The 101,525-nt window shown below is 42.0% G+C and overlaps 1 protein-coding gene across 4 annotated transcripts; it reads right to left on the bottom strand.

Annotated features, from left to right (window-relative positions):
• Positions 1-27,295: 27,295 nt before the first annotated feature.
• Positions 27,296-92,511, bottom strand: RGL1 (ral guanine nucleotide dissociation stimulator like 1). Of its 4 annotated transcripts, XM_057426965.1 has the most exons (18): positions 92,424-92,511; positions 91,306-91,416; positions 71,585-71,793; positions 60,347-60,424; positions 51,041-51,225; positions 47,754-47,878; positions 46,826-47,041; positions 43,070-43,173; positions 41,847-41,931; positions 39,435-39,524; positions 37,837-37,923; positions 37,066-37,098; positions 35,660-35,781; positions 34,754-34,843; positions 32,459-32,663; positions 30,204-30,440; positions 28,809-28,923; positions 27,296-28,147 (listed from the first exon to the last, which is right to left on the bottom strand). In XM_057426965.1, the coding sequence occupies exons 1-18, from the start codon at positions 92,448-92,450 to the stop codon at positions 27,960-27,962; spliced, it is 2,307 nt and encodes a 768-aa protein (XP_057282948.1). In that variant the 5' UTR covers positions 92,451-92,511; the 3' UTR covers positions 27,296-27,959. The 4 variants fall into 4 exon arrangements, with proteins under 4 accessions (XP_057282948.1, XP_057282949.1, XP_057282950.1 ...); XM_057426966.1 differs by lacking the exon at positions 60,347-60,424; XM_057426967.1 differs by lacking the exon at positions 91,306-91,416 and having other exon boundaries at positions 92,424-92,501.
• Positions 92,512-101,525: the final 9,014 nt, after the last annotated feature.

The raw sequence follows: 101,525 nt of genomic DNA, 5'->3' as shown, positions 1-101,525 counted from the left end.
TTGCTTTTTCTTTCTAGTCTAAATGACCCACGTTAAACTTGCAAACTATGTCCCCGTCTATTGTGGGACGTACTTCAAAAGACTCAGAAATTCCTAGACCTCATGTCAAGCAGCCGGGTGAATGCCAGTCATATAGGACATGTCTTCCGGATGCTGGAGACGAACACCATGGACAGATTTCTCAGCCACATCTAAACCAAATTCTTGCACACTGGGATGGGCAGATGGGCACTCTGTGAGATTCTCTGCTCCCAGATCACAATGCTGTTAAGCCAAGCCAGCAAAGGCTTCCCACTAGCGTAACACAACAACATTTTCAGTTCAGCTCAGAGCAAAGACATGAAAAACAATCTCGTTTTCCCGTTGCCTTGGGCTACTACTGGCTTTGGTTTCAGCACTGCTGCATTGCTCCCTGTCATGGAACTTCACAAGAAACACAGATGAGAAGAATCTCAGGGCACTTAAAAAATAGTTTAAAATACCAACCTGGATACTACACCAAAACAAGTTCTTGCCTTTGATCCCAAAGAAATTAGGGAAACCTAACCAAATGCTAATGAAAGCTATAGCCACTTCCTGAAGATCTGGCTCAAACTGCCACAGCGGCACCGATTCCAAAGAAGTGAGGACATTTTATATCAGCTGCGGACTTGGCCTGACAAAGGCGAAGGCAATCCTTTTTACGCATCAAGAAAAGAGGAGGAGTCAACAGAAGGAGAGAGGTCTCTCAGATGATCCAGGCAGACAACTTCCGTTGTCCGCAGTCCATGAGCAGCCTTCCAAAATGCCACTGGGCCGGCTTTACTTACCCCAAGTGATGCTGTTTCTGTGCTAGGAGCCTCCTCTTCATCCTCATCCACAATTACGCACTGCAGGCAAAGGGGAAAGAAAGAAATCAAGGGCCCTGCCACGGATGGATCATTTACCGCTTCTTTGGGCAACTTCTCCCTGTGTCTCACCACCCTCACATTAAAGAACTTCTTACTTGTATCTAACCTGAACTTCCACTGCTCAAGTTTAAACCCATTGCCCCATTCCCTATCCCAAGAAAAGAAAAGAAAAGAAAAGAAAAGAAAAGAAAAGAAAAGAAAAGAAAAGAAAAAGAAAGAACTAAAGAAAGAACAAAAAAAAAGAAAGAAAGAAAAAGAGAAAGAAGGAAAAAGAACGAAAGAAACAAAGAAAGAAAGAAAGAAGGAAAGAAAGTAAAAAAGAAAGAAAGAAAGAAAAAGAGAAAGAAAAAGGAAGGAAGGAAGAAAGAAAGAGAGAGTGACAGGAAGGGAGGGAGGAAGGAAGGAAGGAGGACTTTCTTTCTCATACAGGTATTTAATATTCACTTTGAAGATCCCTCAGAACTTGCTCTCCCACCACTTGTTTCCTTTATAACATCGCTTACATTTAAACCATGAGGAAAATCTGCGTAAAGCAACCTTCTGAAGTGAGAATCCCAAAACAAAGTCTGCCATTCCTGAACATTGTGCATAAACACAACACTCTCAACCTCCAAAAGGTCATTAAAGTAACAGGGATAAATCGATTATAAATCCTTGTATTACTATCATAGTTGATCTTATTTGTCCCTTGGCGTTTGGGGTTTTGCTTTTTCTTTCTAGTCTAAATGACCCACGTTAAACTTGCAAACTATGTCCCCGTCTATTGTGGGACGTACTTCAAAAGACTCAGAAATTCCTAGACCTCATGTCAAGCAGCCGGGTGAATGCCAGTCATATAGGACAAGTCTTCCGAATGCTGGAGACGAACACCATGGACAGATTTCTCAGCCACATCTAAACCAAATTCTTGCACACTGGGATGGGCAGATGGGCACTCTGTGAGATTCTCTGCTCCCAGATCACAATGCTGTTAAGCCAAGCCAGCAAAGGCTTCCCACTAGCGTAACACAGCAACATTTTCAGCTCAGCTCAGAGCAAAGACATGAAAAACAATCTCGTTTTCCCGTTGCCTTGGGCTACTACTGGCTTTGGTTTCAGCACTGCTGCACTGCTCCCTGTCATGGAACTTCACAAGAAACACAGATGAGAAGAATCTCAGGGCACTTAAAGAATAGTTTAAAATACCAACCTGGATGCTACACCAAAACAAGTTCTTGCCTTTGATCCCAAAGAAATTAGGGAAACCTAACCAAATGCTAATGAAAGCTATAGCCACTTCCTGAAGATCCGGCTCAAACTGCCACAGCGGCACCGATTCCAAAGAAGTGAGGACATTTTATATCAGCTGTGGACTTGGCCTGACAAAGGCGAAGGCGATCCTTTTTACGCATCAAGAAAAGAGGAGGAGTCAACAGAAGGAGAGAGGTCTCTCAGATGATCCAGGCAGACAACTTCCGTTGTCCGCAGTCCATGAGCAGCCTTCCAAAATGCCACTGGGCCGGCTTTACTTACCCCAAGTGATGCTGTTTCTGTGCTAGGAGCCTCCTCTTCATCCTCATCCACAATTACGCACTGCAGGCAAAGGGGAAAGAAAGAAATCAAGGGCACTGCCACGGATGGATCATTTACCGCTTCTATGGGCAACTTCTTCCAGTGTCTCACCACCCTCACATTAAAGAACTTCTTACTTGTATCTAACCTGAACTTCCACTGCTCAAGTTTAAACCCATTGCCCCATGCCCTATCCCTAAAGTCCCTGCTGAAACGAGTGTGTTCGTATGCAACAAGATTTACCTTAGAATGTTTTTCAGATTTATTCTGCAGTTGATATTTTTCTCTAGGTTGAAATTTAAAAAGAAAATGTTTGCAAGGATTTGCATTGACTTGCAAGGGATGAAAGTATAAAATTCAACTGCCCAAACCCTCCTAATCTCCATACACACGTGTCTATGTTGATTTAACTACCTACACCGTCAAAAACTTCATACCCTCACTTGAACTGAAGATTATTACAGAGTCAGGCTATGAATCAGCATACCGGGACATGTAACATTGGTTGGGACAACCAAAAACCACTCTCTGCCTCTGACATTAGCTGCCCTTGCACTTTTTCATGACTTGCATCAATGATACAATGCAGCGCTTCCCTCCCTCCCTGACCCAAAATGTAGAAAAGATACAACAACTCAGTTGAATTACCAAATACAAAAATTAGTCAGCTTTTATAAAGCAGTATCATTACAGTACTAGGGAAAGTCTTTTTCTGTTCAGTGGTTGTAATTTTATGTAACGTTAAAATTCTTATGATGAAAAAAAAGAAACAATTAAGGGGGGGGGAAGCGTTGGAATGATGTCTTGTTGCTGTTTATTCCTGGAGCAGGCTCTGAAGTCCATAAGCAGCTCTCCAAAATGCCACTCTGCCAGCTTTACTTACCCCTGGCAATGGTGCTTGTTCCTCAGGATTGAAAGGAATCTGCCGTTTCGCAAAGAGGACGTCGGGAACAGGTCTGTCTCCCTCCTCACTGGTGCTCTGCCAGGAAAAGGGGAAAGAAAGAAAAGTAAGAGAAAGGAACGTTTTCCCTCCTCTGCTAACCACAATCTATACCAGGGGCTCTACTGCTTGGTGCAGAGCTGAGGGCAGAAAATGGTCTGCACAAAGTAAATAGAACGATTGAAGCAATACAGGATACTTTTAGATTGAGGGAACACTGAAGGTACTCTTGGCAAGCTGTGCTTTCCATACCAAAACCATCAAACATCAAACACAACACTCTCAACCTCCAAAAGGTCATTGAAGTAACAGGGATAAACCGATTATAAATCCTTGTATTACTATCATAGTTGATCTTATTTGTCCCTTGGCGTTCTTTTGATCTCCTCCCCATCCCTCCAGGAGTGGGGGGGGGGGGAGGAAAGAAAGAGGGAGGAAAGGGGGGGAGTGAGTGAACCCCCTGGCTGGTTGGATTTAAACCACGACAGTTGCATGCACCCAAGCTCTCTTCCTAGCGCCCTTAAATTTCTGCTTTCCCTGACGTTAGAGGAAGTATTGCTATTGCAGTGGCGTAAACCACTAAGCTAGAAAGCATTTTGCTAGGGGAGCCACAATTGCTTTTACCAGCCTAAATCATCTCCAATCTTTTCCCCTTTATGGTTTTAGAACGCTTGTCTTTCACCTATTGCAAAATCTGAGCTTTCCAAAGCCCAATATTCCTATCCTCCAGACCAGTCAAAGTGCCACATTTTCACAGAAAGAAAAGAAAGAAAGAAAGAAAGGGGAAGGAGGAAGGAAAGGAAGGAAAGGAAGGAAAGGAAGGAAGGAAGGGGGACAGGAAGGGAGGGACGAAGGAAGGAAGGAAGGAAGGAAAAGAAAAAAAGGAAGGAAGAAAGAAAGAAAGAAAGAAAGAAAGGAAGGAAGGAAGGAAAGGAAAGAAAGAAAGAGAGAGGGACAGGAAGGGAGGGACAGAGGGAGGGAGGAAGGAAGGAGGACTTTCTTTCTCATTCAGGTATTTAATATTCACTTTGAAGATCCCTCAGAACTTGCTCTCCCACCACTTGTTTCCTTTATAACAGGGGGAATTACGGACACAACGATATGCGTGAGTTTGTGTGTGTACTTTGTCCCTAGGGCTGCTGCCCTAGAGCAACCTCACAAAGCTGTGTAACTTTCTAATAGTAAGAAATATCTAAGAGGATAATGTAGATAGCACAGGTCTACACACACACACACACACAGCAGCAAAAAACCTTCCTATCGTTTTGAGCACTGTTTTCACTTTGTGATTCAATACATTCGTTATTATACCACAGGTCGTGAAGAATGGGGAACTAAAGTCAAGAACATGTCACTCCCCATGGGAAACAGGTGGTCCTTCCCAGGTAACATCAATCAGGAATAAGCACAATGGTTAATCTGGCAGAGGCCAGTGTTCCTGTTACTTTTTTACTCTTCCTGTGGTCACAACTATTATGTATCCGAGTAAAAAACACAGGGGCTGCTTCCCAGTGTGACATCACACACCCTTCACTTCAGATCCCACCTGGAAACTCAAACATTCTTCTGAGAATCTCACAATGTAAGAGAGGTAGAACTGCTCTAGAATCCACTGCTGACAACCTAGAATCCACCTAGGTCAACAACACAGACGGTGCCCTTTTAGAAAATCTTCCTTAAATGAGGAACTTACTCATTCTTACTTCCTTCCTTCTTGCTTCTTCATTCCTTCCTTACTCATTCTGCCCTTTCTGACAAACCATAGAATCCTAGAACGGTTTGGGTTGGAAGGTAACTTAAATCTTACCCCGTTCCAGGCCCCTGCCACGGGCAGAGACACCTTCCACTAGACCTGACTGCTCCAAGCCCCACCAAACCTGGCCTCAAACACTGCCAGGGATGGGGTATCCACAGCTTCTCTGGGCAGCTGTGACAGTCCCTCACCACCCTCACAGTGAAGAATTTCTTTGTAATATTTCATCTAACTCTGCCGTCTTGCAGTTTGAAACCACTCCCCCTAGTCCTATCAGTACATGCCCTTGTCAAAAGCCCCTCTCCAGATTTCTTGCTGGTCTCCTTAGGCACGGGAAGCTGCCAAAAGGTCTCCCCGGAGCCTTCCCTTCTCCAGGCTGAACAACCTGAACGCTCTCAGCCTGTTTCCTTCCAAGAGTTGCTCCAGCATAATCTTTGTGGCCTCCTCTGGACTTGCTCGAGCAGGTCTATGTCCCTTTCGTGCTGGGGGCCCCAGAGCCGAACGCAGTCCTGCAGGTGGGGTATCAGGAGAGCAGAGCAGAGGGGGAGAATCCCCTCCCTCGACCCCCCCTCTGGTGCAGCCCAGCACACGGCTGCCTTGCTGGCTGCAGCCTGCAAGCACACACCGCCGGCTCATGTGGAGCATCTCGGCAACCAACCCCCCCAAGTCCTGCTCCTCAGAGCTGCTCTCAATCCAGCCTCTGCCCAGTCTGTAGTTGTGCTTGGGAGCCTGTATCTGTTCTTGGGATGGATGTTAAATGTCAACTAACACTATCGCAAGAAGCCACCTGTGCTGTAATAGCGGGGTGATTACTGTCGTCTGGCCAGAAACATCAAGCCAACGTTATTTGGTTTTTACACCTCATAGCAACCCATCAGCCATGTTGGCCCTACGTTGTGCGACCCCCGCTTCGTGCCTCCCCACCGGGACTATGCGAGGCTCTCGGGGTCCTCTTTGGCTCGTACCTGCCCAAAAGCACGACTGCAGTTAGGGAACCACCTCCTTCGCCGCGGGCCCTGTGTTAGAAAAAGAGTGAAATTTCACATTAAAATGATTATATAGAGCAAGAGAAATGACTATAGCCACAATCGCTTTTACCAGCCTAAATCATCTCCATTCTTTTCCCCTTTATGGTTTTAGAACTCTTGTCTTTCACCTACTGCAAAATCTGAGTTTTCCAAAGCCAATATTCCTATCCTCCAGGCCAGTCAAAGTGCCACATTTTGAGAGAAAAAAGAAAAGAAAGAAAAAAAAAAAAAGAAAAGAAAAGAAAAGAAAAGAAACTCCCAAAAGAAAAGAAAAGAAATAAAGAAAAAGAAAAAAAAGAAAAAAGAACGAACGAAAAAACAAAGAAAGAAAGAAAGAAAAAAGAAACAGAGAGAAAGAGGAAAACTTCCAGTTGAAAAGAAAGAAAAGGAAAGAAAAAGAAAGAAGGAAAGAAAAAGAAAGAAAAAGGAAGGAAGGAAGGAAGAAAGAAAGAGAGAGTGACAGGAAGGGAGGAAGGAAGGAAGGAAGGAGGACTTTCTTTCTCATACAGGTATTTAATATTCACTTTGAAGATCCCTCAGAACTTGCTCTCCCACCACTTGTTTCCTTTATAACATCGCTTTCATTTAAACCATGAGGAAAATCTGCGTAAAGCAACCTTCTGAAGTGAGAATCCCAAAACAAAGTCTGCCATTTCTGAACATTGTGCATAAACACAACACTCTCAACCTCCAAAAGGTCATTAAAGTAACAGGGATAAATCGATTATAAATCCTTGTATTACTATCATAGTTGATCTTATTTGTCCCTTGGCGTTTGGGGTTTTGCTTTTTCTTTCTAGTCTAAATGACCCACGTTAAACTTGCAAACTATGTCCCCGTCTATTGTGGGACGTACTTCAAAAGACTCAGAAATTCCTAGACCTCATGTCAAGCAGCCTGGTGAATGCCAGTCATATAGGACACGTCTTCCGGATGCTGGAGACGAACACCATGGACAGATTTCTCAGCCACATCTAAACCAAATTCTTGCACACTGGGATGGGCAGATGGGCACTCTGTGAGATTCTCTGCTCCCAGATCACAATGCTGTTAAGCCAAGCCAGCAAAGGCTTCCCACCAGCGTAACACAACAACATTTTCAGTTCAGCTCAGAGCAAAGACATGAAAAACAATCTCGTTTTCCCGTTGCCTTGGGCTACTACTGGCTTTGGTTTCAGCACTGCTGCATTGCTCCCTGGCATGGAACTTCACAAGAAACACAGATGAGAAGAATCTCAGGGCACTTAAAGAATAGTTTAAAATACCAACCTGGATGCTACACCAAAACAAGTTCTTGCCTTTGATCCCAAAGAAATTAGGGAAACCTAACCAAATGCTAATGAAAGTTATAGCCACTTCCTGAAGATCTGGCTCAAACTGCCACAGCGGCACCGATTCCAAAGAAGTGAGGACATTTTATATCAGCTGTGGACTTGGCCTGACAAAGGCGAAGGCGATCCTTTTTACGCATCAAGAAAAGAGGAGGAGTCAACAGAAGGAGAGAGGTCTCTCAGATGATCCAGGCAGACAACTTCCGTTGTCCGCAGTCCATGAGCAGCCTTCCAAAATGCCACTGGGCCGGCTTTACTTACCCCTGGTGGTGTTGTTTCTTTGCTAGGAGCCTCCTCTTCATCGTTCTTCTCAACTGAGCTCTGCAGGCAAAGGGGAAAGAAAGAAATCAAGGGCACTGCCACGGATGGATCATTTACCGCTTCTATGGGCAACTTCTTCCAGTGTCTCACCACCCTCACATTAAAGAACTTCTTACTTGTATCTAACCTGAACTTCCACTGCTCAAGTTTAAACCCATTGCCCCATGCCCTATCCCTAAAGTCCCTGCTGAAACGAGTGTGTTCGTATGCAACAAGATTTACCTTAGAATGTTTTTCAGATTTATTCTGCAGTTGATATTTTTCTCTAGGTTGAAATTTAAAAAGAAAATGTTTGCAAGGATTTGCATTGACTTGCAAGGGATGAAAGTATAAAATTCAACTGCCCAAATCCTCCTAATCTCCATACACACACGTCTATGTTGATTTAACTACCTACACTGTCAAAAACTTCATACCCTCACTTGAACTGAAGATTATTACACAGCCAGTCTACGAATCAGCAGACCGGGACATGTAACATTGGTTGGGACAACCAAAAACCACTCTCTGCCTCTGACATTAGCTGCCCTTGCACTTTTTCATGACTTGCATCAATGATACAATGCAGCGCTTCCCTCCCTCCCTGTCCCAAAATGTAGAAAAGATACAACAACTCAGTTGAATTACCAAATACAAAAATTAGTCAGCTTTTATAAAGCAGTATCATTACAGTACTAGGGAAAGTCTTTTTCTGTTCAGTGGTTGTAATTTTATGTAACGTTAAAATTCTTATGATGAAAAAAAAGAAACAATTAAGGGGGGGTTGGGAGGGAAGCGTTGGAATGATGTCTTGTTGCTGTTTATTCCTGGAGCAGGCTCTGAAGTCCATAAGCAGCTCTCCAAAATGCCACTCTGCCAGCTTTACTTACCCCTGGCAATGGTGCTTGTTCCTCAGGATCGATAGGAATCTGCCGTTTCACAAAGAGGTGGTAGGGAACAGGTCTGTTTCCCTCCTCACCGGTGCTCTGCCAAAAAAAGGGGAAAGAAAGAAAAGTAAGAGAAAGGAACGTTTTCCCTCCTCTGCTAACCACAATCTATACCAGGTGCTCTACTGCTTGGTGCAGAGCTGAGGGCAGAAAATGGTCTGCACAAAGTAAATAGAACGATTGAAGCAATACAGGATACTTTTAGATTGAGGGAACACTGAAGGTACTCTTGGCAAGCTGTGCTTTCCATACCAAAATCATCATGTCACAAACTCAATGAAAAACGGTGGGAAGGGAGATCTCCAGAAGCTTCCGAGGTTGAAGGCACAACGACTCCCCATCAGTTCTCCCGGGACACGGTCAAATGGAGCTGGCCTTGGCATACAGCAAGGCTCCAGGACAAGCTGGTGACTTCAGCCATATGGAGGCTTGGTTCCTGCGGCAGACCCTGCACCAGCACAGCCCACATCTTGCTCAGCTGGAAGTTTAGCATGCAGTTAGAGCGGAACTGCCGACAAGCTGCATGAGGTTACTAGTCTTTCATGATAATTCAAGCACAACTCCAAGAAAGAAAGGAAAAAAGAAAGAAGAAGAATAGGTATCTACAATCTCACAAGGTAATGTTTTTCAGTAATTTGTTTGTTTAAAGATGATACAAAACAGCTAGAACAGGTCAAGAAGAGGCAGTGCCCAAAGCACTCAGGGACTGCACAGTGCTTCAAACAAGACTGTGTTGGGGGATAGCGGGGTATTAATGAAGTGGAAGTTGCTTCTCCTGTTGACTTTGCTCTGTTTGTAAACAATGGGACTCTGTTCCTTTATCTTATGACTTCTTCCAAGAGGAATAGGCAAACATGCACAGAAAGGAGAAGACAGAGAGATGGAGCTTACCGATTTTCTCAATGAAAGGACTGATTTTCCCACCTTTTACACACACACACACACACACACATTTCCATTTAGTATTATCACTATTGTAACCACTGAGTTTTCTGCCACAGCTTCTAGACTGCATCAGAAATTAGGTCCAACAGACAGGAGCAAAAATAACACCTTATGGACATTGTGCTCTAAATGGGTCATTTGGTTTGCATCAGCTGAATTAAGGACAAGAAAGCCCTCTTCCTGACTTGTGACTCAAGGGGCTGTCACATGCAAGTGTCACTCAAAAGATTGCCCTCTCTGAATTGCAGACCTTTTTGTTCTTTTATTTTTGCACCTGTGGAAGGTGTAATCATTGGATTGGTCGTGCACAAACACACATTGGGTTGATTTAGCAAAAGTCTTGTTTTCCCCGATTGTTCTCTCGTCCCCATTAACAGGCTGATTCTCCATAAGAAGCGTTTTACTTTCCGTACATTTACAAGTTCGTTAGTTTTCTTTTGGCTAGTAGCTACTCGATCCTTCTCCTCATTCCCAAATTCCTTGCCATAGTTCACGTTCTTCCCTAGCAAGCTTCAGTTTCCATAACAAGACAATTAACTATTTGATTAAATAGCTCTCCAAACTTCCCATTTACAATCATAACTTTCTTTGTCCTTTCTGCTCTGTTTCGTTTTGCTTTCGTTACAGATATATTGCACGCATGCCTTTTCTGGCCCTGCTACAGTATGCTGACACAGGAGACATCTCTGTTGACTAGGAGGATTTTATTCTCCTTAGTTTTGCTTCTAGGCTCTTTTTCAATAGTCCTTTGAAAAAGAAATTTTTCCCCCTCCCCTAGAAGTCTGTAACACTCTGGGGTCCTTTAAGCCAGGCACTCCCCAGAAGACTCTGGCCTTAGACTAAATGAACAACTCCAGGAAATGCTGAGAACCAATCCTAGGAATCACATTTTCAGTAGCATTATCTATGTTGGAGGTCACAATTAAAATGTCCAAAAGAAGCTTACATTTAAACCAAGGAAAATCTGCCAGTAAAGCAACCTTACCAAAGTCTGCAATTTCTGAACATTGTGCATAAACACAACACTCTCAACCTCCAAAAGGTCATTAAAGTAACAGGGATAAATCGATTATAAATCCTTGTATTACTATCATAGTTGATCTTATTTGTCCCTTGGCGTTTGGGTTTTTTTTTTCCTAGACCTTCAGTTGTCCACAGTCCATGAGCAGCCTTCCAAAATGCCACTGGGTGGGCTTTACTTACCCCTAGTGGTGAAAAGAAAAGAAAAAGAAAAGAGAAAAAAGAAAAGAAAAGAGAAGAGAAGAGAAGAGAAGAGAAGAGAAGAGAAGAGAAGAGAAGAGAAAGAAGAGAAAGAAGAGAAAGAAGAGAAATAAATAAGAGAAAAGAAAAAAGTAAAGGAAAGGAAAGAAGGAAAGGAAAAGGAAAGGAAAAAAGAAAAAGGGAGGGAGGGAGGAACAGACTGATGGACGGAGTGAAGCAGGGAGGCAGGAAGGAGGGCAGGATGAAAGGCAGGAAGGAGGGCAGGATGGAAGGCAGAAAGGCAGGTAGGAAGGAAGGCAGGAAGGGAGGGACGGAGGGAGGCAGGAAAAGAGGCGGGCAGGGAGGGAGGGGAGGGAGGGGAGGGAGGGAGAGGAGGGAGGGGAATGAATATTTTCCCTCTTCTGCTAACCATCATCTGTTCCAGAATCTCATTTGCCAGTTGCCTTGGGCTACTGCCTTTACCTTTTTCCTAGTGCTCAAGTAATTGTAAGGCAGATTTGTCTTTTTTTTTTTTCTCCTTAGATGTAAAGGGAAATAATTGAAGTGAAGCAGGAATTCAGCTTATCTATGCACCTCTCCTTTTCTTTAATGCTACATTCATTCTATCTGATTTCACACAATCCAACAAAGATTTTATTACCCTCTTCTAGCTCTGCTACTGTGGTAGGTATCATTAAATGAGACTCCTACTTCACAGCTTGCTTTTAAGCACACTTTAGATTAACAAGAATTGTAAAGAAATATCCCACCGCAACCCGTATGTATGATGGGTTTTTATCATACATACCACTCAAACAATAAAATTTGGGGGTTTTATTAGTACCACAGCCTTCAACACAGACATCCCTAATTTAGAAAGGGCATTTTTCAAGTGCAGTGCCATAAAATCCAGGCGTGGGGAGGGTGGGGCTTGGTTTTTTGCATTGCTTTTCTGTTTGTTTTTATCTCCTCCGCCTCTAAAATATCCCTCAGTCAAGTACAACAGTCTGTACACCAGTGACTTACCTCCTGATGGCATGTCTCTGGTGAGACTCTCCTTCTTCTTCTCAAACTTCCTGGTAGACATATGGATTCCAAGGTGAAATCCAGGAACTGTTTGAAGAAAGCAGAAAGGTAGTTTTGAAATATGGATAGCAATACATTTGTTTTCAGTGTCCATTATATTTCTCTCCCTTTTGCGAAACATAACAATCAGATATGATCATTACACAGATAAGGAAGCTGCTCAGTGATGTTCGATGGATGCAGTGCCAGCCACTCACAACCAGTGGCATGGTTACTGTCCTGGGTTTAGCAGTAGCAGTCAATTTTTTTCCTTCCTTCTTACGTCTTCATTCCCTCCTTATTCATTCTGCCCTTTCTGACAAACCATAGAATCCTAGAACGGTTTGGGTTGGAAGGTAACTTAAATCTTACCCCGTTCCAGCCCCCTGCCACGGGCAGAGACACCTTCCACTAGACCAGATTGCTCCAAGCCCCATAAAACCTGGCCTCGAACACTGCCAGGGATGGGGCATCCACAGCTTCTCTGGGCAGCTGTGACAGTCCCTCACCACCCTCACAGTGAAGAATTTCTTTGTAATATTTCATCTAACTCTGCCGTCTTGCAGTTTGAAACCACTCCCCCTAGTCCTATCAGTACATGCCCTTGTCAAAAGCCCCTCTCCAGATTTCTTGCCGGTCTCCTTAGGCACGGGAAGCTGCCATAAGGTCTCCCCTGAGCCTTCCCTTCTCCAGGCTGAACAACCTGAACGCTCTCAGCCTGTTTCCTTCCAAGAGTTGCTCCAGCATAATCTTTGTGGCCTCCTCTGGACTTGCTCGAGCAGGTCCATGTCCCTTTTGTGCTGGGGGCCCCAGAGGCGAACGCAGTCCTGCAGGTGGGGTATCAGGAGAGCAGAGCAGAGGGGGAGAATCCCCTCCCTCGACCCCCCCTCTGGTGCAGCCCATCACACGGCTGCCTTGCTGGCTGCAGCCTGCAAGCACACACCGCCGGCTCATGTGGAGCTTCTCGGCAACCAACCCCCCCAAGTCCTGCTCCTCAGAGCTGCTCTCAATCCAGCCTCTGCCCAGTCTGTAGTTGTGCTTGGGAGCCTGTATCTGTTCTTGGGATGGATTTTAAATGTCAACTAACACTATCGCAAGAAGCCACCTGTGCTGTAATAGCGGGGTGATTACTGTCTTCTGGCCAGAAACATCAAGCCAACGTTATTTGGTTTTTACACCTCATAGCAACCCATCAGCCATGCTGGCCCTATGTCGTGCGACCCCCGCTTCGTGCCTCCCCACCGGGACTATGCAAGGGTTTCGGGGTCCTGTTTGGCTCGTACCCGCCTGAAAGCACGACGGCAGTTAGGGAACCACCTCCTTCGCCGCGGGCCTGCAGGGACCAGAGCCACCTGTGTTAGAAAAAGAGTGAAATTTCACGTTAAAATGATTATATAGAGCAAGAGAAATGACTATAGCCACAATTGCTTTTACCAGCCTAAATCATCTCCATTCTTTTCCCCTTTATGGTTTTAGAACTCTTGTCTTTCACCTACTGCAAAATCTGAGCTTTCCAAAGCCCATATTCCTATCCTCCAGGGCAGTCAAAGTGCCACATTTTGAGAGAAAAGAGAAGGGAGGGGAGGGGAGGGGAAGGGAAGGGAAGGGAAGGGAAAAAAGAGAAGGGAAGGGAAGGGGGAAGGGAAGGGAAGGAAAAGAGAAGGGAAGGGAAGGGGAAGGAAGGAAGGGAAGGAGAAGGAAGGGAAGGGAAGGGAACAGGAGACAAGGTTGGGAAGAAGGAGGAAATTCTCCTTAGGGAAGGGAAAAGAGAAGGAAGGGAAGGGAAGGGAAGGGAAGGGAAGGGAAGGAAGGGAAGGAAGGAGGCTCTTTTTCAAAAGTCCTTTGAAAAAAGGGAAAAGAATTTTTGTCCCCTAGAAGTCTGGAACACTCTGCAAGGCAAAGAAGGAGAAGAGAGAAAGAGGAGGGAGAGGAGAGAAAGAGAGGAGAGGAGAGGAGAGGAGAGGAGAGGAGAGGAGAGGAGAGGAGAGGAGAGGAGAGGAGACTCTCCAGAGGAGAGAAAAAGAGGAGAGAAAAAAGAAGAAAGAAAGAAAAGAAGAGAAGAGAAGAGAAGAGAAGAGAAGAGAAGAGAAGAGAAGAGAAGAGAAGAGAAGAGAAGAGAAGAGAAGAGAAGAGAAAAGAAAGGAAAAGAAAAGAAAACAGAAAAGGAAAAGAAAAAAGGGAAGGGAAGGGAAGGGAAGGGAAGGGGAAAAGGAAAGGAAAGGAAAGAAAAGAAAAGAAGAAAAGAAAAGAAAAGAAAAGAAAAGAAAAGAAAAGAAAAGAAAAGAAAAGAAAAGAAAAGAAAAGAAAAAAGAAGAAAAGAAAAAGATAAGAAAGAATTAAAGAAAGAACGAAAGAAACAAAGAAAGAAAAAAAGAAAGAAAAAGGAAAGAAAGAAAAAGAAAGAAAGAAGGAAAGAAAAAGGAAGGAAGGAAGAAAGAGAGAGTGACAGGAAGGGAGGGAGGGAGGAAGGAAGGAAGGAGGACTTTCTTTCTCATACAGGTATTTAAAATTCACTTTGAAGATCCCTCAGAACTTGCTCTCCCACCACTTTTTTCCTTTATAACATTACTTTCATTTAAACCATGAGGAAAATTTGTGTAAAGCAACCTTCTGAAGTGAGAATCCCAAAACAAAGTCTGCCATTTCTGAACATTGTGCATAAACACAACACTCTCAACCTCCAAAAGGTCATTAAAGTAACAGGGATAAATCGATTATAAATCCTTGTATTACTATCATAGTTGATCTTATTTGTCCCTTGGCGTTTGGGGTTTTGCTTTTTCTTTCTAGTCTAAATGACCCACGTTAAACTTGCAAACTATGTCCCCGTCTATTGTGGGACGTACTTCAAAAGACTCAGAAATTCCTAGACCTCATGTCAAGCAGCCTGGTGAATGCCAGTCATATAGGACACGTCTTCTGGATGCTGGAGACGAACACCATGGACAGATTTCTCAGCCACATCTAAACCAAATTCTTGCACACTGGGATGGGCAGATGGGCACTCTGTGAGATTCTCTGTTCCCAGATCACAATGCTGTTAAGCCAAGCCAGCAAAGGCTTCCCACTAGCGTAACACAACAACATTTTCAGTTCAGCTCAGAGCAAAGACATGAAAAACAATCTCGTTTTCCCGTTGCCTTGGGCTACTACTGTCTTTGGTTTCAGCACTGCTGCATTGCTCCCTGTCATGGAACTTCACAAGAAACACAGATGAGAAGAATCTCAGGGCACTTAAAGAATAGTTTAAAATACCAACCTGGATACTACACCAAAACAAGTTCTTGCCTTTGATCCCAAAGAAATAAGGGAAACCTAACCAAATGCTAATGAAAGTTATAGCCACTTCCTGAAGATCTGGCTCAAACTGCCACAGCGGCACCAATTCCAAAGAAGTGAGGACGTTTTATATCAGCTGTGGACTTGGCCTGACAAAGGCGAAGGCGATCCTTTTTACGCATCAAGAAAAGAGGAGGAGTCAACAGAAGGAGAGAGGTCTCTCAGATGATCCAGGCAGACAACTTCCGTTGTCCGCAGTCCATGAGCAGCCTTCCAAAATGCCACTGGGCCGGCTTTACTTACCCCAAGTGATGCTGTTTCTGTGCTAGGAGCCTCCTCTTCATCCTCATCCACAATTACGCACTGCAGGCAAAGGGGAAAGAAAGAAATCAAGGGCACTGCCACGGATGGATCATTTACCGCTTCTATGGGCAACTTCTTCCAGTGTCTCACCACCCTCACATTAAAGAACTTCTTACTTGTATCTAACCTGAACTTCCACTGCTCAAGTTTAAACCCATTGCCCCATGCCCTATCCCTAAAGTCCCTGCTGAAACGAGTGTGTTTGTATGCAACAAGATTTACCTTAGAATGTTTTTAAGATTTATTCTGCAGTTGATATTTTTCTCTAGGTTGAAATCTAAAAAGAAAATGTTTGCAAGGATTTGCATTGACTTGCAAGGGATGAAAGTATAAGATTCAACTGCCCAAATCCTCCTAATCTCCATACACACACGTCTATGTTGATTTAACTACCTACACCGTCAAAAACTTCATACCCTCACTTGAACTGAAGATTATTACACAGTCAGGCTATGAATCAGCATACCGGGACATTAGTTGGGACAACCAAAAACCACTCTCTGCCTCTGACATTAGCTGCCCTTGCACTTTTTCATGACTTGCATCAATGATACAATGCAGTGCTTCCCTCCCTCCCTGTCCTAAAATGTAGAAAAGATACAACTCAGTTGAATTACTGTGCTGGGGGCCCCAGAGCCGAACGCAGTCCTGCAGGTGGGGTATCAGGAGAGCAGAGCAGAGGGGGAGAATCCCCTCCCTCGACCCCCCCTCTGGTGCAGCCCAGCACACGGCTGCCTTGCTGGCTGCAGCCTGCAAGCACACACCGCCGGCTCATGTGGAGCATCTCGGCAACCAACCCCCCCAAGTCCTGCTCCTCAGAGCTGCTCTCAATCCAGCCTCTGCCCAGTCTGTAGTTGTGCTTGGGAGCCTGTATCTGTTCTTGGGATGGATGTTAAATGTCAACTAACACTATCGCAAGAAGCCACCTGTGCTGTAATAGCGGGGTGATTACTGTCTTCTGGCCAGAAACATCAAGCCAACGTTATTTGGTTTTTACACCTCATAGCAACCCATCAGCCATGTTGGCCCTACGTTGTGCGACCCCCGCTTCGTGCCTTCCCACCGGGACTATGCGAGGGTCTCGGGGTCCTCTTTGGCTCGTACCCGCCTGAAAGCACGACGGCAGTTAGGGAACCACCTCCTCCTCCACGACATGTTCCGCCGCAGGCCCGCATCGAGGGCGGACCGAGTCTGTCGACAGCCGCGGCGGTGAGGCCGGCAACCGCCACAACGGCAGCAGAACGCACCCTCAGAGAACTCGCGGCGGGCAGCCGACCAATGGCAGATCGCCTCACACGCAGCCGCGCCCACCGCCTCGCGCATGCCCTCGCACTGCGGCCGGGAAGCCCCTGCCTCTGCGCGACTGTGGCAGGCGCGGGTCCGGGGCCCGCGCGTTGGGCGTGGCGTAGCGCACGGTGTCGTCGGCGCGGTTCCCCCGGGTGGATGTGGACGAGTACGACGAGAAGAAAGGACCTTAAGATCACGTGGTTCCAACCCCCCTGCCATGGGCAGGGACACCTCACACTAAACCATCTCACCCAAGGCTCTGTCCAGCCTGGTCTTGAGCACTGCCAGGGATGGAGCATTCACAACTTCCCTGGGCAACCCATTCCAGTGCCTCACCACCATCACAGCAAAGAACTTCTTCCTTATATCCAACCTGAACTTCCCCTGTTTAAACCCATTACCTCTTGTCCTATCACTGCGGTCCCTAATGAAGAGTCCCTCCCCAGCATCCCTATAGGCCCCCTTCAGATACTGGAAGGCTGCTATGAGGTCTCCACACAGCCTTCTCTTCTCCAGTCTGAACAGCCCCACTTTCTCAGCCTGTCTTCATACAGGAGATGCTCCAGTCCCCTGATCATCCTCATGGCCCTCCTCTGGACTTGTTCCAACAGTTCCATGTCCTTTTCATGTTGAGGACACCAGAACTGCACACAATACTCCAGGTGAGGTCTCAGAAGAGCAGAGAGACAGTATCACCTCCTTCGACCTGCTGGTCACACTCCTTTTGATACAACCCAGGATACAGTTGGCTTTCTGGGCTGCGAGCGCACACTGCAGCCAGCTCATGTTCATTTTCTCATCAACCAACATCCCCAAATCCTTCTCTGCAGGGCTGCTCTGAATCTCTTCTCTGCCCACTCTGTAAGTGTCCTGGGATTGCTCCGAACCAGGTGCAGGACCTTGCCCTTGGCTTGGTTGAACTTCATAAGGTTGGCATCAGCCCACCTCACAAGCATGTCAAGGTGCCTCTGGATGGCATTCCTTCCCTTAAGTGTATCAACTGAACCACACAGCTTGGTGTCATGGGCAAACTTGCGATTGAGTTCATCAGGTCCCATGCACTCGTTCATGTTCAGGTTCTTAACATGGTTTCAAACCTGCTTCTCTCCTACTGTGGGCCTAAGGTCTTCATTCTCACAGTCCCTGCATCAGCCTTGCAAGACTTGGGTAGTGTGGCCAGAGCATCTGCAAGTGAAGACTGAGGGAAAGAAGTCATTAAGAACCTCAGACTTCCCAAATCCAGGGTAGCCAGTTCTCCCAATAGCTTCCGGAGAGGGCCCACATTGTCCCTAGTTTTGTTCACAATGTACCTATAGGATCTCTTCCGGTTATCTTTCACATCCCTAGCCAAGTTTAATTCCAACTGGGCCTTAGCTTTCTTCACCTGGTCCCTAGCTTTCCAGACAACATCTCTGTATACTTCCCAGGCTGCCTGTCCTTGCTTCCACCATTCATAAGCCTCGGTTTTTCCCTCTTTCCTCAGCAGCTCCTTATCCATCCAAGGAGGTCTCCTGTCCCTCCTGCTGCACTTCCTTCTAGTTGGGATGCAACACTCCTGAGCTTGTAGCAGGTGATCCGTGAATATCAATCAAGAGTCTTGGGCCCCCCTGCCCTCTAGGAACGTTACTAAGCAGGATCCTGAAGAGGCCAAAGTCTGCTCTCTTGAAATACAGGGCAGTGAGCACACTGCGTGCCCTTTCTCACTGTCCTGATGATCTCAAATTTGACCACTTCATGATCACTACAGCCAAGGCAGCCCTGGCGCATCACATTCCCAATCAGACCCTCCCTGTTGGTGAGCACGAGGTCAAGCATGGCACCTCTCCGTGTCGGCTCCTCTATTACTTGCAGGAGGAAGTTGCCTTCCACACAATCAAGGAACCTCCTGGATTGCTTGCGCTGGGCCTTACTGTCCCTCCAACAGGTATCAGCATGGTTGAAATCCCCCATGAGGACAAGGGCCTGCAAGCGTGAGGTTGTTCCTATCTGTCTATAGAGCGCTTCATTCACAGAGTCCTCCTGATCAGGCAGTCTGTAACAGATCCCCACAGTGATGCCCCCCATTGCTGTTCTCCCTTTGACCCTGACCCACAAACTCTGTTGACTGATCACCTGTCCCCAGACAGAGTTCCACACTCTCCAGCCTATCACAGACATAAATAGCAACTGACCCAAAGAGCAACTCCTCTGCCCCGCCTGCCAGGCCTGTCTTTTTTAAAGAGCCTTTAACCTTCCATTCCAACACTACAGCCATAGGAGCCATCCCACCATGTTTCTGTCATACCAATTATAACATATCCCCGTCGAAGTCATCTAAGAAGTCCATGGATGACGAGGAGGGAGGCGACAGGCAAGTGGGGCACGATGAGAGTGAGGGGACTTGTTCCTCAAACTCTTCTTTTTGAAAATCAAAAGAAGTCTAAGCTAAGAAAACACGTAGTAAACACAGAGAACTCCGAAGGCAATGATGACCTAAGACAAAGAGGCAACTCCGTCACACCTCGACAAAAAAAAATGCAGAACTGAGAAACAGCACCAGGCAATCTTGTTTATATAATGCAAGGAAGAGCAAAAAGAAGTGCTTACAGGAGGAGAGAGAGGGTCAGGTTACTCACTCCTTACTACTCTTTGTCAGACAACTAAGAGAGGCAAGGCATCACATTTCTGGAAACACAGACATCTGACTGGAATTCCACCTTTTCTGGGTTTTATTCTTCTCTTACTTACAACCACAAACTTTCTGACTGACTGAAAGCAGTAAGAACTGTGGAAAGCAAGCTACTGAACATGGGAAGCTAAGCTGGGTCCTGATAACTGAGGAAAAAAAAAAGAAGAAAAGCAAAGCCATGCATGGCAGGGAGATTTTTAAGCTCACAGATCTTTTGGGGGTGTTCTGAGCCTACTCATAACTCTAAGGTCCAAACTGTGTGTATTTGTAAAATTACAAAATTACAGTTCCTTTCTTTAAGCTGTGTATTACTGAATGCAGTTTTAAAGAAAAGGACAATAACAATAAAAATCCCAAAAGACATTTTAGATTATAGTTAATTAAACCTGATCCCTGACAAAAAATACCTTTCTTTTTTTGGCCACCCCAGAGGCCCAAAACTGACAGGAATGACGTATAAGTAAACAGAAGAAAATCCCCTTGGCAGAACGGATCCTTAGAAGGCACAATTTCAAACACAGCTGAAATGATGTTGGGTCAGTAACAACTATATGTCACTGCAACAAGTGGGAGAAGTAACTGCTGGCTTGGACCCCGAATTCGGAAACATCAGGGTAGGTTGATAGCTCCCACAAGTCTCTCAAATGAGGCTGTGCCATAAGTGTCCTCAAGCCCTACTATAGGACTTCCTATATGGGCACAAGGTGGAACACTAATTAATGAAGAAAGGGAAAAAAAAACAAACCAAAACCTTACACCAGGCATTTTCCTTTTCAAAATAATAACAATCTTAGAAAAATGATCAGCTGTGCTGCATCGGATAAACTCATCAGACGTTGTGCTACCTCAGGAATAAGACCACATCCTCCTTGAATACTGAATCCTGAATACAGCTTACAGGGCAAAACTACACTTACGTATAGAGGACTGCTTCCCTTTCATAGGAACTCCCATTGTCAAGTTGTTCAAGGGTTTGAATATCCAGGCATCCATATCTGAAAAAACAGACAGCAGAGTGTCTTCATGGTGGGGTCTGTTGCAAAAAGTTCTAGCCATGTTTGGACAGTGAGTTTTAAAATGAAGCCGCAGTCTCAGGTGGGACGTTTGTTTGCATTCCTGAGGTACCTCAATAAGAGGGAAGTAAGAATGGAACTGCTAAAAATTAAAACTACGTTGGCCATGTCGAGGAATGCACATAAATATGCTTCCTGGCAATCTAAAGGGGATATATGAATGCACTTCAAGACAGAATTAGTTGTCTTAAGACTACTTAAGTGCCTTTAATTGAAAAGCTTCCTGTGTACAATCCTGTTCAGAGCCACCTTTGACTGACTGATTCACATTATTTAAGCTCTCTGCAAGGTGTCACAGAAAAGAAAATTTACAGAAAGAAAATTTCCCCAGATACACATCAATTAACACAGAAGAACCACAAATGAGCAGTCTGGCAAGCCACCAATACAGAGCAAGAAAAACTGCACTATTAGGGGAACAATACTGAAAATAGCCGCTTGGGGCAAAGCATCCTTGCAAAACTTACAGCTTTTCCAGACGGGGAGTTTTCCACTCTAGCTATTTTTATTAACTTCAGGGACAGACACCCTGTGCTGGAATAAAACTGCCTGAAGTGCAGTAACTGATAAATTAACTAAAACCAAGGTACTCTAATAAAGAGTAACTGCTTCATTTCACTCTTTGCCTAACTGTGAAAATGCAAATAACCTTAAACCTTCTGAAAACAGGAATGAGATTTTTCCGTCATTTTATCCTTATTATCTGGATATTGCTTCCTTACACACACAGGCTCTCTAGCATAGGCCTTCACATTTCCTGTTTTTGGATGCTGCTGAAAAATCAGAATTCTGCCTGTTGACTGCACCGATCTCAGAAGCCAGAACAGCTTTATGACTTTTCCTATGGTCGGACAGCTAGGGATATTCCTGGATTTCCAAACCTCCACCCTTTTCCTTTCCCTTCTTACGAAATAAATAACCTCTCTTGGCAGCAACCCAGAGCTTCCACGACCAGTGGTGCCCCCCACAGAAAACAGATTTCAGTTCTACTCTGACCTGATTAAAACTCTGTGTACTTCTGAAAACATGGGAAGCAGAGGTCCTAAGCACTATCTGTATGCAGGACAGAAAATGCGTGTATTTCTTGACTTTGGTTTCAGCACAGTATTGTTCCATGTCATGGAACTCTGCAAGAAATTGATACGATAAAAATCTCAGGGCAGATATATAATAGTTTAAAATACCAACCTGGATACTACATCAAACCAAGTTCTTAGATTCTTGTCTTTGATCCCAAAGAAAATATACAAACATAACTAAATAATAATGAAAGTTACAGCCACTTCCTGAAGATCTGGCTTATACTGCCACAGTGCCACTGATTCCAGGGAAGCGAGAACATTTTACATCAGCTGGGGACTTGGCCTGACACAGGTGAAGGTGCTCAGCAGCATGCCGCATTCAGCACATATGCTTTTAAGCTTATTTTACTCTCCGCTGAAGCAGTCTGAGTGTGCTTTAAAATACACCTTTGAAAAGCAGTATGGAGCTGTAACTCCTGCAGAAATGCAGACCCTTAATTTCTCATCCGCCTGAGAAAGCAATACAAAACTAAAATACCCAAACCTGTATTCGTTCAAGCTTTGAGGAACTTTCTCCTAACTTTTGAGATCCCTTCATTAGTCAAAATACCATGACTGTTTGTTTGGGAGACCTGAGAACTGTTCCCAACAGGAGAAAATAACCCATGGCACAGCCTGAAATAACTGTTAGATGTTCAGCTTCTCAGGCCATAACCTAAGATCCTTATTTCTGCACTAAGAATCATCTGATCCATGGCCACAACTGGTTAAATCTTTTTTACGCCTCAAGACAAGAGGAGGAGTCAAGACAAGGAGATGTTCCGGGTGATCCAGGCAGACAACTTCAGTGTTTTGGTGGTTTTTAAATAGCGAGAGCAGCCAGTGCTGAAAGTTAACATCCAAACAAAGTACGTAGAATTCTGCTCGTTGGAGCAGGCTCCGCAGTCAGTCCAGGAGCAGCCTTCCCAAATGTCACTGTGCTGGCTTTACTTACCCCTGGCTGTGGGAGCTTCATGAGTGGTTTTCTGACTTACTGAAGTGAAGTAGTGGAGAAAAATGGCTTGTGGGTCCTCCGAGTGATGCGCATTCGGTGTTACCTGTGCTGTTCGTAAAGGAGGCAAAGTTAAGGTGAGCAAGAAGGGCTGTCCCTCAGGCAAGCAGAGAGAAGGTGCAGCAGTGTAGCTGGTTGGATTTGGCAGTTGCTTCTGCAGAAGAGACGGGCTGAGAAAACTGCCTTTCCCACCATTTCCAGACCAGCACAGCAGACACCAGATGTCTGTAGCTTTCCTTTAGGTATGTTTCTGGTGTGAAGTTCTTGACAGTACTGAAAAAGATGGCATTGTCTTGGCTGACTAAGCAAGGCATTTTAAAACTCAGCTATGAGAGCATGAGGGGCATCAAATCAGAGAGACAAATGGCAGAGGCAGCAAGAGCTGAAACTGGAGCCTTGGGAGGCAGAGGTGAGGTGGGGTCCTGACTTTCATGGTCAGGACACGGAAATATTGGCTCCAGAGGAGAACTGAAGTTCAAGCCTGGCTAGCAAAGCAGGCTCCCTCCAATCTACTTGCCCCACTTGTTCCCTCTGACAGCTCTCCCAGAAACACAGCATCCAGTGAGTGTGGTAACTGCACTGCGTTAGCCCCATCTGTGTAAGAAATACGTTAGGGATTGAAATCCATCATTTTCCCCTTCCATCCTGGAGCACTTTAGCTTTTCCCAGGATTGACCCATGACATCAAAGGCTTTGCTTCAACACCCTGGCCCACTGATCTGCTCAGATTGTTGTCCTGGGCTGAGTTTTGTCACCCAGGGTAAAAGGATGACATCCAAGTTCAGAGATGGGAAAACGCCTCGGGTCAAACCATGGATTTTCCACAGTGGATCTACTGCTCAAAGCAACTGTTTTGTGATGCTCCGAAGAGACCATCCCACCTCTGCTGGGAGGATGTGGCCTGTGGTGGGAGTACTGACTCAGACCAAAATCTCAGTGTGGCTGGGCTCTGTAGGGCCCCTTGCACTCTATGCAAGATAGCATTTAGCCAGCCAGATGTCCTGAGCTTCCTTTCAGCCTGAGGCTCTGAAGAACTGGAGCCAGCCAGCAGGAAGGTCTGCTCACAGGGCCCTGGGGGAAATAGAAGTTGCCTAAATGTGGCTGTGGGTTTAGGGCATAGCTGTGAATGCTCATCACTGCCTGACAAAGGCTGATCATTACACAACTGGCTATACCTTTTCTGTCCCTGGTAGCAATGCTTTACTTGATTACAGAGCCCAAGAACAAGTCCACCTCCCCATTTTAAGGTAGCTTTACCATTCTAAAACAGCTTTTATCCCAGAAGGAAAAGAAATAGTGGTGCGAATCTGTACAGATCAATTGTGTTTTAAGCCAGCAGAAGATAAGAACAGAGCTCAGTGAGCCAGGTAAGGTTAGTTGATGAGGTCAGTGCCAAATCCATGAATGTCAGCAGGTAGTATTTTTTATTATGCCATCTACCTAAATTGCAGCTGAATGTGTCTTGGCAAGTATTGTAGCCTGCTATTTACTGCAGAACTTCAAGTGGTAGAAACACTGGGGGCATTAATGCAGACAATTCTGCTCTGCTAAAAATACCAAGGATTAGGGGGACTAATACCTGCTTTGTTGACTCATTCATGTGGTGTCTGCTTTTCATTAATTTCCTAGTGGGATGGGGGTGGTTGTGCTTATTTCATTAAAACTAAAATTAAAAAAAAAGAAAAGAAAATGAAAGGCTTTGAAAAAAAAGTGGCTTTCAGATTGTGGTTAAATAATAAAAGATGTTACCAGAGCTCAATGAAAAACAACAAAATACTTTCCCTTGGCTTCTCTGGATGTAGTTTTTGAGTGTGCTGCCTGATGTGACATCAGGCCCAGTGCTGCTGCAGTTATAGCTGATCGTGAGCAAACCCTCTGTCAGTGCAGAAGGGAACAGCATTCTGCTGATCACAGGTTGCTGGGACACTGCCAGTGAACAAGCTAAGCAGTGGGTGGGTCTCTCTCTTGCAAAGGCATCTGCTCTAAGGAGAGACTTTGCATGTTCTCTGTTTTCTCACCTTCAGATTCAGCTCCTTGAACAAGCAGCTGCAAAAGCTTTTGAGTGGAAGGATGTCATATTATGACCTCTTTTTGAAAGTATCTTTTCTCCTTTCTGGTGTCTCTCTCTGGGATTTTCCTGTAATGTTCAGTGCACAGTACAAACTAGCCCTGCTAGTCTCCTCTCTTTCAGTCGATCGTCCTCCCATTGAACTCTCTCAGTATGTCTCTGTTCCTCCCAAAGCAGCCCGACAAGATGGGATTTGATGAAGTAAGGAATTTATTGTTACTGTCTTCCCACTCCTTGAGGTCCTAGAGGACCTGGGTTCTCTCTGCTGCTGAGCTTCTAGCCATTTCCCACAGAGTACCCTGACACTTACCTTTAGCTCTCAAGCTCATTGCCGTCTTGCAGCATGCACCTGGCTTACATAGAGCTCATGATAAACTGCTGCAACTCGATGGGTAGTGGAGGTGAGACTGATTGTCCTGGGTTCAGCAGTAGCAGACATTTTTCTCCTCAGTAGCTGGTGCAGTGCTGTGGTTTTGACTGGGAACAGGGTTGATAACACCAATGTTTTCAGTTGTTGCTCAGTAATGTTTACTCCGATCAAGGACTTTCTCAGTCTCATGCTCTGCCAGAGAGGAAAGGAAGCTGGGAGGAAGCAGAGACAGGACACCTGACCCAGACAGGACACCTGACCCAAACTAGCCAAAGGGGCATTCCATACCACAGCACATCATGCCCAGTATATAAACTGGGGGGAGTTAACTGGAAGGCCCAGATGGCTGCTCGAGTCGGGCTGGGTATCAGTCAACAGGAGGTGAGCAATTGTATTCTCTCCCGTTGTTCTTTCCCTTATCATTATTATTATTGGTGGTAGCAGTAGTAACTTAGTTACTGGACTGTTCTTATCTCAACCCATGGGATTTCCATTCTTCCGATTCTCTTCCGCATCCTTCTGGGAGCTGGGGGAGGAAGTAGGAGGGAAATGAGCGAGCAGCTGTGTGGTTCTGAGTTACTGGCTGGGCTTAAATCACAACACTGGTTTACTTGGACAACCGTTTCTAGCCCCACTGTTGTTGAAACACAGAAGCCACCCTCATAAAAAACTGCAGGAATTTAAAGAAGATGCATGCCAGTAATGCTGGCGATGTTACAACCAGTCCATACCTTGTTACTGGGTGTGATGTTGAAAATGAAAGAAATGCTGAAGGAGGGTCATAGCTGAAGGGTTACACCTACAGGGCATGCAGGAAATGTGGAGTTTCAAGTCCTCAAGGGAGCAGGGAAGATGAGCTGTGGTAGCTGGAAGAAGTTCCAACAGAGTGACAGAGGTGGTGTGAGGCGTTAAACAAAGCCCCAAACAACACCAAAAAAACAAAGCCCCCCCAACCTGACATGCAGTAAGAAAATCTAAGGTAAGAACATAGACTAACTCAAGGCAAATACTAGTGGAAAAAGGTTTAATACTTATGTATAAAGATTGCAGGAAAGCAATTAAAAAACATTTTTCATATATAACCTTATGGAAAGTGTAATTTTAAAATCAAGGACGTTCATCTTTCACCTTAACACAGACATACACCTTTGAGTGAGCAATACTTTACTTTAGAAATGATACTGTACAGACATCAATGATGCTTACACTGAAATGCAAAGAAAACTGAACTGTTGTAATTTTGCCCTAACTCTGGGCAGAGGTTAAGGCTCAGTTACAAACTCACTACCTTCACTGTCTCAATAAAACCTAAATTGGAATTCTTAAACTATTCAGACCAGGACCTACATGGTGTGACTTGTAAACAGAAGTGACAAACCTTATAGTTGTGTAAAACATTTAACGATCATGTGTGATCATGATGTTTGCATCATTGACCCTGATGCAAAGAATGTAACCTGAGCCCAGTTTTGAAAACTGATGCTACGCAACTGGAAGGAAACAAAGCCCAGGCATGGATAAAATGCAGTATTTGAATCTGTTTTAACTAATACTAATGTATCTCAAAGATAGCCTTTTCCATCAGGGCTGCTTACAATCCGATGTCTTATTTACGGTTTTTAAAAACAAAATCTCTATGACTTCAAGGAAGCCAGTGTTCTGGGGAAAGATTCAGAAATTGTTACTTAAAGTTTCACAGAGAACAGATGATTAAATTCTCTATTCCAGCTGGAATTTTCCAGTGGAAATTCATTTAATAGATGCATATAAAGAGCAAGGGAGGTGCCTGTAGATTATGCATAATAATGCTGCAAGTATATAAAAATCACTGGTTGGGGTAATGCTTAAAACCTGGCTATCTCAATACTCACTTTTAAAATAAAAGGTCATGTAGTGTCCCCTCATGAATGAAAATGTGAGTTAAAAGTTTTGCTCTTGAAGAGTGATTGCACATTAAAAAAGAGATACATCAGTCATTTAAGGGTACATACAAAAGGCATTGATTTCTGTTCAGTGGGTTAGCAAAGTAAAAGGGGAACCACCCTGCAGTGGCATTAAGACAAGACCTAAATCCCAACAAGTAGCATTTGTTTTTGCCTTGTTCATGAACAAACAATGACATTCATCCAAAAGCAAGTGCAGCCTGTTTTATTAAAATTCTCTGGGGAAAAAAAATCCAAAATAGGCAATTTTCTGGTGCAGAACAAGTGCAAAAAGAAAAGTGCCAGCTGCATGAGAGAGTCATACACATGCTTGCAGTTTCTGCTGTCCCCAGTGATGAGTACCCATCCTGATTTTTGGTAAATTCAAATGCTTCCTGGAGGCAGCAACTGCCACTGGCACTCAGCTCACCCACACCTTCTGCAAATTAGTGCTGCCATCAGTCAGCTGGAAGCTGGCTGGGACCTCCTCCTTAGTTCCAGCACAACTGTACTGAGAGTTTTCTTCTCCAATTTTATAAAAATAAGTTTAGACTTTCTTCTGTGTAATACTGGCACAAAGTAAAATGCTTTCTCACAAAAACAGTTGGCTTGTGTCATGTTCCTTAGACCAATGTTGCAGTCCTGTTTTCCCCTTTAACTGGGGCTCTCACCTTCCCAGGCTAATGTGCAAAACAAAACAACAACAAAAAATTCCAGTCCCTACTGTCCTGTAAATCCACATCTGTCTGTCCATATAAGGCTGCAAGGGAGAAAAGACACCTCGCTGGCTGTAGGTCTTCTGTTTTCAAAGTTGAATACTGACAAATCCATCTGCTGTTTTTCTGTAATACTGGATGGTAGCAAAGGGAAAAGCCTCAGCCAGTTCTCCATGTGGCCTTGCCTTCCTCACAGTGTAATTTTGCTGAGCCTATTGCTCCAACACCCCTGTTTGGCAGTTCTCGGGAGTGTTAGATTGCAGTGGCTCCTCATTTTCAAATCCATGTTGACAGAAGGTTTTTTCCGCAGGACAAAATCAAAGTTCACGTGGCTGTTCATAGCATAAAACACATTGGCATTGTCTGGGATCACCAGCTCTGCAAAAGAGGAACCAGAGCAAGTGTTGATTTGTAGTACTGCACATAAAAGGAAAGCTGCAAGAGAACAGGGACCGGGTGAAAAGATTGAGTGTACACAGCCAGGTAGTACTGGGCCCCTTTTCTTGTTCTGCTGTGCCTCTTCAGCCAAAGCTGCATCAGATGGCACCCACAGCAGCTGCCCCACAAAGAAGGGGAGCAGGGTTGCAGAGGACAGGAGATAGAGGACAAATCCAGGCCATGGCCAGCCTGGCAGAGGACCTGGCAGCCACTCCAAGAGGACACTGTGCTCAGAGCTCTGTTTGCATGTCCTGATAACATCCGTAGGATCTGGGCCTGCCCTGATCCCTGGGGAGTTTGCACCCTGCCACCTGACCCTGGTGGCTGGCTGTGCTCAGGGACAGAAAGCAGCTGCCATTCAGTCAAGAGCTCTGCAGTCACAGTGCACATACAAATGTTTATCTGGCAACCCACAAGTGTGCTCTGCCTGTATGAAGCAATGTGCTGGCTGTCATAATAAATCATCCCTGTGTATCCCTGGCAATTAGTCTCACTGCCAGCTGTGACATTCCATGGCATTTCTAACATTGCTTCACATTTTACACTTTCCTTCAAAATCCAGCAGAACCTTTTGAGCAGTAGCAGAGCTCTGATTCCCCACCTTTATCCTCAGAGATGACCTGTACAAGCTCATAGTCCTCAGCTGCATCAGATTCCAGGTTATGCTTTAACAGAGCTCTCTGGAGAACAGCAGGAGTTTTGTCTTGGTTAGTTATCTGAAAAGACAGAGTTGCAATGAGAACTTCTGCTTGTTTGTGCTACATAACAATTTGGCAATTAGCAAAGGCCTGCCTTTCTGCAAACTTCTTGGTCTTAGGAAACACTCAGAGAACTGAAAAAATGATAGGTCAGTAACAAAGTACTAGGTACTGACATTTGGTGGTAGTGGTGGGTTTTTTGTTTAAGGTGACAGATACTCTATTAGAAGAAGCAGTAGTCAATCACAGAGCAAACACTTTGAGAGATGAGATGCTGCTCTCTCCTAGCCATAAAAAGTCCACTTAAATAGCTGTGCCATCTGTGGTTTGCAGACATCAATTAATCTGCAGTCTCCTGTCCGAAATACTTTGACATCCTGCAAAGATTTTTGGCCTGTTAATTGGGTTTATTGTCTGCTGTGGAAGCACTGTGCATCCTGATCAGACACTGGGCTCCCTTCAGAGGCTTATGCAGTCAGAAGGAAGATTGGTCTTGCCAGTAACCATATTTGTCAGGCTTGCGGGGACCATCTCTGCAATTTGGAGACATCAGACCACTAAATTTGTAAGGTAGCTAAAAAGTGCTAAGAACGATCCCTCTGTGTTTGTTACATCTCTCCCACAGGCCCCAAGTGACCAAAAGCATTTGTTCAGCAGCTGAGTCTCCATCAGGATTAACTTCAGAGATCGTGTACAGTACAGGTGAGTCACGTTGCCCATGGTCCCACACAGACCTGCATGCAACTGGCCCACCACTGCTAGAACCCTTCTGTGGAAGCAGCATCAAGGGAAGCACCTTTCCAAAATGGAAACTGGTTGCTGCTGATCTGGCAACCTTTGCCACAGAGAGAAGATGAGTAATTAAAGGGCTTGTCAGATTCCCCGTGTACAGCTCCCTATTTCCAGAAACCATCTCCTAGGGAAAGCTGTGGAGCAGCTTGGCACGTGGTGTCTTGTGTCAAAACTCGCACACAAATTCAGAGCTAAAGCATCTAGCACTTGCAGAAAGACAGGAGCTTCAAATACTGTCCTTGATCAGAATGCTTCGGTTTGAACTTGTTGATAAAGCACAAGCTTTAATTTCAAGACCGTAACTTCCACAAAGATGCTATTTCCAAACCTCTCATACTCTGCTCCACATATTTTGAATTGTAATGTTTGTAATTTTCCCTTGCAAGGCAGGTTTGATTAGTCAGCTCAGTGAACAGGTGCTTTAAAAACTAAAAGCACCATTTGTTTAAGCCCTGGATGAGGACATCATCTACACTAACAGCATTTTGCTGTTCCACACCACTCACCAGGATACTCTTGTACATATTGCCATTGCTGTCTTCTGTGCTGATTCGGATGACGCACATATCTTTATTCTGCTGGTTGTAAACAGGAGACAGTTCTTTTGAGGTAACAGGTGTCACAGAGTTAGAGCACTTGTCACTGGAGAACAGCACGGCAGGAGCTGAGATTACAGATGCCACCCCCAAGGGAGATGCATGCATAGAATAGCTGATGGAACTGGAGGTGGAGGATTTAGAGAGCTACACAAAGAAAGAAAAACACTGTCACAAGCCAGACATCTTTTCTGTCTGCATGAGTAATTCTGGAGGAAGAACTTGAGAAAGCAGAAGGTATATAGAAAACCTCAGTCATCTGCATTCTGCCCAGCAGACTGGCAGTGGCATTCCTTGCCTCAGAAAAAGTGAACTTCATTTGATTCTTTTCACCATTTTAATGAACACTGATTTCCAATTCGGTGCGCTGGACACTGTGCACTGCTTGCTCTTGCTTCAGAAGTGCCAGGAGGTGGCAGCAGATAAACAGAATCAGGTTGTAGGCAACCCCGGCTGGGAAAGAACAGAGGGAGTCATGGGCATCACTGCTCCTGCGCCAGGCTGTAGCCTTTACAGGAGAGCAGATGCACGCACACCTCCCTGTCTGCCTCTGCCATTTCTCCTTGAATAGTCTCTCCTTAATTTGCCCCTTCCTTTCTTCATTCCTTCCTTCCTCCTTCCCCCCCCCCCCCCCCCCCCCCCCCCCCCCCCCCCCCCCCCCCGGCTCAGGGCTTGGCCATTCTCTTCCTTGGCCTTATTCAAGAACTGCTGAGAGGATCTTCCATTTCCCAACTTGCTTATCAAAACCAACATTAACAACTGTTCCAGCTAAACAGTTTAAAAAGATTATGGATGCCAGTGCCTTGGATTTTTGCTTAATTTGATTTAAGAACGTTTAGTACAATGTAATTTAAAATATCCATCAGCTAAACCCAAAATAACTCTCCTCAAAAAAAACATCCGTGAAAAGGGATTCAACAATACACTTAACAGAGTTTAGTTCAAAAGGGCAGTGTGTGTAGGAAAGATGTCTCTGTGGCTCCCCTTATCAGATCCCTTCTGCCATTTTCCTGCCTGTATAGTTTCTCTCTGGATGGTCACAGCGCACACCCGACCTACCTGCTCTCAGCACAAACACAGCTTCAGCCTTACACTCACTTTGCCATTGCATGTCCCAGCTGCCAGGGTGCAGGGCTTTGCCTTCTCTGCAAAATGGGATGGATTCCAGGCGCCCTGGTTCAGTGACTTTGTGTAAGACATTGGCTGCATGTGCTAAGAGTGAGCTGGTGTGCAGGAGGAGGTGCAGCAGCTCCATACTGCGTACTGACTTTCCAAGTGAAATTAACCTGAGTCAAGGCAAGGTGTTCATCTTGGCAGGGGCAGCTCACAGGAGGTCAAACCCACAAGGTTAGTCAACCCTGACCTGTCACTTGGGCAACTGCAGCTGCTCTGTCTTCGCCAGGATTAGGCAGTTACCAATGCACACATGCTTCCACACCTAGAAGACACCTTTCCCAGAGTGGAGACACAGCCTTACTGCAGCTGAGCTTTGTGAGCACACAGCTGCTGCCAAAGCTGAACTTCCTTTTCCAGCTACAGCTGGTTGAGGATGGACACAAAAGCAGGCTGCTGACAGCAGAATAAGTCATCAAGCCTGAGATATTCAAGGAGACAGTGACTGGCTGGTGATCTTACTACTTCAGCTGATCCCATCTCCTGTTTCATTTGGTTTTGTTTGTGGGGACTTGTCCATTTCACTGCTAATGTGCCATAAGCGAGTGCGATGCTCAGGCTCCTCACTCCAGGCTCGAAGGCAGAACTGTCACTAACCTGCCCCATCCCTCTCAAAATGGAGAGTTAGAGACTGAAAGAAAAATTCATTTTGTGCTTCTCTACGGTCTCACCTAAGCAAAGAACACTGCCAAGCACAAGAACATGTGGTTTCAGGGAAGGAGAACTTCAGTCTGCCTCATATCTCAGCAACATAGAAAGGATTGTGCAAAAATCCTGACTGCATTGCTTCCATTTTTACACATCTATTTCTAGAGTCTCTCCATTCCACTAAAAGCAATGCTCTAGCCAAGACCAACAGGCTTGGGAAAACGTCTAGGGCCTGCCTGTGTGTCAACAGTCTCTTACATGCTATTTATATATGTTTATATATATTGATATATTTATAATTTTTTTTATATTTATATGTTGCTGGCAACAGGCCCAGACTGTACCTTTTTCTGAGTCTTATGAGGAGTGTCAAGAGTGTCAGGAGTGTCTACGGGACCGATGCAGACGTCTTCAGCTTCAGAGTGGTTAAACTCACATGATGAAACACTGGCCGAGTCTGTGCTTTCACCAGAGCTCCCACCTGGGGTAGATTTGGGCTGCTCTTTGATGGGTGTGCTATGGGCAATCATCTCAGAGCCTAGAAACAGTCTAGTATAGAAAACAAAGCGTAAAAGCCAGTAAGCGAAAGCATGACAGAGCTGGGCTAAGCAAAGCTGTCACTTGGTTCATGTATTGTTTTGTCTTCCTATCTCGACTGTCCTGTTGTTTTCATTTCCTCTATGTTGTTTAGACAGTTTGTCAAGAGAGCTTGTTATACACTAACACAATACCTTCTTGACCTAGCACACCTACCAGCTGCAAGGCCAAAATCATAGCTAATGTCCCGCTGTCACAAACAAGGCTCCTCTTTGGACTGTTAGATTTTCAGACTCATTTGCTAGGAAATGATTGATGGTAAATCTGATGTGTTCACAAAACACGGGATGAGGGGCAAGTTTGAGGCATGGCAGCTGGCTCCACCTTATGCAGTCCTGCACTGCTGTCACACCCTGACAGCAGGCCAGGACTGCGTACACAAGGAAGCAGTACAGGACTGTGTACACAAGGCAGCTCAAGACCTACTCAGTCACCATGAGTGACTGAAACAGTGCATGAAAGGTAATGCCTGGCTATACACCAGGCAAAGGTTTCAAAAGGCAAATTCATCCCTGCTGCAAATTTTTCACTCAATAAAAGAGCCACAGTTACCAGTTTCTCTAAGAGTCTGAATGGAGATGTAGACAAGGAGATCACAAGAAAGAGTAAATTACAGGCTTGCTCACTCTCTCTGAGACTCACTTCTAAATGCAGCTCAAATAAATTTAAAGGAGTGTCGAAGGAAACAAACTTGTATAATATGTTAAGTAGAGAAGCAAGGTAAATTAGTTGTTAGTCAGCACGCAGTTAATGGTTTAAGACAATTTAGACAGGTGTCACTCTCTGTTCCTGGGATGAATTATGCCAGCCTTTTCTACAGTATTGATTTGCATAAAAACACATTCAGAGTGCAGATGAAACAACTCTTTAGACAAATACTGCACAGTGCAAACAAACTCAGTATGGTAAATGACAACAAAGCACTGAAACACAATCAGAAACGAAAGAATAAAGCCTATGGTCTCCAGCAACACCTCCTGCGCACAGTTTAGGCACAGGCCAAGGGAGACACAAATGACAGGTCACCAAGAGTTCAGGCACTGTCATCTTCAAAGGTCATGTTGTCCTATCACCAACTCAGACTGACTCATTGAAACACTTTCTGAACAGCTTTCTGGAATTTTTTTTGTGTGTGCATCAGAACTCAAGACAACTCTAGATTGAAAACATCTATTCCTCTTTCAGACCCTAACTGCAGTAGCGCTGATATGAAGTGAACAGCAACTGACTGTTCTGAGGAAACTACATACAAGAGCCAAGCAGGAAAGGCCAGTTAAGAGATGGTAGTGCAGTCAACTTCATCGTTTTTCCCCTCATCTTGATTATGCTGCTGATACATGGGAGTCCCTTCATATGTCCTCTCACATCAGGTTCAAATTTCTCACCTTGAAGATATTTTTACATCAGTCCTTGATCTCTGCTTTCATTCCCTGCACCTTTCCCTGAATTCTTGCTCGTCTATTGTTTCCCATGTCTGTTTAGCTGTATGCCCCTGTTCTCCAGCCATCTTCTGTTTGAATCTCTGTAGTATAAGACAAAATTGGACCACATCCCCATGATTCTTTTTTCCTTCTTTAATTTAAAGGTAGTTAGGCAGATTGTTTCCCTTATCAAATGCCTTTTTGTTAACCTCAGTTTTCATATTAAAACCCTGCAAGGAATTTTTTGCATGTGTATAGCAAACTAGACTAATAATAGGCCAGACGTCATTCTCCTTTACTTTGTTTTGCTACTGTGTTCAGGGAAGTTATTACACAATAGATACTGAATTTATAAACTAGCACTAAAATTGTTCCTTTTTCTGACAGCTTAGAAAGGCTTGCTTGTTTCTAATCTCTTTTATCATTAATAATCCTCATGATTACTTATAACAGACAGGGAGAGCTTCAGAAGTTTGCATTTCTAGCTGATGGTGTCTTCTTGAAGCAATTCAGTGCTCTGGATCCCCAGACAGGTTTTTCAGCTGGTGAAATGAGTACTACTTGTGTTAATATAAGCTGAATAGATAAAACACCAAATGCCCTTTCCTCCATTATACTCACAGACTGAACCTCTTCACCATGCTTTTTCGAGATTTTGGTGATGTGGTGCTGGTGTCAGCAGCTGCTTCAACCTCACGTGAAAGGTCGTAACTGCAGAACAGAAGCCACTGGGTTAATTTTTAAAGGCAAGACTATTAGTTAGAGTTCTCAAAGTAGCAACATTCAAGAAATTCGAGAAACCTTCAGGTATTCCTACTTCATGGGCTGCAATTCCACGGAGAGGAACATAGCTGTGTGTACATTTTACCACAGTGAAGGGGATCTTTCACTTCTTTAGAATAGTTTTAACAACTAGTGCATTTTTTGGATTATGTTCATCATGGATAAGCTGACATAGTTTTTTAGCATGACTCAGTACAATGCAGTATGTATCTATGCTTACACTCTTAGTGCAGCAGAGGGGCATTCATCTACATAGTGGAGATATTAAAATGCGTAAGTAAATTGTCTCAGATTGGCCTAGCAGCACGTGCAGGAGCACAGAACTCAGCAGGGCTGCAAAACCCACCCCAAATGCCTGGGGAGACATTTATCTGGCAAGCATTCAGTGAGCTCTGTGTGGCCGTGGCTACCTGCTGCCTGCATCCACCAGCTGGAGGCTCAGTGACTGCATCTTGACATCCCTCAGGATCAATGTCTGAGCATGTGTCTGGGCATACAGGCAGCCTAGACCCAACAGATTATCATACTTTAAAGTCAGGTCTGATATCCAATTTCAAAACTAAACCCTGCTAAGTGTTCAACAGGTTTTCTACAGCTGCTTAGCAGAAGGCAGATACATTTTCACTCTCCCAGAGCAGCAGTATATACAAGTTCCTTTAGGAGGATAACTAAAGGCTGACATAACCTATTTGCAGGTGGGTGTGGAGTAAGAAAAGCCTGCTTCACCAGTAGGACTTAACCTACCTCTCCTTGTCAGTTAAATGCTGCTGCCTTCTGAACCACCGGATGAATTTTTGGTCTGGTGCCATGCAATAGCTGTTACATGCAGATTGCAGGAGCTTTATTTGGGCAATTACTTCAAATTCCTACGAAAATACATAATCAAAAATAAATTCTAAGTAGAAAACAAGATAAAGCAAAATTCATTCATATAATAAACACAGAGACCAAAAGCACCAGGACAAATTTAGTTTGACCTGAAGTTCAGTTTTAGCTGAGTGATAATTTCAAGAATGGGTTTTTCAAACAGTGAAGTCCTTTCCCAAGTACCAACTGAAGTGTAATGCTGGTGCAAACCCTCCAAACAGCAGCACTGCTGGTGGTTCCTCTAGGAACAAGAGTAGCGAAGGTCATAAATTCTTCAGACTAACCTGCCCTCTCACCCCCGTGCTGGCCAGACCAGCTCTGAGAGAAGAATCATATTCTGAACTTCAGTGGTTCTCAGGCACCAAGCAAGGATAATAATTAGAGGTGCCTGGGATGAAAGCAGAATCTGATCCTCCTCAACTTTGCACGTTGTGCGCTCAAACTTGCACCAGACGAATGTAAAATGCTACCCTTAATACGGGTGACTAGAATGCGCATGCACACTTTGCCAAAATAACCCTTAAAACTCCCTTGTGTTAGAGGAGGTTATAGAATCAGGATGTAGGTATGGAGCTGAGCTTTGCCACTGGTTTGTATGAAGCTGGACTGATGGCCGTGGAGAAGCACCTGTATTGCATTATTAGCATCCTGAGCTATTTAGCTGTACATACAAGGCAAGTCCAAGAAGTGGCCTGTAGAACTGGAAGCAGTTAAGGGAAGGAAATGGCTCCATCACTGCCAAATCCAAGTCTCCTTTCAGACCCCAGAAGGAAGATTTGGCAGGACTTAGTTTAGACAAATGCAACCTTAGTACCTTTACTCCTACATAGCATTATCTATCTGACCAACAAGGATGAGGCTGAAAGGAAAGACAGTGTTTATTTCTCAGTCCTGTGTACCTAGTTCATTCTCTGCAGACTTTTACCTACAAATAGTTAACTGCAGCAGAAGGAAGATATTTACAAACTTCTGGAATGCAAAGTTCTCATGCCACCAGGTCTTACTCAACACATAGTCTTATGTCACAGATGTAAATCCCATGGAAGTAAGTGGCCTGAGCCCCTCTTCCCCTGTTGCTCACATCTAAAAAGTAGGCTCTCTTCCTGCACCACCCCCTGCCACACACACAGTCTGGCAGAGGCTCACAGCATTTCTGGGATCTATTCTTTCCTCATGAACTTGAATTAAAATTAACAGCTGTTGTATATGCCTGAGCAAAGACAAATGGCCTCACCCTAGAAGAGGGCATCACTAAACTAAAAATCACAGAATGCTCAGCTTACCCTTCGTCTCTTCTCAAAATTTATCAGGCCACCCTGTTAGAAGGAAAGAGAAGGAATCAGAAAAGAAGAGCACATGCTCAGTTGAATTTCATCACAAACAGGAAGAAGTAGCAAAGCTAATGTAAAGCACATGTAAAGCACAAAAGACCTGCCCTGAGTAAGCACCTTCTAAAAATAGCTGTTTTCATACCTGGTATAAACCACAGCACTCATCTGAGTCTCCAAAGGATATCTGTCCTCATGGCCTAAATGGCAGTCTGCCCAAAAGGAAAAGCACAAGAGTGCTCCTAAAAGCTGTGTTGAGATCAGGTCTGAAGAACACTAGCAGTATTTTGAATGCAAGAAACAAATTTGGCTTTTGGCTGGGCTTTGAGTTTAGCAGTGTTCCTCAGTGAGTTCACCAACTGAACACAAAGCATGGACAGAAGGGAACTGCCAAGAGTGACAAGTCTGAGTCAATACTGAAGCACTTCACTGATCGGTCTGAAGAGCTGAATTTGTCATTCTGTGTATTTTACCAGTTATTCACAGAAATCATTATACCTAAAATGTTTTCAGAAAATAAAACAGAATAATGGAAAACCTACTGTCTTCACGTTTTCTAACAGGGAAACAAGACAAAATACAATGCTAAGCTTTTCCCTTGAGATATCTGCACTCAAGATTCTTGTTGCTAATAAAACTGCATACTCCTTCCCAGTAGAAGATAGGGGAACAGACACACACAGTGGTGGGAAGGCAGGGAGGATTCAAAAAATCATGCCAAATTACCTCAACATAGTCCGGAAGGGCTGTGTCAAGCATGATGAGATCAGTGAGGAAGGTCCCAAGGTAAGGAACTGTGCCTTGCATTACTCCCTGCAAATGATCAGAGCAATGTTGGATTGACTGACAAGTGGTAATAATTAAAATGCTAGAATTCTCCTGTATAAAAAAATGAAGTACAAGTACTCTGCTTAAACAGTGGTCTTACAAATTATATTTTAGAATCATAGAATAGTTAGGGTTGGAAAGGACCTTAAGATCATCTAGTTCCAACCTCCCTGCATTTTAATTACTTAAATTTTAAACTTTCTGGGCTGCTGGCAATTGTGCAGTTCAGGCTGTTTCTTAACTTGTGAACAAAATGCTTGTTTGTACCATCCAACACGATCCATTTTTTTTTCCAAACAAATAGAATATCATATTCAGTACTTTTGCCTCCAGAAGCATTCCAGATTTCTCTCCCCCTGTTATTTTAAATCTTTGCCAACTTCAAGACGAAAGCCATTTTCACCAACAGACTGGAAACCAGATGTGTTTTACACAGCAATCTCTGTAAAACTCTGTGCAATTTTCAAGCTAGTATGGCAGAAGATTCATGAGCTTGTTTAAAAGTAAAAAGCTTTCTGTTCTGGCCACAGCTGATTTTCTTTATCACAAGAATTTTAGTATTTACATTATGTATTTTACTGCATGGCTTTCATTGTGTTTCTCTCTAAGGGTTAACAAGAATAGTTAATGGAATTCTTTCTTGTAGGATAGAAACAAGAGATTTGGAACTTAGGAACTCATGTTTATATTCATCAATCATTTATTACTTTTTTTTATATGACAGGCTTAGTAAATCTGAAAACTTGAAACTAAGGCCAAACTCCTGGCTCAGTGTCCATCTCAAAGAACAGGCTGGGATGTTAAGCATTTTCAAGTGTGAACGGGAAAATCAAGTCCATATACCCACTTAACTCTTGCAGGGGAAGACTGGCAACAGGAAACATAAAGTGGCCCCTGCATACCTCCACCAAATCCTGCAATCTTTTAGCATTTGCAGCATCAGGTCACTGAATGCATTGCCAATGATGATGCTTTGTATATCCATTTCCTCCAGCATTTCAGTACACAGGCTGGTGATGCTGAAGTAAAAGGACAGCTGGGTTGCGCTAAAAGCCATTCCTGTCACAAGTCAGCTTAGACCACAACAGTTTGAGCTGGGTGCAGCATGAATCCCACTTTGTAATTGTTTGTATACCCAGAAAAATGGATGCATGTGTGGGATCACCTCTCTCTCTCTCTCTCTGCATGTTATATGTACACACACATGGTATTACTTGCTTAATATGATCCACAGCATGAGGGCAGTACAGCTTCTGGCATATATCTACAGGGACAAACAATTTGACTACATACTCAGTCTAAACCTTTTGGTTCACTTGCTTTGTATCAGCTAATCAGTAGCATTGATATGATTGTTTTTCTTGACAGAAGGCATATTCACGAGTATTAAGTAGAGATCATTCACTTTGTTAAATACTTTTCTAGATTTTGCTGCTTCTATAATTCACCAGTTAGGGTTAATCATGTTACCAGGTCAAAAAGGACTCCAAACACACCATATCTTTTTGAAGTTGCAGTCGCCTCTGTGTCCTTTTCTGATTTTCTTTCACACTGCTGTCCAGATTCGCAAATTTGGATGTTCCTTCCTGTGAGTTAAAAGGGAATTAAAGGCAATTAATGGAGGAGCTAAGTGGTAAGCTGGCAACTACATTTGTGTAAAACAATTGCAAATACATTTAACAAGGCAAGCCAGGCCAGCAAAAACATTTTCTGTGCAGCTTCATGTGTGTATACGTGTGCTAATTTTCTGGGGCTCATACACTGATTGGGTATTTTCAACAAAATCCCACAGGATGACTATAAGGGATTTTTTTTTGCAAAATGGCTCTACTCAGACCAAAGCTAAGTGCTGTTGAAAATCTCCCAAGAGTTCAAATCAGAGCAGCTTACATATACTTCAGGTGTCTAGATGCTTCTCTGAACTCTATCCTGAAACTCCTGACCCCAGGACTTTGGTTAAATTTCCTAATCAGGAGTACTACAAGTAAACATCTCTATCTTATGTAAGGCTTTGTTGTTTTTCTTATGCCGCGACATAGAGATCCAGCAACTACCCCCTGTAGCTTATTTACTAATCCAGAAACACACAGGAAACTAAAGTAATAGGTTTTTATCTCCGCAATATAAGCTTTCTTATGAATGGATGAGGTATTTCACAATATACCTGTAGCCTTTATTTCCTTGGATCCATAAGGGATGCTGGGAGTTACTGTTATTTTTTTCCAGTGGTAAGGTAGATAGGGCATGAATCATTATCAGTGTCTTTTTAAGAGGCATAAAACAACAGTCTGCACTTGTAAAGAGCTTCTCATTACAATGCTTAGTTCTCTCAGTCACAGTTACTGAACAGATCACTCAAACTGTATTTCCTTCCTTGGCTAAAACACAGGAGCAAGTGAACAAGAAGTGTTGTTTCAATATCTTCAGGATACTTGAAAGGTAAACTCGAGATTCTCTAGCAGAAGCCAGCAGGCAGGCACAGAAGCTAAAACTGCAGCCAGCAGCAGAGCTGTTGTTTGGGGAGAAGACAGTGCTCCCTCTCCGTGCCAGCTGACCTGTCTCATATGGCATTTTATCTGCTCTGCATTTAGATTTGGAGGATGGATAGGCAAGGTCAAACACAGCTTCCCTAGAGAGATTATTTATAGTGAAATGAAACAAAGGCTTTAAGGATTCAGTGGACATGAACCCTCCAATCGTTACAAAGCGGTCCAAGGCAAGAAGTAGGAGAGAGGTTGTAGCTATTCTGTGGAATTTTTCCCCTCTCACTATTTTCAAAATATCTTACCTGCTTTAAAATTTAGTGACAGAGGTGGATAATTCATGGTAAACAAAACAGATTGACAGGTTTGAATGTGTTCACCCATCCTTCCTGAGCAAAACACAGTGTTTCAGATACTGAGGCAAGGGGGTAAGGTACAAATGCCAGAATGACTGGATACAACTGCCAAAAAGTAAACTGATTAGCCAGGTTCTGGAAACTTTTTTATGCAAACAGAAAATACCGCTGCAAGAATTCCTCAGTTTTCTACAGAATATAACCTTTCCCTGCTGTTCTTCCTCACTCCTTTCAAGCTCCTGAACTTGGGGTTCACCCAGGAGAGCATACAAGTCAAACTTTCAGAGAGAGCCTGCTTTGCTGCCCATCTGGCCACACACAACAGCAGGAAGCTTGTTCCTTCAAAATTCCTTGTGCCGTTTTCTAGGCCCGAGAAAGCTACAGAATAGATGGATAAACATCTTGCTTTCATTCCTTTAGCTGAAGTTCAGTGGCAGTGCTCCAGTGAAGTCAAAAGCAGCACAGTGGTGCAGCCCAGTTGAGGATCTCATCTGGAGCCGCTCTGCACTCACCAAGGCAAACCTGAGCCTTTCCAGGTCTACTAAGAGGTACACAGAGAGAGGCTTATCTCTCTAGACAGAGCAGCATAAACCCAAAGCGCTAACCTGTAACCCTCTTCAGCAAAACTACATCACGCAGCACCTCTTCACTCTGTCTGTGGCTCCAGCGCTGTTGCAGGTGCAATACAGCACATAGAGCTATTCTGGAGCTAGACCTCACCACACCCAAAGGAGCCTTACCAAACTACAGCAGTGTGACATTCAACTTGAAGGGCTCCAAGTGATCCTGACCTGCTGTCTTGTGAACAAGTCCCCACTGAATCTGTGCTGCTGCAGCCTGCTGCTTGTGGGTATTCAAGCTCAACAGGGTAATGCTAGTGTAGTTTTTTTTCAGGAACAATGAAATCACCTCTGAGCCCAACAGAAAAGCACAGGTCTCATGGACCTGTCTCCCCTGAAGCACCACATACAGTAGTTCAGGAGGAGACGAGCCTTGGCAGCTGGTTAGAAAAAACATTAACCTCAGCTTTAACTGAGATCATAAGCCTTGCAACTTGGCTAATTCTCACCTTCATCAGTAGTTCCCTGGTTGTCAGATAATTGTCATGGTCTGAGAAGATACCACCCAGCTCTTCAAACATCAGCATTATGTCCCTGTACAGGAAAAAAGTAAATAATTTGAGTCATTAGTAAGCACTCTAAATAGATCAGATCACTGTTTTTTTCTCACTAACCATTTACAGTTGGGCATATAGAAAGATAACACAACCAAACAGCATCCAGTGAGATGCTGCACGTCTACTAGGATCCTTCCTGGTGCTCCCAGTAAAGTTGGGTCTTATTTGACAGCATCACTTAGAAATACCATAAGTACGCAGATCCTGAGCAGGGTTTTCAATTACACTGCAGGCTATGAGGCTGCTGTAAGAAAGGATGTCAATGGATACAAGGGACAGAAAGCTGTCTGAGGTATCCTACATACTTCGGTTTTGCCCTATTCCATGCACTCTATAAAGCTAGAAGAATTTAAGTGAACAAGTCCCTTTCTATTGTCCAACAGTATGTTTACAAGATGGCAATTTTTTGACCAGGAACAGCAACACAGGGCAATGGAAAAAAAGATCCACCTCTCTAGGAGAACTGCAGAACTCTACTGCCTGGCAGTGACATCTTCCTTTGTTTATCAAAGGCAAAGAAAAGAAATCTATTCCTCTCAAACTGAATGAGCAGAACACCATCTTTCCTACAAGGAGATTTCTGGTGTCTGTCTGGCATGCAGTAAATATGCCAGGTACTCCCAGGTACAAAGTATTGTCTTTAATACATGTTTGGATTTTGTTGTTTGGCGATATATTTAAGGACAGGTCTGGACCAGGAGAGGATTAGTGAGGGCTGTAGCAACCTGGACCTCCTCCAGCTTCATGGGAAAGAAGACAATAGAAAAGTATCATGGGGCTCTTTTGCCGACCATCTGAGAGCAGTGTGCAGGATCTGGTCAAGTAGCTGGTACCACAGTTTTTTGGAAGAGGTTTTGGAAGATCCAATAAGCCATAAAGGACAGAACAGACCCATTATCCCCAAGAGCAAGTTGTCCTCTCGATATGTAAGAGAGCTCACAGCAGTCAGACCCAAGAAACGGGGTCTGAGCCCCACAGGAGTGAAAAGTTCTAACAGAACAGATGTCCATAAAGGAGCAGAATAGGAAGGCTAAGAAGAACAAGATGAAAAGAAAGAACAATGAGCTTTTTGCCTTTGTTTGGGACTGGCCATAGGAGCAGAGCGAGAGGCTTACTTTGGAATGCATACCCAGGTCTTCTTCAGCCGATAGATGGAGTTGGACTGCAAAGCTGAAATGATGGCCCTTAAGGAGGAAAAATTCTTCAGGATCCTACATTCCTGTGAAAGAAGCCATTAGAAACATGGGAGCATTAAATGTCAGCATTACAAATACATTTATGCTCTTCTGTTTGACTGGTGTCATGCTTGCTACACATTCTCACATCTAAGCAGGCAGCAGTGCAAATATTGAGCATCAAAAATATCACTCCCTCCTCCAGCCACAAAATACTTTCAGTCTTTGGCACTTTTATCGTGTTTTCCTCACTTGCATGTACTTGTGGTGACATCTTAGTGGTACAGCTTTCAGTTCTCCTAGTAACAATAAAAGGGGAACCCAGTCCATGAAGCAGAGCTAAAAAGCACAAATGTTACACCTCTTAGAAAGCTCTTTAGAGTTACCAATCCCTTTTACCCTTTAGGGGAAGAAGCAGGCTTTGCCTCTTCATATGTGGTATTTAGAATGTTACCCTCAATCATCCACCTGTCAATTATAAATAAAGACCTGCACAGGAATAGCCTGTTATTCAAGTACATACACAGCTAAAGAGAAAAACCTTTCCAGCCTCTCCAGAGTTGCGATCAAATGTCAGCCGAGAGGCTGGCTCATTGACAACTCTTATGCAGCTTCTCTGTGGCAAAAGCTTTGATGGAAAAGGATACTGAAAAGCTTAACTCTCAAAACCCCAGCAGATTCCTGGTAAAGCAGATCGAAGCAAGGAGAAGGGAGAAAGTCTGGCCTTGGACTTTTCAAGGCAATCTATTGGTGCCTTCCTGGCAATCTGCTGGTGACCCATGAACTAGAGCATGGGCACCAATGACTTAAGGAACTCTTGCAAATACAAGCTCTCACAAACACTGTGCATGCACATTAAGCAGACAAAACACCTGCCAATTTGACTGCTGCATGTAGATGAGAATGTACTCAAACTACAATTCTTGCTTCTGCAAATTTTCATGGGGCTGATTATAACACAGATAATGCTGATTATGTAAAGGATCCTTATAGTGAAAATTGACATGATTTGTTTCCTTCATTGGACTGAACAAATGTAAAGCAACCTTAGCATAAACAAAAGTCAGACCTTACTGTATCAGCAACTCTGTTCATGAGTTGCATTTAGACTGACTGAACAATTAAGACACGTACATTTACTCTCATTTATTTACCTAAGGGAAAGAAAATAAAAAAGTATTTCTGCAACTTAGAAGGCCACATTTATAGTGTGGCTTAAGAAGACTGACTGGGCAGACAGCACTTGAGGTAGATATGCAGTTTGGCTAGATAAAGGCCAAGTTCAAGATCATGCGGTAGGACGCACAAGATCTGAAAGCTATTCTTGCATGGACTGGTGACAAAGAAGCCACATAACAGCTCTTCCTCAGAGACTGACACATTTAAGAATGAGATCCTTTTTTTATGTTCAACTTGAAATTCAGGCTGGAAAGAACATGAACAGGCACAAATTTTCAGCATTTCTTTTATTCCAAATACAACAGGAGTATGGACTGGAAGATTCAATTTGGAATCATCTTGACTTAACTGCCTGTTGCATAATTTAAAACACATTAAGAATTCAGTATTGGATTTTGTGTTCTCAGTAATTTAACTGATTGCAGACTAAACTTCGGCAAGTTTTCATATGTATAGAAGAAGTATTTTTAAGACTGGTTTGAATAACTGTTTCATGCTGTGTCCTTCACAAGAGCAATACCAGAAAGAATCCTGTGCAGAAGCAACTTTGATTTTAAAAAATGAAGCATAACAAGATCCTAATTATTTCAGTTATTTTTAAAGAAAATGTTGTGTGAGTGAGATTGGCTGCTTCTGCTCAGGAACCTTAGATCTGGCTAGACTGGAGAGGTCTGGAGGGCTGGCAGTTAGAGAAATTACTCAGTTTATCTTTAAACCAAGAAACTGGATCCAAAAGTCACTAACAGTAACAAATGTGGAACTCCATGCTGCTAAGTTACAGTTAGTTGTCAGCGTGTAACTGCACACTAATGAGTGGCTTATTTTCTAATTCAGGCTCCTAACTATTCAAAACACTCATTTGCATGCAAAAAGCAAGCAAGTTGCTTCAGAAGTGGACAGCTAAGTATAGATGTTATATATAACCAGCTATTCTACATATGCAGTTATTTTGTAGAGCATGCACATGCATTTTCATGTGCTTAGCTAAGACTGGCGTATTTCACTATGTGCATGAATTAAGTAAAGGGAGAAGTACTGAATCAGTAGAGGTGGAGAACGAAGTTCACCATCCACAGAACACATATGATGAGAGTGATGCCTCTCCTGGCTTCCCCAGGCCTCCCTGCTGCCCCATGATGAGCAGAAGGCTGCTTCGTACTCATCTGCCCAGGCTGTGGCCCAGGCCGCCCATAAAGCCTGCTTTAGCTATTATCATCTGCAGTTTAAAGATCTGCACACAGAAAAACAGAATCAAACTTCATAATCCATTCACATGGCTTATAAAGCAGCCATCAGATGATAACATAAGTTGGTGTAAGTGCCAAAAGAGGTGAAAGTCTATTTCCTCATACCAGTTTCCTCAACCATGCAGTCGCCAGAGCTTAGGTGCCAGGACTAACAATACTGCCCCTCTGGAAGCATAGAAGTGCATTGTCAAGGTTGGAAAACCTCTATTTGCCTTGAGCTTTTTATGACTGCTTATTTTGTATATCTCGGAAAGAATCCATGTGATTCTTAAAATAAAAGTCAATATGTATTCATATAAAAGTGCTTTAAATGTTCTCTTCAAAAAGAGAGATCAAGCTTACTGCCAGCTTCCCAGTGCTCTGAGGGGAGTTAAAAACATTACAGTAAGATATTAAAGACAAAATCTAAGCAAACCAGAGTTATGTAGAAAAGGGCACACAAAACCCTTTCACGCAAAGATTAACAAACATGCAGTCTGCTACAGGATCCTCCTAGATACTATATTAAGGCAGAGAGAGGACAGGGAAGTGATTGGAGACAGCCAAAATGGCTTCATCAAGCACAAGTCCTGCCTGAACAATCTAGTGGCCTTCAGTGGACAAGGGAAGAGCTACTGATGTCATCTGGACTTCTGTAAGGCCTCTGACATGGCCCCCCACATATATCTGATGTATCTCCCACCATGTCTGATTTCAGCCCACGTGGTGTTCAGATGCAGGAGAGGGAGCATGATGCTCATTGACCAACCATGAATGGCCAGACGCGGATAAGCGCAAAGCTTATTCCGAATCCGGCTACTGCCTGCACCACTGCCAGTCCTACTCCATTCTTGTTAAACTTTCTTCTGAAAGCAAGTCTAACCTTTGGATGATACCAACCATCCCTTAATTGCTTTCACTGATACGAGCAGTATTTTCTTCCTAGGGAAGTGAACTGGTTGAATTCATACTTATCTTACCATAAATGTTACATTATCAAGTACATGGCACTTCCCATCTGCAAGACACAGTATCTGACACCCTTCAAGTAGCACTCCCAACATTGTCAAGATACAAGCAACAGCCCTCTTCCCAGGATGGGGAAGGAACTAAGGAGAGAAGGGCAATACTTCATCTGCTATTACAAAGAAAGTCAGTCAAAACCATAAAGAATCAGAGCCAAGATGTTCACTGGCCTGGGGCCAATGCATACAACCTTCTTCTCCCCTTCCAACTGCCTCAATCCAAGGCACCCAGCACAAGATTAAACAGTCTAGAACAAATGCCTTACATGTGCAATACGAATCCACTTCTCCATGATCTTGGCTCTTTGCTGTGTTTTGAGTTCCTTGCTATTCAGGATAGTGCTGACAACACAGTTGGTAACTGCGTTGAACTGAGAGATAGTAGCTCTGATGGTAGGTGCCACGTGCTTGTTTTCTTCCTTATCCCTTTGAGACCAGATGCATCCCAAGCAGTGGTGGGGCACAACTTTCTTGAAGAGTTCCTAGAGTGAAACAGAGGTGCCTAAGCCAGCATGATTCTCAAAGATCTCTGCTGTCCACAAGAAGAAATGCGTGTTTACAGTACATATTGGATATAAATATAATATGGTAATAAAGGGTAAATAGTTGTTTTCACTTAGTTTAAAATACATACTTTGGCATATTCTTTATAGGCTTGATGCCCTAACTTGTCAGCTAAATAGTCCGGGGAAAAGAAGAGACACCTTTATATCGGTTGCACAACCAAAGGGGAAATTTTTTTACAGGATGATAATTTGAAGGAGTTTGATACAGACAAACCAAATCAGAGCACTACAATTGAGAGTACCTATACATCTTCAGGCCAGGCAGCAATATAGCCAAAATGTGCTATTTCTCAGGTGCCAAATATTAAACTTTGCAAAAAAGGCTGTACAGTGTAATTTCACACTTAAAAAAACCTAAAACACCAAAAACAGCCAACAACAAAAACAGCAACAAAACCAAACAAAACAACAACAACAAAAACCCAAAGGACTAAAGGAAAGAGCTCAATGAAGAAAGCAAGTTTGGATAACCAAGCAGAGGTGTGTTCTGTGTCCCAACAACAGACCTGTTCTGGAACACTATTCTTACATTGATGCAAAACTTAAAAATAAATAAATAAATAAACAAAATTTAGAAGCCCAGCCCTATTTCCACCAGCATTTCAAGTAGTACGTATGCTCTACATACTGCATCCATGTATGTCAACTGTTCTGCCACAAGGTACTCTTGGAAAGAAGAGAATTCTTCTGGACTGCAGATCTCCAGCTGTTCCTCATCACACTGGTTACTGGAGGAAGTGTTATGGAACTCATCTGTCCAGGACGGAAAACATGACTTGGTAAATTTATACAGCAAACAGTGAATTAAAGCAGGTGTTTGTTTAAGACATCACTGCACATATTATAGCAGAACACTCCAGCCTGATGCAAATGCAACACTGTGCTGCATAGTTTAGTGAGAAAGATGATGACCCTAAGATTGAACTGGCAAAGAAAAGCTGGAAGATAAAGAAACAGTTAGAAAGAATTCAGATATTTAGAGTCTCTTAGCAGAGAAGTGGCTTTTCCCATTTGTTAAACATTCCTCCAAAAGAAAAAACTTCATCACCACCACCCCAATTCCTTATTAACATTGCAGAATTTTGTTAATCTACTTTTCAATATTTATGTCTTATAATCTAAAAAAAAAATAAATAATCAAACTGTAAATGGATGAGTATGCAATTATATCCCCAAAATATTGCACTAAGAATGCTCTTATATCCAGATTTCATCTCCCATGTGTGGAAATAAAAGGAGATTGGACAAGGCCTTGGGTGATATGGTTTAGTGTGAGGTGTCCCTCCCCATGGCAGGGGGGTTGGAACTTTAAGATCTTAAGGTCCTTTCCAACCCTAACTATTCTATTCTATGATTCTATGAGATACCAGATTTCTTAGAGCCACTTGTGGCTACATGGACTACATTGAAGAGAGTTCATTTCAGCATCCCTCACCTTCCCTCTCCAGGCATTTTTCCCAGAAAAAGGGAGCACAGTGAGCACCTACAAATATTCTGCTGAATGCTGCTTCTAAATTTGCACTGGGCAGGAGTGAAGAGGTGGGAGAGGAGAGCTGTCCTCACTGAGGTACTTGATCCAGTGCAGAAGGGAAGGAATTTCACATATTTTTCCCAAATCTCTTTTTGGCTCCCACAGGTTGAGAACAAAGCCACATTAAACACAAAGAAATGTGCCCTTGTTTCCCATGGTAGGGGAGGAAGTCAAACAGAAAATCCCTAAAAATAAATCCTCTTCCTCATCTCTTTTACCGTAAGGTGACAGTAACTCCATAAGAAGGGAGGGGAAAAAAAATGGACTGGTTGAAGACTATCGACAAAGGTACTGAGTTTACTGCTAGTGAGATTTCATTAAACAAAACCAACAGTGCATTTCAGAGTATTTTATGCAATACTTTATTGCATAAAATAAAGTTTAAGCAGAATAGACATCAAACCAGCAAAAGCAGATGATGTGATACTTCATCACTGTTTTTCAAAATACTTTGCTTTTCTTTCCTCCCTTAAGTAACAACAAAACCTAATTGTGAATGTAAATTGCTACAGTTTTGATGTAACAACTTATAACTACAGGCTGTATCCAGATTTCCACCTGCACATTGTAATTGCACCACTCATTGACAGAGCTAAATGCAATAAAGGGAGACCTCTGTTTCAGCATTATTTTTCTGTGGCTGTTTCATAACATTATGCATAATTAAATGGACTTCTAGTGAACCATTACAAGAGTCACACTTTTTTCTCTCTTTTTTGCTATGTGACTCCTCATTTTCCTTTCAGCTCTTGAAATTCAACTGAAAATCTGCATCACTGAGTTGCAACCCTATTCAAAGCCTCACAGTGCCCTTAAAACCAGGTCCTGGAGTGCAACACAAGACTTCCCTTTTCTTTTTTCATGCCTCTTCCTCCTTTCTCTCTCACTCATTCTTCATGGCTGTGTAACCAGTCTTTTCCCTACTCTCCCAGAAGCTGGAATTCTCTTCTACTCAAGTATCTCATCATCTTCAAATAGCTCTGATCTATTTAGCCCTCTCAAAGCCCAGTGGCCCGCTTGACTTCACTGACAGCAGTCATGCACCCTTTCTGAATTTGCAGTCTCTGGCTCACCTAGCTTTGTATTGCCCAAGCTGGAAGAATAGATGGCAGCACTGAAAGGAGGTCTGATGGCACAAATCAAACTGCAGGGTCAGGACCCAAATTTGTAAATTCATAGCATAATTTGAATGCTTTAGAGGAAACAAATGCAGAAGTAGGGATGCTGGGAACTTCTGATTGCTTGGAACAACAGAGGAACCCAAATACAGTTCTTGTAAGCTTTCTTTGACATGAGGGAACCAAACCCAGGAAAGGACATCAATAGGCACACATTAGCAATCCTGTTCACTTATGTGCTTTCAAGACGGAAAAAGCCTGGGCTCTGTATAGCACTCCTTTTTATGTACATTTTAATGACTGAATTAATTTGACATTTCACAGTAGTATGCATTCACATGGTATTTCTGGAACATCCGGCAGACATGATTTTTACGGGATGAAATATTTATTTTCCTGTCATTCCCTTTATGCTTTATGACATGAATTATTCCCTCTCACCCCTCTACCAAAGCTGGAAGTTGATTCTAGTTCTCATTCACGCACTACGTGAGCTTCTATGACTCCTCAGCTTACGTCACAGGAAGCTTTCTGACCAGGATAAGGGTATATGTCAGGCTTGTTGCCTGCATACATGTGTTACTACAGTTCACTCTTCTTTCAGTAGATTCTGACCCCCAATAACGTAAGGTTTTCCTCTGTCCTTGGATACCAGCCACTCAAATAGGAAAAAACAGCCACAGACACTTCCTTTGACATGACGGTAACTAGGAAGAAAAGCTTCATGACAACAAGGCTTGTGACTCAAGCCGTATTTTGTCACAGCTCTATATTTTGCTTTTTGTTGATTTGGGCTTTTCCTGGGGGTGCTGGGGGGGGGGGGGGGGTGTGCATTGAAATCAGAAGACCAGCCAAAAAGCAGCTGTGTGTTTTATCTCAATGACATGGGAAGTGCACTGACAATTAACCATTTAGCTGCTGCAGCAGTCTCAGATCTCTGGCTCAATATTAGAGAAGTGCTGGATTTCCCAATATACCCCAGAATAAACAGGCATAGGCACCTACGCAATACAAGTGTCATCCTGCACAGAACCTGCAGAGTCAGACAGAGAGGGTTTTTTTGTTGTGTTTTTTTGTTGTTGTTGTGCTTTTTGGTTGGTTGGTTGGTTGTTTTTTGTTTGGTTTTGTTTGGTTTTGTTTTACTTTTAAGAGAAAGGTCACTGGTGCACCTCACAACATTGTCAATTAGCATGAGAGTTGATGAAATGTACTCCACCTAAATCCCTGTGATACCTTACACTCTGAGAGAAGGGAAAGGTAACTTACTGTCATTTTCCATTTCTTGGTTCTGGAACTGCTCCAAGAGGTTCTGTGCCCTTCTCTCTGGGTCAGAGCCAGATATATTCTTCTTTAGGTAATCCAGCAGCTTCAGCAGACATGGGTAGTTGGGCGGCTCTCTGAAATCCTCAGAGCACTGATTGAGCCAGGCTCGTAAGATTGATGCTGTTGCACTAAGAGCAAAAACACAGAGAACTGGTTCTATACAGCATGTATTGATGCAATCATACGCATCTGTAATTAGTATAACAATAAAAACTGTAAGACTTTCATATTCTACGTGAAGGCAGAATGAAGACCTTCTAAGTACCGAACTGAATCTGTTGTTTTTATGCATGGAATCTTATTAAGATATCACCCAGATTTTCCCAGGGACTTGAGGGAAGTTGCTCCTGATTTACACCCATACAAGTGGATCCAGTTACAGCCACAAATGAATGCAGAATCAAATCCACTTAAGATATATTGACACCCTTCAATTAAATTCAGGATATCAAATAATGGTAGATAAAGCAATTGAAAGAAGAGGAGAGGGAGAGGACAGGGAGAGGAGAGGGAGAAGACAGGCAGAGAACAGGGAGAGAACAGGAAGAGAAGCAGACACTCTGAGATTGCTTCATCTGTAAAGATATAACCCTAATCCTGACATGTGCAGCACGGGTTGCACTGTGCTGCCAGTACCCAATATCAAGCTTGAAGCACCAAGAAGCTGAACCCAGAAGGCAGACTGGTCTTGCTAACCTTAGGGTGAAATGCGGCAGAAGCTTTATTTTATCTTTAGCCCCAAGACAAGAAGGGGCTGTCAGATTATATCATCCAAAAGGGTATCTGACAGTGCAGAAAAAGGATGCTTAGGGAGTTACAAGAGTGCTGGATTTCATCCAGGAAAGTTATCCCAGACCTTCTTAGAGACACATGCAGCTAAAAAGTCACCAATGGCAGAAGCTAAAATGTCACCAATGGCAGAAAACTGCCCATGGACATTCTATAGACTAAGTGGAATGAGGGGAAACCAGAGCTGGTGAATCAACATCGTCTCCACCCTGCCTGAAACAGAGGGAAGTGATTTGTTTATCTACTTTTCCTGGTTTATGTAGGTTTTAATCCACACCCACCTATTAGATTGGTTCTTAGATACTGCACAAATGTAAGCTTATGGGAATTTCTTTAAAGCCTATCTTTTCAGGGATTTTTCATTGTTTCAACTTGATTTTGTAAGAAAGTAAGACTTACAATTTATGCTATGGTTTTCCAGAACTAACTTAAAGTTTTGTTGACAAATTTCAACTAAGTGTGGAAAAACCTGAAAGAACTCTGGAAAAATAACCTGATTTCTTCAAGTTTTAAGAAAATTGAAGCCTGGCTAAAAAAACATTAGGAACTTATTTTTTCTGCTGCAGAAAAGGCTGTGAGATCTTTGGTTCTTCATAGCAATGTGCAGGTAACCCAGTGTGCATATTTTTAGCACACCAATCAGCACTGGCCACAGCACAATTAGAGGCTAGGAAGACACAGAAGGCATATCGAGAAACACTTTAAAGAGGATTTTGTTTACCTGAGCTGACAAAGAGATAAGGGAAAAGGACTTTTGTGTGCAGTCACATAACATGACACGCTGGCCACGGCCACTGTTTCATGCTAACCTACTGTGGTGTTCAGAGTAGGACATAATGTGAGAGGGGAAAAAAACCCTTGTTCCAGAAGAGAAGGCACAATAAACATCTAAAGTCCCTGAGAAAAGGAAGTTCTGAAGATTTCCTCTTTGACACTGAAACCATCTCAGTATTTCAAATCTCTTCCAGCCAGTAGTCGCAAATGCTGTGGCAGGCACAAGACGTGTTGCTACAAAACACAGTTTTCCTTCTATAAAGAAGCAGATTTCATGAGCTCTACTGCCATCAGAAAAACAGCCGAGATGAGCAAGTGACAACAGCCCTAGTTTGCAGCAGGCTCTCTTTCTGCAAATGCTTTCTGTTCTGCTGTGTAGCTAGCTGTGAGAGCTAAGCCCTCCAATGAACATATTTTTCACATCTACAGAAACCTTCCCTGATACCTATTCCAGTACCCCCATTTCCAAGACCCTCATGCAATAACAGTATTCCATACATTCAATGATATTACAAGAAGAAGAAACAGGCTATGCTGTCAGTAAAAACCACTAAACACGAGTGTCCAGTTAAAGACACCAGTGTGTCAGCTCAAAGAGCACCTGTGCTCATGAGAATCAGGCACTTGGCTTTTGAAGTTCAAATTCTAAAAAATACACATGTAGTGGTTCTGGGTCTATTGTGTTAATAGCTGCAAAATGGAAAGGGAGAAGCAAGACAGGGGGACTTCTCTTTCCTCAATTTATGAGATCACGAAGAGAGTTCAAATATGAACATAGATTTTACATGTAGACAATGAGGATCCCAAAAGCCAACCCAGAAAGCTCTCGTATCAGAGTTGCATACTAATACTGGCATGTTTGTACTGCAAGTAGGGAAACCACAGCAATATCTGGTTAACTCAGCTGCTCAATGTCATTCAAAATAAACTAATAGCTAAGAAAGAGTTAAAATAAGTTTCTCCCACTCTCCTTGTCTCACCTTAACCATATTAGTTTTTTCCTCAAAACTCGATTAACTTTTAATCCCATAGAGATGTCATTTTACAAGTCCTATCCATTTTAGTCTGTTCTTTGTCCATTTCTGTCCCTAATATTGTAGCAACCTTGAATTTCTAATGAGACTATTTGGAAATCTGTCAGTAAAACTGTTTGGGTAGGCTTGCTGACAGGAGAAACTGGAATTACAGTTTCAGTGCTACAAAAAGTATTTACAACTAAAAATTAACATGGAAACATGTTCCAGATTTCAGGTTTCACTGCAAATATGAAACAGATTGTGGAAGTTGTAATACTCTTTCCACATTTGAAAACCATTTTGGACTGAATTTTCACACCTTTGCTCAGGCAAGCTAATACCATAAATGCAACAAGTATGTGTTCCACAGTTTAAGCCAGAGGTGGCCAAACTTTTTATCTGGAGCTTCAAGACCATTTTACTCAGTCAGGACAGGTGTCACAAAACAGCCAGTGCTCCATGACTGCCACAGCAAAGCCAACAGTGTTCCACATCCCAAGGTACAAGAAAGGCCACAACAGACATGTTCACATCAGTGCTCCTAAGCTCTCGCTCCACCCTCCTCTAATATTTTTAATCCACTCTAGTCCCACACATACCCTGAATGCTGTGTTACAGCAATACTTACACAAACACTACTGTCCTATGCCTACAGTATTTTCATTTCTCTTCCACCACAGGCAGAACACTGTGCCTCGCTGCATGACCTAATTGAATACTTACTCCTGCTCTTATGCCCCTTTTCCCCACCCATATCATAAGCTCACCATCATCCCTACTGGCTCCACCACCAAAAACTAGGCTCTATATTCTTTTCTTAGGAGCATTTACCAGTTCAGAAATGATTTGCAAGGAGCCTCTCCCCAGGATAAGATCTTTTATTAATATTGTTCACGTGCTGTTTATACTAAGCTCAGTTTCCACAGGCTTGGTTGATGGCCACTTTCATAAGCTGAAGGACAAATAGAGTTCAAGACAGACCCAGTTTCCCAGAGCAGGGTGAACAGTTCACAACTGTTACAGACACTGATTTTTGCCAGCAAAATCATTTCATTCAAGAGGGGAAATAGGAAAGAGAAAAAAATTACACTGTGCCCTACTGAATTCCTATCGCCTGATTGTTTAATTTGTGTGTCAGGGAGGTAAGATTTCTGAAAACAGGCTAGAGAATTGCTCATATCTTGCAGTAGTAGCTTTACATTTGCTGCCCTTGAGAAGAAACTCCCTGTACTTGATAGACCCAGAGACAGATACAAACAGAAGCCTTCCAAGATCTCAGACAGGAAAGAAACATCACAGAATACATTTTTCATGGGTTGATTATGAGCTATAAAGTTTTCCTTTCCTTCAGAAGAAGAACAGAAGAGAGATTTGACAATTAAGAAGGATAAGGCCAACCTCAGTTGCAAAGAGAGATTAAATGACTAGTTTCTTATTGAATTAGACAGGAACATGTACAAAACTACCTGTAATTTGCCAAATGCATACTTAAGACCATCAATGGAATAATCTTTAGACAGCTCTTCCTGCTCCTCCACTGTCCATGCAACAATTTTCAGGCTAGCTCACACAGACTAAATTAAGCCAGCTGTATTTTCTAAGTTTTGCTTATTAAATAACAACATGGGCAGTTAAACTTCAGCTTTGAAACAGGGGTAAAATGTATGTAAAGTGCAAGCAACAGTTGTTGTAAGGGTAGCTTCTTACGCCCAGTCCATCTATAAATAACATGCTGATGACTTCCAGCAAATGATCTGCTCTTTTTTTGATTTGGGAAGAACTGGCTGAATAGTATGTGGGGCAGGGGAGGTAGGGGTGGGCATTTGCTGGGACACACATAAAGTGTCTAAGGGAACAGGTTGGCCGGTTGTTCTGTGTTTTGAAATGGCAATCATTATTTTTCTTTGCTGTTCTAATTGTTCTTTTTTTGCTTAGTTCTTATTGTTTTCATAACTCTTCCACTCTTCCATTGCTTAGACTGCCCTGTGTTTGACTCCACTTCTCATGTAACCACACTGGTTTCTTCTGTTGTTTTAGCTTAATTGGTTTTACTGGAATGAATGCTGACTGTTGCTCTCCCAAATGCATCTTAACTGCTTTCCACCATGAATTGCCCAGGCATCAGAAACTTCCAGCCAATTTTCTTCCATTTGTCTCACATTCCTTTGGTGTCTGTTCTCCTGGAGTACAATGCCCAGGAGCAGTTTTATATCTGCAGGACTGTAACAGTTTTCCAGTCTTGTTTTCCAGCATGATCATTAATGTTAGTAGGAAACAAAATACAAGTTCTCTTTCGGGAAGATCAAAAATGCTCAAGAAACCATAGGACAATGTTTTTTATCACTATGAGAAACTCCAAATGCTGCAGTATTACATTGAAAGTTTTGGTGTTTGCTGGTTTAATGCAGAAGAGGAGAGGTAAACATGCAAGACCTGCCATGTGGTAACTGAAGAGTTCCTTAATTTTATTTGAACTGGTTTACCCAATTGCTGTGGAATGAAACCGGGAGATTTCAGCTCAGGTTTGAGTTGCTTTGTCTGCGGTTTTCAATTGTGCCACATTCCAAGTTTTAGTAACAAATAAATTCCACATTTTGATAATAAAGCAGATGTAACTAGGAGCTGACATTCAAGGCAACAAAAAAGCCTCCAAGTATTTTGATTCATTTCTGTGGCCTGTCATTCATCTGGGGGAGAGTACCAACAACCTACCCCAAATTAGCAAACAAAGCCAGTAGCAGAAGGAAATCACAACCTTATGCTCCTTGAGGAGGCTTGAAAGGACTTTTACTGTTACTCAAGCTCATTTAGGATTTAAAAGTCCCTGAATTCAGCCATGGCAGTGCTTGGGAGTGCAGAAGAGAAGGATTTGAGGGCTTAAAGCTCTTTAACTTTTTGTACTAAGCAAACTAGTTTTTCTTCTCATTCAGCTTGTCCAACTCCAGCAAGAATCCTCTCTTTTACAGCGCTGTAAGTGTACGGCAAGTATAAAACATACACAGGGAAAAAAAAAAAAAAAAAAAATCCCCGTTTGAAACTTCATACTGCAACCAGGAGACCAGTTTTCCAGTTCTACCACCTTCTCTTTAGCACCCGTGAGAAATATAACCTAAATTGGGACTTATCTTTCTTTGGCTTCATCAGGAGAGATATAAATGAACAGATCAGAACATGTCTCACTGTTTACAGCACAGCATTTCCTTTTCATTGCCTTTGCCCTGGCTGTGGAGTCTCTCACTAGCTACAAACACAAGAGTTGTTTCTATGTACAGGGAGAGATGGCACACTTTCCCACTCCCCATTATATTTACCAACATGCCTAAAGAGTATTTTTAAAGAAAATGTACAAATGTTAGACCTCTAGAAAGCAAGCAAACAAACAAAAAATCATGGTCCAAGTCCACGGACCAATATGACAACACTGCTTCTTGAAAAACCTCTCCCACAGACAATCTCAGGTTCATGCTATTGTATTTTCGTATGAGGTCTCCAAGTAACTAGGTTCAGTCAACATTCAACTAGTCTTCCCTGAGTGCAAACATTGCAAGCAAGCCTGGCCTGCCAGGCTGAACATCCTTCTGTGTACACTGAACAGGAATGAATCACTTCTGGGAACTTCCCTTACAGAAATCTTTAAAACTCTTGGCAACAAGCTTAGCACCTTTTATCCATGAAGTATGATGTGCTGCATCAGCTCTACAGGTCTTGCAAGCCTGGCAAATCATCTCGGTGACATGGCCTCAGCAAGCATTGTTTCAGACCCTCACATTACCCAGAGGCATCTCGGTATCCAGTGAAGCTACTGACTTCCGAAAGGTAAAAGCAGTTACAATATTTTGTACTTTGAAGGTTTTATGGTCCTTTCTCTGTCCTCAACCAGCTCCAGCCATGTCTTTAATGCCTACCTTCTGGGAAACAAGTGTTCTGTTCCTTTAATATACCACCTCGCTACATTAATGGAGTCTGTGCTTTGGGTACAGTTGTCTGCCAGCAGTGGATTGCCCAGAGATTAAAATTAACACCATCTTTCAGTAGAGTGGGGAAAATAGGGCAGAAGATATTCCACACATCATTCTGCATAGACAGCTCAACCTTTAAACAGGGAGTTAAAAGTTAACTGAGGAACTCTCCTGCTCTGAATAGAGATCACAGTGATCAGGTCATATCATGTAAAGCATTGTTTCTTACTGTCTTGTAGGCAGTATACACAACCATTTCAGAAGGACTGAAATCCCCAAACAGCATTAGTTGCCTGGCTTACTGATCCCCTTCCCAGAATACGTAAAGGTGCTTGAGATCTCTTGGATGCAACTACCTCTTTGAAGTTTCCGGTACCTCCCGTCTGGTAAGGTGTGTAGAGTCTTCACATCAAACACGAGCAAGAGAAAGTATTTCTTTTGGCACTCATTTCTTTCCTTATTTGCTTTTTGTCAGGTGACAAGTACCAAACCAGACATCTGAGCTATACAGCCTCACTTAAAAACAAAACCATAACTGAATCATAGCACAAATTCTTTACAGTTCATGTAATGTGTACTATCATATGGACCTCTCTAATTCTTAATGCTGGTAACTTTTGTGTTTAACGTATGTATGGTTTTATTCTGAATTGTCATGCCTTCCTGTGTTCCATAAACTCATATTTCTCAAAGTCAATGGAAGTCTAAGCTAAGAAAACACGTAGTAAACACAGAGAACTCCGAAGGCAATGATGACCTAAGACAAAGAGGCAACTCCGTCACACCTCGACACAAAAAAATGCAGAACTGAGAAACAGCACCAGGCAATCTTGTTTATATAATGCAAGGAAGAGCAAAAAGAAGTGCTTACAGGAGGAGAGAGAGGGTCAGGTTACTCACTCCTTACTACTCTTTGTCAGACAACTAAGAGAGGCAAGGCATCACATTTCTGGAAACACAGACATCTGACTGGAATTCCACCTTTTCTGGGTTTTATTCTTCTCTTACTTACAACCACAAACTTTCTGACTGACTGAAAGCAGTAAGAACTGTGGAAAGCAAGCTACTGAACATGGGAAGCTAAGCTGGGTCCTGATAACTGAGGAAAAAAAAAAGAAGAAAAGCAAAGCCATGCATGGCAGGGAGATTTTTAAGCTCACAGATCTTTTGGGGGTGTTCTGAGCCTACTCATAACTCTAAGGTCCAAACTGTGTGTATTTGTAAAATTACAAAATTACAGTTCCTTTCTTTAAGCTGTGTATTACTGAATGCAGTTTTAAAGAAAAGGACAATAACAATAAAAATCCCAAAAGACATTTTAGATTATAGTTAATTAAACCTGATCCCTGACAAAAAATACCTTTCTTTTTTTGGCCACCCCAGAGGCCCAAAACTGACAGGAATGACGTATAAGTAAACAGAAGAAAATCCCCTTGGCAGAACGGATCCTTAGAAGGCACAATTTCAAACACAGCTGAAATGATGTTGGGTCAGTAACAACTATATGTCACTGCAACAAGTGGGAGAAGTAACTGCTGGCTTGGACCCCGAATTCGGAAACATCAGGGTAGGTTGATAGCTCCCACAAGTCTCTCAAATGAGGCTGTGCCATAAGTGTCCTCAAGCCCTAGTGTAGGACTTGCAGGTTCTGAGCTACATGAGCACGAGGTAGAACACTAATTAATGAAAAAAACAAAACAAAAACTTGCATCAGGCATTTTTTGTTTCAAAATTCATCACAAATCTGTACTACAAGTACAGGAAGCACAGAGAACTTCAATACAGAAAGTAGTAATCTGTGGGCTTACAGTATACCACATACAACATGATATTCCTCTCATACATACCCTAAGATTTTGTAAAAACCCATCTCTTCTTTAAAAAGGATATTTGAGGAGCCATAAATCCTCTTCCTACAGTTGTTTTTAACTTCTGTAGCAGTTTTCTTTTTTGTGTCAAACCAGTGGAAATGCTTTAAATTGCATCCCTATTTCTAATGCCCCAAATGGATTTTTAAAGCATCTGAACTGTCATAACAGGAGTCCGATAAATGCAGATCTCTAGCTACAGACCACAGGCTTCCCCATGCGATATTTTTCTCTGAGGAATACAGAGTTAATGGCAAGAAAGAACATAGCTTTCTTGCTTTTTCCTCTTATTTCTCCGAGTCATATAATACTAAGAGCAAAATTGTGTCATGTTTCTGTTCTACGAGAAAAGATGGTAAACACAATTATATTGGAATTATCCCAGACAAGACAAAACATGAACTACTTGAACTACATGTTTCACAACAGGACTACAAAGCCAACCTCTTTTCCAGATACCATTAATCTCTGTAAGACAAAAGTAGCCAGAGCAACTGAGAGCAATGGAAATTTTTAAGGCAAGAAAGAGTTTCACATTTATACAGGATCTGTTAAAGCACATACACCTGACAACTTCATTGTTGAGCTTTCTATAAATGAGTAGTTGAGTAACAGGTATCAGATTCAGACATGAAAGGCATGAGGGCCAAAGGATCAAAAGATCTCTGGGTTATAATATTGGATATGTTTTGAGACAACTGATATTTGGCCTTTACACAAGCTTGTTTAAGCAAGCAAACAGTGCTGAGAATTTTCAAAGGAAACAAATGTTATGCTGCCCACATCCTCCTCCAATATCAAATCCCAATTAGAGCTCACTGTGCAGGGCAAAACTACACTTACATCCTGACAACTGCTTTGGATTCAGAGGAATTCTTGTTTCCAACTTCTTCAAAGCTTGGGGTCTCCAGGGATCCATATCTGAAAAAATGAGATGGGTGTTTAGAGGAACCTCTACTGCACCAAAGCAAAATCTCAAATAGCATAATTCATATACAATTATCATAAATGCTAAAAAGCTTTTCTAGCTCAAACTACAAATATAGAATCCAACAGTTGGGCAAAAGTAAGGAGCTTGAAGATTATTTCAGTTTGGAGGGGGGAAAAAAAGTAATCTTAGAGAGACAGCCAGCGTCTTTCAAACTAATTTGTTAATTTAGAGAAAGCAGCCTGCAGACATGAGGAATCAACCAAAACAGTTTCTTTGCTCAGAGCTCCAAGACCCTTTCTGCTTTTTTTTCACTGCATTTTTTTCCCAGAGCAATACTCCAGTGTGCAGTGAGGCTGTAACACAACCACCTTCTCCAACACAGTTTCTGTTTCTCTAGTATTTGTCATTCCTTCTAGGTGGCAGGTGCCCACTTGTGCCAAAACTACTGATACAGTTGTTATGAGTGGGAATGGCCCCTGGCACTGTGAAAATGCCAGTGGGAAGAGGAAACCATAGACTCAACTCCAACAGCACGAAGCAAAATCTCTTACCTCATAGGAAGCGCATGTGCCTTGAAAGCAGTATTATGTATTTCATTTTCAATGGGAGTGCCCATTGTTTCAGATATACAGCTCCATAAATAATTTCATGATTCCTTAGAAGCAGCTTTAATGAAGGTGGACAATTACACATAGAAGAGATTAAGGCAAGCTGAATTTACACATTCTATGCTCAACTAACTGCGTCAGGCACCTGCAATTAATCTGAATAGGCAGGAGAACAAGTATTTGTCCTACAACATCCTAGTAACATCAGAGAGAGAAAACATAGTGGGCTGTCAGTTTCCGCCCTGAAGGTTCATGTGAGAACTGTAACAAATTCATCCAAAGTATTTCAAATGATAAAAATGTGGTAGTTTTATGCTCCTCTAGAATATCAGTCTGAAGTAAAGCTTCGTATGTAAGAATCCCAGATCTGTAGAGAAAGTCAACCAGTGTAACTGAATTCAAGCTCTCGCCACCAGATTTGCTGAACTGTAAAGAATAAGTTTTAGCACCACCATCCACCACCTTCATATTGATAATCTGCCCTACTATGGCTAACAATCTCAGAGCTCCACAATACTTCAAAATAAGAACATAGGTTTCAACAGTCTTATTACAAGGTCTTAATGTTGGACATATCCACTGCGATGGGGAAGCTGAGGCAGAGAAAGATCAAGGGTTTGCATATAAGAGTGCACTGTAAAGTAAACCCAAACTAATAAAGGCAAACAAGTCTGAAAGGCGCAACATAGCCACAGTCATGAGGATGTCAGCTTGGGCTTACTTAGCCTTGAGTACTATGCTAAAACCACTTGCATTATCTGAAACAGCTCATTTAAAACCAGATCTTGAATCTCCAACTACATTGTAGGTAGACATAACAAAAATTATTTGTTCCAATTGTTTTGGAAATCTCATCATTTTATCTGTTGAGGGGGGAAGTGTAACATGCACGAAAACTTGCAAACATATGCTTTGAAGTGCCCAAATTCTTCTCAGTCATCCTGAAACAATCCTACTGGTCCTGTAAGACAGCCCCTGTATGCGAGTAAGTTTTAAGGGCTTCTTAAAATGCATCCTTGGAAATTGATGTATGTACAGGATAACCCATTTTGCCACTGAGATTTCACAGAGCTAATCCAAACAACATCTGAAGAAAAATATGCTTAGCTAAACTGACAATAAAGTAAGAATCTACTTCTAAACATGCTGAATAACACCTCGATCCCTTGGTGGTCACAGTGGATCACAACAAGAGCATTCACAGAGGAACCACTGCTTGGTACAAGAACAGCTGTCAATCTTGTTCTGAAATTTTTTGGTGCATCAATAGCCTTCTGTGCTTTCTTCGACATTCTCCCAAGCAATTTCACACCCTGCCCATGCTCCTTTTACTGGGATCAGCACTACTGAAGCTGTAAAATCGAATAGATACCTGATTCTTGGCTATGCCAGAATTCACTGCTTAATCCTACCTGGCCTCTCCAGGCTGTCAGTTATATCCTAAAAGCTAATTCACTAGTATTTGCAATTCAAAGTGAATGCAATTAACTGAGATACTTTCTACTGCTTTACTGCAAGGATGCAATAAATCAGAGGGGTCCTAAGAACAATATTCCCAACACTTTGCTAAGATGCAGTGTAAAGCTTAACCTATTTTTTATTAGATTTAACTCCACTGGTTTCAGTATTTGCTCTTGCAGACCTGTAAGTTGTTCTGCTTTTCCAAATACTGTAACATGAGGTAACATACCTTACCAAGACAATACAAAAAGAGCATAAGGGGATTTTTAGAGAATTATGCTGACACCTCCCCTGTGAAGATCATCCAAGACAGAACTGAGACATGCTGCTGATATAATGTACATTACATGCTATGAAGGCTGCTCCGGTCCTGGTGCTAAAGGGCAAGGATTTCACTCTCCACTGCTGTCTGCTAGGTAAGATGACTAAAATAACTCTTAGCCAAGAGATAAAAGACATTTCCCCCCCTGCTGGGAGAAATATGCAAGGACAGCTTCAGCTTTTGAATAAAAATTAAATTTAAATTCCAAAATTTATTGCAATGACTCACAATATCACTGTCCTGGTTATGTATGAAATATAAAATACGTATTCGAAAAACTTTAGGCATTTACATTTAAATGCCACTAGAGAGATACATGCTGATTTTTATAATATAAATTCCTAACAGTAATAAAGGGCAGTCATTTTTCTGTGCAAAACTGGAGAAGTATATAATGCTTCATTATACTGCCAGATGTAAACCTCAGCCTATCTCTCATCGAAAGAGCTCTGCATGAACAACAGGTCATTAAATACAGATTAGGAGGAGTTAATGAAACATCTGATGTAAAGAACAGTGTTTCTGCAGACTTCAACTGCTCTGTTCTCACCAGGTCCTGGACAAAGAGCCATTCACTAGCCAGCCTTGTATGAATGCTTTGCATACAAAAAGAGACATGGGAAACAAAAGGATCCTGTAGTCCACAGCACTTTTCAGCCTTGCTTGGTGTTTGGAAAGTTATAGGCTACTCAAAAAGACTGACTAAGCAAATGGGACCAGGATGTAATGGGCAGTACTGAATATTTAAATACTAAAAAACAGTAGAAAGCACATCCCTGCATCTCTTTAAGAGGGAAGGGAAGAAGAGGGAGGAAAATACTTTTTGAATAGCTCAAAAGTAATACGGAAAGGTTGTTCTTGTCAAAATCCCTAAAGCCCTAAATAAGGCTTGTAAGCATTGAAATAAACAACTTGGAGGTACAGATACTCAGCAAGAATCATGAGGTACTCTGAATTATACACACATAGAATAATGGAAATGAATAACTTCTTCAGTTGACAAACCACCTGATATGCAACAGGGGAGAGATCAGATACTACAGCAACAGTGAGCCAAGTGCCATATAAAACACCTGTTCCAAAAAGTGTGACTCTGCTACCTAAGGACCCATTCCTTCAACGTTCCCTCTCTACCTTCATTTCCCCCTCCATTTACCCTCTATAGAGCCATTCTCCAAGCAAAAGGAATGAACCGTAAATGTAAAACTAACTTGCTTTTTTTTTGCTGTCATTATCCAGCTTTAGATCTCCCATTAAACAGTATCAACTCCCTCCTCTGTAAACTCCTTGAAATAGGGACTGGTTGCCACTTTATCTGCAACTGTGCCAAGTACAGCACAGCCTCACTTTTAAGTGTCATTGCACAGAACATGATTACTAGGACAAAATAAAAGACATAAGACAGGAATTTAGCCTGCTTCTGCTCTCAGCTGGACAACTAAACATCTTTGGCTTCCACTACACTTGTGAGTGGTTAATTCCACAGCACACCCAGTGGCACTGGTGCATCGTGCTGCACCCTCACTGCCAGGGGCAGGAAGAGCTGGCCTCCTTTGCCTCTCTTCAGGAACTTCCATTGAGAGTTTTCACATCAAAATGCCAACAAGATTTTTTTTTTTTAAATATCACTGCCCACTTCCACAAAACAAAGAGAAAATATCAGAACATACAGTGTTAAAGACCTGGCAGGTTTTCAAAGCTGTCTGCTGCATTTAGATGCCAAACTTCCATGAATACTAAAGGGATGCGGATGTCCAATTACTCTTAAATAGCTTTGAAAATACAAGTCATCCCCCTCATTTTTCAACATACCAGCTTACGCCCAAGATTTTGTTTAGGTTGACTTCTATGTTAAAAGAAAACCTTTATAGGCTGAATCTAGACAGAAGAATGAACAGAGGTTCAGTCTCAAATTTAATAAAAGCAAAACCTTCAAGCTTAATTTGAAGTCCGGGGGGAGGGGGAAGAAAATAAAGACAGAAAAAAACAATCAGCGTCCCCAAAACCAAATAGATTTATTCACAATCTCCAAGAAGCGTTAGAAGTTACTCAGAAATCATGCATTTCTGTGATAACTGTACCAGCATGGGCTGTGGGAGGTAAAAAACGCTGCAAGGACTAGCACTGCACAACTGTACGATCCTATTGTGAAAAAACCAAAGCCACGTGTGCTTGGCTTTGGGAGGACCTCCTCCCGCTTTCTGATGTCACGTGAAGAGGAGTTAAGGCAATGTAAGCAACGTGTGGTAGGACAGACTAAAGAGACACACGGGAAAAGAGAAAACTACCAACTACTCTGCAGCCATGCAGGAAATGAAGATTACAGCATGCAGCCCAGAAAGGCCATCTAGGAGCTACCTATGGCTGCAGAGCCTCACGCACTCACAGGACAGATTACAGCTTATTAACAGAGTAAGGCCCATGCCAGCAAATATGTTTTGCTCGTAAGATTTCACAAAACCTCACCGCAGCGTGGGCTGACTTAACGAAAACAAACATGATTCTGCATTACTCAAACCTCTTAAAAGTTCACTTTTTCTGCCTTAACACTTCAGTTTCTCATAAGTATAGCATCTGCTTTTTTATTTGCCCCTATCACTCAGGGAAGATCATATCACCTTATTTAGACAGAATGTTTCCTGCATCAGATATAGTTAATCTCTTAATGCTTGCACTGCTTGGATACGATACTCTGCAGACAAAGCATCAAATGACCAACACATATCCCCACATAATTAGGGTACAATATATCCAGATTTCCCAGGACACATTTCCAAAGAGACTCAGGACTCTCACTGTCTAATCTAGATTTGCGTATCTCTAATACATACATTAGACAATACGGCAGCACTCGCAGTAAGGGGTGTATCCACAGTAAATCCGAAATAAACTGAATGCACTGCACTTCAGGGCTACCCAGCTTCCACACATAAATTTTGGACGGAGTTTGTCACAGAATCATAAAATAGTTAGGCTTGAAAAGGACCTTAAGATCACGTGTTTCAGCCCCCCTGCCATGGGCAGGGACGCCCCACACTAAACCATCTCACCCAAGGCTCTGTCCAACTTGGCCTTGAACACCACCAGGGATGGAGCATTCACAACTTCCCTGGGCAACCCATTCCAGTGCCTCACCACCCTCACAGTAAAGAACTTCCTCCTTATATCCAATCTAAACTTCCCCTGTTTACATTTTAATCCATTACCCCTTGTCCTACCACTACAGTTCCTAGTGAAGAGTCCCTCTCCAGCATCCCTATAGGCCCCCTTCAGATACTGGAAGGCTGCTATGAGGTCTCCACGCAGCCTTCTCTTCTCCAGGCTGAACAGCCCCAACTTTCTCAGCCTGTCTTCATACGGGAGGTGCTCCCCAGCCCCCTGATCATCCTCGTGGCCCTCCTCTGGACTTGTTCCAACAGTTCCATGTCCTTTTTATGTTGAGGACACCAGAACTGCACACAATACTCCAAGTGACGTCTCATGAGAGCAGAGTAGAGGGGCAGGATCACCTTCTTCGACCTGCTGGTCACAATCCTTTTGATGCAGCCCAGGATACAGTTGGCTAGTAGGTAGCAGGTGATCCTTGAATATCATCCAACAGTCTTGGGCCTCCCCTGCCCTCTAGGGCTATATCCCATGGAACATTACTAAGCAGGTTCCTGAAGAGGCCAAAGTCTGCTCTCTTGAAGTCCAGGGCAGTGAGCACACTGCGTGCCCTTTCTCACTGTCCTGATGATCTCAAACTTGACCACTTCATGATCACTACAGCCAAGGCAGCCCTGGTGCATCATATTCCCAACCAGACCCTCCCTGTTGGTGAGCATGAGGTCAAGCATGGCACCTCTCCTTGTCGGCTCCTCTATTACTTGCGGAAGGAAGCTGTCTTCCACACAATCAAGGAACCTCCTGGACTACTTGTGCCGGGCCGTACTGTCCCTCCAAAAGACATCAGGATGGTTGGAATCCCCCATGAGGACAAGGGCCTGCAAGCGTGAGGCTGTTCCAATCTGTCTATAGAGTGCTTCATTCACAGAGTCCTCCTGATTAGGCAGTCTGTAACAGATCCCCACAGTGATGGCCCCCATTGCTGTTCTCCCTTTGACCCTGACCCACAGACTCTGTTGACTGATCACCTGACCCCAGACAGAGTTTCATACTCTCCAGCCTATTCCTAACATAAATAGCAACAACCCCTCCCCATCTGCCGGGCCTGTCTTTTCTAAAGAGCCTATGTCAGTGTGTCAATTCCTGCAAAAGAGATATCCTACACCTGGGAGATGCAGATGCTGTTCTCTCCTACTTTGTGCCAAGGAGCTGCTCACTTGTGAAAAATCCAAAGGGCCTTTTTTGATCTGGCCACATCACTGCTGTCCCTTGGACCAAACAAGAGCTCAGCATTGCCATTCATAATAGCAACTACCTTACTTGATAATCCATAGTTACAGAGAATAAGAAACGGCTCAAGCTCTTCACATGAAACTAAAATTGACAACTAATGCCAAAATCTTACTTTTTTTTTGAGGTTTTTTGTTGTTGTTTTGTTTTGTCTTTTGTTCTAAACAGATTCCCTTTTCATTACTTCTTAACTGGAAAACAAAATACAAGTACCTATAAAACACAGATTATGCACTGACACCCACTTAAATCTCTGTAGTTATTATTGACAAGTACCAATATTGCAAAAATGCTACTTATTCTGTACTAATGTAGAGATGAAAACTAAACTGGTTAAATTCAACTACTATCCAATTATTTTTTTTTATTTTCCCTTATCTGCTTTTCTTCACAAGCCCATATTCCACAGCTGTGTGTAAATCATTATAACTTTTATATCTTAAATTTCATCTAGATTTTGTCCCAAGTCATAAAATTCTAGCTTATCCATGATATTCAAAAAGCCAAGAGAAACATCCATGGATTCTTACACGCTCTGCTCCTAAGATTTGTGAGAGGGGAAGGAAGTGGTGACCTCCTAGGATTTCCTGTGGATTCTATTATTCATTGTAAAAGGCTGGGGGTAATGGCGAGAAGGTCAGGCAGCCTGTGTGCCCTTCGGCTGAGGGAGACATTATACCTTATTTTGAAAGGCGCACAAGCCAGTTAAGATTAGAACTGGGCTCAGAAAGGAGAGTTCTATTCTGTGCAGACCTTTCCCTTGTGCTTTCTTGCCCTCTTCTGACATTTTCACCTCTTTAAAGCAACATCAGGAAGGCAGGGCTGACTTTGAGTCAAATATGCTCCAAACTTGCTGCTGTCCTAAACAACCGGACTACCAAAACTTACCTGAAATGCTGCTATAAATATCATTTAGGCTATTTGTTTGAAGCAGAACTGCAGTATTCAAACTTCCCTTGTTCTCCCTTCCTACCTTCAAAGCCAACCACAAGAGGATATCCCTCCTTAAAGCAGGGCTTATACCATGCCAGCACATTACCAAAATCCAATACGACGGAACTCGATCTCTTGAAGACCACAAGGACTCAGCAGTGCACAGGTCTGGCCCAAGATCCTTTCCCTCAATCAGCAGCCAAGAATGCAGTGAAAAACAAGGACATCAGCTTTAGAAAAGGACACCTATTTTCCTGTTAATTCCTGCTTGAATTCTCAAATGAAATCCCTTTTAAACTGGCTTATTCAAACATTTCAAAGCTCAGTTAGTCCTGCCTGCATAATTTGTTTTCCAATTAAGGCTGGTTTTCTCTCCTCTGATAAACTCCTAAGAAAATGTAAGACTCAAGTCAGACTTGCCATTTCTGTTGTGCTGCAATCCAGTTGTAATATGACAGATGAAATTCCCAGATATGAAAATATAAAGAACTTAATTGCAGAGTTAATTGAGCTAAATTGCACCAGCTATACAATTTACAGAAACCTTTACTGCACAGAGCTGGCATTTTCACAGGAGCCCAGAGAGTTTAAGTGTCTCATGACCAATGATTCTGAGAGAATGAGTACTTTCTTCAGGCTGTTTTTATAATCCTATTAACACATGCTTTCCAAGAAAACAATACAGAAATTAAAGCACATGATGAATTTCATAAAGATCTTGAGTTTCTCCGACTCTTAAATTCCTGATCTTTGATTATCTGATTTTATAATTTCAATGTTTTATTAATTTTGTACATTTCTATTTTTAGCTTGCTATGATCCTTTTTTACTAGGGGAAAATATGGGAAGAAAACAGAACAGTTTATCTAGAGGACTCTACAAATTTCAGGGCAAAAGCAAGAAACCCAAGTGACTTCTTCATTATCCTTAGGACAGTGCAGCCTAACAGAGTTTGAACATTTTAATGGCTAGTGAATCCCTACAAGCACCTACTGAATCCAACCAGATGAGGCAACCAAGAGCTCCAGATACTTGCACATGAAATAACCACCTATCCTGCTATACACAGGACACACAAAGTCCTCTGTGCAGAAACACACAGAATAAACCAGCCCAACAGCTACAAGACCCCTTTCCTAGTCCTGACCAGGGGCTTTGAAACAACGAAAGAGCCAGCCCACACCAAGGACCCAAAACAGCTTCCAGCACCAAGAACTTTTCTCCAGAAACAGCGCTTTGGTGACTACCCAGCTTAACAGATTTGACACTAGATTCTAAACTTCCTTGTCAGATCTTTTATAATCATACTTTTCCCCAGAAACAGCGCTTTGGTGATTACCCAGCTTAACAGATTTGATACTAGATTCTAAACTTGCTTGTCAGATCTTTTATAATCATACAAATTACGTAAGTGTGATATATGAATTGCTCTTTGCATAACAGTCTTCTGCCTCCTAAGAACAGCAAAAAACAACCAGATATAAAAGTGTAAAAATATGGACATGTGAAAACTTCGGTGGAATTCCAAAACTGTCCCTGTGACTTAAAAACCTACTCTCGCTTTACTTCAGTATGCTCCCTCCTCCTAAATATTTGCATCCTAGTGTATTCCTCTCACTGTTTTTCTTTATTATCTGTTGACAGCAGAGTGTCTTCATGGTGGGGTCTGTTGCAAAAAGTTCTAGCCATGTTTGGACAGTGAGTTTTAAAATGAAGCCGCAGTCTCAGGTGGGACATTTGTTTGCATTCCTGAGGTACCTCAATAAGAGGGAAGTAAGAATGGAACTACTAAAAATCAAAACTACGTTGGCCATGTCGAGGAATGCACATAAATATGCTTCCTGGCAATCTAAAGGGGATATATGAATGCACTTCAAGACAGAATTAGTTGTCTTAAGACTACTTAAGAGCCTTTAATTGAAAAGCTTCCTGTGTACAATCCTGTTCAGAGCCACCTTTGACTGACTGATTCACATTATTTAAGCTCTCTGCAAGGTGTCACAGAAAAGAAAATTTACAGAAAGAAAATTTCCCCAGATACACATCAATTAACACAGAAGAACCACAAATGAGCAGTCTGGCAAGCCACCAATACAGAGCAAGAAAAACTGCACTATTAGGGGAACAATACAAAAAATAGCCGCTTGGGGCAAAGCATCCTTGCAAAAGATGCAAATTCTAGTCATTCAGAATTTTCCATTTAAAACAGCATCTTCATGAAAGTAAGTAAAATAAATCATACATGAAAGATTAATGGCTGAAAGTCACTGTGTATATGCATACAGCTCTTGGATTCTCTTTGGCAATCAACGTGCTTAGGCAGCAAGAGATCTCATGACACACTGTCACTGGGAAGTCAGCTCCTCTCTAAAGTTATTAGAATCCACACAAACTTGATGTCCTTTCCTATTTTATTCTTCAAAGATACGTATGTCAAATATTTAGAAACCAAAGCTGAAGGCATAGAAAGAATTACCTGCTCAAAAGAAGGAATTCCTCAACATTTTTATATTCTTTCATATATGCAATTTTTATTGCTCCTCCTGTTCTGCATCTGAATTGGTACGGACTGACAGGTAAAGCTCACAGTAGTAAACCTCACTGTACAGTCTGCTTACCAGGATGGCTGCTCTTTCCTCATCTGAGTTCTTTCCTGACTGTGAAGTTGCTACACTTGAGCAACCACAGCTATTACTACAACCACAGCAGGGCTGGCAGCTAGGCATTTCAACACTGCTATGAACTGAGCCACAAAACACTCATTTAAAGCAAGGAGTACTATACTGCTTTTCAAATACGAAAGAAGAGCACAGATAACTTATCTATACCTTGGTTCCTTATCTGCCTAGTGGGGAGAGCCAAGGTTAAAACCTGTGAGTTCTTATGCTGCTCTTCTGTACTAAGGAACATTAAGCAGTTCTTGTGCTATCTTCAAAAAATCATGACTGCACGCTCATGTGAAGTAATAGAAGGGTATAGTGAAAACTTGCTTATGGCTGGACAATCCTTGTTCAAAATCAGCAGCCCCCAAAAAGCAGAATTAGGTCTGGAAATATCAGTATCCAGCAAAACATAAGCAGCTGTTCTAGATTCCTATAGGATTTACAGCCCATGCATTCTGGGTCATTTTTTGGGGGGGGAGGGGAGGAGGAAACAATATTAATTGTCTTGTGTCAGTTCCAGTTTGGTTTCTTAACAGTCAGACACAGCATACTTTCTACCTGGCAACTATGCTTTAATGAGAGTTGGGATGTGGGCAACACGCCTTTACGCACTTCATGTTTATGTGGAAATTGTGGAATTTGCAGTATTATTGATATCTGTCCATCAGGTTATTAAGTTCATGTGCACTAATTGTAATGGAAGGAGTTCCTGACAGCATCCCCCTATCATGTAAACAATGGCTTAGTTTTCATTATACTGGCTCTTACCTGTCAAGGAGAAGTTCCAATACTTCTTTAGCAGAAGCAAAAGCTCTGTATGTTGAGAGAAAGATACTGATGTAGGTAAAATCATTATCCCCAAAAGCTGTCAGAAGGTTCTCCACAAGTTTCTCCAAAGTTCCAGCTTTTATTGCCCTGATCTTGCATGTTTCATACTGGCTGACAGTGTGTTCTGGAGGTAACTGGTCTTCTTCAACCTACAAAGTCGAAAAAAAAACCAAAGCACAACAATCAGACACAAGCCAGATCCCTGACAAGGCCTTCATAATGAAACACAGATTAAATTCCATCTTTTCAGAGGAATAGTACATCTTTAATTACTACATTATTTTGGCTCTCCAAACACCAAATGCTCTATCAAATAATGGAGACTTTTAGTAAGTTTATCTTTAAGATACTTCTCTGACATGCTCCACATAAGACTTTATAGCCTGACTGCTATCAAGTTATTTTATGATCCTATCATATATTAGTATCTAAAAGAATATCCATTATACCACAAAGAATAATATTACTGGAGGGAACAACAGTGGTAATCCAGGGTCTCACTTAACTTCTGAATAAACATGAAAACTGACCACAACTGTAGCATCGGCACTTGTGATTCCCTTGCTGAAAATACCAACTTTGGCTCACCACACAGAATGTAAGGGCATGAACACATCTGGATGCGAAACACTTCATCATACTTTTGCAAGGAGTTTGCCAAAGTCATCTTGCAAACCTGCCATTATAACATTTCAATTTTCTCTTAAAGTTTCCAGTAGGTTCAATATTTGTCAACAAATCTAGGGTCTGGTGTTGGGGGTGTGTGTGCATTTTAAACAGTTGGCTTGAACGCTTACATCCTGCTTTAAGTCTGAAGCAGCTGGAAACATTCCCTTAAATTCTACCACTATTCAGAGGGCAGTTCAGAAGATGATTTTTGTGGGTAGTTTAAATACTTATTTGTTAAGTAGGTGTGATAAAAAAGCTTTAAATATGGGACTGTAAATGAAAACATCAAGAAGAGCAGCCTAACAGAAAATTCCTCTCTACCTTTTGAGTTGCCTCTGGGAAGGCATTTTCAGACCACTGATGTAGGAAAGGCTGAACTCTACATAGGCAGCATGGGGGAGGTGTGCAGTTGCCCTCCCATTGTTGCTGTTAGTGACTGACATACTACATCATCAGCTTGAGGAAAATGTGCTGTGATGCATCTGCGGTTTTGCTTTGATACAAATACGTGGCATGAATAATCACTATTTAATCACTATAATCGCGTATCACCAGCACCAGTGGAACTCCAGTTAGAAAAAGGGCCTTTTCCTCCAGAGAAGGAAATGGATTAAGCCTATTCAAGTGTCTGCAACATGAGAGAAAAGAAAAACCCTTTCAACAATCCCCAGACATCACTATGATTTATGTAAATAAACTATTGAAAGGTCATCTTAAAGAATTAAATATATTTTTGAAGTATCCACATTTACTGAGTTTAGAAGGTATTTTAAGGCAAGCCGTGTACCTAGCTAGGATTAATGGCATTATGCAAAAGGAAAATCAGACCATCATGAAATATTTCAAGACTGTGGCAAAAAAAAAAACAACTGGAATCTTTTTAGGTTAAATACATCAGTAGAAAAATACTACAGGAAATAAAATTGCATTGGGTATGAACACACAGCAGTCTATCTTAGTCATTAAAATGCAACCTGCTGTCTGCATTTAACAAAAACTAGACAGGGAAAGAAAAAAACAGGAATAATATCAGTATCCATCAATATTCTTGATTTTCTAACAATAAGTGGGCCTGGGTACAGGCATTTTTTGGCAGAGAAGTGCCTCTGTGTCTGTAGGAAGCCCTGGAAGAGCAGGAACATCTTGTAGGATCAAGACACAAGGCCTCGTCAACAGACCATAAAGAGTGTAGACACAGTATGTAAGCAAAGGTCCTAGGAAATTTGCAGCAACATGTCAACTGTAAAATGACATTTTTCAGTTAAGTCACTGAAACAAGCCATGCCCAGAGGCCTTTTTCTGCCTACCTGCTACAGCAAACTGGGCTTAGAAAGTGGCCAAGCCAGAACACAGCCTTTCATTTCACTTGGTTGGGTCAAGTTTAACCCAGACTAGTTGCCCACCCTTGATCACCCCACAGCTACAGAAACACACCAGCTGATAAAGGGAAAACATGCCTGCGTGCAAGATGTAAGACAAATTCTGGAAGCACTGCTAATTTACATCTGTTTGATTGTGAAATCGCAAACTAACTTGGCCTTGTGTCATGAACCCATTAATGCCTTTTACAAATAGGCAAGGCAATGCACAGTGCTACTGCACCAAACCCCACTGTTACCCCAGTGCAACCCCACAGGAAAAGAATTTAATTTCACCAGGATAACTTGCAAAATATTGTTCCGCGGATCGGAAAGCTGTTTTAGAAGTGTATAGTCTGTTACATACCTGACTTAAAGGTGTATCTGGAACATATATAACACCACCATTACAGAAATACTAAAAGGATATATTGCTACTACCACTATACATCTTCTCCACTCAAATTTTCCCTAAGCAAAACCTGATTGGAAAAAAAAAAAAGACCAAAAAAACCAAAAGAACAACTTTATTGCTGACTTTTCATCTTACAATTAAAATATACTTTTGTATTACTAGTTAGACAACACAACCACCTTCAAACAGGGAAGAAAGTCAACACCACTGTACTTAACTATTAATGTTCTTTCCAACAGATTGGCCCACTCACAGCGTATTGACTTACAGCCATATTCTACTCAGTGCGTGTAAAAAACACTCACTTACGTGACTGTACCAAACAACAGCAGAATCTGTTGCCAAGATTGACAAATGCACAATATTTTCCATTAATTGCAACACTGCAACTTCCCCAAGACATCATGCTGAGAGCATGTTTAAAAAATGCCTTTTTTTTTTTTTTTTAAAGAGGGCAAAACAAAAAACGATCCCAAACCCTCAAAATCTAAAACTGAGTTTTGTCAGTTAAACTGCTAGAAATCATTTTAGGAAATTTTTTGGGATTGTTTGTGTTTGTATTATTTTAGCAATTCTGCCTGTAAGTTTGAAAGGAAAAAGGACTTGGCAGATGAGGTCAATAACAGACTTTCAGAATAAGACATTGTGGGCTGAGTTAGCATGCTAGCAGGAAACTGCTCTGTCTGGATTTAATCAAGAGGCCATCTCTTCACTGACATAACCAGGCTACCCAAAGGCAAGCGAGTTTTAATGCTTGCTTTTGTGCTGGCTTCTCAGAGGAATACTGCTATCAAAAGATGTTCCTAAAGCTCTTTGCAAGCTTTGACAGTGGCACACAGTGATCACTGTTACATGGTACCAATTAATGGCACCAGAACTTCTACACCATTTTGTGTATCAGAATAACAGAAAAGGCTCTCCAGCACCTTCTGTTCATCTCCTTCAACATGTCCAGAAGTCTAACAAAGATGTCAGACCCCAACATCTCAGGGCTTCAGTAAGATTTTCTTGGTCCTCTACAAGGCTAACCATAAACAGATACGACGTTTTAGAGTCTGAGTTATTTCGTATTTTTATACAGTATTATTTTGATTTTTCAGGCAACAGATGATAGCTTTGATAATCTGCAAGTGTAACTAATGAGCAAATACCTTCCAACCAGATAGACAGCATCTTTCAAAAGCAAACGTAGAAAGGTTGAAGTGAGGTATAATCTTGTAAGTCCTTGTTTTTTGAGGCTGTGCAGGTACTGATGATCTACGGTAATTCTATTATCTTTACTAATTCTCTGCAATGCTGGACCTTATAAGGGGCACACTCTGACAATCATCTTGCAGCTGTGCAGCACAAAACATTACCCACATATACAGCTCTTGCTGAAACATGAGAGCTCCATGCAGACTGAAACACATCCAGACTAAAACGTTCCTCCAAAACTGACTCCAACATCAGATGCAGATGCCCTGTACTGAAGGAGCTATAATTTGGTTCCAAGCTGGTTATAATCAAGAGCCTGACCCTGCCCTATACAGGCTGGCTCCCGAATCCACACTCAGTCTCACTGACTCATCAAGGCATTGTGAAAGTGCAGGATAGCCACACACACAATTGCAGGATGAGGAAAAGATATGATTATCAGCATAATATCCAACAGACATCTTCTCTCTGCAGTGGCCACCAACACAGGGTTTGAGGAAGCATGCCCTAAATTACAAGCAGCTCGTTACCAAGATAGCTTGTTACTAGGTGTGTAAAAGCAACAATCCTTCATGAATCTGGTGAGACACCATGTGCAACCTTCAATACCCCAATCTCCATTTCCCATCAGTTCTTCTCTGCAAAAACTGGAAAAGAGATGCTTATCTCTGGCCATTTTGCCTACCAATGACAGGAAAATAAAGCAGAACCTGTATGCGTCCCAAAGTTGCCAGGTATTTCACTCAGTTTGAAAGCTAAAATACAGACCTGCATTCCACAGCCCCATGGGCCAAAGGTACAAATTCTACATGGGGACATTCAATGGGATTATAAATTAGAAACTCCACCATCCCCTAAATAAATGATACATCCTAGCAAGAGGGAGCAGAAACTCAAGCTTAAAAAAACAAAAAAGACAGTTCAAATTCTGAACAGTACAAAAGGAGGCTTCTACCCAAATAGAAACATACAGAATTGCAGCCACTACTTCATAAATATCACTTGAAACTATTGCTTTTACCAAAAAAACCCACTGGCTTGTGTTTTCTCTCCAATGCAAATATTATCCCTTGAGATTCTGAAAGCAAGAATTGTGGAATGAAACCAAGGCAATAGTTTTTCATTAGGCAGACTGGAATAAAGTACTGAAAGAAAACAACTGGGATGAAGAAGAAGTAAATGAGATACCAAATATTCTTCAGGCTTAGTCATTTAAAACATTACCACTTTCCTGAAGACTTGTTTTATTCAGGAATTCTGCAAAAGTACTCTCAAGATAGTGAAACTCGTCTCTCTGCAACACAGTTTCTACTGATTTTGACAGATCTTCAAAAGCTTTTCACTTTCCTTGAAACTTACAGCTTTTCCAAATGTGGAGTTTTCCACTCTAGCTATTTTTATTAACTTCAGGGACAGACACCCTGTGCTGGAATAAAACTGCCTGAAGTGCAGTAACTGATAAATTAACTAAAACCAAGGTACTCTAATAAAGAGTAACTGCTTCATTTCACTCTTTGCCTAACTGTGAAAATGCAAATAACCTTAAACCTTCTGAACATAGGAATTAGATTTTTTTGTCATTTTACCCTCATTATTTGGATATTACTTCCATACACGCTATTCTCTAGCATAAGCCTTTAATTAACTACACTCATCCTTGGGAAGGTGAAGGGGGAAGAAGGGAGGGAAAAAAAAATAAATCAAATAATGGAATGAGTAACTTCAAAAGCTCCAGAAATAAAAACATCTATAATGCCAGATGTAATACCTAAGAGAAGAAAAACCTTCATTTAACATGCAGTAACACATCACTGAAAGAAAGTAGCAGGGCAGATGAAACAGAAAAATTGTTTGAAGAACAACCAGATTCCATAGCAAAATCCCCACAGAAAATAGTGACAGGACTAAGTTTATCAAATGAAGTCAGAAGTATTTTAACTATTGCTAGGGAAGGCCCCTAGCTATACTTATCGATGCTTCCTCTTGCAATCAGTTTGCAATGCTGATAGTATTTAAAAGAGCCTTGCATCCTATCACTGTCCTTGTGCTCCACTCTGCAGAACTGTCAGCCTGGAAAACAGCTTGCATGAGACAGGACTCAATTTAAAGCAGAATTTCCAGTCTAGGAAATGGTGGCTTGAAATGCAGGATTTGGGTGGGCAGAGGTAGCATCTCCTGCAGCCTGCAGACTCCAGGCAGCATAGACACTTGCCTTTGCAAGAGTGCCTGCTCTTATTGTACAGTACACTTGGAAATGAAATCACTATGGAGCTGTCTCCACTTTGCGAATTCCCATTTCCCCATTTTGGATGCTGCTGAAAAATCAGAATTCTGCATGTTGACTGCACCAATCTCAGAAGCCAGAACAGCTTTATGACTTTTCCTATGATCTGACAACTAGGGGTATTCTTGGATTTCCAAACTTCCACCCTTTTCCTTTTCTTTCTTACAACATAAATAACCTCTCTCGGCAGCAATCCAGAGCTTCCAGGATCAATCCTTACAGCTCACAGCCTGGCTGGTATCTGCCTGAAGAGCTGGCAAGCAGTAATAAAAACTATAGGTCAGATTTAGAGGTTAAGAGAAATAAAAAATAAAAAAAAGGAAATGCAAAAGCCTCTTACACAAATGCTGCTGCTCAGTTTACTCGGGCATCTTGCAGCTACTTAAAGCCACTCTGGGAGAAAATGAGAAACAACATGCATACCATGGTGCTGAGCTGTGCGTTCTCACACCTTCTGAAGTTATGCAAATTTAGACTCATTTGGATATCAGTGAATTACCTGGGACTAGCTCTAAATGAATCAAAGCAAAAGTAAAGAAGCTGAATTTACACATCATTTCCCACTGCCTGTATTTAAAAGAGTTTAGGCAGGTGCATTAAGAAATTGAATTTTCAAAGTGGTCTAAATTAAAATGGCATTGTTCAGCTCTTAAAAATGGAACTTGGTCAGCCATGGAAACACAAATTCTTCCTCTGACTTTGTCCCAGTTCTTAGAAGCATCTGTGCAGCAAAGGAATGTAGCCATATTATTCAATGAGAATAAGTCCTCTGAGAAGTTCACTATGCAGCAATGCCCTAACATCTTAGCCCCAAATCTCCATCTCTATCTATCTTGTATGATTTATGCATTTACCTTTTCATTGCTTCTTACCTACAAACAGCTCTTTCTCATACTGACTCTCACCTCTCTTGCTAGAAAGACTTTTAACAAAATCAAGACAAGCCCTCCCACCCTCTTCTCTTGTCTGACTTACTCTTCATGGAACCTGAAACATCAGATAACCTAAGCCCTTCTCATTTTTGTCATGCTCCACAGTTCTACAGTTCACCACAATCTTGGTCTCTCTTAAACGTGCCAGAGATGTATTATTTTCATATACGTCAGTATGTATAAATATTCCTTGTTGTGGTTTTAGTCAGACATTGAAGCTTCAGCTAGTTTCTAATTTAAAACAGAAAAGTAAGAAACAGAAACCAGTAAGTCAGGTAAGACGCTCAGCCACGGGTATCTTGCATTTTTTGACGAACAGCTATCATCAAATGACATTTTCTAGAAACACTCTTCTAGCCCAGCAAACATGTCCAATATTAAATATCTGTCCAAAGCCCTTCTGTACCAAAGAATTACTTTTGTAAAACTCTGCATCCTCCTCTCTTCAGTGCATAAGAACACCAAATGTCCAATCACCAAACTGAGTAGTAAATAGATACTCTAAATAACAGCTAAGTTAATAGAGCACCAAAGTGAAGGCAAGGAAGCAGGTTTTATTGCCCATTTTGGCAGAAAAATCAGCCCATTTTGTAACAATATTTTGACTCCTGGAGACAAATGTTACATAGTGTTACACAAGAGACAAGTGTTACATAGTGTCTCCATGTAGGAAAAGCTCTTCACAGAGTCTTTGGATTTGCATAAAACAGTCAGTGATTAACTCAAAACTAACAAAAGCTTTTACAGGTATGGATTATTGAGGGTCCCTAAAAGGGGAAAATAGGCAGTTGGGGCAGTTCTGTGCCCCTAAAACAGTAACTAATAATTACTGTTTCTGCTAACAACCCTTATCTTCTCTTCCTTGCCACACTATCCCTGCTTCCAGGCTGTGCTGGAAATTCATAGGTGGCAAAGCCTGCTTACAGTTCCCACGTGAGTTATTTACTAGGAACCATAAAGGAGAAAGGAAGGGGTGCTGAGCAGGGAAAAACAGTACAAAAAGGTGGCAGACAGATCAGATATTTCACTTGACTCTGAAACAGTCAATAGCTTTCAGTTAATCCTGACTAGAATACAGTGATAGGTATACTGTGCCTTTCATATGAGGAATACTTAAATGTTCAAGCTCACAGCACAGCCAATGCTATATTTACATACAGAATGCAAGCTTCAAGTATGATTATCTGAAAACATGGCATGATCAAGCAGAACAACTGTTAACTGCAGATGTTAGAGTTTGGCCCTTCAGATTACAGTCTTGCAGGAGGAAGAGTCCCTCCCTGGAGGTCCTCAAAAGTGGCTCAAGAGAGTCTTAGCACTCTGGAAATTGAAGCCACAGTGATAGTAGCCACAAGTGGTAGAGCCATATACGAGACCTCCATATACTTCAGATTCTCCACCTATGGAAGGGAAGGTTAATACTGACATCCTCTAGAAGGCACTTCAGAGTCTATAGATGACACATACTCTATTAAACTAAGAAATATCATGTCTACACTGAGTCCATTAGACTCAGATGTAGAGGGCCACCGAATCAATCCAGTTTTGTTCCAAAAAGCAGGCAGCGGAAGCTAAAGATGGCAACTAAAACCATGACAAATACGTGCATTCAGCTCAAAAGGCCAGATCCCAGCTCAGTTTTTTTTAAGGTCTACTGGAAGCCTGAAAACAAACTGTCTTTTACTGACACGAACACTTCTCCCCAGTTCCTCCCCACCTATCTTACAATCTTTGGAGGAGTCACCTGCCAGTGTCAACACAGTACCAGTCAGTCTAGATCGTAATATAGGGTTGAGAAACCAGAGTGTTCAATGTACAAGACCTAAGAGACCTTCACATGGCCTTAGCTTTTGTACTGTTACCCAGCGATGGCAGAACACTGTCATAAGCCAACAACTAAGGACACAGCAAGCGAAGAGTAGTACAAACCCACATATGAACAAGTACTTTGAAAACACTATCAAAAATCACTGTGGGATTTTCGTTAAACAACATGACACACAGATATGTATTGTAAACAGCCGCATTGAATACACATAATGGAATTCACTTAGTGTCTAAATGGAATTCACTTATTAGTATGTAAATCTCCTACAGAAGAGCTAACTAAACTCTGAAAGTATGGCAAAAATGCTTAATGCCATGTCAACTTTCCAACTTTAAGAACATTTCTAACAAATATGAACACACAGGACCTACCTTCTGCACTTCAGTAAGCTAGGCTGACCTAAAAGCACGTATTAGTTCCTTTTTGTCCTTCCAGGACTCCTTTTGTATGCAAATATTAAAGAACTTTATACAAGGCAGACTGTATAAGCTACAAGTCAGGTTACCTGATTCAGTGACATCTGACAACACTGTGGCCTCTACAAAAAAATACTTTCACCTAATTTAAACTAATCGAGATTTCAAAGGCCTACAACATTGGACTTTCTCCCCATGCCATCCATATCAATATCCTCCCAGATATAAAAAATACAGCTGCTAAAGTCATCATCCAAGCCCACAAATAACTCATAGTCTGCCTTGAAAGTGAAAGCTTTATCCCTATCCCAAGACTCATCTCATGATCTCATCCACCTCAACACTTATGCTGAAATAACTACATAATTGGAATTTTAATATTGCATCCCCTATCACCTCCCTCATTCCCCACCTTATTGTTAAATGGCCCTTGATTACTTTGGCAAAAGGCTAGACATCACAGGATTATTTCCAGTACAACTGAATTTTTATGCCACTTGATACTGCTATAGTATTAGCCCAATAACATCACCACTGCACTGAAGTTGAAAATCTGCAATTACCTTCATATTTATAAGCTAAATGCTAAAGATGACAACTCTAGAATAAGAAATATCACAGAAAAGTTATTATACAAATTCTGTTTGTGAAACACTGGTCAGCAAAGCCATTTGCCATGCTTATTTCATGAAAAATGCTAAAACAAAATATGCTGATATTTTTTATTAAATGCCAAGTATAGCAAAGAGAAGGGATGACTGATATTAAAAATAACAGGCAGATTTAACATGGCAAGAGTCACATCATTTTATGAAAATTATATGTCAACATGAAAAAACTGACTATTTAGAAACCCAAAGACCATTTTCCACCAGTATGTGTGCTGCTGGTAGTCAAAAACTCTGATACTGCTCCTGTGAAAAGTCACGCTATTTTCTTCCTCTTCCAGGAAGGTAATTTAATTGTGGAGCTCATCATCACTTTCTGCACAGTCAGCAGAAACAAAGAATGTCCTGTATGAGACAGCAGGCAACACTGCTGAACTCAAAATGGATTTAAGGATACCGCAAGTAATTATTCTGTTGCATAATAGTAGCATGAATGCACATTACATAACCCAAAATGCTTTTATTCACCCTGATCATATTGTTGGCTTTCTTTTTGCACTGTAAAGCTTGATCAGGCAATACACAGAAATTAAAAATGTACTGACTCAGAAAAATCAGTGTAAACTTCTACTGCACTCAGTGTAAACAACACAAAAGTGAAGATTATAATAGTACAAATAGCTGGAAAACTGTAGGTGTGAGGAGATTAAATGCGTTCTGACAGAGAAGAAAATATTTTGCAGAAGACTGATTCAGATTTTAAAATAAACTGAACTGGAAACATAAGGCATTTTTGTGGAAGAAAAAATATCCAGGAAATGTTGTACCATGTTTCATAATGATTATTGTGAGCAATCTCTATTGCCAAGATTTTTTAATCTTTCATAAATGAAAGAATTTAGCAGTAAGTAACCATTTTCATGACCACAGCATGAATACATACTTAAGCTGCATTATAAACTTCATTTCAATGGCTGTGCTTTTTACTACCCTTTGTTTTAAAACTAAGAGATCTTTCCAGGGTGGGGCCCGAGTAGAAAATGAAGTTATAGTAAACTAATGTTACTTAATATTATAAGTTACCAGTGTGAACATTGATTTCAGTGCTGAAAGAGTCCAAAAATATTACTTCAATCAGTAGTTCAGGTCAAACTGTATTTCTACTATATTATCTAGACATAACAGGGCACCTCATTAGGAATCTCTTAGGATTCTTCTCTTGTATACATACACATAAAGTGTCTACGTGTAACAGGTCTGTATGTACTACACCTTTAAACGGCAACATCCTTGTGTTAATTCTACAGGTATATTCTCTATGACAAATTCTGTGTGTTCTATGACAAACTGCATAAGCATATGGCAACTAAACATACTGCATATGTACACAAATTACTGCATTCTTGTAACTACAGCACCCAGCAATTAACCCATTTCTTTTGATGGAGCAGAAAGTAGCACAGGTTGCGTGAGTTGGCACTGAGCCTGCTGCAGACATTTAAGAATACTATGTTGAAGCTGAACTTCAATCTTTAGTCAATGGACACAAATCAAAACACACACATAATTATGTGGAAGTATCCAGCGAGAATGAAAATAAGTATAGCTTACAAGTAAGGGAGGAAGAAAGAGCAAAAAACGTCAGGCTGTAAGATAAAACAAATTGTTCATGTTTACTGCCTAAGTTGGTTTTGTTTTGCTGTTGGTTTTGTTTTGCTGTTGGTTTTGAGGGATTTTTTATGAGGGGTTATTATTTAATTACTCATCAGCCATTAACAGCATAACTTTGTTGCTCTCTGTCCTGTTCTAACCTTATGGCCACCTGGTGTTTTCTGAGCAAAATGACTGGTTCTGCATAAAGAATGCAAGCCTCACGGTTAAGTAAGTGTGCAAGAGTTCATTCACATTTTGTTTGCTACAGGAAGCCAGCAGACTGAAAGCACAGCCAAAATCAATCTGACGCACTCAATGGGAGGGATGCAAAAGCATAAGATCTGACTTCCAAATGAAATACGTTATTGTTACTTATGAAACATTTCCAGCTGCAGCACAATGGCTGCCATGTCAAAATGGAAGACCATCCCTGCCCTAAAGGATTTCTACTCTAAAAGTACAAAATGCACTGCAGGTAGAGACAGAGATTACTACAAACCAAACAAACAGAAAAAGGATATGTGGGCCTATCTTCATAATAATTTTCTTGTTGCATTTGCATGTAATATTTACACTGACTTCCAAATGGACCTCAAGAGTATTTAGTTAACTAATCTCTTTCACACTGAGGATAACTGTTAATCCTGAGTAGTCTACTGACTTGCCATTTGCATCGTAACACCAATAAAGCATTGACATTATGAACCTCATCTAATGAGTTCTATACACATGAATACTATAAACCAACTGAAGGACATTCTGTGCTTGATTCGAGTCAAAAAGAGAAATTCAATATGATTCAATGCATGCAAGCTTTTATGCAAGTTTATGTGAGGCATAAACTATATATAGGAAGAAATAAAACCCTAGATAACTTTTAAGCATGTGACAATCTATTTCTGCTTTGGGATATACAGATACTCAGAATTCTAGACCACTTATTTTTAAGAGTTGGAAGGAGCTACTGATACCAGGAAGTCTAAGCTAATAGATGGAATATATCACAAATCTCCAGTTTAAAGCCCAATAGCTATGATAATCTGAACACATCTCAAAGCTGTCAGCCATTCCATATTTAATCATTCTGAGACCTTTCAATATAAAATGCTACTTTATAATAAAAACATGTTTTACTTACACATAGAGCCCATGGACTCCCTAGAAAGGAAGAAAGAGTTAATGACTAGGAGAAAGGTTGAGCTTTCATAAGGAAAAAGACAACTGTTCATAGCACTGTAGGGGGTGGAACGGGAAAAGAAAATAATTCTTTAAACTGCTTTCAGAACAAAAAGGTGGGAAAAAACATAAAAGGGAAACAGGTGAAAGAAAATAATAGAATAACAGGATCATTCCGCAAAAGCATTTGAAATGCCTACACCTTACTGGTGCCATTGTGGCACAGTAGCTGCATTGCTAGCTGTAGTCCACAGGCCACGTGCTGGAGACCCATGAAGAACTTGAAAGCCACTGCAATCCACTCAGGCACAGCAACTCATTCCACAGGAGAGGCGCTTCTCCACGTGCTGCATGGTGCATCCTTGGGGTCCTGCTGGAATGTTTTAGGAAGGAGGTAAACTCTAGTGTCTCATCCAACACCCTTTCTCTTCACAGAAGGGATTAGAAGAGCCAAGTCTCTGCACCTGTAAGCAGCAGAGTATATTGCTCTCCCAGATTTCAACAGTGAAGACTGGATAACAGAATCACAGGGCATATCAGGAGGATCTTGCTCTGCTACAACTTTTCTTGCTTGTCCAGCAGAGCAGAAGAGTTTTCTCTCTCACAGATCTGAATACTCTACATTTGTGTCAAAACACAAGAGTTTGCTTCTACGCTCCTCAGATCACTAGATCTGAAAATGAATAGTGAGTATATTAGGTGAGAACATGAAAAGCCCAAAAGATAAATTGGTCAGTTTAAGCTACAGGGTGAGTCACTAGCCAAAGAATACCGAACATGGGACTCCTGACTTGCTGTACATTTCTAAATCCAGTATCATAATTATCCTTAAATTTGTATGACACGACCACTATACATAATAATTAATGTGCTCAATATCACCTGGATCGAACAGTTTATTCTCAATGAAGATTTCGTTTTAAGTCATGGGAGACAAAGGGACAACCACCACCAGTTTCAGTGGTGCTTGCAGTATGCAATAACTTCTGCACTGATGCAGGGCTGAGCTACACAGAGATGACTGCAAAAATGTGGACATAAATTGGTATTTGGACACAAATTGGTAGCAAAGAGGAACAAGTAAAAACTCCATCAGACTGTAACCCAGTAACCTGACAGAGCAAAAGGGTAGTGACTGCTACCACACAAAATGGCAGAAAGCTTCACACCTAATGCAGGGGTTGCCAAAGTTTTATTTCAATTGCCAACGCTGCTAAAGGGTAGCAACACTCTGATGGGTAACAGATGGCTTTTGCAACTAAATGTCGAGAAATATAAGAGGCCAGCAAAACAGTCTGTTGAAAGTACTACCCTCAAAGGTCGCAGCATGGCACACAGACCAGAGAAAAGATCTGACGGGTTAGAGTAGGCAGAAAATTAAATCATTCAGAACAACACTTGGAAGCAGCAACAAAAAGCCAACAATTCTGCAAAGCATAAATAAAGGGTACCAAAGCAAGTCAAAGGACATTATTCTTCCAGTGCATAAAAGGTCTGATGAGACCACATGTAGAGTACCATACTCTGTTCTAGCTGCTTTATTTTTAAAGTGGCTGTTATGAAGTTGAATGGGGTAAAGCAAAGGACAACCCACATGATTCCTATATTTGCAGAGTCTAAAACAGCGAGGACACAAACGTTTGCTTCACACACACACAAAAAAAAGCAGTATCTGAGCATCCAGAGCTCTCATTGACCAGGAGCAGACTACAGGATTGCTGGAAAACCGGCCCACAACAAACTCCCATACTATGTCGCAATGTCCTGACATCTTATGGACATTAAAGCTCTCATGATTCTTTTTATGAGTGCCTGTGTTCAATCCCATTCTGCCTCATTAAGTATTTGCTGCAAACAAATTGAAACCAGGACTCTATAAACAGCAACACTTAATAATTGTCATTTTAAGTTAAACTAGAAGTTTTTCCCTCAAACAATGGCCAGATGCTATAGAGGAAGGTGAAGAAGTAACAGCTGTAACACACCAGTCTAAAGGAAAAGACTCTGATCAGCTGCAGATGTTTTATACCTAAATCACAAAAAGTTACATGTCCTTTATTTTAAATCTCATATAGTATTAATGCATTTGTTCTCATAATTTATAGAAATGTCTAATCGTTCCTGAATCCTTCTAGGCTCAGTTGGACTCAATTACTTCTTCCAGGAGCAAGTCCTTCAGGTTAATTACATGCAGCGTAAAATTATACATTTCTCCTATCCCCCTTGCTTCCAAAAGCGCCAAATACTCCCTGGAGATAAAGCATCCCTTCTCCACTCTCCGGTTTAAATGCCTTCGCTACACCCTCCTATTCAATGCCAGTACCAAGCCTCAATCCTATGAGTATTTAACAGATGTTAAACCTGCACTTCAACCCTAGCTGCACCAAGACACAGACTTAACAGTCCTCACCTTTTCAGTGCCTTCAAATGCTGGCAATCCTTTCCTATCTGTGAATCCCTTTTCTAAGTTTTTTACCTTTGAGATGAGGGAACAAGCATCAGGAATCCATGAGGTGCTACTGTAACCTCCTTAATAGTATTTTCTATTCTAAGTGTTACTTTTTTCCCAACTACAGATTAATATTTGGGCTTGCTTTCACAACTGCTGTCACATGGTTTGTGAATGCGTCCACAGATCTCTGGACTCTCAGAAGTCCGGGTCTTCTCCCCAGGTGTTTTTAATTGATCCACTTCTGGTGCTAAATTGTTTCAATGTGCTGCTGTGTATTGATAAACAGCGGCTCCTTGCAGTATACATGTCACGTGTGGAGAAGATACCCATGTGATAGCACTATGAAGCCACTAAATAAATACAACCATGCAACTTCAACAGCTAATTCATCTCTCCCTTTTTCTAATTCTTCAAACTCTTCAGCAACCTCAAAACCTAGCCTTTTTGAAATCACATTGTACCAGAATCACTTCTTCTCTTTCCCACCTCCCCAGATGAAGGGGAACTCTATGAAATCCCAGGCAACAGCACTGCTGCTGAATTTTAAGCCCCATTCAAATCATACTTTTGTACTATGTTATGTTACAACATATTTCACATAGTTGGTCTATGTGAAAATTTGTGGCCACACTTTCAGGGTTATTTGGATAAAAGATGCTGTAAGAATGTAAGATCATTATCATTTCACTTACATGTTTTTACTTTCCTTCCGGTCCCTAAATTATTGGTGGCATGGTGCCGAACTGGACTACAGTGCAGCTGTATTCAGGCCCAAGCATGATTTCATTCTGGTCAAGGTAGAGGGATTTCATAAACAGCAAATGGATTTCTATGTCCAAAACACAGAATTCCTCACTATACCTTTAAAATGTCATTAACAAAAAAAGAAAAAAAAAAGAAAAAAAAAAAAACATCTCCTCATATATCTCCATAGAATTCTTCTTCTAACATAACACAGACTTTATTATTCAGGCCCAAATGTAAACCTACATCCTAGCATACAACCCATGAAGAACTACAGGTCACTTCTTGAGAGCTTGCATGGCCACTGAACATGAAAAAAGAGCATTTTGAGGGTGAATCAAGGACAAAAGAGGTTCCGGGAGACTGCAGGGGCAAAGCATGACTACTCCTTAGAGGTAACTACTGGTCAGCTGCTCATCCCTTCGGGAATTAGGTCTAGATGTATCTGTGTTAACTATGAGGAGACATAGAAAGTATGCAAATAAAACATAATTAGAGTATCATCCCAAAGCTCAAAGAATGGTCTATCAAACTGGTCCACATCCAGTGGACAAAAGCAGCTTTGCTGCTGTCTAAGCATTCTGCTAAGAATATAACATTTAAAACACAAGTGGGACACTTTTTCTGGTGTTAAAAAAAAAGGAGAGAAAAAAAAAAAAGGTCTTATACATAAGCTCTGATAATATATTACTGGGTGATAACATTAAGACATCACACAGGTTTTGCTTCTGGTTTAGAACATACTACACACTGGCTGCATAAAGACAAGCAACAGCAGGTTTCACACTGAGTTAGCATTCATTTACCCCTTTCACACAAGGTAATCCCATTTTCTTCGAGGGGATAGGCCATGATCTGATCACTTTGTGCTCATTTCTTCACACAGCTATACACCTCCTTACAGTGCTGGCTATAGTAAGCTATTTATTTATTTATAAAATAGATTACTACAGCAGTAGTAAAAGATGCAAGTTCAAAGCATGCATTTACACACATATTTTTAATTAGCTTTCCCAAGATTACATACAAGTGTGACTAACATGCTCGCAATGCTCCAGCCTGTTTCTTAAATGAAACCATCAAAACCCAAACTGTAGAACTAATGGTTTCTCCAGGGCTATTCCCTTTACAGCATCTCAGTCCAGCCTGTATGCTGCTACTCCCAGGCTTTCCAACAACACACAGCCACATTCCTTGCCAACTCTTCTTTAACCCAACAAGTGACCTAGATCTAGCATTCAGAAAGAAAATGCCAGGTTTTTTGCAGAGCAAGGTGATTCTTTTGTTATCCTTTTCACTTACTTCTTCAAAATAAAGCAAGATAGTATTTGGTGATGTTAGCAAGATAGTTAAGATACCAGAATCCAGAGAGAACCTTTAACATCCAAGAAACCTAGTTTAAAAAGACAGGCATCCTGGCTATAGGAGGAATTCTCAGTGGAGATCAATGATAGCACAGAAAGTCATATATTGCTCTGTATCACAGGTAAATTGAAAGTACACCAAAGGCAAGTTTTCATACATAAACTGGCTAGCTATGAGATTCTGAAACAGTCACACACAACCTGTGCCAAAACAGAACAGTGCAGTCTCCAGCAACTTTTACTCAAGAGGCCTCCCTTAGCTCTTGCTGCTCCACTTAATATAATTACCATTAGCAAGAGATGCCTCTGCACAGCCTTATAGGAAGGGAGGCTGCCTGTGTCTTTCTAGTTCCATGTGGCCTTGCAGAATTATCCTACAGCCTTAACTAAGTGTTAATTACTCTGCAAGATTAATGCACTGTCAAGCTGTCACCCTTTGACAGCTTGGAATGAGAGGTTTAAACTCAACTGAGAGCATCACACTGTGCTACAAAGCCAGTTACCCTTCTAATTATGCATTCTGTATTTGGAATTGGGAAAGGCTTCCTTTTTAAAGCTCAGTTTTCATTTTTGAGTGCCTGTTCTACGTGCAGTGTCTATTACCCAGCTGATGACTACATTGAAGACGGCTACTTGGGATATCCCTGGAGCAGAGACCTGTGCCTGAACCAGGAAGTAAGGAGAAAAATATTCCATAAGAAGTCATTAATAAGCTACAGTACTATATGGTACTATTATGCCCACAGCTGAAGGAAAGAACAGGAGGAAAAGGCCTATGCAAAGCCAAAAGGCAAGCTGAATGAGATGCCAAAGCTTTCTTTTTGATAGCTATATACACACCTATAGGTAAAGTAATTTAGTCCCCTCTGAAATCTCCTATGTATCTACTTTGTGGGTCTCCAGTAGTTGACAGGTATCTTCCACCATGCAAAGTCAATGGGAGCACACCCCATCTTTCTTCTTTCTCCAAAACAGTTCCCCAGACAAAACACCATTTGGAGCAGACAATAATACAACCTGGTTTCTGTACAGAGCCTGTCAGCTCCTTGGGAACTGCTTTTCTGCTTCTGCCAAACATACAGACAGCACTACAACCTGGCCTTGGTCTGGGCAGTCAGGACAGACTGCAGGAACCTGATTCCAAAGAGTCTGATTTAGCCAAAAGGGACTAACATATGGTAAAAATTAAGAAACAAAAAGTAAGCTGCAGCAAGGACAATGATCAGTCAAGTCCTGGCCTGCTGGTTACACAGGAAAATACAGTCGAACAGAACACCTAGGACCTCTGAGCAAGATGAAAAAGAAATCACACATCTGGCTCAGAAGGGCATAAAGGAGAACAGGAGCAGGCTCAGAGAAAATGTGAGGTTTTGCATGTTCCTAAAATGTTGATGCTTCCAGGCACCATTTATATCTCAACCCATACTTTAGGAAGCCACTGTTGGAAAACAAATAAACAAACAAAAAAAAAAACCAACACCAAAAGCCAAAACAAGCTAAAACCTCTTTTTTGACATATTGTTCAAGTCCAGGAGAAGGCTAGATCCTAACTTCTAACAAGTTAGAAGTTTCTGTAATGTTTTTCTGATGGAATTCTCAAACAGAAGCTTCCTTCTAATGTATGTGACTGTAAAGGTGTTTAGAAGCCAACTGGCAGTCACATGCAGTACAGGACAATCATTCAAAATCTATTTTTAAAACACCACAAAGTTCTCAGAAAAGTTAGTTATCAAATAATATCACTGTTAAGAAAACACAAAAATATTTAATGATAGATTTGGTACTTTTCAGCTCTTCCCCTTTCAGAAATTTTAAAGTATTTAAAAGCACCCTTCTACAGCAATTTGTTTACAGTTTGGAAGAGTATGTTCTGCTATACACCCAATGCTACAGGATTAAAGGAACCCTGAGACAAATAATGTTTTGAATCAATCTCTGTAGGAACAAACCCAGAGCCAGAAGTTCAGCTGTGGCCAAAAAAATGAAAGCAGAAAGAAAAAAAAAACCACCCATGCGTCTAAAATCCACTCTTGACATGTAACCAGTGGCTAACTATACATGGCAGCACTAGCTATGAAGGAGCATGGTATTTCTCTGTTCTCTGGATTAAGACTCAAAGGAAAAGCAGTCTATGTCATCCATCAGTAGAGCAAGAAACCTGATGCTTGAGGACTGGTTCTGAAAGCTTAGCAGTCATTTAAGATGTGGAGATACAGTCTCTATAGGCCTCCTCCAGGGCACATAGGCTTGGAGGAACTCCTGTTCCTGGCTGCATTTCCTGCGACCTACCCCAATAACAACTCCAGAGGCAGAGTGAAGGTCTCTTCCTTACTCCTTCTTGAAAAAAGGACTCCTATAGGAAAACCATTTGTGAGCATTATGGAGCCCCACCTGCCTCAATAGCTCATTCCTCACTGCTTCAGTGTTTGGTGTTTTTTTAAATAGTGAGAGCAGTCAGTGCTAAAAGTTAATATCCTAACAAAGCATGTGGAATTCAGCTCCCTGGAGCAGGCTCCAAAGTCCATGAGCAGCCTTCCAAAATGCCACTGTGCCAGCTTTACTTACCCCTAGCCATCTTGCTCCTTTGTTGGCAGCCTGCTGAATCTGCACTCTTTTCAGGGTGACATGGTAAACAGCTCCCTCTTCTACCTGTTCACCCTTGTCCTGAATTGTGCTCTGCCAGGAAAAGGGGAAAGAAAGAAGAGAAAGGAACGTTTTCCCTCTTCTGCTAACCACAATCTATACCAGGTGCTCTACTGCTTTATGCAGATTTGAGGGCACAAAATGGGCTGCACAAAGTAAATAGAACAATCGAAGCAATACAGGATACTTTCAGATTGAGGGAATACTGAAGATATTCATGGCAAGCTGTGCTTTTCTGTGTTATCAAGACACCCTGACTTTCCATTTAACTGTTTTTCCTAGACTAGCACATATTTTAAATAGTTGTATAAAGGCTTTTCTAAGGAAATACTTTGGCTTTGATTAGCAGTCTTCTCTTCCCTCTCTCTTTCTCCCTCCCCTTCTCCCTTTTCTAAAGCAATTAATCTCTTTGGCCTTTCATTTATGGAAGGAATTGTGCTTTTTAAAACTGTTGAATTACTTAGACAGCCTTTAAACTTTGAAGCTAACAAGCATTTAAAATACAGCAACCCCTTCTTTTTTTTTGACAAGAGGGACCTAAAGCGCTTGTGGTTTGCTTTTCCAAAAGCTCTTATTTCAAGCTACAAACAAAAACAAAAAAAAAAAAAAAAAAACAAAAAAAAAAACGACAACTTTCCAGAGTCGAGGCTTTAAAACTCACAAATAACAGAAAGCTGGGGGGGGAGGGAGAAAGTATTCCAAACTTTAACCGAGCATTTGCTGCAATGACTTCTCACTTCCTAGATTATTGACCGTACAAAAGAGCGCAAGCTGCTGCAAGGCGGACAGAAACATTCATCTGAGCTTCTCTGAGGGGTTACCAACTTCCACCTCTGGACCCCTCTCTCCATCCTCTGTAAGTGCACACACACAGAGGTACTCGCGAAGATAAGCATCACTCGGAAGCGAGGAAGAGCAGAAAGGCGATTAACACACGGCGTTTCCAGCGAAGCTCCGGAAAGCAGCGGGCGACGCACCCGGCCGCCCCGCCGGCACCGGCACCCCGCGGGTAGGGGAGAGGGAACGGGACGACCGGTTACCATTTTAGCTTTCCACAGCAATTTCATTCTCGACGCCTTCCCGTGCGCCTCGATGGGCCACGCCGCCGCTTTTCCGCAGCCGCTCCGCCGTGTCAGCGGCCGCCGCGGGCCAGGCCGGGCCGGGCCGGGCCGGGCCGGGCCGAGCCGGGCGGCCCCTCGGCTCCGCGGCGCGGGAGACAGGAGGGCGGGCGGCCGGGCCAGGCCACGCCTCGGCTCGGTCTTGCCGAGGGGCTTCCTGTTTATCGCGGGCAAGCCCGGCCGAGAAGTTAGTGCGGATTCAGCAGTCGGCGCCGGGACCCGCAGCGGGGCTGCAGCTCCTCGGGGTGCCGGCGGAAGTGGGGCGTTCACCTAGCCTCCTTCGCGGTGTCCCCACAAGAGGGACAAGGTGCTGCTCATCCTGCGCGGCTTCCAGCGGGACGCGGCACGGAGGAAGGGCCTTCTGCCAGCTCCGCCAGCCATCGCCCCTGTGTCAGCAGCGCACCGACTGGTGCCCGGGCACGGCAGGGGGTGAGCGGCGGTGCCCTGTGCCTGCGGGGGGCCGGGGCAGGTGCGGAGAGCAGAGGGCCGTGTTTTGGGGGCTCCCTGCCGTTGCTGCCGGATTTTGAACTGCTCCAGCACACAGAGAAACGCAAAATGCACAGAAGGCAGGAAGTTTAAGCCAAACTTAATTAAAAAGTACAAGCTTGAACGCAAGGAAGTAAAACATTATGGTAAAGCCCGTCACCGCTGTGAGCGGCAGTACTTTACGTTGTCGTGGTCCTGCTCCGCGGAGAAATGAAGTCTGTCCAGCACTCGCCCACTGGGCAATTCAGGTGGCTCAAACAGAAGGAGAGAGAGAAGGAGCTTTCTCCTCCTGCGCACGCCAGCCAGACTGTGCCCGGGCAGGCACGCTCTCCTCTCCCACCGCCCTCTGCAAGCCTATCCTGTGACCATCAGCACAAAACCTCCTGAAAAAGACGTGCAAAGAGATGGGACGGGGGATGCGCAGGTGCGTGGCAGCAGATAAGAAACCATTGCTAAACAGCGGAACCATGAGGAGCAAGGAATAGAGATGTGGGCTGTGCATCATAGCTATGGAGGTGAACAGGAGTGAGTTCCTGGTTTGAGGATATAAGGTTTAGGGTGATGGGAGACTGCAGGCATAGGGAAAGCATTCCAACCCATATGACCTGTACAGCTGGTATTAGGAAACAAATCATGACTGTTTTTACTCATCTTTCCACAAGAGAATGACTCTTCCTGTTTAAGAAGAAAAACAATTTTCTCATATTGATTCTGTAAGCAATAGATTATAGTTGTATTTCCCACATATCTATTTATATAGATTAAACCCACAATCTCCTTATTTTTATTTCCAGGAGTCCGTTGCTCACAGACAGGCCTGTATGAACCATGAAAATCTTTTCTGTACAAGCACTAACTGCAGACATCAGCATACTAGCACAAGGATCTCAAAGCACCTGACCTGTCTTTAGCTACGTGCTTTTGGGGACTTACAAATGAAATTAGAGAGGAGTTCATACACAAATTACTGTACAAGTCAATGAAGGAGGTAAGAATTGAACAGCAGAGTTCATATCCCCCTGAAACTCAGCACTAGCAGCCAATTTATTAACATGTTTATACACAAGTGTTACTACCAGTTTTCTCAGGAGCAGAGCTGGTTCAGAGAGACTATTCGTCACTTGCAGCTGTTAACATGCAGAAGCATATGAAAGCAAGGAACATTATTTTAAGCTACAAAACCAAGACTGAGCTGTATTGTTATGGGTGGCCTGATCTGTGCGTTTGCCAGGCTGTGCATTTACTTTATTTGTGTAATACTGAAGTGATCCAGAATATGCTGAGGCAGATATAAACTTTAATATTCTGTCTAAAATGTATTGTAGCATACAAATCAAAGTCTAGATTTTTTGAAGTCCCTTGGTTTCTCCTGCAAATCTGCACAGAGATTTTTGAATACTTCAGATTTTGCAAACTGGTTTTCCACACCATATTTTTTAGGTGCAGAAAATGGAGTCTGCATTGAATTCGGGTAGCTGGCCCAGCAAGCATGCAAGCAGTTTCAGAACAAATTCCTGTTGAACAGGACAAGCATAGCATATGAAAATGGATATCCAGCTACAAGGAATATAACACCAAAGCCACATAATTACTCTGTATTTATTTCTGTATTGAAATAAAAGCTTTGTCGTGGTATGATGTTCTGGTGCTACAGTAAGTGCACTAGTGCCACTACCATTACTCTGGATGGCAGTCACCAAAAAATTGCACTTACTTTGAACTGTTTCATTAGAAGAAGAAAATGACAGCAGTTTAATATAGTGGGAAGGAACACATGTATTTGACTCAATTTAGCTTCTGTTGGATCATGCATTTCAGACTGGATCCTTAGGGATATCCTTGGAGAGATAAGCTCAGGACTTTTCATTCAAGGTCAGGCATAAGCCCTCTCATGGATGATGTTTCTGAATTCTCTTGGTCACTGGCAAGAGAATTTATGGAAGAGGAATCCTCTTGTCAGGATTTCCCTGAGAGAAGCTCCCTCAGGAAGGAATGTTAGATGAATTCATCCAGTTTAGCAAGTAGCAAAAATACCACCTTTTTAATAATTAGATTTGTCATTAGTCCTGCTTAGAGTATTTTCCAGATTACTTTCAGTGAGATACAGTGCCCAGACCTTGTAACATTAAACACAGATACACCTTTCTAAAGAAACCCAAACTGAAATCACAGTGAAAGGTTACAGGAGGGATAGTAATCAGGCATATAATTCTGTAGTACATCAAACCGCATCCTACTTTTGGAACAATATTTTGAATGAACGGGTTGTCTTTCATCCTAACAGACTGCAAGGACTGCACAAACGATACTGTACAAACTGCAGCACTGGCACGTGGTCACAACTGCGACACACAAAAAGGCACACAGGGAAATAATAGGAGATGGAAATTTTAGCTAATGTGATGAGGTCTATATGGCAACAGACACCTGTATTTTACTTGCACTTTTCCAGATTTGAAGATCAAGTTTCATACAGTCTAAATCACACAGAAATGCTAATCTTTACCCCTAGATCTCAGCTCTGCAAACATGCACCTGAGATGGCAAATTGTTGTTATCTGGGTTTTTCCAGCATCATCCACCCTCTGCTGTCATGGGTGCTAAATGTACTTGTGAAGGTAGGTATACTTAAGTGGCAGTTCAACAGATTTCTCTTTGAGCAGGGAACACAATACATTTAAATGGGATATTTGGTTCCATAGTGTCCTCAGTCAGCTGATCTGGGAGGGAAGTATCAGAATTAGCCTGAAGGAAAAACTCATTGTTGATGCTAAGAGTTATTGCTCTTTAAGGATGAGGCAAAAAAACCCCAACCCAATATCATAATAGTCTGTCTCTAAGATTGAAATCTTATTTTGTTTAGTTATCGCTTAACTTAATTTACATGATTAAGCTTCTAGAAACTGATTCCATTAACTAGTTTAGCTGCAGGGGGGAAACTGCAGGATGGCCAGGACAACAGACAATGCAACTTAGTGTGACAAATTAATTCAATCTTTCCTTATCCCCTACCTAGTATGCCAGTTCAGAAAGGCATGTAAGTAGTAGCTTTACTGTAGCTTAAAACATCAGAGGAACTAAATTCATTCTTTGATGAACTGGAGACTAGAGCCTGAAACCAAAGTGAATCAAACCTCCATGGGACTGAATCTTCTCTCTACAAGAATTACATCAAACATCGTATTGCAAAAAGACCAGCTATCACATTTGCAACAGATTTTCAGTAAAAAAACGTTTATCCAAATCCTCTGCCAATTCTAATATTTGCAGATCCTTGGAAGTCTGGATTCTGTTGATGTAGCTGTCTCACTTGGGGAAATGGTATTTGTAGGTTGGGGTGGTATCTTTATGAAAGCAGCTGATAGGGGATATGATGGTGTTTTCCAACACAGCATGTCTTTCTTGCGCCACAGTATTTGCTTGCTTTCCAGCTAAAGAAAAAAAAAAAAGAGGAAAATTCAAATATACAACCTCTTTTAACAGACCTTGTCCATATTTATATCATCAGATCTCATAGTCACAACAATGTTGTTGAATGGAATACAAGATACTTCTCTTGGACTGTAGAATCTTTCAAACAGAATGAAATACTGCACCAACTAAAAATGTAGCAGAAGGACTCATTTGAACTCCAACTCCTGTCATTAACTATTACCAAAACAGGCATATGTGTGTATTTATACATAACATATATGTATTCATTTGGATCTTTCATAGAGAAAGAATTATGCTCAGCCTAGGTTCCTAAAAATCTGCCTTATACCCACACACTGATTATTTAATACTGTAAAGGAGGAAAAGCTTATTTACCTTCCATTTAGTTGCATTCTAAGACCACTATGTAGTGTTCAACCACTTATTTGAGACCAAGAGATGGGATCAGAATGCACAGGAAAACATGAAGACAAAACAGGCTCTGATTAATCGAAAAGATGTTCTGTAAAGCTTTCAAGGAAGCATCAAAAAGAATAAGAACAGTCTGCAACTCAGTTTAGTAGAACTGCTGTTTTGCTCTTTTAAAAGTTTTTTAAAAGACTTTAATCACAAAACCAATCTGTACCAATGAACCACATTCATGGTCAACATTGTGTTAAATATTTGGTTCTTTCCAAATCATGTTTACATGCAATAACTACATTCCTGCCATAATCAAGCTCTCTGCCTGCCCTTTATACTGAATCAAAATTGTTCCTCTAATACATCTGAGCATATATTCCCTCCCCCTCACAAGAAGAAAGAAATGCAGATCCACTTGTGAATGCAACCTTGCACTTCTCAAAGTGAAATGTTATATAAGAAAATACTTGAGGTCTGGAAAGTTCTCAAACTGTAGGTCATTGACTACTTACAGCCCAACAAGAACTTGCCAGCTGTCCACAGAAAAACAGTCACAGAGTGATGATTTCTGCTTGTTTTCAGCTATTGCTACAGCTGGCATGCAGATGCTTTCATGAGAAGACAAAGCAAAAGACCTATAAACCAGCTGGAAATAAAGAATAGCCTATCTTACTGCCTCTGCTAGGGGCCTCACAGGAGAAGAGGAAAGTCAGAGATACTCAAATAAGGAAAATATTCGGGAGGGCAAATTAAAAGGACAAAGTAATCAGGTGATGTAAGAATTATCCCAGGCAGCTTCTCTATGAGAGAAAGGCATCACACAGCCTAAAAGGAAAGAAGCCAGGTACCAGAGATATGCATGCAAATTATTTTCACTGGGTAAGGTTGCTCAGTGGGAGATGGGTAAGAAAAAAACACAATTGTCTGGTTTTTGCTTTTTTTTTCTTTCTTTCTCCCCAGAAAAGGGAAAACACTTCTTGCATTACAAAAATACATAAGTTAGGCCATGTCTTCAACATGTCCCTTACAGTAGCAGTGCCAGCTCAAGCAGTTTCCACTCCCTGGTGCTTGATTGAGCCAGGAGCTAGAACTGCTTGCATGTTGGATATTTCCTAATGAAAGGCAAACCATGCCTTTGCATTATATGTTTTTACAGTATTACCCCCTTTTTTTTTCTCTCTAGTTTTTCTTTCCTGTTTTTTTGTTTTAGTTTGGTTTGGGTTTGTTTGGTTGGGTTTTTTTAAGAAGCAGTGGCTACCACCTCATGGGCACTATGTGTATGTGTGCAGCTGTTAACTGGAAGAGATTCCACAAGGCAGTCTGTTTATCCTGTAGAAAATATGAGAATCTTTCATGTAGAATAAAGCCTGCCTGAAAAGACAGCCCTGCAATGGATGATGCATTAGAAGTGCATGCTTACAAAAGGAAATAATTACTGTTTCTATTAAGACTATGTCATTAATTATTATTCATCTGGTTCCTATATAAGCATACTTAGTTCTTGCTTCCTATTTATGGCACGTGCCCTCATAACAAGTGCTGCAGACTACAGTTCTTGAGACTGAAACTATTAAAAAAAAAAAAATCACAGACAGATGAGCCACAGAAACTACAGAATGCAAGCACAAATCAGTTTTATATTGTGTTTTAATGACTGTGGACTCTGACCTGTAGTTTGGTTGCAGAGAGCTCTTTACCACAGTTACCATGTGAAAATCACCTAGTAGTATTCCTGTACACTGAGCACACCTGAGTTGTGGCTTTCCACTCAGATCACAGTTTGTCGGCAGTGCTTTAGATCTGCTTAACATTCGGTGCACTACAATCTCACCTACGCTGAAGGTCCTTTAAAGCACAAAGCACCTCACAGGCACACAGACATTTCCACCAGTACAGAGGCAATATTTTGCACCTGCTGAGAGCTGATGTGGGTAACGGAGATGAGCAAAGTCTTCCATTTCCTCATTTGGAAAGAAATTAATTTGGGTATTCATATTCTTTAAATGAATGAGACGCACTGTCACTACATGTCATCTAGTAAGAAAAATTGTTTGGATCAAAAATTAAATTTGAATTGTGACAATGCAGTAGCAGCTCAGTAAAGAACCCATTACATAAGTTCAGCATTATCTGTCTTCGTTGACACTAGAACTAAATAGAGGCCTTCAAGTAGTTGCAAATATTTACCAGCTTCATTGTAGAATGCCAGAGGAAATAAAGCAGAGCTCCCATACATAAAACTGAATAAATGATTCATAAGGTTTCATAATTAACAATGCTAAGTAAAAAAAAAAAATGTAGTTAAGGAAGCATATCCAGCCTTTGCTTGGCTTCTCATTACACATATGATTGCTATTAGATAGGCATGCACTGTTTCACAAACTATGCTGTCCAATAGGATACGGTATGCTTTTGTGTAATCTCAGATCTAGGTTGGCTTATCTCCTTCAGGAACAGCAAGTCCTAAGACATCTATTTGTTAAGACATTGAAGCAATGCTGCTTCTTGCAAAACCCTGTTCATATCATTGATAAACTGTGCCACCTTCAACATCAGATGGAAAAACAATGGCATATTTATTTTCCGTTGCCTAAGCATTTCAACTCAAGAGGAATGTAAGTAGAACTGGTCTTATACCGGCCCCCCACTCAGTCTGCAGAAACCTCTCTTGGATCTTTGGAAATGACCTGTAGGAAAAGAGAATGCAGGTCCTAGGAACCTCAGTCTCAGCTGAACATATTGCAAAACACCAGAAACTTTTCTTAGGACGTAAGTGCTTTACAAGGTCTTCTGAACTTTTCCAGTCCTACGTGTCCCTGCTGCTTCAAAGAAATATCTTTCTCTAGTTCTCTCCTGTGTAGCTATCAGGTATTCACAGCAAATGCTCTTGTCTGCACCCTTCACAAGCTTTGAAGGAATAAAAAAAAACCTGAAGTACACACTGAGTACACAGTTTCCTGAGCTCGTAACTCAGTCAAATCAAAGCCAAAACTAAGACACTTCGTGGTTATAGGTATTTCAATGCCAAATTTTAGCACACAGATCTCAGCTACTCATGCTGAGCTGTTCAAAAGAAGGCAGCAAAAAGTCTTTTTGGAGGGGAAATATAGTTTTCCACTCTCCATATAAACATGGATGAAAAGTTGTCAATCAAACTTTCCAAAAAATTTACCTCTGAGGAGAGTCCAAACGCCTCAACTGAACAATTTAAAAACTTTATGGAAAGAATAAATACACCCAGAACAGGTCAAGAAGAGGCAGTGTCCAAAGCACTCAGGGACTGCACAGTGCTTGAAACAAGACTGTGTTGGGGGATAGCTGGGTATTAATGAAGTGGAAGTTAAAGACACAACAACTCAGTTGAATTACCAAATACAAAAATTAGTCAGCTTTTATAAAGCAGTATCATTACAGCACTAGGGAAAGTCTTTTTCTGTTCAGTGGTTGTAATTTTATGTAAAGTTAAAATTCTTATGATGGAAAAAAGAAACAACTGGGGGGGGGGGGGGGAAGCGTTGGAATGATGTCTTGTTGCTGTTTATTCCTGGAGCAGGCTCTGAAGTCCATAAGCAGCTCTCCAAAATGCTGTTTCCCTCCTCACTGGTGCTCTGCCAGGAAAAGGGGAAAGAAAGAAAAGTAAGAGAAAGGAACATTTTCCCTCCTCTGCTAACCACAATCTATACCAGGGGCTCTACTGCTTGGTGCAGAGCTGAGGGCAGAAAATGGTCTGCACAAAGTAAATAGAACGATTGAAGCAATACAGGATACTTTTAGATTGAGGGAACACTGAAGGTACTCTTGGCAAGCTGTGCTTTCCATACCAAAACCATCAAACATCAAACACAACACTCTCAACCTCCAAAAGGTCATTGAAGTAACAGGGATAAACCGATTATAAATCCTTGTATTACTATCATAGTTGATCTTATTTGTCCCTTGGCGTTCTTTTGATCTCCTCCCCATCCCTCCAGGAGTGGGGGGGGAAAGAAAGAGGGAGGAAAGGGGGGGAGTGAGTGAACCCCCTGGCTGGTTGGATTTAAACCACGACAGTTGCATGCACCCAAGCTCTCTTCCTAGCGCCCTTAAATTTCTGCTTTCCCTGACGTTAGAGGAAGTATTGCTATTGCAGTGGCGTAAACCACTAAGCTAGAAAGCATTTTTTGCTAGGGGAGCCACAATTGCTTTTACCAGCCTAAATCATCTCCAATCTTTTCCCCTTTATGGTTTTAGAACGCTTGTCTTTCACCTATTGCAAAATCTGAGCTTTCCAAAGCCCAATATTCCTATCCTCCAGACCAGTCAAAGTGCCACATTTTCACAGAAAGAAAAGAAAAGAAAGGGAAAGAAAGGGGAAGGAGGAAGGAAAGGAAGGAAAGGAAGGAAAGGAAGGAAGGAAGGGGGACAGGAAGGGAGGGACGAAGGAAGGAAGGAAGGAAGGAAAAGAGAAAAAGGAAGGAAGAGAGAAAGAAAGAAAGGAAGGAAGGAAAGGAAAGAAAGAAAGAGAGAGGGACAGGAAGGGAGGGACAGAGGGAGGGAGGAAGGAAGGAGGACTTTCTTTCTCATTCAGGTATTTAATATTCACTTTGAAGATCCCTCAGAACTTGCTCTCCCACCACTTGTTTCCTTTATAACAGGGGGAATTACGGACACAACGATATGCGTGAGTTTGTGTGTGTACTTTGTCCCTAGGGCTGCTGCCCT

The sequence above is a fragment of the Pezoporus wallicus genome, unplaced genomic scaffold (genome assembly GCF_028554395.1).
Source record: "Pezoporus wallicus isolate ANWC-B61680 ecotype Strahan unplaced genomic scaffold, APGP_CSIRO_Pwel_v1 scaffold_7107, whole genome shotgun sequence".
In the NCBI taxonomy this organism is placed as follows: Eukaryota; Metazoa; Chordata; class Aves; order Psittaciformes; family Psittacidae; genus Pezoporus; species Pezoporus wallicus.
The sequence above is the reverse complement of the archived record's forward strand: the minus strand, read 5'-3'. Positions and strand labels throughout refer to the sequence as shown.

Bases quoted from the DNA above. Each gene is read 5' to 3' on its own strand.
- RGL1 (XM_057426965.1), bottom strand. From the start codon at position 92,450: ATGAAATTGCTGTGGAAAGCTAAAATG. The intron at 34,844-35,659 runs GTAGGTTAAGTC...TCTGTTCTGCAG, and splicing joins CATTTAACTGACAAGGAGAG to TTACGACCTTTCACGTGAGG. The intron at 30,441-32,458 runs GTACAGTCTGGG...TTCTTTGTGTAG, and splicing joins CTCATAAGACTCAGAAAAAG to CTCTCTAAATCCTCCACCTC.